Here is a 105,859-nt window from a genome sequence, read left to right on the forward strand (position 1 = left end):
CCCAGCATGTCTCTGAGGCCTGACCTGAGGGTTTGGGGCATGGGGTGAGAATCAGAGAAGACCCACTGGCCTCAGGACTGGCCTTAGCGCCTAAGCCCTGAGGTGAATCTTTGTGCTGGGAACCTCCCCCAACCTGCCTCTGTTTCTTCTTCCCCTGCACCACAGCCTGGTCATCAGCACTGGTTTCAGGCATGATCCTCACTGGGACCAGCCTCTGGCCCTAGCCTTGTCACAAGGCCCTGCTGCTTCCCTGCCCAGCCCAACCAACCCACCTGCCCTAATACATCTATGAGCCCCAGGCAGATGCCTGCTGTCTCCAGGCCTCAGTTTTGCCAACTGTGCAAGATACTGGCTGGACTCTGTTGTTTTCATTTGTCCAGTCTCCTGGAAACAGCCCTTGGGGCATGCTAGAGCAGAGCCCTGCTCCATCATCAGGCTTAGCACAAGGGCTACTTCACCCTCAGCTCCAGGGAAGCAACACCCAGGCCTGTAACCCTCATTCTTCAGGTCTTTGGAAATAGCCAGAACTGGCCTCCTCAGAGCCCGTGCGGCAGCTCTGGGCTCTCTTGGGAATATCAGGCACGTGTGCTCTTTCTGAGGGTGTCAACCCAGGGCTGCTAGGGGCCATTCTGCCATAGAAGCTCTGGGAGATGGGAGAGGTGGATTCCTATTCATAATGTTTAAGCGTCTGCATCTAACTATTCCTGAAAGCAGAATACCTGGACTTTTAATGCTTCATGAGCCAATAAATTATTTTTGCTAAAGCTAGTTGGGTTGGGTGACCTGCCACATCTCCTCAGGCAGGTCCTGACTAAAGCAGAAGACAGCTATCCTGACCTCTACACTGGGGCAAACCAGGACACATTTAATGTCCAGGTGGAGCCAGCTGAGAAAGGTCACTGGATCTTGTTCAGGCGCCCTCCTCCATTCTAAAAGTGAAATAGCACACCGGTTATCCTCTTAGTTATCCTCTTAGTAGCCCAGTGTCTTCACAGTGGTGACCCACCCTCCCAGTGGGCCAGTTCCCGGGACCACCTCCCCTACAGAAGCCGCTTGGGGGTTGATGAGCACTCTTCCCCACCCTTTGATGCCCACCCTGTGCCCACCAGACACAGGGGCACAGACAAACCACAGTTCAGTAGCCACCTCAGGAGCAGAGTCCAGAGGGGTGGCCAGAGCCTAGCCTTGAGGAAAAGAGATGAACCAGATTTTAGGGTGTCAGGGGTTTTCCAGGTGAGGGAGTCGGTGGAGGGGCAGTTCAGGTGCAGAGTCCAGCAGGAGCCATGCTGTGGCAGAGGGGGTTGGCATCTGATGCTTGTAGTGGGTCCCCCTCCACGGGGGTGGGAGGCGAGTCACAGCTGAGGGTTCTGAATGCAAGTCTGGACGTGTTGCCTTGACCCTGAGGCCTGCAGCAGAGGAGAGGCCTGGTGAGCAGGGACACCTCGGGTATGGGAGGCCTCAGGAGGGAATGGGAATGGGACCGCCCGGCAGGGGCTCCCGCAGCCCCTCCCCTCGCCCTGCCCGCCCTGCGCTTCCCCTTGCTGCCGCGAGGGGCCGCCGCGCCGCGCTGCTACAGGGCCGGCCGCCAGCGCAAGGCGGGCTGCGCCCAGGAGCCGCGCGGGCGGCAGGCAGCGGGCAGCGGCCCGGGTCCGCAGCGCCGCGGCTGCCAGCGGCCGCGGCGGGCGCTGCCCATGGGTCGGGCTCCGGGGTTGGGCGCACCGGGAGCCGGTGAGTTGGGGCACGGCCGGGCGGGACACGGGCGCTGCGGGCAGGGGCTCTGGGAGGGGCTGCGGCGGCGGCGGGGCGCGAGTGCCTGGTAGGTCGCGACGCGGAGGTGCGGGGCTGCGAGCCTGACGGGACGGCGGGTGTCCGGGCCGCTGCGCGGGGACGCGCAGGGTTGACCTGGGGCACAAGTGGACGCGCGGGTGACAGTGCGCGTGGCCGGCCGGCCGGCCGGCCGTGAAGCCACGGCGCGCGGGAGTGTGCAGCCCTCGCGGCAGTGGTGGTGGAAGATGGGAGGGGCTGCGAGGCGCGCGGGGAGTGTGCCCCGAGGGGCGCGGGTGCGTGGGCAGGGGTGGCGACCGGGAGGGGACCGGCGGAGGGCACACCCCCAGCCGCCGTGGCTAGAGACCCGGCTGTGCCGCGCGCGCCCCTCCACTTGACTCGTCGCGAGCAGCAAGCTTCCTCAGTTGTTCGGATGGCAGGAAAGAAAAGCCAGCCTGGACCCAAGGCCTCCCCAACACTAGACCTCAGTTTCCCGAGCTGCGAAATAGGAACAGTAAGGCTGACCTGCCGAGTGGTTGCGAAGAAGGGAAAGGGCCTTGTCTGTGGGAGAAGAGGGTGGTGTTGTCTCTGAAGCTGGGATCGGATTGAGGAAAGGATCAATGCTGCCGCCAGAGAGCCTGCAGGGACAGTGGGGTCAGCTCCGGGTTCTGGGTGTGTCCCTCACTCAGTGACGGCAGGCAGGGCCAGGGAACCCGTAGTCCACTCCTCTCTGTGTTCAGGTAGGGAAAGGGAGGCGGGGAGGGGAAGAGGCAAGGGGAGGCTCCCGACCCTGCCCCAGGCTCAGCGTGGGGAGAAATGTTGAAAAGACAGACAAGCCAGCTTGGGGTGGTGGAGAGGCTCACCCCTGCTCCCCCGCCCCTGCCTCCTGGGCCCCTGAGGCAGGTGTTCTGCTGAGCCTTAGGAGTCAGAGAAGTGTCCTGGGAAGATTTTCCTGCAGGGCAGGTGCTGTGTCCCCATCTTAGAGTTGAAGTAACCGAGGCTTAGAGAGGTGACAGGACTTATTCAAGGTCTCAGGACCATGAAGTGGCAAAGCTGGGGTTTCAACGGTGGTAGGACTGGTTCCAAAAGCCATACTCCAGCCACTGAGTCAGAGGAGTGGCTGGGGTTGTTGGCTCACTCGCCTAGAGCATCCGTGGAGCTCCTACTGTATGGTATCTGCTCCTGGCCCCAGTGAGTGCTTACAAGCAGGTGTGGGAGAAGGAAGCTGAACAAGTAATCAAGGGAAAAACCAAGGTCATGGCAGAAGGTAAGTGGTAGGAAGAAAATAAAACCGGGTAATTAGGGTAGGGACTGGGGGAGGGGGGTGGGGAGCCTTATCCTGGTCAGGGACTGTGTCTCTGAGCAGTGACCACTGGCTGTGATGTGAACTCCCACAAAAAGATCTGAGGGTGCAAGGCCCCTGAAGCAGGCACAGGTGGTGGGTGGGAGGAGCTGGAACAGAGCCAGTTTTGTGAGCTGTGGAGTTTGAATTTTCCTCTGGGTGCAGTGGGCAAACCCTGGAGGGTTTAGAGTTGTGAGTATTGAAAGGACTTCCCTGAGGTGGGTGGAGAGGACTGCAGGGGGCAGGAGAGGGAGCAGGGGTTTTCAAGGATGAGACAACTGGCTGCTGGATGTGGAGTCTGCCATCCTGGCAAGGCCAGGGGCATGAGAAGGGCAGGGTCTTCGGCAGGTGGTGGAGTTGTTAGCTGCGGTGGACAAGAGAGCCTGGTTTGGTCTCAAGCACTGCCCCACTTCCTGCATCCTTCTGGGCGCCAATCTCAGATCTCCCTGCACCCGGCAGGGGAAGGAGTACCTGCCTGCCCCGAATTTGTAGAGAAGAGATGCTGGCTGTTTGGGCTGGGTGTTCAGGTTGGTCTCTGCATCCTTTGACATGTTCCCATAAGTTTTTGAATATTATTCCAGCTCTCACTTGTACTTTGACTCAGACCTAGAGTCAGCCATTTCTCAAGAAGCCTTGGTGTCTTTCAGTGGGGCTTGGGAGTGGGGTTAGAAACCAGTATCTGGGCATTAGATGTGCTCATTGCTACCTTGGCGTCATTGGCTCTAGGCCTTCTCAGTGGACTGAGCCAAGAGCTCTTTTTTTAAAACTAAAAGTTAATGTTTCCATGTCCTTTCTCCCACAGTAAGAACCTGGTTCCCACAGAATATAAATATATGTAATAATTTGCTTAATCCTAGAATACACCCAGAATAGTTTCAGAATCACTACATCCAAACCACTACCAATCAAAATCTACCAGGTCAAGTTCAGGATTTCTTTGGCTGTTAAAGTCATCACTATGTGAGTATGTTCTCAATTTGATATACCATTAGTTTCATCTGTTTGTGTTTGCACACAGTTTGGTGGGTTTTTTTCCCTTTAGTCTTTATGATATACTTTTTTTTTGAATATGTAAAACATTTGTTTTACATGATCCAAAGGTCAAAACTAAAAAAAAGAAAAAGAAAAGAAGAAAAGCTGTACTTAGAAGTCTCAATCCCATCCCTGTTTCTTCCTTCTTGTTCCCATACCATGGGTAATCATTTGAAATCATTTCTGGTTTATTCTTGCTGGGTCTCTTTTGCAAAATAAGCCACTCATGCATTATTACAAAAGTTAGCATGTACATCTTTTTTGTGCCTTGGTTTTTTCAGTTAAAAATATCTTTTTACCAGTTCACAGAGACTTCCCTCATTCTTTTGTAGAGCCACATAGTACTCCATTCTGAGGCTGTTCCCTACTTATTCAACTGTCTTATGGATGGGCATTTGGTTTTTTTCAGGCCTTTGCTATTAAAAATAGTGGAGTAATGGATAACCTTGCCTATAGGTTGCTTGTGTTTGTGGAAGCATATTATTAATTCCAAGAAGGAAGAGTAAATAAATATTTATTTTGTTAACTATTCTCGATTCCCCTCTTCCCAAATTTTGCACTCCTACCAGCAAGGTATCACAGTGTCTATTTCTCCCACACCCTCGTGGATCTAAGAGCCAGTAAATAGTATTTCAGTGCATCTTAATTTACATTCCTATTATTATGAGTGAAATTAGACAGCTTTTCATTTGTTTACGAGTCATCTGAGTACCTTTTTCTGCGAATTGCCTGTCCATATATTTTGTCCATTTCCTTTTGCATTTGGGGAGATTCTTTAACTTGGATTTAAAAATTTGTTCAAAATACATATTAGAGATATTTATTTAGTGCTTTATCTTTGTTATATTGCAACTATTTCTCCCAGGTTTTTTTAACTTGTTTATGGTGGGTTTTGCCATTAAAAGCTTTCTATTTTTAGATAGTTGATTTAATCATCCTTCATTTATTGCATCTAGATTTTGAATCCTAGTTAGAAAGGCTTTTCTCACACTCAGTTGTAATGGAATTCACCTATGTTTTCCAATACTCGTTTGGTTTTGTACTTAGTTTACAGATCCAATGTAATCTTTTTCCAAATGTCTATCCCTCTATCCCAACACGATTTATTTAAAAGGCCATCTTTTCTCCAAGTGATCTGAAATACATCTGTATCATATACTAAACATCCAAATGCAGTTGGACCTATTTCTGGGCTTTCTAGTCTGTCTCACACCTCTGTCCCATCATATGCTGGTCTCACACGTAGGAATTACTGTGTGTGTGTGTGTGTGTGTGTGTGTGTGTGTGTGTGTGTGTATGAACAGCAAGGAAGACTATCTACAACTATTGCAACAGAGGAAAGAGATTGAACTCAATACCCATTATTGTGTTTTGATATCTGGTAGGGCTAATCCTCCTTCCACTGCTTTTAATTTCAGGGATTTCCTAGCTATTCCAACATGTTGCTGGTATCTCTTGTTAGGATCGTATTAAATTTATGTATAACTTCAGGATAATTGATGTTTTTATGAAGTTGAGTCATCTTATCCAAAAACAAGGAATGTCTTCCTTTGTGTTCAAGACTATTTAACCTTTTACTTGTTCAAGACCACTTTCAGGAGCATTTAGAAGTTTTCTTCACATTCTTTGTCAGGTTTATTCATGAGTATTTTACCTTGTTTGTTGCTATTATAAAAGGTTTTTTTCCATTATATCTTGTAACTTCTTATTGTCTACGTGTATATTATTTTATATCTATCTACCTCATTAAATTTATTTTGTTGTTAGACTCTGTTAGATAGTTCATATATTCTGTCATGTGAAAATTGAAATAGTTTTACTTCTTTACTGATTTTTATGCATCTAATTGCTTTCTCTTATCTAATTAAATTAGCTAAAAACCTCTAATTCAGTATTAAATATTGGATATAATAGGCACTCTTACCTTGCTCTTGACCTTAGTAAAAAGACCTCTAATACTTATTCCACTAAGAAGGATGCTGACTTTAGGGTACGAATATATATATATATACACACACACATATATATATATGGAGTATCCATTAATTTCTATTTTATTGGGTGGTTTCTTAAAGTAAGGAATGGGTATAGATTTTTGTTGAAGACATCTGTGGAGACAATTATGATATTTCTCCTTAGCATAATTAATAAGATGAATGATATTAATGGATTTCCTAATATCAGGTCTGGGATGAGAGTGAGGCAAACAATAAGACACAAAATTGATTAATATGAATATTAAGCCATCTTTGCATTCATGGAATAGAAACCACTAGGCATGATATATTTTGATATGGTTGGATTAGCTATCTATTGCTCTATGGCTGTGTAATGCATTACCATAAATGTAGTGGCTTAAAACAACACACATATATCATCTCATAGTTTCTGTAGATTTGAAGTCCAGGCGTGGCTTAGCTGGGTTCCTGCTGGTGTTAGCCAGGACTGGGTTTTCATCCAGAGGCTTAACTAGGAATGGATTAGCTTTTCCACTCATATGGTTGTTAGCCAACTTCAGTTCTTTGTGGTTGCAGGACTGACAGCTTAAGTGTTTGCTGGTGGTTGGAGTCTGCTCTCAGCTTCTGGAGGCCACCCACAGTTCCTGGGGACCACCTGTGGTTCTTGCCACATGGACTTCCCCAGCATGGCCTCTTTATCAGGCCAGCAAAGAGAGCCTCTAGAGTAAATTTGCTAGACAGAGTCCTGTGCAGGGGAATCAGGAGGTGATATCCCATCACTTTTTCTATATTCTGTTGGCTAGAGGAATGTCAAAGGTTCCATCCGCACCCAAGGCATGAATACCAGGAGATATAGGGATCATGGTCACCCTAGAGTCTGTCCACCACAATGGTGTTGGATTCTGTTTGCTAATATTTCTTTTTGCTAAAGTTTCCCCAGTCATCTCTTGGTTTGATAAAGCTTAGCTTCCAATGGGTTTTCCAGGAAGGGCTCATGAGTTCAATAGTCCCTGATTTCTTTCATGTTCAATATGTTTTCTGTAACCCTGATACTTGAAGGATAGCTTGGCTGGTTATAGGATCCTGACCTACACTTTCTTTCCTTGAGTTTGTTAAAATGCTGCTCTGGATGGTATTTCTTACATGTTGTTGACAAGAAGTCTGAAATAAACATGCCTTCCTTCCCTTTGTGAGTGACTTGATCATTTTTCTTAGAGCTCCAAAGGATTATTTTTTTCTTTACCTTTAACGTCTAATCATTTTACTAGGAAAAGTCTTGGAGTTGAGCATTTGAGATGTTTTCTCAAGTATAAGTGGGGGCTTTGACTATGCAGAGTCAAGTCTTCTTTCATTTCCAGAAAGTTTTCTTGGATAATAATTTTAAATGTTAAAATTTTTTTCTTCCAGTAATATGTCTGTATGCTAGATCTTTTTTTTTTTTTTTTGCCTGTCTTCTATATCTATCACTTTCTTTATGGTTCTCTTCACTGCTGTTTTGTGGTTGTTTTCATTCATTTCCTCAATGAGCATTTAAAAAATTTTCAGTCAAATCTATTCTCCCTAAGAGAGCTTCTAATTTAGTGTTCAGTTCTGAGTTGATTTTGTCTTTCATTTTCTTTCCTGAGTTTGGGAAACTCTAGTTTCACGTTTACCTATTTTTTGGTCCGTATCAAATTTATACTTCAGATGTTATTTTTCATATATGAATCTTTTCTTAAGGCAGTTCAAGTTGGGGCATTATTAAATTGTTCCCCTGTGAATTGATTTGTGGGGAGAATGATTGTCATTCTTAAATGGTTGTCAACCTTAAATTGGTTTGTATGGGTATTGTCTGTTACCTTCTGTTAACTTAGAAATGTCTTTAGGTTAGCTGGGACTGGTAATAATAAAATGAATGTAGGCAGGAGTTGGTCATATGGATAACATCAGGTTTCTTAGTTCAAGAATTCCCTCTTCTGTTGGTTTAGAGAAGCGCAGTATCCCTACTTGGTGTCTTTAAGGCTTTGGGATGGTTATGTGTCTTCTGTGTTTACTTTTGCTTCTGTAGGTCCTTGAATTTCCATGCTACTTCTTCCTATCTACTATCACCAAACCTCCAAGGGCCTCTACTTCAGAGCCACATCTCCTAGAAGCAGGAAAGTTCCAAGACAGCCGCCTCTGGTCCCACACACTTTGTCCCCTTTCAATTCCCTAGTATTCAGTGCCTTGATCCCCCCTGGTCTCAGACCTGCTCTCAGAATTTCCCCATGCAGGTGGGACTTTCTCCTTCTGGTGTTATTTTTTCTAAGGTCTTGGACCTAGCTCCCTGCTCCTCTTTCCCACGTGGTCTCTGCCTGACCCTCAATACCAGCGGGCTCTGGAGCAGGCTTTGCAAGTTGGGTCTCTTTCATCCAATTTCAGGTAGGCAGCAGCCTGCCTCCTGATCATGTTCCAGGCCTGGGTGTGGGTGCTTTTATTTGCTCTTTTGGTTCATCTTTATGGAGAGGTTTGGATTTAGCTGATTGCTGTTAACTATGGGGGCCCAGAGATGTCCCCAAACTTTTTACTTGGAAAGCTTCATAAAGAATGATGTACTCTTCACCTAAATACCTCACTTGTTAATATCTTGGAGCATGTGCTTTATCTCATTGCTCATTACTTTTGCTGAACCATTGAAGAGTTAGTTACTGGAATCATGCCCTTTGCCTAAAGACATCAGCATCCCCTTAGAACAAGGATGTTCTCCTACAAAACCTCTATTCAGGTATCACACTCAAGAAACTTAATATTAACACGTTTCTCATAAACAGTCCATAGTCAGCTTTCAACAGTTGCCCCAGTGATGTTTTATGGGTCTTATTTTTATATCCAAGATCCAATCAGTGATCAGGTATTGCCCTTGTTTGTCGTGTCTGTTAGAGTCTGTTTAATCCACAATGGTTTCTTCATATTTTTTGGTTGATATTTCCTGTGTTGTTTTGAAGGATCTACATGAATTTTCTCTGATAACCTGGGTTTATTGGACTCCTTTCTCAAAACTTGATTCAGGTTAACTGTTTTGGGTTGAAATTGCTTTAAAATTACCAACTGTGATGCATGTCACCTTCGGACTGTGTGTCCTGTGCCCTCCTGGAGGCCAGGGCATCTGCCAGGAGCATGAGGGGAGGGGTTTTGCGGGGAGAGGCTGAGGAACCTGGGGCTGAAGGCTTTCGTCAGGCATCCTCTGGAAATTTTAGGCTCTGGCCTCCATTTCCCTTCCCATCCTTCAGGCATCATTCCCAGTCTCCTTCCTGTTACTGTCAATACACCCTTGGCCTTTGGGCCTGGCCCTGTGGGCCTGGCTCTACCTCAGAGGGTTCTCTTTTTCTGCAAAGGTGCCCCACCATGCCCCTTTCATGCAGGGCCCCCAAAGATTCCCGAGGGAACCAGAGATAGCACAAGGCACCCAGGTCACAGAGACTGGGGTTTGAACCCACTGCTTCCTCACTGGGTGACTGCTCTTACACTCCGAGGATCACTTTGGATTTCAAACACCAAATGGGGCCCATAATGCCGGTGCCTGGTGCAAAAGAGGCATCCACTCTGTGCTTATTCCCTTCCGTTCCTGGTGACCCAGCATGCATCCCTCACTTTTGGTAATGATGACGAAAAGTGGCCTGACCCTCCTTTGCCCTGCAGAGCTCCCTGGGGCCGGGGCCTGTAGAAAGGAGCCCTCTCGTGTGTGTCATGTCATCTCCGTGATTTCCTTAGGGTCATACTACCCCAGGCACCACCAGGTATACCCCAGACTGCCAAACCACATAAACTTAGCCAGGAAGAGTCTTATGGACTAACCTGTGAAAGGTCCATGAACTTGGGGTGGGGGGTGTCACCTTCATTTTATTATTTTTGAGTAAAGCTAACACAGGCTCCAGTGTTGTCAGTTAAAGGCCTTTCAGTCCTGGCACCAGGGATCATCCTAATTGGTGAATTCCTGCCTTATAAACAAGGGATCTCGCCAAGGACTGGAAGGAATGCAGCCTCTTGGAATCAGCTAAATATTGCCCCTGCAGAGTCATTATGTACTTGGTTAATTTGGTCAGTAAATTGTTCATTTTTTGTTTTTAAATCCAGGCAACATTCAAAAGTACATGAGTCTGGCTAAAAAATAGTAATTAAATGGCCACTTCTGTCTTTGATGGTTGAAGCACCTGCACAGTGCCAGCAGCTGTGTACCTGTGGCCTCATAGCAACTTCCGTCTACTTTCCTTTCCTCTGAGGAAACAGAGGCTCAGGGATATAAGTGGACTTTGCAGGGTAATCTAGCCAGTGTGGGCCTTGGCACTTGGTCTATGCTGTTTATGGTCTGAGATGTTTACAGCCTGGGCTATTCTTAAGCAGTGTGGCCTGCCCTCTTTTCTGTCTTTATGAGGCCTCTACTCTCTGCTCAGCCACCTGTCTGTCCATTCATTTGACCACCCACATGCTAAGCAGCTGCCCAGTTTCATGGCTGAGCTGGGCTCAACCAGGAGTGCCTCTCTGAGTGCTTACTATCTATCAGGCAAGGTGTGTCAGGTTGTTTATAAACATTCTCATTAGAATGGAAATAAGTGAAATAGAAAACTAACAGTAGAGAAAAAAACCTTTTGAAAAGGTTAATAAAATTGATAAATTCTAAGACTAACTAGGCGAAAATACAATTTATCAATATTCTACAGACATTAAAAGGACAACAGGAGATTTTTATGAAGTACTTTATATCAATACAATTGATAAAAGGAACAAATGCCTTGAAAGACAAAACCAAAATTGACACAAGAAGAAGTAGAAAATCTGAACAATTCTATTTCTGTTAAAGAAATTGAATTTATAATTAAAAACTTTCCCAGAAAGAAAATGTCACGTGGCTTTCCCAGTGAATTCTATCAAATATTTAAGAAAGAAACACTATTGCACACTCATTCAATAAGCAAATTTAATATGTGGGGTAATAAATGCTGGAGACATTGTGGATCAGTAGAAACCCTTCTGATCTATGTGTGGGAGTGTAAATTGGTATGACCAGTTTGCAAAACAGCTGAGAATTATCCAGTGAGCTTGAATATATATACTTGTAGCATATCCTGCAAAGGAGCAGTTCCACTGCTGATGTGTCCCCAAGAGAATTGTGTGTGCATGTACTCCTAGACCCCTGCTCTAAGCAGCAATAACTGGAACCAACCTATGTTCCATTGGCAGGAAAATGGAAAAAGAAATTATGGAACACTCACATATGAACAGTCAGAGAGCAGACTCTTAGAAGCATTGTATGGATGTAATCTTCATCCATCATGGTAAGTGCAAAAAATCAAGTCACTAGTACTGTGTACAGAACGACGCCGTTTTTAAAAATTTTTTTTTATTTTTGTTGGCTGTGTTGGGTCTTCATTGCTGCCCACAGGCTTTCTCTAGTTGCAGCGAGCAGGGGCTACTGTTTGTTGCGGTGCACGGGCTTCTCAATGTGGTGGCTTCTCGTTGCGGAGCACGGGCTCTAGGCGCACGGGCTTCAGTAGTGGCCCGTGACTCAAGAGCACAGGCTCAGTAGTTGTGGCGCACAGGCTTAGTTGCTCTGTGGCATGTGGGATCTTCCCAGACCAGGGCTCGAACCCGTGTCCCCCTGCATTGGCAGGCGGATTCTTAACCACTGCGCCACCAGGGAAGTCCACACACCAGTTTTTTATAAAACTTAAAAGCAATTAAACCATACAGTATATTGTTTAGGGATATGTATTTCTGGGATAAATTTTTTTCTTGTAAGATATATACTCTTAGCAACTTGCAAATATACAATACAGTTTTGTTAACTATAGTCGGCATGCTGTACATTACATGCCCAGGACTTATTTATTTTATAACTGGAAGTTTGTCCCTTTGACCCCCTTCACCCATTTCACTCACCCCCACCCCCACCTTGACAACCACCAATCTGTTCTCTGTATCTATGAGCTCAACTTTTTTGTTCTGTTTTGTTTTAGATTCCACATATAAGTGAGATCATACAGTATTTGTCTTTCTCTGTCTGATTTATTTCACTTAACATAATGCCCTCAAGGTCCATCCATGTTGTCACAAATGGTAGGATTTTATTCTTTTTTTATGTCTGCATAATATTCCATTGTATATATATAAATATACCACATTTTCTTTATCCATTAACCCATTGATGGACACTTAGGTTGTTTCCATGTCTTGGCTATTGTGAATAATTCTGCAATGAACGGGAGGGGGCAGATATCTTTTTAAGTCAGTGTTTTTGTTTCCTTCGGGTGGAATTTCTGGATCATATGGTAGTTCTATTTTTAATTTTTTAGGAACGTCCATGCTGTTTTTTAAAGTGGCTGCACCAATTTAAATTCCCACCAATAGTGCACAAGGGTTCCCTTTTCTCCACCTCCTCACCAACACTTGTTATTTCTTGTCTTTTTTATAGTAGCCACCCTAACATTTGTGAGGTGATATCTCATTGTGAATTTGATTTGCATTTCCCTGATGATTAGCTATGTTGAACATCTTTTCATATAACTATTGACCATCTGTATGTCTTCTTTAGAAGAATATCTATTCAGATATTCTGCCCATTTTTAAATCAAATTGTTTAAAAAAAATTGTTTTTTGCTGTTAAGTTATATGAGTTGATAAAAAAAAAATTCCAGATAGTGGGAATGATGAAAGTAGGGTGGGTTGGGAGGATAGCACAGGAGGGGTTGACAACATTCCACCGCCTGATTGTGTGGAGGGCCTCCAGGCATCTAACTTTGTTATCATGCTTCATAACTTATATGTTACAGATAATCTTTTTATGTAACAAACATTTCATAACAAAATCACTTTAAGTGAATGCTAAAATGTTAAAAGGAGTTCTCACATTTTCTTCCCAAGTTCCTCATGTTGGTCTTTACTCTGGGGACACACTTCCTACTTTGGAGACCACTAAGTTAATCAAACCACCAGATCACCGGAGTACTGCTCTGTAGCAGGCCCTGGTGCAGGTGCAGGGCGGCAATGTCCCCTACCTCATGTGTGGGTGAGAGAGGGCCATAGTCAGGGTCAACTCAAGAGAGCCTTCCAGGAGGAGGCTATACCTCAGCTGCTATGGAAGCTCAAACAGCAGTTAGGCAAAATGTGGTGGTCAGGTAAGCAAGGAAGAAGGAGCAAGGGTCCAGGCCCCTGGCACGAGAGACCCTGGCAGCTCAGTGCCTGCTCTCTGCATCTTGGCTGTGAGCAGCTTGAGGACAGGCACTGGGCCACTCTGTCACTGCCATCCTGCACAAGGCTGGGAGCACAGCTCAGGAGGGCTCTCTGGGCCTTCTGAACCAGCCACTGCCCAGTTTCCCTGCCAATCTTCAGCAGAACAAAAACACTAGAGAGCAAGGCACAGGAGCCAAGAGGGAGGACCCCAGGCTCCGAGGGGCAGGGCAGGTCACCCTGCACACTCACACACCTAGACACCACCTGGGCAGGCGGATTTGGATATGTGCCTGGCTCTGATCCTCAGAGTTATCCATGATCTGGAGCCCTGATCGGGAGGTGCAATCCACTTGTGACATATTTCCATGAGGATGGTTGAACTCTCCGCTTCCTTCACGTTTAATGGCAGTATCCATCAGTCATGTGGGAAGGCTCCCCAGCTCAGGAGTTCTGACAACCGGCTGCTCTGACAAACCCCTTAAGAATAAAACATTGCACACTTGGTGGTTTGTGTGAACATGTGCAAGGGGGATTGTCGAAAGGGTTAAGGAGGCTGAGACGACAGTGTGTGTGACAGCTGCTCCCCTGATGTCAATTGCAGGCCCCCAGTGGCCTATGCTTTGAGAACAGATGTTTCTGCATAAATGCAGCTAAATTCTTTTAGCACTTTGGATGAAGAAAAGGACTTTAGGTGTCTGCATGTTGCAATTCTGAAATGTTTGCCAGGGAAAATGTACTTATATTTTGCAAATAGTGTGTAAGAGGAAGGAACAAGTTAGGTTATTGCACCATATATAACCAATTTCATGAGCAGAGTCATTAACAGCACATTGCATATAATAAATATGATCAGTGGCTACTCACCTTAATGAGGAATGCCCTCATTCCTTCCTGTGGCCATTTTCACCCCTGGCTCAGACAGGGAGGGCAGCCCAAGGTCACATGGCACCCAGACCCCCTGCGACTTTCAGGGAGAAAGTCACAGACTTTTTTTTTTTTTTTTAATTTTTATTGGAGTATAGTTGGTTTACAATGTTGTGTTACTTTCAGGTGTTCAGCAAAGTGAATCAGTTATACATATACATGTGTCCATTCTTTTCCCATGTAGGCCATTAGAGTATTGAGTAGAATTCCCTGTGCTATACAGTAGGTCAGTTATCTATTTTATACATAGTATTGAGTATATGTCAATTCCAGTCTCCCAACTTATCCCTCCCCCCCGCTTACCCTCTAGTAACCATAAGTCTGTTTTCTACATCTGTAACTCTATTTCTGTTTTGTAAATAAACTCATTTGTACCCTTTTTTTAGATTCCACATATAAGCGATATCATATGATATTTGTCTTTCTCTGTCTGACCTCCTTCAGTCAGTATGATAATCTCTAGGTCCATCCATGTTGCTACAAATGGCATTATTTCATTCTTTTTATGGCTGAGTAATATTCCATTGTATATATGTACCACATCTTCTTTATCCATTGCTCTGTCGATGGATATCTGGGTTGCTTCCATGTCCTGGCTATTGTATAGTGCTGCAATGAACATTGGGGTTCATGTATCTTTTCAAATTATGCTTTTCTCTGGATATTTGCCCAGGATTTGGATTGCTGGATCATATGGTAGCTCTATTTTTAGTTTTTTTTTTTTTTTTTTTTGCTGTACGCGGGCCTCTCACTGTTGTGGCCTCTCCCGTTGCGGAGCACAGGCTCCAGACGCGCAGGCTCAGCGGCCGTGTCTCACGGGCCCAGCCGCTCTGCGGCATGTGGGATCTTCCCGGACCGGGGCACGAACCCGTGTCCCCTGCATTGGCAGGCAGACTCTCAACCACTGCGCCACCAGGGAAGCCCTATTTTTAGTTTTTTAAGGAACCTCCATACTATTCTCCATAGTGGCTACACCAATTTAAATTTCCACCAACAGTGTAGGAGGGTTCCTTTTCTCCACACCCTCTCCAGCATTTGTTGTTTGCAGATTTTTATGGTGATGGTCATTCTGACAGGTGTGAGGTGACCTCACTGTAGTTTTGATTTGCATTTCTCTAATAATTAGTGATGTTGAGCATCTTTTCTTGTGCTTTCTTGGCTATCTGTATGTCTTCTTTGGAGAAATGTCTGTTTAGATCTTCTGCCCATTTTTTGATTGGGTTGTTTGTTTTTTTGACATAGAGCTGCATGAGCTGTTTGTATATTTTGGAGATTAATCCTTTGTCGGTTGCTTCATTTGAAAATATTTTATCCCATTCTGTGGGTTGTCTTTTCATTTTGTTTATGGTTTCCTTTGCTGTGCAAAAGCTTTTAAGTTTAACTAGGTCCTATTTATTTATTTTTGTTTTTATTTGCATTACTGTAGGAGGTGGCTCCAAAAAGATCTTGCTGCGATTTATGTCAAAGAGTGTTCTGCCTATGTTTTATTCTAAGAGTTTTATAGTATCCAGCCTTATATTTAGATGTTTAATCCATTTGGAGTTTATTATAGTGTATGGTGTTAGGGAGTGTTCTAATTTCATTCTTTTACATGTAGCTGTCTAGTGTTCCCAGCACCACTTATTGAAGAGACTGTCTTTTCTCCATTGTGTATTCTTGCTCCTTTGTCATAGATTAGGTGACCATAGGTGTGTGGGTTTATCTCTGGACTTTCTATTCTGTTCCACTGACCTATATTTCTGTTTTTGTGCCAGTACCATACTGTTTTGATTACTGTAGGTTTGTAGTAAAACTTTTTTTTTTATGGAAATTCTCAAAAACTTAAACATGTAAAGAATAGGATAAACATGAATCCCATGCATTCATCTCCCGGATCCCACACTGTTAGCTCACAGCCCATCTTCCTTTACTTGTACTCTGTCCTGTTAGGTGTTTAAAGCAAATCCAAGACACCCTATCATTTCCCCTGTCATAACTATGATATGCATCAAGGAACTGATAGGGATTTTATTTATTAGCATCATGCCATTGACACACCTAATGAAATTAATAATAATTTCTGATTATTATCTAATAGCCAGTCTATAATCAGATGCCCCAATTAATTCAGAAATATTTTTTATAGTTGGTTTGTTCAAATCAGGATCCTAGCAAGTTTCACACATTGCACTTGATTTTTATAACTCTTAAGTCTCTTTTATTCTATAAATAGTCCTCCCCCCCCCACCTTTTGGGTTTTTTTAGGGGTTTTTTGGTCTTCATTCCATTGATTTCTTAGAGAAAAGGGGACATTTGTCCTGTAGAGTGTCCCATGTTCTGAATTTGGTCTCCTTCTGATGTCAGTGAACTTGTTTGCTATCCCCCGTACTTCCCTAACCAAGCAGTTTGATCTAGAGCAGCACTGTCCAGTAGAAATATCATGGAGCCCTATGGGTAATTTGAAATTTTCTTGTAGCCACATTAAAAAAGGTGAAATTAAGATTAGTAACACAACTAACAACTATGTTTATTTAACCAAACATATCCAAAGTATTATCATTCCAACATGTAATCAATATAAAAGTTACCAATGATATATTTTACATTCCTTTTTCATATGGTCTTTAAAATCAGATATGCATTTGTGCTTACAGCACACCTCAGTTTGAATATTGTGTCATCATAAATAACTAATCTGTATTTCAATTTCATAAAAATTAGTTGAAAAGTTGAAAAACATACTAAATGTTTTCTAATAACTATTGAATATCACATTTTATAAACTTCTTTTTTAAACATGTGTATAACGGACGTACAGTAGACACTCATGACACATGTAAACATGTAAACACTCATGAATCCATCACCGCAATCAAAATATCCATCTAACTACTTTCACTCATCAAAATGATTTTAAAGTATATCTATGTTGTTGTGTGTATCAACAGTTTCTTCCCTTTCATTGCTGAGCAGGATTCCTGTTGGTTGGATGTGCCACAACTTGTTTATGTGGTAGACAGCATTCTAAGATGACCCCCAGGATTCCCACTCCTTGGGGTACATGTGCTGGATAATCCCCTCCCCTCGAGTGAGAGGGACTTGTGAATATGAGATTTTAGGCTATTAGGTTACATTATATGCCAGAAGGGATTTTGCAGATGTAATTAAGGTCACTGGCTAGTTGACTGTGAGTTAATGAAAAGGGAGATTATTCTGTGTGGACCTGACCTAATTGGGTTCTTCTGGAAGTCAGACAGGTTTAAAGCCTCTCCTTTTGGCCATGAAGGTGCAAACTGCCATGTTGTACAGAAGGTGGGTGGCCTCTTAGAGCTGAGGGCCTCAGTCCTGCAACTGCAAGGGATTGAATTCTGCCAGCCAGCAGTGAAGTAGGAAGAGGAACCTAAGGCCTAGATGAGATGGCAGCCCTGCTGGCACCCTGATTTCAACCTGGTGCGTCCTTGAGCGGAGTACCCAACCAAAATGTTCCAGGATCATGACCCAAAGAAACTGAGAGATAATTAATTTGTTTAAGTTTTCGGTAATTGTATTCTAAGTTTATGGTATTTGTTACAAAGTAATAAAAATCAAATACATGTATCCATTGCATCTGCTGATGGACATATGGGTTCTTTATGCTTTGGGACTATTATAAATAAAGCTGCTATGAACACTTACATGCAAATCTTTGTATGGATACCTGCTTTCATTTTTCTTAGATAAATACGTGGGAGTGGAATGGCTAGGTAATATGGCAAGTTCATGTTTAACTTTTAAAGAAACTGCCAAATTCTTTTCCAAAATGGTTGAACCCCATAGCAATGTATGGAAGTTCCACTTGCTTGACATCCTTGCTACACTTGGTATTGTCAGTCTTTTTCATTTTATCTGTTCTAATAGTTGTGGAGAGGGATCTCATTGTGGTTTCAATTTTCATTCCCCTAATGGCTAATTATTTGGACATCTTTTCTTATGTCTATTTGCCGTCTGTGTATCTTCTTTGATGAAATGTCTGTTCAGATATTTTGCATATTTAAAAATCAGGTTTGTTTCTTATTACTTTTTGAGAGTTCCTTACATATTCTGGATACAAGTTCTTTATAAATCTTATTATTTATTTTTATTTTTGGCTGTGTTGGGTCTTCATTGCTGCGTGCAGGCTTTCTCTAGTTGCAGCGAGTGAGGGATACTCTTCGTTGCAGAGCATGGGCTCTAGGCCCGCGGGCTTCAGTAGTTGTGGTGCGCGGGCTTAGTTGCTCTGTAGCATGTGAGATCTTCCTGGACCAGGGCTCGAACCCGTGTTCCTTGCATTGGTAGGAGGATTCTTAACCACTGCGCCACCAGGGAAGCCTTGGATACAAGTTCTTTATCAGTAAGTGATTTATAAATTTTCCCCTTATTATGTGACTGTCATTTATTCTTTTCACAGTGTCTTTTGAAGAACAGAGTGTTTAATTTTGATGAAGTCCACTTTATCAATTTTTTCTTTTCAATTATGTTTTGGTGCTTAAGGAATTTTTACCTAACCCAAGGTTACAAAGATTTTTCTCCCATATTTTCTTCTAGAAACTTTATAGGTCTTAATCTGTGATCCATTTTGAGTTAATTTTTGCTTACAATGGGAAGAAGGTATCAATATCAGTTTTTTTGCATCAGATAACCAATTGTTCAACACCATTTATTGAAATGACCATCTTTCTTAACTGAATTGCATTTACATTTTCTTAAAAAATCAATTGACCATAAACTTGTGGCTCTGTTTCTGGCCTCTCTATTGTATTCCAGTGATCGCTTGGTCTATCTTGATTTCAGCACCCCACTCTCTTGATTACTATAGCTTTAAAATAAGTCTTGAAGACAGGAAGTGTAAGTACTCCAACTTTGTTCTACTTTTCCAAAGTAGTTTTAGATGTTCTCATTCCCTTGCATTTTGAAATAAATTTGAGAATCAGCTTGCCAATTTCTACCATCTATAGATCAATTTGGGAGAATTGATAAGAATATTGAATTTTCTGATGTATTAACAGCCATTTATTTAGATCCTTAATTTCTCTCAGAAATGTTTTATACTTTTCCAGGTACTCTTGCACATCTTTTCTCAACTTTAGCCTTCAGTACTTTTTTATCTATTGTAAATCATATTTTTAAATTTCCATTTTCAATGTCTTGTTGCTGGTAAATAGAAATGCAGTTGATATTTGTATATCGATCTTGTACACAGCATCCTTGCCAAACTCATTTATTAGTTACAGTGCTTTTAAAGGAATTTCAACATAGATGATCACATCATTTACAAATAAAAATAGTTTTATTTCTTCCTTTTCAATCTGGGTGCCTTTTATTTCTTTTTCTTACCTCATTGCACTAGTGAAACCTCCAGTACAGTGTTGAATAGAAGTAATAAGAGTGGACATCCTTGCCTTTTCCTGATCTTAGGGGGAACACATTCAGTTTTTCACTATTTGGTATGATATGAGCTGTAGGTTTCTCACAGATGCACTTTATCAAGTTGGGAAACTTCCTTTCTATTCCTAGATGGCTGAGCGTTTTTAATCAGGAATGGATTTTGAACTTTGTCCAATACTTTTTGGCATCCTTGAGATGATCATATGGTTTTTCTTTTTTAGTCTGTTAATATGATAAATTACAAAGGTTGTGTAACCACAACCTCTATCTAGTTCCAAAACATTTTTATTACCACAAAATAAAACCCCATACCCCTTAAGCAGTTGCTCCCAACTCTGCCCTCCCCCAGCCCCTAGCAGCCACTAATCTGTTTCTAGCTCTACAGATGTACCTATCCTGGATATTTCATATAAATGGAATCATATAGTATGTGACCTTTTGTGTCTGGCTTCTTTCACTTAACGTTTTTGAGGTTCATCCATGTTGTAGCATATATCAGTACTTCATTGCTTTTTATGGGTGAATAATATTCCATTGTATGTATATACCACAATTATTTATCCATTCATCTGTTGATGGACTTTTAGGATGTTTCCACCTTTTGGCTATTGTGAATAGTTCTGCTGTGATCATTCATGTACAAGTATTTGTTTGAGTACCTGTTTTCACTTCTTTTAGGTATATAACTAGGAGTAGAACTGCTGGGTCTATGATTAACTTACTGAGGAAGCACCAAACTGTTTTCCATAGCAGCTGACCATTTTACATCCCCACTAGCAATGAACAAGGGTTCCAGTTTCTTCACATCCTCACCAACACTCATTACTTTCCGTTTGTTGATTATGGCCATCCTTGTGGATGTGAAGTGGTATCTCATTGTGGTTTTGATTTGTATTTCCCTAATGACTAATGATGTTAACCACCTTTTCATGTGCTTGTTGGCCATTTGCAGATCTTCCTTGGGGAAATGTCTGTTCAAGTAATTTGCCTGTTTAGTTTTTAAATTGGGTTGTTTGTCTTTTTGTTGTTGAATTGTAGGAGTTCTTTATATCTTCAGGATACTAGACCTATATCAGACACATGATTTGCAAATATTTTCTACCATTCTGTAATTTGTCTTTTTAGTATTCTTTATTTTATTATTATTATTTTTTTGGCTGCATTGGTTCTTTGTTGCTGTGTGCGGACTTTCTCTGGTTGCAGCAAGCAGGGGCTACTCTTCGTTGCAGTGTGTGGGCTTCTCATCACAGTGGCTTCTTTTGTTGTGGAGCACAGGCTCTAGGCACACAAGCTTCAGTAGTTGTGGCTCGTGGGCTCTAGAGCACAGGCTCAGTAGTTGTGGCACACAGGCTTAGTTGCTCCGCGGCATGTGGGATCTTCCCAGACCAGGCATCAAACCCGTGTCCCCTGCACTGGCAAGTGGATTCTTAACCACTGTACCACCAGGGAAGCCCTCATATTCTTTATAATGCCATTTGCTGCACACAAGTTTTTAATTTTGGTGAACTCCAGTTTTATCCATTTGTTCTTTTGTTGCTCACACTTTTGGTGTCATATTTACAAATCCACTGCCAAATCTAATGTCATGAAGCTTTCCCCTTATGTTTTCTCCTAAGAGTTTCTTACTTTTAGCTTTTATATACAGGTCTCTGATCCATTTTGAGTTAATTTTTGCATATGGTGCAAGGTAAGGGGTCCAACTTCTTTTGCATTTGGATATCCAGTTATTCCAGCACCATTTGCTGAAGAGACTGTTTTTGCCCATTGAATGATCTCAGCACCCTTTTCAAAAATCAACTGGCCATACATCTATGGGTTTATTTCTGGACCCTTGATTCTGTTTCATTGATCTGTATGTCTGTCCTTATGCCAATACTGCACTGTTTTGATTACTGTAGCTTATAGTAAGTTTTGAAATCAGGAAGTGTGAGTTCTCCAGCTTTGTTTTCACAATTCCATATGAATTTTAAGATGGGTTTTTGATATCTGCAAAAACGGCCATTGGAATTTTGGTTAGGATCGCATTAAATATATAGATCACTTTGAGTAGTATTGCCACTTTTATGATATTAAATCTTTTAATCTATGAACATAAAATATCATTCATTTTATTTAGGTTTTCTTTCATTTCTTTTCAACAATATTTTATAGTTTGCAGTGTACAAGTCTTTTACCTTCTTGGTTAAATTTATTCTCAGATATTTTCTTCTTTTGGAGGCTATTATAAATTGTATTCCCTTACCATCACATCAAAAAGAATAAAATACCTAGGAATAAACCTACCTAAGGAGACAAACACCAGTACTCTGAAAACTATAAGACGTTGATGAAAGAAATAGAAGACGACACAAACAAATGGAAAGATACACCATGTTCTTGGATTGGAAGAATCAATATGGTCAAAATGACTATAATACCCAAGGCAATCTACAGATTCAATGCAATCCCTATCAAATTACCAGTGACATTTTTCACAGAACTAGAACAAAAAGATTTTAAATCTATATGGAAACACAAAAGACCTCAAATAGCCAAAGCAATACTGAGAAAGAAAAACGGAGCTGGAGGAATCAGATTCCCTGATTTCAGACTATACTACAAAGCTACAGTAATCAAAGAGTATGGTACTGGCACAAAAACAGAAATATAGGTCAATGGAACAGAATAGAAAGTTCAGAGATAAACCCACGCACCTGTGGTCAATTAATCTACAACAAAGGCGGCAAGAATATACAATGGAGAAAAGACAGTCTCTTCAATAAGTGGTGCTGGGAACACTAGACAGCTACATGTAAAAGAATGAAATTAGAACATTCTCTAACACGATCCACAAAAATAAAATCAAAATGGAATAAAGACCTAAATATAAGACCTGATACTATAAAACTCTTAGAGGAAAACTTAGGCAAAACACTCTTTGACATAAATCACAGCAAGATCTTTTTGGAGCCACCTCCTAGAGTAATGAAAATAAAAACAAAAATAAATAAATGGGACCTAGTTAAACTTAAAAGCTTTTGCACAGCAAAGGAAACCATAAGTGAAATGAAAAGACAACCCACAGAATGGGATAAAATATTTTCAAATGAAGCAACCGACAAAGGATTAATCTCCAAAATATACAAACAGCTCATGCAGCTCTATGTCAAAAAAACAAACCACCCAATCAAAAAATGGGCAGAAGATCTAAACAGACATTTCTCCAAAGAAGACATACAGATGGCCAAAAAGCACATGGAAAGATGCTCAACATCACTAATTATTAGAGAAATGCAAATCAAAACTGCAATAAGGTATCACCACACACCAGTCAGAATGACCATCATCAAAAAAATCTGCAAACAATAAATGCTGCAGAGGGTGTGGAGAAAAGGGAACCCTCCTACACTGTCGGTGGGAACGTAAATTGGTACAACCACTATGAAGAACAGTATGGAGGTTCCTTAAAAAACTAAAAATAGAGCTACCATATGATCCAGCAATCCCACTCCTGGACCTATATCAGAGAAAACCATAATTCGAAAAGATACATGAACCCCAATGCTCATTGCAGCACTATACAATAGCCAGGACATGGAAGCAACCTCTGTCCATTGACAGGAATGGATAAAGAAGATGTGGTACATATATACAATGGAATATTACTCAGCCATAAAAAAGTATGAAATAATGCCATTTGTAGCAACATGGATGGACCTAGAGATTATCATACTGTGTAAAGTAAGTCAGACAAAGAAAGACAAATATCATAGGATACCACTCATATTTGGAATCTAATTTTTAAAAATGATACAAATGAGTTTATTTACAAAACAGAAATAGAGTTACAGATACTGAAAACAAACTTATGTATACTAAAGGGGAAACATGGTGGGGGGAGGGATAAATCAGGAGTTGGGGTGAACATACACACACTACTATATATAACATAGATAACCAACAAGGGCCTACTGTATAGCACAGGGAACTCTACTCAATATTCTGTGATAACCTATATGAGAAAAGAATCTAAAAAATATATGTACATGTATAACTGAATCACTTTGCTGTACACCTGAAACAAACACTATGTTGTAAATCTACTATACTCCAAGAAAATTTTTTTTAATTTAAAAAATAAATAGGGACGTCCCTGGTGGTCCAGTGGTAAAGAATCCACCTTCCAATGCAGGGGATGCAGGTTCGATCCCTGGTCGGGGAACTAGGTTCCCACATGCCGCAGGTCAGCTAAGCCTGCATACCACAACTGCTGAGCTCACATGCCTCAATGTGAGAGCCCACGTGCCGCAAACTACAGAGCCCATGCATTCTGGAACCCACGCACCACAACTACAGAGCCCACATGCCCTGGAGCCTGCACGCCACAACTAGAGAAGGGAAAACCCACACGCCACAGCTAGACAGAAGCCCACATACTGCAACGAAGAGCCCGCGCACTGCAACGAAAGATCCCACATACCTCAACGAAGATCCCGCATGCTGCAACTAAGACCTGATGCAGCCAAAATAAATAAATAAAAATAAAAGAATAAATGTCAAAAATAAATTGTATTTTCTTAATTTCTTTTTCAGAGTGTTAATTGCTAACATATAGAAAAACAACTGATTTTTGTGTCTTGAGCTTGTATTTTTGCACCTTTACTGAAAATTTGTTTAATAGCTCTAGTAGTTTATTTGTGGATTCTTTAGGATTTTGTATATAGGGGGTCATGTCATCTCTCAATAAAGATGGTTCTACTGTTTCCTTTTAATTTAATGCCTTTTATTTCTTTCCCTTGCCTCATTGCAGTGTCTGGCATTTCCAATACAATATTAAATAGCAATGGTGAAAGCAGACATCCTTCTCTTACTCCTGATGGGAAGGCTTTTAACAACAGTTTCAATTTCTTTGATAGATATTGGGCTATTCGGGTTATCTGTTTCTACTTTCATGAGATTTGGTAGTTTGTATATATTAAGAAAAATTTCCATGTTATCTATTGTCAATTGTCAATTGATTGGCATAAAGTTGTCCATGGTATTTCCTTATTATCCTTTTGATATCTTTAGAACTTGTATTAATGTCACCTCTCTCATATTTGATATTGGTAATTTGCATATTCTCTCTTTTTTCCTGATTAGTCTGTCTAGAAGTTTATTAAATTTTTTTATCTTCTCAGAGAACAAGATTTTTGGTTCATTGTTTTGCTGTATTGTTTTTCTGTTATATACCTCATTTATTTTCTGCTCTGAATAGTATCATTTCCTTTCTTCTGCTTACTTTGGGTTTCATTTGCTGTTCTTGTTTCTTAAGGTAGAAGCTGAGGTCATCAATGTGAGTATATGATTTGAGATCTACTTTTTTTCTAATATAGGCATTTACTGCTATAAAATTTCTTCTAAGTACCACTTTAGCTGCATCCCACATATTTTGATATGTTGTGTTTTCATTATGTTCAAATTAGAATATGTTTTAATTCCTTGATTATTTTTTCTTTCACCCATAAGTTATTTAGAAGTGTATTATTTAGCTTCCAAATAATTGGGGATTTTCCAGATACCTTTGTTAATTATATTTAATTCAATTCCTTTTTGGTCAAAGAATATACTTTCTGTGACTTGAGTCCTTTTAAATTTACTAAGACTTGTGTTATAGCCTAGAATATAGTCTATCTTGAATGTGCATTTGAAATGAATGTGTATTCTGCTGTTCTTGAGTGTGCATTTGAAATGAATGTGCATTCTGCTGTTCTTGTATGTTCTTCTGTAAACAGCAATCAGTTTAAGTTGCTTGGTAATGTTGTTCAAGTGTTCAATATTCTTCCTGATTTTCTGTCTACTTATTCTGTCTATTATTGAGTAGGGGGCATTAAAATCTCAGCACAGTTATCGATTTTCTTCTCACAGTTCTATCTGTTCTTTTTTTTTAAACATCTTTATTGGAGTATAATTGCTTTACAATGTTGTGTTAGTTTCTGCTGTATAACAAAGTGAATCAGCCATATGTATACATATATCCCCATATCCACTCCCTCTTGCGTCTCCCTCCACCCTCCCTGTCCCACCCCTCTAGGTTGTTACAAAGCACCAAGCTGATCTCCCTGTGCTATGTAGCTGCTTCCCACTAGCTATCTATTTTACATTTCACAGTGTATTTATGTCGCTGCTACTCTCTCTCTTTGTGCCAGCTTACCCTTCCCCTCCCCTCACCATATCATCAAATCCATTCTCTACATCTGCATCTTTATTCCTGTCCTGCCCCTAGGTTCATCAGGATCATTTTTTTTTAGATTCCATATATATGTGTTAGCATACGGTATTTGTTTCTCTCTTTCTGACTTACTTCACTCTGTATGACAGATTTTAGGTCCATCCACCTCACTACAAATAACTAAATTTCGTTTCTTTTTATGGCTGAGTAATATTCCATTGTATATATGTGCCACATCTTCTATAGCCATTCATCTGTCGATGGACACTTAGGTTGCTTCCATGTCCTGGCTATTGTAAATAGAGCTGCAATGAGCATTGTGGTACATGACTCTTTTTGAATTATGTTTTTCTCAGGGTATATGCCCAGTAGTGGGATTCCTGGGTCGTATGGTAGTTCTATTTTTAGTTTTTTCAGGAACCTCCATACTGTTCTCCATAGTGGCTGTATCAATTTACATTCCCACCAACAGTGCAAAAGGGTTCCCTTTTCTCCACACCCTCTCCAGCATTTATTGTTTCTAGATTTTTTGATGATGGCCATTCTGACCGGTGTGAGATGATATCTCATTGTAGTTTTGATTTGCATTTCTCTGATGATTAATGATGTTGAGCATTCTTTCATGTGTTTGTTGTCAATCTGTATATCTTCTTTAGAGAAATGTCTATTTAGGTTTTCTGCCCATTTTTGGATTGGGTTGTTTGTTTTTTTTATATTGAGCTGCATGAGCTGCTTGTAAATTTTGGAGATTAATCCTTTGTCAGTTGCTTCATTTGCAAATATTTTCTCCCATTCTGAGGGTTGTCTTTTGGTCTTGTTTATGGTTTCTTTTGCTGTGCAAAAGCTTTTAAGTTTCATTGGGTTCCATTTGTTTATTTTTGTTTTTATTTCCATTTCTCTAGGAGGTGGGTCAAAAAGGATCTTGCTGTGATTTATGTCATAGAGTATTCTGCCTATGTTTTCCTCTAAGAGTTTGATAGTGTCTGGCTGTACATTTAGGTCTTTAATCCATTTTGAGTTTACTTTTGTATATGGTGTTAGGGAGTGTTCTAATTTCATTCTTTTACATGTAGCTGTCCAGTTTTCCCAGCATCACTTATTGAAGAGGCTGTCTTTTCTCCACTGTATATTCCTGCCTCCTTTATCAAACATAAGGTGACCATATGTGCGTGGGTTTATCACTTGTCTTTCTGTCCTGTTCCATTGATCTATATTTCTGTTTTTGTGCCAGTACCATACTGTCTTGATTACTGTAGCTTTGTAGTATAGTCTGAAGTCAGGGAGCCTGATTCCTCCAGCTCCGTTTTTCTTTCTTAAGATTGCTTTGGCTATTTGGGGTCTTTTATGTTTCCACACAAATTGTGAATTTTTTTGTTCTAGTTCTGTGATAAATGCCAGTGGTATTTTGATAGGGATTGCATTGAATCTGTAGATTGCTTTGGGTAGTACAGTCATTTTCACAATGTTGATTCTTCCAATCCAAGAACATGGTATATCTCTCCATCTACTTGTATCATCTTTAATTTCTTTCATCAGTGTCTTATACTTTTCTGCATACAGGTCTTTTTTCTCCTTAGGTAGGTTTATTCCTAGGTATTTTATTCTTTTTGTTACAATGGTAAATGGGAGTGTTTTCTTAATTTCACTTTCAGATATTTCCTCATTAGTGTATAGGAATGCAAGAGATTTCTGTGCATTAATTTTGTATCCTGCTACTTTACCAAATTCATTGATTAGCTCTAGTAATTTTCTGGTAGCATCTTTAGGAGTTTCTATGTATAGTATCATTTCATCTGCAAACAGTGACAGCTTTACTTCTTGTTTTCCGATTTGGATTCTTATTTCTTTTTCTTCTCTGATTGCTGTGGCTAAAGCTTCCAAAACTTTGTTGAATAATAGTAGTGAGAGTGGGCAACCTTGTCTTGTTCCTGATCTTAGTGGAAATGGTTTCAGTTTTTCACCACTGAGGACGATGTTGGCTGTGGGTGTGTCATATATGGCGTTTATTATGTTGAGGAAAGTTCCCTCTATGCCTACTTTCTGGAGAGTTTTTAATCATAATTGGGTGTTGAATTTTGTTGAAAGCCTTTTCTGCATCTATTGAGGTGATCATATGGTTTTTCTCCTTCAATTTGTTAATATGGTCTATCACATTGATTGATTTGCATATATTGAAGAATCTTTGCATTCCTGGGCTAAACCCCACTTATCATGGTGTGTGATCCTTTTAATGTGTTGTTGGATTCTGTTTGCTAGTATTTTGTTGAGGATTTTTGCATCTATGTTCATCAGTGATACTGGTCTGTAGTTTTCTTTTTTGTGACATGTATGTCTGGTTTTGGTGTCAGGGTGATGGTGGCCTCATAGAATGAGTTTGGGAGTGTTCTTCCCTCTGCTATATTTTGAAAGAGTTTGAGAAGGATAGGTGGTAGCTCTTCTCTAAATGTTTGATAGAATTCGCCTGTGAAGCCATCTGGTCCTGGGCTTTTGTTTGTCGGAAGATTTTTAATCACAGTTTCAATTTCAGTGCTTGTGATTGGTCTGTTCATATTTTCTATTTCTTCCTGGTTCAGTCTCAGAAGGAAGGTTGTGCATTTCTAGGAATTTGTCCATTTCTTCCAGGTTGTCCATTTTATTGGCATATAGTTGCTTGTAGTAATCTCTCATGATCCTTTGTATTTCTGCAGTGTCAGTTGTTACTTATCCTTTTTTATTTCTAATTCTATTGATTTGAGTCTTTTTCCTTTTTTTCTTGATGAGTCTGTCTAATGGTTTATCAATTTTGTTTGTCTTCTCAAAGAACCAGCTTTTACTTTTATTGATGTTTGCTACTGTTTCCTTCATTTCTTTTTCATTTATTTCTGATCTGACCTTTATGATTTCTTTCCTTCTGCTAACCTTGGATGTTTTTTGTTCTTCTTTCTCTAATTGCTTTAGGTGTAAGGTTAGGTTGTTTATTTGAGATTTTTCTTGTTTCTTGAGGTAGGATTGCACTGCTATAAACTTCCCTCTTAGAACTGCTTTTGCTGCATCCCATAGGTTTTGGGTCATCGTGTTTTCATTGTCATTTGTTTCTAGGTATTTTTTGATTTCCTCTTTGATTTCTTCAGTGACCTCTTGGTTGTTAAGTAGTGTATTGTTTAGCCTCCATGTGTTTGTATTTTTTTACAGATCTTTTTTCCTGTAATTGATATCTAGTCTCATAGCGTTGTGGTCAGAAAAGATACTTGATACGATTTCAGTTTTCTTAAATTTACCAAGGGTTGATTTGTGACCCAAGATATGATCTATCCTGGAGAATGTTCCATGAGCACTTGAGAAGAAAGTGTATTCTGTTGTTTTGGGATGGAATGTCCTATAAATATCAATTAAGTCCATCTTGTTTAATGTATCATTTAAAGCTTGTGTTTCCTTATTTATTTTCATTTTGGATGATCTCTCCAATGGTGAAAGTGGGGTGTTAAATCCCCTACTATGATTGTGTTACTGTTGATTTCCCCTTTTATGGTGTTAATATTTGCCTTATGTATTGGGGTGCTCCTATATTGGGTGCATAGATATTTACAATTGTTATATCTTCTTCTTGGATTGACTTGATCATTATGTAGTGTCCTTCCTTGTCTCTTACAACATGCTTCATTTTAAAGTCTATTTTATCTGATATGAGTATTGCTACTCCAGCTTTCTTTTGAATTGCATTTTCATGGAATATCTTTTTCCATCCCCTCACTTTCAGTCTGTATGTGTCCCTAGGTCTGAAGTGGGTCTCTTGTAGACAGCGTATATACGGGTCTTGTTTTTGTATCCATTCAGCCAGTCTGTGTCTTTTGGTTGGAGCATTTAATCCATTTACATTTAAGGTAATTATCGATATGTATGTTCCTATTACCATTTTCTTAATTGTTTTGGGTTTGTTTTTGTAGGTCTTTTCCTTTTCTTGTGTTTCCTGCCTAGAGAAGTTCCTTTAGCATTTGTTGTAAAGCTGGTTTGGTGGTGCTGAATTCTCTTAGATTTTGCTTGTCTGTAAATGTTTTAATTTCTCTGTCATATCTGAATGAGATCCTTGCTGGGTAGAGTAATCTTGGTTGTAGGTTTTTCCCTTTCATCACTTTAAATATGTCCTGCCACTCCCTTTTGGCTTGCAGAGTTTCTGCTGAAAGATCAGCTGTTAACCTTATGGGGATTCCCTTGTATGTTATTTGTTGTTTTTTCCCTTGCTGCTTTTAACATTTTTTCTTTGTATTTAATTTTTGATAGTTTGATTAATATGTGTCTTGGTGTTTTTCTCCTTGGATTTATCCTGTATGGGACTCTCTGCACTTCCTGGACTTGATTGAATATTTCCTATGTTAGGGAAGTTCTCAACTGTAATCCTTCAAATATTTTCTCCACCCCTTTCTTTTTCTCTTCTTCTTCTGGGACCCCTATAATTCGAATGTTGGTGCATTTAGTGTTGTCCCAGAGATCTCTGAAACTGTCCTCAATTCTTTTCATTCTTTTTCTTTATTCTGCTCTGTGGTAGTTATTTCCACTATTTTATCTTCCAGGTCACTTATTCATTCTTCTGCCTCAGTCATTCTGCCATGTTCTATCTGTTCTTGCTTCATATATTTTGAAACTCTGTTATTAGGTGAGTACACATTTAGGATGTTTATGTCCTCTTAATAAATGGACCCCTTTGTCATTATGAAATGCCCCTCTTTATCTACTCTGAGAATAATGTAGACACACCATCTTTCTTTCCTTTTTTTCATCTTTTTACTTTGCCACTATTTGTGTCTTTATATTTAAATAGAGGGCTCTGTGTGGTTCTAGGTTTCTATCTAATCTGAAAATCTCTGCCTTTTCATTCGGTTGTTTAGACCATTTACACTTAATGTGATTATTGATATTTTTGGATTTATATCTACCACCTTGTTATTTACTTTTTATTTATTTCAGATGTTCTTTATCCTTTTATGTTCTTTTTCTGACTTATTTTGGATTAATTGGCTGTTTTTTAGTGATCCCGTTTTATCCCCTTTGTTGAGGTATTAGCTGTATTCCTGTTTTATGTTATTTTAGGGCTGGATTTAGGCGATTGGCTGTTTTTTAGTGATCCCATTTTATCCTCTTTGTTGATGTATTAGCTGTATTCCTGTTTTGTGTTATTTTAGGGCTGGATTTAGGTGTAATAATATACATTGTATTACTTTTTTGTTGTTACCTAAAGCATTAAAACAATCTTGGTAACATAAAACAACACACATTTATTATTTTAGAGTTTCCATGAGTCAGTTTCCAGGGACAGGTTAGCTGGGTCCTTTCCTCAGAGTCTCAGAAGCCTGGGGTTGGAATCTCATCTGAACCTTAGTATCCCCTTCCAAGCTCATGTAGATGGTGGCAGAATTCATTTCCTTGCAGCTGTTGAACTCATAATGGCTTAGTTTCTCAAGGACATCAGGAGAGCTTCTGATGCGAGTCTCCGACTTCTAGACTTTTTTTTTAAGAGCTCACCTGATTAGGTCAGGCTCACCCAGGAGCCTGACCTAATCTAGATTAGCTGTAAGCCAACTGATTAAGGTCCTTAATTAAATTTGTAAAATTCCCTTCACCTTTGCTGTGTAACATAACCTAATCATGGGAGTACCATCCATGACATTCATGGGTCTCACCCACACTCAAGGAGAAGGGATTACACAAGGCGTGTACACCAGGGGCTTGGGAATCTGAGGGGCCATCTTAGAATTCTTCCCACCACATCTTTAACTTAGCATAGTCTACCTTCAAGTGATACTATACTACTTCACATATGGTATGAGGACCTGATGCCAGTGTACTTCCATTCTCTCTCAGCCTTTGTGCTGGTATTTGTTTCTTAGAGTTGTGTAACAAAGTACTACAAACTGGGTTGGCTTAAAGCAACAGAAATTTATTCTCTCATAGGGTAGAAGTCCAAAATCAAGGCATCAACAGGGCCATGCTTTCTCTGAAACCAATAGGAAAATCCTTCCTTGCCTCTTCCTAGCTTCTGGTGGTTTGCCAGAAATCTTTGACATTACTTGGCTTGAAGCTCCAATCTCCACCTTCATTGTCACATGATTTCCTCTCAGTGTGCCTGTGTCTTCAAATGGCCATCTTCTTTTAAGGATACGAGTCAAATTAGGGGCCCATCTGACTCTAGAATGACCTCATCTTAACTAATTAAATCTATAGTGACCCTATTTCCAAATAATGTTACATTCGGAGATACTAGGGGTTAGAAATTCAACATATCTTTTTTTGGGGGAAACAGTGAAACTCATAACAGTGCTGTTGTCATACATTGTATTTCTACATATTTATAAACCCCACACTACGTTATTTTTGCTTTGAACGGTCAATTACATTTTAAAGATATTTAAAGGAAAAGAAAAAATGTCTTTATATCTACCCATATATTTCCCTTGTTTTTGCTTCTTTTATGTAGATCTGGGGTGGGACTGAGGCTGAGCAGGCTTGGTGTATCCCCAGGCAGCGGCCTCCTGACCACCAGTGACGAGAGGGGCAGAGTGGCCCCAAGCTGGGTGTGCAGCCCACCACGGCCACACATGCAGGGCACATGGGGCCCCTCCTCATCTCCTTTCTCTGCATTTAGGAATAGCCCTCTGGGTACTGCACGCCTCAGGCATTGTCTTAACAGTGATGGTTTCCTACATGGTGATCCCTCTTCATTTTTCTTTCCAGCTGAAATTAAGGGTTAATGAGAGGAAAGGGGCCCAGGCTGGACTTCAGGGAGCTGGAAATGTGCTGTTTCTCCACCTGGGTGCTGGTTGCACAGGTGTGTTCACTTTGGGAGAACTCACCTACCTGCACACTTCAAATGTGTGTACATTTCAGGATGTATACTATACTTCATTAAAAAGTTAAAACACAAACAAGTAACAATAACTAAGGCTGAAAAAGAAGCTAAGGGCCCCAGGGGCTCTGCTTGTGGGAGTAAACTTGGCAGTCCTTTGGGCAGGAGCTGGGTCCTGGGCTGCTTGCTAGTGGCCAGCCTGGGGCGGGGGCTTAGCTCCCTGAGTGTATATGCAGGGACCTAGGACTCAAAGGGAATGACATCTGTGAAAGGACTCTGCCAACTGTAAAGAGCTGTGCACATGCCAGTGTGAACCCCCAAATGGCAGTTTGTATTCTGAGTATTTGGATCTTGGAGCTCATCTCAAAGAGCAGTGGTGGCAGCACTGGTTTTAGAAAAGAGTCAGCCTTGCAGCTGTTTGGTGTCTGAAGGCAGCAGCCGGGCCATCCCATATGCTGGCTTCTGCTTTGAGAAATGACTTGGAGTCAATCATCCCTGCTTTTTGTTAAACTCAAATGTGCCCTGCATGCTTCTGTGTGTTATTACCTCCTCAGACTAACAAGTGGCTGGAGAGAGAGGAATTGGCTGCCTTCCCCAAAGCTGCAGGCCCCAGCAAGCTGCCTCCCCCTGGCGTCTGCTGGGGGACCTGGAGCCACACTCCTCCTCCATCACCTGTCTGCTCTTTCCTTGTATTTCCTTTCTTTTTTCCCCAAAATGAAAACTCTCTGATGCTGCTTTGTAAGAGTAATACAAGCCATTGAAGGGGAAAATGTCAGAAATGCAGAAGGTGGTAAAGGAGAAACCAAAACCACTCACTAGCCTATTAAGGACAAGATAATCCCTCTCATCATTGACTGTGCTGGACTTTTTCTCTGGGTGCATGGAGGTATATTTTTCTTTTGCAAAGCTTCGCTCATTCTAAACATAGCCTGAATTATAACTGGATTTTCTCACTCCTTAGCTGGCAGACATTCTCAGCATCTCTTGTGCTCCTCTGACTGCTGCATGGTATTCTGTTGAAGAAAGGGACCACCCTTCGCTTAACCAGTGCCTGTTGCCGGGTGCTGCACATTCTTAGCAGTGTGGTGAGCCTCCTTGCCCTTGGCAGGTGCTATTGATCGTTGCACTCTCCCTGGATAGGGTCTCAGAGTAATGGTTAAGGTCGAAGGTGAAGATCCATGCTAGCTTCTGCCTTCATACCACCCATCAGTTGCTCTGGAGCAGGTCCTCAAAACCTTGGGGCATCGCCTCATGCTGTCCTCTGCTCTCTGTATGGTTGGCCCACTGATCAGCCCTTCCTTCCTCCACTGTTCCACTCTGGGCTTCCCCCCACCCCTCCCACCTCTTCTTCCTACAGTCTCCCTCATCTCAGTCAAGTCACCCAGGTGGCCAGGTGCCAACCTGAGTAGCTGAGTGTCCTTTTCCATCAGCCACCCCCTTGCCATCCAAACATCTGCATGGCCTGTGGGTGTCAATTTCTTGATCTGTCCAGAATACAGCCACTTCTCTCCACCCCCTGATTCCAGCTCATCCCACAATCATGCCCATTCTTCACCCAGTAGAGACCCACCAGGGTCATCCCACAACACTTGACCAAACCTACCTCTTCCCCATCCCGTGCCCCATGGTGAGGATTCTCGTCACCCGCTCTAGCCACAGCAGCCTCGCTCTTCTTGGCTTGCTCCCTCCTCTGGGCCTTGGCACTTGCTGCCCCCTACACAGCCCTTCCCCAACTCCCAGGATGTCCTTCCCATATCTGGTCCTTCCTGCCATTGAGTTCCAGGCCAGATGTCACCTTGGCACATCAGCCTGTGAGCTGGGGTCATTAGATCCATTTTACAGAAGAGAATATGAGAGGGAAGGTGACCTCCCCAGGAACTCACAGCTAAGGACCAAACCCACATCTGCCCTGGTCAGCCTATGTGTAAAGCCAATGCACTTCCCACAGTCCACGGTGGTGGTGTACTCCAAAAACATGCCTGTCTTGAGCGCCTGGGTCATTAAGGTTCTTTCTATTGCATGTGCAGAAACTCAGCTCAAGCAGACATAAGCACAAAAAGAGAATGTATTTGCATCTGTAAATAAAAAGCCCAGGGGTAGACTTCAGGCATGCCTAGATCTAGGACATGGTCTCAGGCTCTCTGCCTGTTGGCTCTTCTTTCTCCACATGGGCTTCTTTTATAAGACGGGTCTCAGCAACCTTGCACTTACCTCCTGTCCTTTACTTTCCCTAAGCAGAAGACAGAGTCTCTGCTCCCAAGACATTTATCTGTCTGGTGGCCCACCCAAGTGACATGCCTACCCATGAATCTATCCCAAAGTCTGGAGGTAGAATGCACCGAGTGGCCGGGCCTGAATCGCATGCCCATCCCAAAGCACTGTAGGCCAAGCTAGTTCCTACCCCAAGTAGCCACTAGGGCCATGTGCCTTTAATACCACAGGCAAGAGAGAGAGGACAGAATGGGTTCTGTTGCCAGAAGGAGGAATAGATGCTGGGTAGGCAGAAGCCACAGTGGCCCGTGACCTTGGGCAGCTACAGCAGGGCCAAGTCTTGGTGTGGACCAGGAGGCAATCTGGGGTCTTTCTCTTGCTTACTGCGCCCTTGCCTCACTTGGTCCATGTACTGCTGCAGCCTGGCCAGAGGGATAGTGCAGACACTCATCTGAGGACCTTTGCTGGGGCTGCTGGAACTGAGAAGAGGTTAAAATGGAGCCAATTAACAGGCTGCTTCCTTAGGGAAACTGCTAGGTGAGCAGAGCATAAGCACTCAGTGAGTTCACCTTGAAATAAGTTACTAAGGCAGGCCAGCCCCTGCACCGAGTAGGAGGTGGGCCTGGAGAGGGAAGGGATCAGGGCTGCTGAGCCAGGGATATTATGTGCAGACAGCCCCAAAGACATCCTTTCCTAGGAGGGATATTTCTGGAAGTAACTCCAGTTGCTCTATGGCCCTTAGACTAGCATCACCCTCACTGCCCCTTACCTGGCCACTCCTTCTCTCACTGAGGGTCTCACCCCACACATCTCGGTCCCCCACATGCTGGCAAAGTCACCATCCCTGGAAGCCCCTCTTCTCTGTAGCCCCCTCCTCCAGGAGCAGATTGGGGCCAGGAGGATACTCATGTGGGACTGGCCTCTGCCAGGCCCTGACAGCTGCCATCACCAGAACAGTGATGTTTTCATAGTGTCTGTGTCTTTTTTTGAAGAAAAGTATTAGTCCCAGAAAGCCAGGGCCCCCTGTCCCCGGAGCAGCATGGCCCATCTGCACAAGCAGTGATTCCTCCCTGCCACATCCTGGCAAGTCCTGGAGGTATGATAGGTGGTGCCTGGGCTGGCCTGGCGGCCTGTACAGAACCTGGAAGTCATTGTCCTGATGACAGGATTGGCAGCCACTTAGGACAGGTCTTTGCAAGATTAAAGCAGCACTCAGCATGGCTGGACCATTCACTGCCCTCCCAGGCCCTCCATGGACTGGAGACCACAGTGAAAGTGTGCTGAGGGGAGGGTGTGGCCTGCGTGACCTCTGCCTCAAGGGCCACCTGCTGCTGGAGGGTGTAGCCAGCTGAGGCCCAAAGACATGGGTCCCTGTGGGTCTCAGGCATGTCAAGGAGGCAGCTTCGTTCACCTAAGAGACCCCAAGATTTTAGAGGTCCTAAAATCCACCTCACCCGACAGCCATTGTCCTCAGGGACCAGCAATGCTGCCTCTTCAGGCTGGGCTGAGGATTGACTACAGCACTTGTTCACTATTCAGTCACTGTTATGTGTTGACATGTTTATTTTAATGCATTTTAAAAAGCACACAGCCAGCACATTAGACCTGTGAGTTCATAGATATTATTGGTAAGAATGATGCTAATTTTAAAATGTGAATTGATATAAAGAACATGATTAAGTGAATAGCTGTGCAGAGAGTAGTCAGACCCGGAAATATCATGAAATCGATCCTGTCATTCAACGAACGCTGAAATGAGCGGTTTCATGTTCTGAAGGTCCTGAGCCCGAGCCAGGCTCTTGGAGGGACCCAGGGGGCTGCACAGGGCAGGTGTGCATAGGGGGGCCCCACCCTTATCACCCTGCTGGTACCTGGCATATCGGTGTCCCTAGCCCTGTGAAAACTTCTCTTCTGGTGGGTGTCCTCACTTCTCCAGCACTCCCTCTTGGGGATTCCATGCACTGACACATGTGGCCCAGGGCCCAGAATGGAGGAAGTGGGATGAGCTGTGTTCTTGGTCACATGCCGTGCCATGGCCTGGCTCCCCCAGCTCCCCACACTGCAGCGGCAAGTCACTCAACCAGGGTCACCTCATGTGAAACAGGGAGGATGAGAGCAACGGCGTGGTGGGGGACAGAGACGATGAGGAATCCACCCAGTGGCTGAGCAGTGAGTCTGGGCTCCTGCTGTCGCTGTGATCCCTCTTACTGCTTCCACCATCACTACTGCTACTAGTAGAAGGACTGGTGAATCTGTCGGAGGGAAAACTGGCTGTCCCCTTTCTGCCAGGGCATTGTTGGGCTTTCTTAATACTCATGTGTTTATTTTCAAGGATGTGTGTGTTAACCGTCTTTGGGCTGTGAGTTTGGCGCGTGGCGGCTGGTTCACACCTGTATCCTCCTGTCCACAAGTGAGGCGGTGCACTGTATCCACTTTATTAGGAAGCTCTTAGGGGGATGGGACTTGCCTGAGGGCTCCCAGATGGGTGGTGGTCTGTGGGTCCCCACATCTGGGACTCCTCTAGGTGAAGAATCTGGCTGGTTGAGCATTGGAACCACCCAGGATGTCCACAAGCTGGGGCGAGGCCCAGGCATCTGCATTTTCCAGGAGCAACTCCAGTGACTTCCAGCCTCCCCCAGATGCTGAGGGCAGGGACAGATGTCCAGTGCCCACATCTGACCAAGATGGCCCTACCCCCAGTGTGGGAGGTCTCAGCCTCAGAGGCAGAGGCTCACTGCCTTCTGCAAAGGTGGCCATGGACAAGTGGCCTCTTACACAGGACTCAAGTTCTAACACCATTACCTCCTTTACTGTCTTTTAGGACAGTGGCTGGGGAGGCACTGATCTGCCTGGGCCCCTGGGGTTGACCATGTGCACTGGGGCAGCCTCTAGTGCCTGTGATCCGAGTAGCCCACCATCCAGCCTGGGCCTTTCCCCACATGAGCTGCCTGGGGTCTCTGTGTGGAGACCCTCCCAAGTCAGAATCAGTCCCGGCTGTGGGCTACCCCAGACCCATTTCAGAAGTCAATAAAAGCCCAATATCAATTTGAATCCCTGGAAGGGGTGGGGGCCATCTTGGTCCCCCCCTCAATCCAGCTGGGTGACCTAGCACAGGTCAGGCCCTTTCTCTGAGCCTCAGTTTCCCCTTCTGTGACAACCACAGAACCCCTTCTGTGTCCCCTGCAGGTGACAGTCAAACTGCTTTTCAGCAAGCCTGGAGGGAACCAGATTCACAATTGTGTTTGTGCACATGCTGCATGCTGTTGGCCATGGACAAGGGCCCCAGTGGTCCAGAGGCTACAGCCCAGGATAGGGAGTGACTCAGAATGCCAAATGGAGCCACCAGCTACGGGGTTCAGACACACACATACATCCTCCCAGCCTCTCTGACAAGGGCCTTTTCTCTGTCTACTCGACATTCCTGAGAGAAGCCAGAGAAAAACAGTATGTTTCTTTGTTTTATTATAACACTGATGACTTCATCTTCCCTTGTCTTCCCAGAAAAGACAATGACGAATTTGTTAAAGTTCAGCTGTGAGAGCCTCTTCTTATAGCAAGAATGAGAAGTATTTAAAAGCAGCTTCTTGCTTCTCGGAGTTATTTTCAGATAAGTGGCCCTGCTGGGTGTCACTCAGGCCCTACTTCTCCAGTTCCTACCATCTGTGGGGGGAGGAGAAGAGGTGGGAAGTCCGCAGCGCCCTCCTAGTCATTCAGCTGCCCAACTCTCTGGGACCATCCCACAGGTTTTTTTTTTTTTTTTTTTTTTTTTTTTTTTGTGGTAAGCGGGCCTCTCACTGTTGTGGCCTCTCCCATTGTGGAGCACAGGCTCCGGACGCGCAGGCTTAGCGGCCATGGCTCACGGGCCCAGCCACTCCATGGCACGTGGGATCTTCCTGGACTGGAGCACAAACCCGTGTCCCCTGCATCGGCAGGCGGACTCTCAACCACTGCGCCACCAGGGAAGCCCCATCCCACAGGTTTTAACTCCTTCCTGAAGATTTCCAAATTCAGGGAGAAATGAAATGATTTCTCTGTTCATTAAGATTTTCCAGACCCTTAACAGACATCTCTAACTAGAGGGAAACAGCCCCAGGGAGTGATGTCCATGTGGCTTCCACAGGTAGAGTCAGTGTGAGGGTCTGGTCTCCAGTGTGCCCCAGGACAGCAGGACCCCTGCCCCAGGATCCCCTGAGGTGCCCAAATCCCAGGCGACCACAGAGGATTTAATCAGGCCAGGCAGAGCAGGGACAGGCAGCTGATGGGGACAGTGAGGTGGTGGCATCCCCGGGTAGAGGGACAGGTGCCAGGCGGGAACACAGGCCTGATGTGGCTGGCTCTTCTGAGCTCTTGAGCGAAGGCAGAAATGCTGATTCTTATGAAAGCCCTTGTGTAAATAAGGTCAGCAAATTCACCGTTTAAAAGGGCAGGACACCTGGGCCTCTGCTTGTCAACCTCAGGTGACTTACCTGGAGTGACCATTGAGCTTGCACTTGGCCGGTGCCCGCCAAGACCAGTACCGGGGACAGAGAGGTGAACTGCACCCTCCCTGGCCATGAACAAGTAGGTGAGAGAGCCAGACAGGGAACGCAAGCCCTGCCCAGGGACATATGTGCCCAGAGGACTGTGCGAAGGGCATGGGAGCCCAGAAAGGGAGCTCTGGCCACCAGCGGAGGGGATTGAGTCAGGCTCCCTGGAGGAAAGGACAGCGGGTTGAACTTCAGCCTCTGCCATCCAAGAAGAGGGTACAGCAAGTGCAAAGGCCTGGAGGCAGGAAGGGGCCAGAGAGGTGGGAATGGAATGTTGGTGGGCAGGTGGGAGGGCTATAGGGTGAGAGGGCACACTTGTGGGGAAGAGATCCAGGTGGGCTCCAGCTCCACGGTGGGGCCTAGCAGGGATTCTAGAGAAAGGAGGAGGTGGGCCCAGTTCTTTTCAGGCTGGGGCAGGAAGGCCCTGGCTGGGCTTGACGGGAGGGTCTGAGAGGAGCCATTGGGCAGCAGCATCTGGGAATTGTGCACACCCCAGACCGTCCTGACTGCTGGGGATCCCTGCACCTCCATGCCCCCACTTCCTTAGCCACCTCGTGTTTCCTGGGGCCTGACCAGGATGGCATAAGGTGCACTTGGCCAGATCCTGAGGTCTGAGAGAGGCCAGGATAACACAAGTGGCAGTGGAAGGCCGGGCAGCCTGGGCCAGGGGCAGTTCCCACCTGAAGGAGGCAGGGGAGCAGGCTGGGATGGCCTCCCGGCCATCTGAGAACGATAGGATCCTGAGTGCCCCTTGTCAGAGAGTGGGCAGGACCACACCGATAGAGCACTGACTCTGCTCCTGACCCCAGTAGACCCACCTCAGGGTGGCTATTATCAGCGCACTTTATAGATGTGGAAACTGAGGCTCATACAGGGGAAGGGACTGTCCCAGTGCCAGACGGTGAGGAAGACCCCCCACCACCAGCGCATAGCCCACAGGGCACGTCCCCAGGCCTCCCAGGCTTACCTCCCCAGACACTCTGAAACGAATCCCAGAAGCCACAGGGATAAAAAACAAAGGTTTTATTTTTGCCAACCATTTCCCATCCTTGAAAACACCTGAGAGGTGTTTGTCAGGAGGTGCGGGTGACTCATGCAGACACTTGGAGATGCAATTAGCTATTTTTGCCTCAAACTCCAAGGAGATATGGGCAGCGTCCCTGCAGGTGCGCAGGCAGCCGGGGCTGACCCACAGCGGGGAGTCAAGGCAGCGGGTGCCGAGCACAGTGGACTAGACATTCCAAATGTTTTCAGCGTTAACAAAGACAAATCCCTCAGCCCAGAATGCTGGCTCTGGGTTTGCTGGGGTGTTGTCATCTCCAGGGTTATGTTGGGTTCCAGGGCCATGCAGGGTGGGGACCGTGGTCCTTGTTGATGTCCCCTTTCTTCCAGTCTTCAGTGTCTGAACATGAGGCTCCCCCTGCCCTGCCACCTCCAGGTGAGCAGGCCCCAGGGCCCATGACCTCCTAGATGGCTCACACCTTCTATATTCACCTGAGGCCGCCTTCGGAGCTCAGCTGTGGAAGCTGAAAGTCCCAGGCTCTTGCAACTCAGAAGCCACAAAACCTGAGCTGAGAATGGTTTTCCTTCCCTGTAGCCCACTGGGTACTCCCTCCCCAAGGAGGTTAAAGAGGTGAGGATCCCACTCCTGGGCTGGAGGAGGGCCCCAGGATGCCTAGGATGGGGGCCATGGCCTGTGTCTCAAGGTGTGGCCCCTGCACCTGGAACCCGGACCATGGCCTTCTGACCCGGGCTGTCGCCAACTCTCTGGGACTCAAGGGCCCCAATTTGGAGCGGCTCTACAGTGCTTATGAGAGCCAGTGCTTATGTCCAGCCTCTCGCTGGACAGGGGCCACAGAGGGGTGATCCTGACCCCACCCACTGGAGGGAGACACACACATCATAGCCTGAGGTGAGGCAGGGAGCCAAGAGCAGGGGGCCCAGCCTCGGGGCAGCTCCCACAGCTACCACCATGTTCAGGACTCAGCTCTGATGATGCGGGGAGCAAGAGAGGGACATGACCTAGCTGCCGGTGCAGCCCCTTTGGCTGCAGCACAGAGGGGCTCAGCTGAGGGCTGGGGCCACAGGAGCCATCAGGAGGTTCGACAGGAGAGAAACCTGGGGACAGCTGACTCTGGTCAGTCACAGGAGGGTGGTGAGCCTGACTGGGGTGGTGGCCTCCAAGGGGACGAGGTGGCTGGGCCTGGGCAGGGCAGGCAGGGCTGTGCCTCTCCGCTGGTGGGTAGCAGTATCTAAAAGAATCTCAAATGAGGAACAGTTAGCGCTTTCATTCCTGGGTCCTTGATTCACACATCTCAGTGACAAATGTGTTTTTCACACAGTCTGATATTCATTGTCTGTGATAAATAAGACACTTGTTTTCCCCTCACAAAACAAGCCACACTCCTCCCTGGCAGCTGTCGCCTGGCTGGCCAGCCCCATGAAGCAGCATGGTCACCACTGTCAGCCTCAGCCCCTGGCCAGGCACCACTAAGCACTTTCTCTGCCCTCCTCTGTCTGGTGTTGCATCCAGTCACCGCCTAGTGACGGTTGTTCGTTTGTTCATTCATTCATTCATTCATTCAGCAAGTGCTGGCTGAGCCCTGGTCCAGATGTTGGGGGTGCAGCCATGAATAGGACTAACAAAGCTGTGCCCCCAAGGAGCTCACGGTCCCATGGGGAGAACAGGAGACAAATAAGACACACGATAGCTTCATGCCACAGGAATATGAAATGATGTCCAGGGTGGAGAATGACTGGGCAGTGAATGCCATGTGGACCTGCAGTCAGGGAAGGCTCTGATGGGGGATGAGAGGGAGGCATCCGGGAGGAAGGGTGTTCCCAGTGGGGAACAGCAAGCACAGAGCCCCGAGGCAAGAATGAGTGCAGTGTGTGCAAGGAGAGAATTTAGGACGAGGTTGGAGTGGTGGGCTTGGAGCCCAGTCGGGGGGACCTCATGGGCCATGAGAAGGACTTTAGAGGAGGGCCCAGCCATGTCATGGGATGTAGCCGGGGATGGTTCTGACCAAGTTCCAGTGCTGTCCTGGGCGCAGTTGCTCACAACCTTTCCATGCTTATGTGGGCTTACCATCCCCATTGTTCATGGGGGGAAACTCAGGCTCAGGGAGGAGTCCACACACACCCTTGCAGCTTATGCCCACCTGCCACCCGCTCCCCCTGTCACAGCCTACCAGCCCTTCCCAAGTCTGTCTCTATAACCCCAGCTGCTCAGAGGACCCTTTCTTTACTCTGTTCCTCTAGTGGCCGCCTCCAAATGCATTTGGCCCCAGCCCCCTATCTACTGCATTTTTTTTTTTTTTTTTTTTTGTGGTACGCAGGCCTCTCACTGTTGTGACCTCTCCTGTTGCGGAGCACAGGCTCCGGACACACAGGCTCAGCGGCCATGGCTCACGGGCCTAGCCGCTCCACGGCATGTGGGATCTTCCCGGACCGGGGCATGAACCCGTGTCTCCTGCATTGGCAGGCGGACTCTCAACCACTGCGCCACCAGGGAAGCCCTCTACTGCATTTTTGAAGGCTTCTTCCAGGAGGGAACACTGCAGCTGGACCTTCAAGAGGAACAGAAGACGGGTCCTCTAAAATGGAGGAAACAGTTGAAAACCTGACTCAGTGGTGGGAGTGTGGATGCATGTTTGGGGCACAGCAGGCAGGCAGATACTGGTGTAGTCTTGCTTACTATTTTTTATAAAATCAACTCATTTATTAAAATGAAAGTATTCTGTAGTGAAATTTTACATTCCTATCTAAATCACCAGTATCAATTGAAAGTGACCATAAAATTAATGTAATGAAAACAAACATTATTGATTTTTAAAAAGAATGAAACTACAAAATGTAATATAAGCACCAGCTTTCGGGTTCTAGGATAGTATAAGCATACTCCATCCTATCTCTCCCACTGCAGCTTAAAATCTAACAGTACACATGGAGCAGCTAGAGGACTTTGAAAACTGAATAATAGCAGGCAGATTGGGGAAGAAAATCAGAATTTGAAGTACCACCTAACTGGCAGTTAGTTTACCATTTTTCCTCCACTGGTGTTCGCTAGCCTGAACTCAGGGCAGCCTGAAACCTAAAAGGGACATCAACACTGGCACAGAGAGCTTCAGGAGACACCCACTGGTTCTGGCTCAAGGAGCAAGTGAGAGGCCTCTTATTTCTGAGAGAGCAGGAAAATCCATTTAAAAAATCTTTCCTGTGCTCTTTTATACTCTAGCTCACAAGCAATCCCACAAGACCATTTCTTGGATCCCGCAAGAACCTAAAACTCTGAGGAAGGGGAACCTTTCTCTCTGAGCAGAGGAGCTGTTGCCCCACTGAAGACAGGGTGAACTTGCCACTTTTCTATCTCTCTGTGTCCTCCTACCACTTAGCCATGGATGCAGGCATAGTCATAGGAAGTGCATAGCAGAACGGGGGTAAGTAAAGCCCTAGCTTTCTGCCTTGAAGACCAAAAAAAGGGAGCCCCGGGAGACTGGAAAATACCATAGATTGTAGAAAGGGAGGAGGTCAGAAAAGCAACCTCATAAAGTTGTTTATGAACTCCTGGGCTCATACCCAAGCCGCACATGTGGGAATCTGACCCTAAAGAGCACATCATAGGCTTTGATAACTAAAGTACAAAATAAGACTATTGCCCACATCTCAGATTAGCCACTGCATGACATACAGATTTGAACATCAACTCAATGGCTTTGAAAATAAAACTAACATTAAAATCACAACCCCATCAGAACAAGCCCAACTTTTGGAACAAGCCCAACTGGATCAATTGTCTGCTAAAACAGAAACATAAATATTCTCCATGGGATTTTTTAAAGAACAAAAATTTGTAAACATAGTATTCAAAATGTCTAGAACACCATCCAAAATTACTTGAGATGTGAAGAACTAGGAAAATCTCAACTCACATGGGAAAAGACAATGAATAGATGCCAATGCTAAGATGAATCTTAGCAAATTCAAATTATCTGACAAAGACTTTAAAGCAGCTATTATAAAAATGCTCCAACAAGTAAGGGCAAACACTCTTGAAACAAATGGAAAGATAGAAAATGTCAGCAAAGAAATAAGAGATGTAAAGAACCAAATGGAAATCTTAGAACTGAAAAATGCAATAACCCAAATCTAGAAACTCACTGGAAGGGCTCAGTAACAGAATGGAAATGAGAGAGAATGATCAGTGATACTGAAGGTAGTTCAATAGAAATTATCCAGTCTGAACAACAGAGAGAAATTGAAAGAAAAATTAACAGAGCTTCAGGCATCTATGGAATAATAGCAAAACGTCTAACAGTTATGTCACTGGAGTCCCAAAAGGGCGGGAGAAAAAGTGTAATGCAGAAAAAGTATTTGAAGAAATAATGGCTGAAAACGTCTCAATTTAATCAAAGATATAAATCCACATATTCAAGAAACCCAAAACAAGGTGAATCCCAAACAAAATAAAACACAAAGAAATTCATGCCCAGACACATCATAATCAAACCACTGAAAACTAAACACAAAGAAAAAAATCTTAAAAGCAGCCAAGAGAAATGATGCTTTACTTAGAAGGGAAGAGTGAGTCAAATGACTGTGGACTTCTCATTAGAAACCATAGAGGTCAAATAATTGGAACAACGTTTTTTAACGTGCTGAAAGAAAAGGACTGTCAACCCACAATTCTAGATCCATTGAAAAGATCCTTCAGGAATGAAGATGTTATAAGAAACACTCAGCTGAAAGGAAACTAAGAATTTATTGCCAACAGACCTGCTCTTTTGCATTGCTAAAGGAAGTTGCTCTGGTAGAAGGGAAATGATACCAGAAGGGCACTTATAACATCAGGAATGAAGGAATAGTAACAGAAATGATAAATACCTGTATAAATACAACAGACTATTCTCCCTTTGAATTTTTAAAATATGTTTGGTGGTTGAAAACAAAGATGATAACATTGTCAGATGTTGTTTTCAGTGTATGTAGATGTAACATATAAGATGCTTACAATATAGAGGAGAGAGGGTAAAGCACCCTAGTTGTGGCTAAGTTTTCTATATTTCACTTGAAGTGGTAAAAAATATTGATTCTAAATAGACTATGAAAAGTACCTACAAGCATACCTCATTTTATTGCACTTTGTAGTTACTGCATTTTTTATGAATTGAAGGCTTGTGGCAACTCTGTGTCAAGCAATTTTTCCAACAGCATTTGCTCACTTTGTGTCTCTGCAGTATATTTTGTTAATTCTCACAATATTCCAAACTATTTCATTATTACTATAATTGTTAGGGTGGTCTGTGATCAATGATCTTTGACGTTACTACCGTAATTGTTTTGAGGCACCACGAACAGCACCCATAAAGACAACAAATTTAATCAATACATGTGTGTTCCGACTGCTCCACCAACAGGCCATTCCCCTGTCTCTCTCCCTCTCCTCCAGCCTCCCTATTCCCTGAAACACAACAGTATTGAAATTAGGCCAATTACAACCTTACAAGGTCCTCTAAGTGTTCAATAAAAGGAAGAATCACATGCCTCTCACTTTAAATCAAAAGCTAGAAATGATTACGCTTAGTGAGAAAGGTATGTCAAAAGCCAAGATAGGCCGAAAGCTAGATCTCTTGTGCCAAACAGGCAAGTAGTGAATGCAAAGGGAAGGTTCCTGAAGGAAATGAAAAGTGCTACTCCAGTGAACACACGAATGATACAAAAGTGAAACAGCATTATTGCTAATATGGAGAAAGTTTTTGTGTTCTGGAGAGAAGATCAAACCAGCCACAACATTCCCTTAAGCCAAAGCCTAATCCAGAGAAAGGCCCTAACTCTCTTCAATTATGTGAAGGCTGAGAGAGGTGAGGAAGCTGCAGAAGAAAAGTTTGAAGCTAGCAGAGGTTGGTTTATGAGGTTTAAGGAAAGACACCATCTCCTTAACATAAAAGTGCAAGGTAAAGCAGCAAGTGCTGAAGAAGCAGCTCCAGCAAGCTATCCAGGAGATCTAGCTAAGATAATGAATAAAGGTGGCTACACTAAGCAACAGATTTTTAATATAGCTTTATATTGGAAGAAGGTGCCATCTAGGACTTTAATAGCTGGAGAGGACAAGTCAGTGCCTAGCTTCAAAGCTTCAAAGAGTAGGAGAAATCTCTCATTAGGGGCTAACGCTAACTTTACGATAAAGCCAGTGCTCATTTACCACCCCTCAAATCCTTGAGCCCTTAAGAATTATGCAAAATCTACTACAGAACTGCAGACGCAGAACTGCAGATACAGAGTGCTGACTGTAAAGTTAAATGTGGATTTTTGAGTGCATGGAGGGTCAGCACTGCTAACCCCTGCATTGTTCCAGGGTCAACTGTATAATGACATAGATAGGTTCAAAGAAAAAGAATGGGAAAGGATATACCATGAAAATACTAATCAAAAGAAACCTAGAGTAGCAATATTAATAACAGAATGAACTCCAGAAAATCACCAAAGAGGGATGTTACATGATGATGAGGGTCATTTGCAAAGTGTACATAACAGTCCTAAATGTGCATGCTTCTAAAAGCAGAGCATCAAAATACATGAAGCAAAACTGACAGAACTGAAAGGCAAAATAGACAAATCCACAAATATAGTTAGGGACTTCAACACTTCTCTCTCACTAATCATGAGAACTAGTAGACAGAAATCAGCAAGGATACAGAACCAAACAACGCCATCAACCAACTGGATCTAATTGACATTTATACAACACTTTACCCAACAGCAGAATACACATTTTTTTCAAATGCACATGGAGTATTCACCAAGATAGACTATGTCGGATTATAAAACACACCTTAACAAATATAAAAACATTGCATTAATACAAAATATGTCTTCTGACCATAAAGGAATTAGATTGGAAATCAAATATAGAAGAACAGAATAATCTCCAAACACTTAGAAATAAAACAACACATTTCTAAATAATTCGTAGGTAAGAGGGGCAGTCTCAAGGGAAATTAGAAAATATTTTTAACTGATTGAGAATGAAAATACAGCATATCAAAATTTGTGGGATATGCCTCAAACAGTACTGTAAAAAGAAATTGATAGCATTAAATTCTCACATTAGAAGGGAAGAAAAGTCTTAAATAATAATTAAAACTTTCACCTTAAGACACCAGAAAAAGAAGAGCAAGATAGACTCAAAGCAGACAGAAGGAAGGAAATAATAAAGATAAATGTAGAAATCAATGACATTAAAAACATACTGTGGGGCTTCCCTGGTGGTGCAGTGGTTGAGAGTCCGCCTGCCAATGCAGGGGACATGGGTTCGTGCCCCGGTCCGGGAAGATCCCACGTGCCGTGGAGCGGCTGGGCCCACGAGCCATGGCCGCTGAGCCTGCGTGTCCGGAGCCTGTGCTCTGCAACAGGAGAGGCCACAACAGTGAGAGGCCTGCGTACCACACACACACACAAAAAATACATACTGTGCTCATGGACTGGAACAATCAACATAGTAAAGTTACCAGTTCTCCCCAAATTAATCTACAGATTTGCTACAGTTCCAGTCAAAATCCCAGCAGGGGTTTTTGTAGATACAGACAAGGTCATTCTAAAATGTATATGGAAAGGCAAAGGAACCAGAATAGTTTAACACACCAAAATATTAGTAAAATCATAAATCTATTTATGACAATGCATGCCTGTAAAAAGTTCCTTAATGAGATAAGGGGAGCTGATCATCAAATGTCACTAATGAAATGCTGTTTGGCTTTGAGTTGCTCAGGGTGACATAGAGGAGATCTAAGTCCAGAGGACAGTTCTGTTTTTGGCTCTGAGAATTTGAGACACCCACCGGGGTCTGCTCTGCATGGTGGCATGTGGACTGGGAATCCTCCAGGCTGGCAGCCAGAGCTTTGACCTGTAGTGCGAGTGTCCCCTCTCCAGTCCTCAGTTTCTCCATCTCCTGGTCCAGCTGGATTCTTGCCCGGCACTTTGAGACTCAGGGATGAATTTCCAGCCTCTGTGTGGGACCTCTGTGGCCCTGAAAGATGGAGGGATCCGGTGTCTAGAGGCATGCAAAAATCATCCTGATTTTCAGAAAGAAGGCAGGACCTGTGAGCAGGAAGCTGTTGACTTTGGACAGTGCTCTTGCCCCTGTGCAGACCAGAGCTAGACAAGGTCAGGTACCTTCCCACTCCAGTCCCCTTAGTTCAGTGAGGAAATGAGGCCCAGAGAAGGGAAGCATTCTGTCTCAGGCTATACAACAGGTCAGTGGCCAGATAGGACCAGGCTCTAATAGCCATCTATCTGCTCACTCATTTCTTCGTTTAAATATGTTTTGGGGTAACTACCATGTGCCTAAGTACAGTCCAGGCACTGGGGATGCTTCAGTGGACGTGAGAGACCATGTTCCAGGGCTCCTGATCTTGTGGGGAAACAGAGGAGAAATAAGCAAACAAACAGACATGAGAATTTCAGTAGGTATCAAAGACTATGAGAAAATAGCCCTGGTGATGCAATGTCTAGGGGCCTCCAAAGGAGGTCTGCATTATGTGATCTGAGATCTGGTGTGTGTTTCTCCTTTACTCTCACACTCACGACACCCCCAGCACCAGCTGGGTGTCCTACAATTCAAATTTGTTTCCTAAACACTCTTCTCAAGAAGCTACTGGAGGATGAGCTCCATTGAAATGAAAGAATAAACCAGAAAAGAAGAAGACATGAGCTGCAGAAAGAAGGAGACCCCACACAATAGAAATGACAAGGGAATCATCCTTTGGAGGATGGTGAAAATGATTCCAGGATAGCAGCTCTGCACCACATGTGGAGGGCAACTGAGCCACACTGCATCAGGGCAACCCAAGAAACAAACTGTCATCATTAAGACCCCCCCTTCCATCAGGCCATCTTCTTAACCCAAGGACAGAACACCCAGGACAACTTGGGCCAGCTTCTCATCAGTACCTGGCTTGTCTTGACCATGTGCTAATGAGGGTCTCTCCCCTCAGGCTCTGCTGAAGACATGCATATCACTCACAGACGTTTCCAGCTTTCCCCTGAGAGTGGGAGGTAGACCACAGTGGGCTCAAATATAGAAAGGACAGAGCAGCCCACTTTCACTGACCGGACTTCTGCTGCATGTCCAGTGCCTGGTCTACACCCCAGTCTTGCCAGGTACCCAACTGTGGAGAGCCCAGTGTTTCCCAAGACTCACTCGTGACCTTGCTCATGAGTTCCCCAGAAAGGGCCTTGTCACCTCCCAGAGAAGCGGAAGTCAGACCAAGACTGCTCCACTCACCTCCTCCTGGAGCCTCTGCCCAGCAGGGACAGTGCTGCCTGCTCCTTGCATGGCTGGTGTGTGCTTGCCCTTCAATTTCAAGACTAAGAAGTATGTTTCTTGGGATAGATACACAGGTAGACCTATAAAGAAAAGCAAGGGAACAATTAGCACAAAAGTCAGAATGGTTATTGCCTAGAGGTTAGGGAGTAAGGAGTGGATTCATCAGGGAAAGTACGTAAGGGATTTTAAGGTACTGGTAATTCTCTTTTTCTTAGCCTGGGTAGCAGTTCACAGATGTTCATTCATATTGTTTTAATAATAATAAAAATAATTCTTATTTAAATTATAGGTGTGTTCATAGAATCTTTTGTGTTTAGGTTTTTTTTTAAGTGAAGAGAGGAAAAAGTATCAAGGGAACGTCTCTCTGTGGTGGTCGCCAAGCAAGGCCCCATATTTACTCTGATTGGATAACCTGGGTCCCTCACTCAGGGGTGAGAGGAGAGGATGCTTCATTTTCATTTGCCAGGACCCAGTTTACCACCCGCCCCAAGCCCACCTAAGCAGGATTCCAGCCAGTGGGCAGAAGTGGTTCCTGGAAGTAAGGAAGCATGGCAGTTGGAAGGGTAAAACAAAACCCCTTCACTGTGGTTTGGGGGAGCAACTGGGCAGTATAGTTTGATTCGCTTGTAAGGACTGGTGTCTTTCAGCCCAGTCTTGCTCCTTCTAGAAGTGTGTCCTCAGGAAACAATCAAGGATGTGGACCAAGAGTAAGGGACTGACTGGATGGATTATGGAGCGAGAGAGAGACCAATTTTCCCTCTTTGAAGAGCTCTGTATTACTTACTGACCTGTGGTGGGTCTTGGTGCTGTCAACCTGCACTCAACAGATTGCCTGCAAGCTGGGCCCTAGGATCTCAGAAACCCGAGCTTCCCAAGATATGGAAGCAGCAGGCTCTGTCAGCAGGAGCTGAGGGCCATATGGAGCACAAAAATAACCCATGCCAGTCCTCCCTTCACAGCCAAGTCTGTTGGATGGCCTCCCAAAGGCAAGGCCAGCCTGCGCATGTGCCACCTCTGTGCTCAGGTCTGAGGGAGACCCTAGCACCCCCACAGTATCCCTTCAGACAGTAGGAAACAAGGAGGAGCCCTTCATTGGACCCAAACTGTAATGAGATGAGTGTCTCAGCTCCAAGCTTTGTTAGGGAGGGAGGGGAGGAGGACCACAGAGGTTTTTGGGGCTCTGAACAAATGCTGCCACTGCTCAGAGCAGCCAAGCATGAGATGGCATGGTTCACGCCCCTACCCTTGGACCCTTTCCTCCTCTGAGGTTCCAGTGAGGGTGGGGGAAGGGCTTGGCCATGGGCTGAAACCTCTTCTTCAGCTGAGTCCATTAGGGGCTGCTCAGGGGGCTTCCTGCCTCCTGGAGGCTGGGCCATGTTGGGATTCCCAGTAATCAGGCTGCCCTCCTCAAGCTCTCAGCCCCTGAGCCCAGATATCCTGCTGAATCTCTGGGCCATATCTGTCTTCCATTCAGCATTTACCAGTTTCCTTCCCAGGGCCAAGGATAGGAGCTGGGTCTGGAGTCTGGGATCTGGGTAAAAGTCACCAGCTAGTAACCTTATCCACTCCACTTTACCATGTAGGACCCAGGTTTGCTCATCTATGAAGTGGGCAATCATTCCCATATGGTCGTTTTAAGGATTAAGTGACATGTGAGAACAAAAGACACATGAAACATGACACAGAATCTCTTTCTTCTTGAAATGAAACCCCTGGGGGTCAGAGCCTGTCTGGGTCAGATGGGGCAAGTACTTCATCCAGGACCCTTGGAAACAGCCCCAAGTTTAGCTCCTCTTCCCCTAAGGGCACAGAGACTGTCCCTATTCCTGCAGAAGCAGTCCCAACCAAAGATGCCCATTCAACTCTCTCAATCATGCCTCGGGCCAGCTGAGGCTCCAGATGCCCTACCTGGGGAGCAGGTCTTGCCTGGACCCTGTGAGAAAAGCTTGGAATTTAGGCCTCTTCTCAGAGCTTCTGGTGGCCCTGCACAGATAGAAGTAAAACTGAAACATGGTCTCTGAAGAGGCCATCTAGACAGGCAGCCCTGCACAGATAGACGTAAAACTGAAACATGGTCTCTGAAGAGGCCATCTAGACAGGGAGCTCTTTCTCATGGCAGGGGAAGGAGGATGCCTGGGGCTTCCAGGGCACACACAGATTCAGGAACTGTGTGTGGCCCCAAACCCTCCCAAAAAGCTGCAAGGGGACTAGGAGCATCATCATTGAAGGGCTCTCATCTCTGTCCCAGAGCATACCTGTCCCTGATCGAGAGATGGAACAATTTAAGATGTTTATTCCCACTAGTATTGTTTTTGCAGGAGTTTTGTCCAATACACTATGACAAGAAAAGGGAGTGAGGTTTAACCACAAGAAAGGAAAAAATGAAATTACTATTAATTGTAGACATGATTGGTCTCTGGAAAACCCAAGACTATTAGAACTAATGAGATAAAAAAATCCATATACAAAACCCCATAGCAGGGACTTACCTGGTGGCACAGTGGTTAAGTATCCACCTGCCAATGCAGGGCACACGAGTTTGAGCCCTGGCCCAGGAAGATTCCACATGTCACAGAGCAACTAAGCCCGTGCACCACAACTACTGAGCCTGTGCTCTAGAGCCTGCGAGCCACAAATACTGAGCCCGCATGCCACTACTACTGAAGCCCTCATGCCTAGAGCCCGTGCTCCACAACAAGAGAAGCCACCATAATGAGAAGAGTAGCACCACAACAAAGAGTATCCCCCACTCGCCACAACTAGAGAAAGCCTGTGTGCATCAACAAAGACCCAACACAGCCAAAAATAATAAATAAATAAATTTATAAAACAAGAAACTAAACAAACAAAAACCCAATAGCAATACCCAGTTAAAGATATAATGGGGGGACATCAGGGAAGATAGTGGCATAGGAAGTACCAGGATTCCATCTCCACCTAGATGACAGTTGAACTGGCAGAATCTGTCTAATGTAATTATTTCAGCACTCTAGAGTCTATTTAAAGGCCTGCAGCTCCCAGAGGAAGGCTTAAGCAGTAAATCTCAGTTAATTTTGGTCAGTTTCAGATCTGAGCATGGTAGCAGCATCCTCCACCCTTCAGCCTCAGGGCAGGCAGCCATGCACATATTCCTGGAGCAGCTTGCACACAGTTTATGGGAGCCAAGGTGGACAATAATGCCCTTGTTCTCTAAATATCAGGGATCTGGGTTCTTATACCTATTGCTTCTGATCATGGAGGCGCAGATACAGAAGCAGGCCACCATAGTTGCAATTCCTGCTGGCTGAATAGGCTTTAGGGGATTTAAAGGGCCAGAGCCTGGTTCCCCTTCCCTTCTTTTTTCTCTTTTTCCCCTCTTGAGAGCCAAACACTTAAGGGTTAGGACTTTCAAAAATAACCACATATAAGGAAGAATTTCTAAAGTTACTGAACATGCCTATGGAAAGGTGCAGGCTCGTAAAAGACCCCAAAAGATCTTAATTTTACATGTTAGGCTGATCCCAGCACAAAGGCACCCTGAAGAAATTTTTTTTTTTAATCCTGAGGAAATCTTATTTCCAGATTTTAGTTACTACTTTATAAGAGTCAAACGTCCAATGTTCAACAACAACAAAATATCATAAGGCATACAAAGAAACAGGAATGTATGGACCATTGAAAGGAGAAAAAAATCAGCATAAACCATCCCTGAGGAAGACCAGATGATGGACTTATTAGACAAAGACGAGGTGACCAGTTGAGAAAACTATGAACAAAATAGAAATATCAATAAAGAGATGGAAAACATAAAAAAACAAAAAAGGAATTTCGGAGCAGAAAAGTACAATACCTGAAATGAAAAATTCACTAGATATATTCCAAAGCAGATTTGAGCACACAGAAGAAAGAATCAGTGAACTTAATGCTAGGATGATTGAAGTTATTGAGTCTTAAGAACATAAAGAAAAAATGCTGAAGAAAAGTGAACAGAGCCTAAGGAGCCTGTGGGACACTAATAAGAAAACAAACATACATGTTGTGAGACTCCCAGAAGGAGAGGAGAGAGAGAAAGGAGCAGAGAGATTGTTTGAAGAAATGATGGTTGAAAACTTCCCAAATTTGATGAAAAACATGAATATAAACATTCAAGAATCTCAACAAACTCCACGTAAAATAAACTCAAAGAGAACCATGATGAAACACATTGTAATCAAATATCGAAAGAAAAAGACAAAAAGAATATGGAAAGCAGCAAGAGAGAAGCAAATTGTCACATACAAGAGAACCTCAATAAGATTATTGGCATTTTTCTCATCAGAAACCTTTGAGGCCAGAAAGCAATGGGTTGATATAGTCAAAGTTCTGACAGTAAAAACATTGCCAACCAAGAATTCAATATACAGCAAAACTATCCTTCAAAAATGAGGGAGAAATTAAGATATTCCAAGATAAACAAAAGCTGAATGGTTTCATTATACCAGAACAAGAAATACTCAATGGAGTCCTTCAAGTTGAAACAAAAAGACACTAATCAGTAACTCAAAGCCACATGAAGAAATAAAGATCTCTAGTAAAGATATATACATGGGCAAGTATAAAAGTTAGTATTATTATAACTTTGGTTTGTAACTCCACTTTTTGTTTTCTACATGATTTAAGAGACTAATGAATTTTTTTACAAAAATAATTATTAGCCTGTGACACTAACTGCATAAAGACGTGGTTTTGTGACCTCAGTAACTGAAACAGTGTAGGGACAGAATGGTATAGGGACAGAGTTTTTGTATGCTATTAAAGTTAAGCTAGCATAAATTCAAACTAGAGTGTTATAACGTTAGGATGATAAATGTAATCCCCATGGTAACCACAAAGAAAATAGCTATGGAATATACACAAAAGGAAATTGGAAAATAATTTAAATGTTTCACAATAAAAAATTAACTAAATACAAAAGAAGACAGTAATACAGGAAATGAGGGACAAAAAGCTATAAGGCATATAGAAAATATAGCAAAATGGCAGAAGTAAATTCCCCTTAACAGTTATTATTTTAAATCTAAATGGATTAAACTCTCCAGTCAAAAAGAGATTGGCAGAATGGATTTTAAAAAATGATCGAACTATGTGCTGTCTACAAGAGACTCATTTTAGATTCAAAGACATAATATGTTAAAAGTGAAAGGATGGGAAAAGATATTCCACTAACCAAAAGAGAGTGGGGTGGTTATGCTAATAGCAGAAAATAAACTTTAAATTTAAAAAGGTTACAAGAGATAAGGAAGGACATCATATATTAATAAAAGGTTCATTACAGCAAGATATAGCAATTATAAACATTTACATAACTTTAAAACAGACCATCAAAATATACGAAGAAAAAATTACAAGAATTAAAGAGACAGATAGTTCTACAATAACAGTTGGAGACTTTAATACCCCACTCTCAATAATGGATAAAACAATCAGACAAAAGATAAGTAAAAAAATATAGGATTTGAAAAACACAATGAGCCAACTAGATCTACGAGACGTATACAAAACACTCTATGCAACAACAATAGATTACACATTCTTCTCAAGTGCACAGGGGACATTTTCCAGGATAGACCATATAATGGGCCACAAATCAAGTCTCAATATATTAAAAAAAGATATCTATCACACAAAGTATCTTCTCCAACCACAACAAGGATGAGTTAGAGGTCAACAATAAAAAGAAAACTAGAAAATTCACAAATCTGTGGAAACTAAACAATGCACTCTTAACCAATGGTTCAAAGAAAAAAATCATAAAGGAAATTAGAAAATCCTTAGAGACAAATGAAAATGGAAACACAACATACTAAAACTTATGGGTTGCAGTGAAAACAATGTTAAGAGAGAAGTTTATAGCTATAAACACTTACATTAAAAAAGAAGAAAGAGGGCTTCCCTGGTGGTGCAGTGGTTGAGAGTCCGCCTGCCGATGCAGGGGACACGGGTTCGTGCCCCGGTCTGGGAGGATCCCACATGCCGCAGAGCGGCTGGGCCCGTGAGCCATGGCCGCTGAGCCTGCGTGTCTGGAGCCTGTGCTCTGCAACGGGAGAGGCCACAACAGTGAGAGGCCCGCGTACCACAAAAAAAAAAAAAAGAAGAAGAAGAAAGAGGGCTTCCCTGGTGGCACAGTGGTTAAGAATCTGCCTGCCAATGAAGGGGACATGGGTTCGAACCCTGGTCTGGGAAGATCCCACATGCCGCAGAGCAACTAAGCCCATGTGCCACAACTGCTGAGCCTGCGCTCTAGAGCCCACAAGCCACAACTACTGAGCCCATGTGCCACAACTACGGAAGCCCGCATGCCTGGATCCCATGCTCTGCAATAAGAGAAGCCACTGTAAGGAGAAGCCTGTGCACTGCAATGAAGAGTAGCCCCCCCGCCAGCCACAACTAGAGAAAGCCTGCACGCAGCAATGAAGACCCAACACAGGCAAAAATAAATAAATAAATAAATAATTTATTTAAAAAAACAAAAGAAGAAAGATCTCAAATCAACAAGGAACTAGAAAAAGAAGAGCAACCTAAACCCAAATCTAGCAGAATGGAGGAACTGATGAAGATTAGAGAAGAGGTAAATAAGATATAGAATAGAAAAAAATTACAGAAAATCAATGAAACCTAAAGTTAGTTCTTCAAAAAGATTAATAGAATCGACAAACTTTTAACTAGATTGACAATAAAAAAGAGAATTACTCAATTACTAAAGTTAGAAATGAAAGTGGGAACATTACTTCCAATTCTACAGAAGGATGATAAGAAAATACTATGAACAATTGTATGAGAACAAATTAGATAACCTCGATGAAATGTACAATTCCTAGAAACACAAAACCTACCAAGATTGAATCACAAAGAAATACTATAACTAGTAAGGAGATTGAATCAGTAATTAAAATCCTCCTGACAAAGAAAAGCCCTGGAGCTGATAGCTTCACTGGTGAATTTCTACCAAACATTTAAAGAAGAATTAACACCAATCCTTCTCAAACTTTTCTCAAAAAGTAAAGAGAGAACACTTCCTAACTCATTCTATGAGGCCAGTATTGCCCTGATATGAAAGCCAGACAAAGACACTGCAAGAAAAGAAAACTATAGACCAATACTGCTCATGAACATCGATGCAAAGTTCCTCTACAAAATACTAGAAAACTGAATTCAGCAGCATATTAGAAGGACCAAGTGGGATTTATTCTTAGAATTCAAAGATGACTCAACCTATGAAAATCAATTAATGTAACACATCACATTAAAAAAAGAAGGAAAAAATCGTCTGATCATTTCAATTGATGCAGAAAAAGAATTTGAAAAAATTCAGTACCCTTTAATGATAAAAACTCTCAACAAACTAGGACTAGAAGGAAACTACCTCAAGATAATAAAAGCTGTACATGAAAAACCCACAGCTAATATTGTACTCACTGGTGAAAGACTGAAAGCTTTCCCTCTAAAATCAGGGACAAGACAAGGATGCCTGTTTTTGCCACTTCTATTCAACATAGTGAAAAAAGCTCTAGCCAGAGCAAGAAAAAGAAATAAAATGCAACCAAATTAGAAAAGAAGTAAAATTAGCTGTTTGCAAACAAATGACCTAATATATAGAAAACCCTAAAGATTACATACAAAAAACAAAACAAAACAAAACTGTTAGTACTAATTAACAAATTCAGCAAAGTAGCAGGCTACAAAATCAACACCAAAATAATTAGTTGTGGGGCTTCCCTGGTGGCTCAGTGGTTGGGAGTCTGCCTGCCAATGCAGGGGACACGGGTTCATGCCCCAGTCCAGGAGGATCCCGCATGCCACAGAGCAGCTGGGCCCGTGAGCCATGGCCGCTGAGCCTGCACGTCTGGAGCTTGTGCTCCGCAGCAGGAGAGGCTGCAGTAGTAAGAGGCCCGCATACCGCCAAAAAAAAAAAAAAAAAAAAAATTAGTTGTGTATCTGTATACTAACAATGAACAATCCAAAATGGAAATTAAGAAAACAACTCCATTTATAATAGCATCAAAAGAATAAACTTAGAAACTTACACTTAGGAATCAATTTAACCCAGGAGGCAAAACACTTATACCCTGAAAACTACAAAACATTACTGAAAGAAATGAGAGAAGACACCAATAAGTGGAGACAACCTGTGTCATGGATTGGAAGACTTAATATTGTTAAGATGTTAACACTATCCAAAGCAATCTACAGATTTAATGCAATCTCTATCAAAATTACAGTTGGGTTTTTGGCCAAGGTAGAAAACTCCATCTAAACTTTATATGGAATCTCAAGGGACCCTGAATAGCCAAAACAATCTTGAAATGGAAAAACAAAGTTGTAGGATTTGCGTTGCACTTGCTGATTTCAAATTTAATACAGAGCTACAGTAATCAAAACAGTGTGGTATTGCCATAAAGACAAACATATAGACCAATGGAATAGACTAGAAAGCCCACAAATAAATGCCAGTGTATAGAATCAAATTATTTTTGACAAGCATGCCAAGACCATTCAGTGGGGAAAGAAAAATCCTTTCCCAAATGGTGCTGGGAAAACTGGATATCCACAGGTCAAATCATGAAGTTGGACCCTTTCCTAACACCATATACAAAAATTAATGCAAAATGGATCAAAGCCCTAAACATAAGGGCTGAAACTATAAAACTCTTAGAAGAAAACATTGGAAAAAAAGGTTATGACATTGCATTTGTCAATGATTTCTTACATATGACACCAAAGGCACAGGCAACAAAAGAAAAAAATAGACGAATTGGACTTTACCCAAATGAAAAACTTTGGTGCATCAAAAGACACTATCATCAGAGTAAAAAGGCAACCCATATAATAGAAGAAAATATTTACAAATCACAAAGCTAAGAGGGATTAATATCTGAAATACATAAAGAACTCCTAAAACTCAACAGCAAAAAAAACAGCTCAATACAAAAATGGGCCAAGGACTTGAGTAGACATTTCTCCAAAGAAGATGTATATGAATGGCCAATAAGCACATGAAAAGATGCTCAACATCACTGATCATTAGGGAAATACAAATCAAAACCACAATGAGATACCACTTCATACCCTAATGGTGGCTACCATCAAAAATAAAGAAAATCGGGGCTTCCCTGGTGGCACAATGGTTGGGAGTCTGCCTGCCGATGCAGGGGACACGGGTTCGTGCCCCAGTCCGAGAAGATCCCACATGCCGCGGAGCAGCTGGGCCCGTGAGCCATGGCCGCTGGGCCTGCGTGTCCAGAGCCTGTGCTCCACAACGGGAGAGGCCACAACAGTGAGAGGCCCGCGTACCGCAAAAAAAAAAGAAGAAAGGAAATTCTGACACATACTACAACAGGAATGAACCTTGAAGACTTTCTACTAAGTGAAATAAGCCAGTCCCAAAAGGACAAATACTGCTGTGCAGTGTTGGTGGTATAGTGGTGAACATAGCTGCCTTCCAAAAGGACAAATACTATATGATTCCACTTATACAGGTACCTAGAATTGTCAAATTCTTAAAGAAGAAAATAGAATGGTGATGACCAGGGGCTGAAGGGAGGGGAGAATGGGGAGTTATTGCTTACTGGGCATGGAGTTTTATTTGGAGAAGATGGAAAATTTCTGGAGATGGATAGTGGTGATGATTGAGCAACTAAATGGTTAATGCCACTGAAGTGTACACTTAAAATGGTTAATATGATAAATTTTGTGTTAAGCAGATATTACAACAATTTTTGAGAAAGATATAATGGGGGAGGGGGAAGAAATGATGGGATGCAAATATGTAAATGTGTAAATGTATGCTACATAGGGAGGCAAAGGCAGAAGTGGCTCTGATTTGAAGTTGTGGCCAACTACATCCTTCAAGAGTCAGTTGGGAGGGATAACCCCCAGGAGCTATTGATAGCTGGTTTCAGAAGCTCCAGCTACAAGCCTGGAGGAGCAGGGTAGAGGGCCATCAGGCCACAGCCAGCTTGGAAACCCTGGTGAAGCACAGGAGTGCTGTTCAGAATTTTGGCACAGAGCTCCATTAGCAGTTGGAATTGCTGCTCATGTTGTGCTCTAAGCCCTTGCAGGTGGTGAGCACCCGTGGGGAAGACTGGCCTTGGTGGTCCTTTCTTCTCCATGGCAGGTATTGTGCTGAGTGCTTTGTGCACTTAATCTTACTGGTTCCTCTTCATAAACTAAAGAGGAGGGATTCTTTTCCCTGTTCTCTGTGCACAAAGGCACTTTTCAGAGCCGTTTTCTAGGAGTGTCTTTCCCTCTGTCCCCTCGGTCAAGCCTGGCCCGGTGCCCACCCAGGAAAGAAGGCTGGAGAGAACATCTCCTCTCCAGTCCCCAAGACATGTTGCACTGACCAGCCACACACATTCCTTCCATAGGGTCTTTGGATTTCCATTTTTGGCAGCTTTTTTATGCCAATCACCAGCCCTGTGGGCTGGGCCAGCAGAATGAGGGTTGTAGACTGGCCACCCAGGAGCCAGAGATGTCGTTTCTAAATGTGCTTTCGTCATACATTTTGGTCCCCACTGTGGCTTTTTTTAAAAAACAAATTTAATTAAAATCAAAATACAAAATGTCAGGAATTCTGGGCTCTCTTAAACCTGGAAGGTCTGAGCACGTGGTCAGCCCTCAGGGAGCCCAGCGGAGCTGTGTTTTCTCGTGCCCACAGCTCTGGCCACTCTCTACCAGCCTCACCTGCAGGGTGGCTTGCTGGGGGTCCTCTCCCTGCATCTGCCAGTCTTCCTGAAGATCAGATCCATGCAATGCAGGCTCGCTGCCCACCCCTCATAACTGTCATGGGAGTCCCAGCACCTCCACATGCGGGGCTTGGAGACTTAAACACAGGGATCCATATATACGCCTGAGGGGCAGGGACTAAGCAGGGGAATAGGAAACATGGGCAGAGAAACTGAGGCAGGAGCACAAGCCTAGGTTGGGGGGAAACTGTGACTCAGAAGCCACCCCTGCCCCTCCCAGGCCTGGCCTGCAGCAGGTCAGGCCTGCTTAGGTCAGGTCCCCCCACACCAACCAAGTGCATTTTCCAGGGCAGTGCGTCTGATTGGCCCAGGCTGGGCTGGTTCCCGCCCCTTGGCCAAGTGAGGGTGGGCCTCCCTGGTAGTCCCACCAGGACTGTCAGTATTCATCAGAGGGTGTGGTTACTCCCCAAAGCAAAACTCCTGTGTTTGTAGCCAGAAGGAAAGGAGATGGAGGCCAAGAAAGCAGACCCAGCCAATGGAGGTGCCAAGAGGGGTGGATTTGGAGCTCAGGTCTGCGCTGGGAAGGAGATGTGGCACCTGGGAGAGGAGGTCCTCTGTGCACCTGGGCCCACAGGCCAAAGTTAATACCTGGAAGGGATGGCCTGTCCCCGTAGGGGCTACTGTGACCCCGGGCCAACCAGCATGGGCTTTTTCTCTCCTCGTGTTTTGGGCACTGCTGGTCACACCTCAAGTGTCTGACCGAGTCCCTCTGACACTGTGGCCTGGGGATACCAGCATCAGTGCCCAGGTGGGCTGATGGTCAGGAAGAGGGCCTGGAGTTCAGACTCACCGGTGCTCAAGTCCCAGCTCTTCCATGTACTCAGCATGAGAGCTGGGTACCTGCCTTTCCCACTCTGAGCCTCAGTTTCCTCATCGGTAAGATGGGAGGCCTAAGGGATGAGATGGGGCATCAGACAGGGAAGATTGGCCTTCCCAGGTCAGGACTGCAGGCTTCTCCCCAGCCTCCCTCCCATAGACTCCAATACTTGAATGCCTGGTGTGTTGGCCACACCTCATCATCCCTTTTTGCACTGTTCAATTTCAGGCTTCACTGCCTCTCACCTGCACCACTGAGTCACTTGAATGCCACATATCTTGACCGAGCACCCACTGTGCGTGTGTGTCAGGGAGCTGGGCCCTAGAGTGCAGCAGTGGGCGAGCCAGCCTCCTCCTGGAGAGAACACAATGCCAGGAGACCAAGGCCAGTGTGAAGTCTGGGGGATTGGGGAGGCCCAGGGGTCACAGGGGTCAGGAGGCATGCCAGCAAGCAGGTGCAGCATGTTCGAAGGTGTGGTGTGTGGTTAGTCCTGGGGTAAAGGGGCCCTCACCTGGACACATCAGAAAGTGGACTTTGCATTCAAACCATGGCTGGGCCACTGTTGGTTGCGTCCCCTCAGGGGGTCACGGGGTGAGCATGCCCGCGATCCCACCACCCGCCATAGCCCTGGGATGTGTTCAGGTGTTCTGGGGGCCTTTCGTCTTCTCAGCTATGTTTGATGACTGAGCTCGACCTTCATTCAGCTTGAATGGATAGCACCAAGACAATAGCATACATCGGGGCATGCACATCAATGAAGCATTTTTTCAGTGTCCCATTGTAATTTTATTCATTGGAATAATATTGCTTGTATCGTGTTATACGTGCAGTTTTCTCTCCTCCCATTTTCACTTCGTTACATCATAACCATTTCTATGTTATCACTGAGTCCTCATAACTGTCATTTCAACGGCAACAGAAACTCCACTAATGGGTATGTTCTCCTTCTGTTCATCATCTGTGGCGTTCTGCATTTTGTTCACTGCTTATAATTAACACCAAACCAAACTCCTTTCCAAAACTTTTCCTCTTTAGATTATTTTCTTGGGATAAATTTCCAAGGATTTGATTAAGGTGAAAGAACACTCTCAAACATAAGGCTCTTTGCACATCGAGTCAAATCTTGTCCAATTCAAAGGGGCTGTGACAGTGTATAGCCCTGCCCAGCAGTGTTTAAAGGGCTGTTCCAACATGCCAGACAGCACTGGTTGTTTTGTTGTCTTGTTCATTTAGTGGGTATAAAGCAGACACCTACTGGAGTCATACCATGCACTTGTCTATACAGACACACACACACACACACACACACACACACACACACACACACACACACACACACACACACACACACACACACACACACACACACACACACACACACACACACACACACACACACACACACACACACACACACACACACACACACACACACACACACACACGGAGTCCCAGGCCCCCAGGCAAAGCAAAGAGAGATAACTTGAAACAGCTCTTTAGATGGGGCACAGACGGAGTAGCCCGCCAGCCCGCTCGGGACCTCTGTGCCGGCCCTGTACTCCCAGCTGCTGCTCATGTACACCATGCAGGCTGTGTGCTTAGAAGCACACATTGGGGAACTACTGGTGATTCCAAGGATTCTCAAGGGAAATTGTGACAATAAACAATTTTCCCAGCATCACTGGCTTCTTTTAAAATTGTGGTAAAATACACATAACATGAAATTTACGATCTTAACCATTTTTAAGTGTGCAGTTCAATTGCATTAAATACATTCACATTGTTGTGCAACCACCACCAGCATCCATCTCCAGAATTCTTTTTATCTTGCAGCACTGAAGCTCTCTGTGAATAAAAGTAACTCCCCATGCACCTCCTGCCCTGGGAGCCACCTTCTACTGTCTGTCTCTATGAACTTGACTACTCCAGGAGCTGCATGTAAGAGGAATCATACAGATTGGTCCTTTTGTGTCTGGCTTATTTCACTCAGCATTAGAGTCCTCAAGTTTCACTCACATGGTAGCACATGTCAGAATGTCCTTCTTTTTTAAGGCTGAATAATAGCCCATTGTGTGTATCCATCACATTTTGTTATCCATTCATCTGTTGATGGACAGTTGAGTTGGCTTTTAAAAATTACCCCGATAGCTAGTGGGAAGCAGCCGCATAGCACAGGGAGATCAGCTCCGTGCTTTGTGACCACCTAGAGGGGTGGGATAGGGAGGGTGGGAGGGAGATGCAAGAGGAAGGAGATATGGGGATATATGTATATGTATAGCTGATTCCCTTTGTTATAAAGCAGAAACTAACACACCATTGTAAAGCAATTATACTCCAATAAAGATGTTAAAAAAAAATTACCATTGGACATCCAAACAATGGATTACTGTGGGACAGTTAAAAAATAAAAAGCATGAACGTGCTCTGTCCTGCCATGGGAAGATTTCCAAAATGTACTGTTAGTGAAAAGAGCACAGGAGAGTGTGTGCAATACACTACTTTTTGTGTAATAAAGAAAGGGGGGAATATATATATTTATATTTTCTTGTCCTTGTATACAGAAGGACAGAAAAATAGGTAAGAAATTAATAAAAGCAGTTACTATGGGAGAGGGTGAATGGGGGCCACTTCCTCAGCCCGTCTGTGTTCCCAGTAGGCTGGAGCCCCTGCTCAAGGGAGGAGGATGACGTCTGTGCCAGCGCACCTTCGGGGAGGGGTGGGAGGAATGTCAGGGCACTACTGTGGCTCTGACCGCACCCACCCTATCTCAAAGGAATACCCAGATGCAGGAAGTCACCATCCCCTCTCCCCTTGCCTGGGCACACCCTTCAGAGCCTCAGTGGTACAGTCTCTCTGCATGCCTTGGCTTGCTTATGTCTGCCTCCCCAACCCCTTGCCAGCTCTGAGAGGTCCTGTCCGTCTGCAGCCACTCCATGCATGCACGCATGAATGCACGCATGAATCAGCAACAGCAGGAGACACCAGAGACTGCAGCAGGGGGCCAAGCCCATCCATCCACTGATAATCGGGCCAGAGCCCAGCTGGCAACAGGATGGGTGCTTGGAGGTGGGAGGGCAACATCAGCCACCCATCTGCTCTCTGGGCATCCCTGTGAGTCATAATGGTTCTGGCCCCCAGCTCCACGCAACCCCTGACCTCCAGTGTAAACTTGCTGCTTCGGAACAGAGCTGGGTCCAAGCCCTCCCCCCTTCCTCGTGTGTCCGGCCCCCCACACCCGGCCCCCAGTACCAGGCCAGACCTGAGGTGCTCTGGATGCTTCCCAGCTCACCTCTTGAAGTTGTGGCATCCTGGCTTCCCCAGAAAGGCCCCTCTGCAGCCCCTCTCACATTGTCTGACGGACCACCCTGAGCTACAGAGAGGTTTCCAGAATCGCCTCCACCTCCACTACTGGCTCATCTTTGAGAAAACTGGGATCTGGGACAGGCTACGGGGAGGAGGTGCCAGGTGTCTGGCAGGAGAGAGCGGACCTTCCTGGCCTCAAGAGCTTTCTATCTAGTGGAACTGGGCTCTGGTTCTGGGCTCTGGGTGTGCAGCAGAGGCAGCGCTCACCCCAGAGTTAACCACCATTCTCTGCAGGGCAGCCTCCGTGTGCCCTCATGTGCAGCAGCTTTCCCACTGGGATGGACAGGAGACAATTTTGTGAAATTTTAGTTTCATCAACTGAAAATTGAACACTTACAACTTTGCTGGAAAGGTGAACTAAAGCTGTGGCTGTCCCTAGGGCTGGGACTGTCCAGGCCGCTGTTCAGACTGGTTCCCGCACCCTCCCTGCACCGCAACCCAGTCGCTGCACACCCTAGGGACGGCCCTCTGCAGGGCTGCTTCTGATCCCCAACATCAGCTTGGACTCTCCAAGTCCCTCTGTCTTTACTTTCAGGGCCAGGTCACCAGGGGGCAGGAGAAGTCAGAAACAGGCTGGGGCCAGGGTCTGCCATGGGGGCAGCAGGGGTGAGGTGAGAGGGGCAGTGGGGAGGCTGCTCCCTGTAAGGTCCCTGTGGTGAGCCTGCAGGACTCCACAGTTAAGGCTGCGGGGGCTACTTGAATGTATGGAGAGATGGTTACGTATGGGAGATGGTTAAACAGTCACAGGCTTGGCCAGGACTCGCTGCCACAAGTGCCCCAAAGGCTTCGTTCAGGAAGACTGGCCAACAGACATATGTGCAGAGCCCGAGGGAGGAAGCACTGTCCAGTGCACACTCGTGGACGGGTGCCTGCTGCAGGCCAGGACCTTGACTCAGTGCTGGGTCAGAAGATATGTGTGCTGTGGCCCCACCTGGAGGAGGTCTGGCTGGAGACCTTTCTCTATACCAGGCACCAGCAGCACCCCAAGCACTCCACAGTGCTGACAGGGAGAATCTGCTGATGCCCACTGGAAGTCAGGCCCAGCCTTGAGGGGTTGCTGCAGGGAAACAGGGAAGGTCCCACCTAGGGGGAGACACTTCAGCCACGTGCAGAGGGATGGAGGATTGAAGATGGTGGGAGAGCCTTCCTGCAAGGGGGGAATAGCTGGACAGGTCAGTGGGTCCTAATCACAAAGCGCCTGGACAGTCATTTGGCTGCACCTGAGAGAAACTCAAACAGACTCATGTGATGGAGCAGCCCACAGAGCAGCTTCAGGCACAGCAGGATCCAGGGCCTCACCCGCTGAACTCAGGAATGTGCTCGCTTTCCTGGCTCCTTGAGGGACAGGATGGTTCCAACCGTGCCATTCCACTGCTCAGGGACCCAGGGGAAAGAGCTTTCAAGTGCCACAGAAGTTCTAGGATTGCACCTGAGCCCTCTAGTTTGGATCAGGTCCACCCCCGACTCATTCTTGTGGCCAGCAGCAGGGCAAATACGTTGATTGTCTAAGCCTGGTCAGAAACAACCTTCACTGCGAGTAGGAGTGGATACTGGAAACAGTCAGTCCCTAAATGGCTAGGAATGATAATGGAAAAGAGATGATTCCTGGGGATGCAGTGGCTATGGGGTGGGGGGATCCCTCCCTGGCAGCCCTCCCAGGAGGTGATCACTGGGCTCAGGTGGGCACAGAAGAGCCTATGGGAGGCAGGGCCTGCCCAGCCAGGATCCCGGGGGACCAGCAGGTCCAAATGCCCCTTGCCATTGCAGGTAGGCATGCCCCGGACACTGAGCACCTCCGACATGGTCACTCCAGGCAGCCTCGGCCCACCCCACCCTGAGCCCACGGATGGTGAGCAGGCCGGGCAGCCCCTCCTGGATGGAGCTCCATCCTCAGCCTCCCTGGACACCCTGATCGAGCAGCTGGTGCCCAAAGCTGACTACTACCCTGAGGTGGGTGATCCACCCAGTGGGGAGGAGGGGTAGCAGACTGGGCTCTCTTCCACCAGGCATGGGGGAGACAGCAGAGCTGGGCCTGGCTGGACCTGGGCGTGGAGTAGGCTGGGAGGCACGTCCTTCCATGCCCTTGTGAGCACATGCTGCCTTTCTCCCGTATCCCCCCAGAAAGCCTACATCTTTACCTTCCTGCTGAGCTCCCGCCTCTTCATCGAGCCCCAGGAGCTCCTGGCCCGGGTCTGCCACTTGTGCATCGAGCAGCAGCAGCTGGACAAGCCAGTGCTGGACAAGGTGAGAGGCAGGGCAGGGCCGGGGGCCTCCGAGTGTACTGGGTCTCCCCTGACATGCACTTGTGAATCAACCTCTTGGAGAGGCAGCAATTGCTCCCATTCTCCTGACAAGGAGCCCACAGGGGTTTCTGACTTGTCTGAAGCCCAGAGCCAGAAGGGACAGAGTCAGAACCTTTAACCCCAGTGCTGTTTTCCAATGCCCTAGGGGAGCCTTGAGCTCACACAGCCCAAACCTGGGCCCCCAGAGCCCCATGAGTAGATCCCCATCTGTGGCCTGGGATGGCCCTGCCGTGCCTGCTGGTCTCCCTGCCCCCAGCACCCTCTGTTCCACCCTTTCTTCTTCCGCGGGTCCACTGTTGGCTCAGCCTTCCCTCGGTTCCCCATATCCTTTCCTCTGTCCCTCACCATATCCCATGGGCTATAACTGTCTATTTATACATGTGTCAGTAGGGTTCCGCTGTCCAGTGATAGAAACCCAGTTTCAACAGGCCTAAGGCAAAGGGACTTTACTGGCTCATATAACTGCAAAGTCTCAAGCTACCACTGGCTCCAGGGACTAAAACACCATTAAAACGTGGTCTTTCTCCCTAAGACCCCTTGCTTTGTTTACCTCTGGCCAGCCTCACTCTGGCTCAGGCAGGTTCTCTGTACGGTGACTGATGGCCTCCGCGGCTCCAGGGTCATGGTCTACCCTTCCCAATCCTGTGGAAAGAGGATCCTGATAAATAAAAGCCCCGATCTCATTGGCTTAGCTTAGGCCACATGCCCCTCTGTGAGCCAATCACAGTGCATGATGGGGGTGTGCCATGCCCTGATTGGCCAGCACTGATCTGGGCACACTCCTGGAGCCCTGGGTCAGGATCAGGTGGGAAGGATGGAGAGGGAGACCCCACAGGAAAACAGATGCTGTCACCACAGAAAGGGAGATGGGACGACTGGCAGTTACAAACAAGAGATGACCCCCATTCCAAATGTGTGTCTGTCCCCCTCTGCTTTGCTGTGCTCAGCCCCCATCCCCATGTCCCGTCTCTGTCTCCTGGCACAAAGTAGGCATGAGGCCCACCCCGCCTCGGCCATTGCTGCTGCCCCTCGGACAGCCCAGACGCGCAGTGAGTGGCTGAGACAGTGGCCGCTGTGACCCCCACCTCCCAAGCAACCCTCACCAAATGCAGACGACCCTCGGATTGCCTTGCAGGCCCAGGTCCGGAAGTTTGGCCCCAAACTGCTCCAGTTGTTGGCCGAGTGGACAGAGACGTTCCCTCGGGACTTCCAGGAGGAGTCGACCATCAGTCACCTGAAGGATGTGGTGGGCCGCATCGCCCCCTGTGACGAGGTGGGCGAGCCAAGCGGGATTCTCTTCACCTTGTCTACACCCTCACACCCCAGATCTGAGCCTGTTTCTGGGATGGCCTCAGGGTCCTCATCTCCCCACCAGCACACTGCAGCCCCTCTAAAATCAGCCCCTTTCTGCCCCATCAGAGAATCAGGCACTGCAGAGCTGGCAGGGAGAGCAGGCCTCTGGTTCCAGGCCTGGTCTCTTGACCTTTCTCCTGTCCTGCTCTCATCAGTGGCATCAGATGGCAAGTGAAGGGCTCTTGTGGCTGCGTGGTCGGGCCATAGGTAAATGACCCATTAGGCTGGCCTGGCAGAACCCTCTTCCCCAGTAGCTTGGGAGGCAGCCAGTGTATTGGGCATCTAGTGCCTCTGCGCCCCACACCCTGCCCTGCTCTCCCAGCTGCATTACTCTGGGGAAGGCACTTAAAGGTGAAAGAGGAACAAAACTCCCTACTCCCTACCTCCCAGGATTAGGGGGAGAACACTGAGGGGGAGTGCATGTTGCTTGCCTTGGGAGGAGACTGAATGCGGCAAGCTGACAGCTAGTGACATGCCCCACAGTGGGTCTGAACACAGAGCCAGCCAGAGCCAAAGGAGAACTGCCAAGGCAGGCTGGGCACCAGGAAGCTGTAAAGTCCAAGGCCTAACTGAGGCTCAGAAAGGGATGCCCTGCCCTGAGGTCATTTCACATAGCCAGCAAGTTAGTTGTTATGATAGCTCGGTGAGATGAGGGTCATCTCCTCCTCCTCCTTTGCATCCCCTGATCCATCTGGGGATTATAACACTTGGCTTAGGTTGCAGCAGAAAGGAGACTCAGGGGAGGCTCAATGACTGGATGGATCAGGAGGATGAAGCAGGAAGGGGAGATGCTGACTGACCGGCTTGGTACATAGTTGGCTACTTTGATGGATGAGTCGAGGGGGAAGGAAAGATGTTTGGGAAGTTGGGTAGGCAGGGAGATTTATGGGCTAAGTGGATGTGGAGAGATTGATGGAAAGAAGTGGAGGAGAAAGGTAGAAATGATAGCTAGATGAATGGGTAGATGGATGACTAGATGGATGGGAGGGTGAGTGAATGGGTAGGTGGATGGGTGTGTGTGGGTATGGGTGGGTGGGTGAGACCATGGATGGGAAGGTGGGTGGGTGGATGGATGGATGGATGGACGGATGGTGGATGGATGGATGGGTGGGTGAGCGGATGGACGGTGGATGTATGTATGAATGGATGGATGGTGGATTGATGGTGATGGATGGATGGATGAATGGTGGATGGATGTATGAATGGATGCATGAGGGCAAATGTTAGACTGGAGGGAGGAAGGATAGATAAGTGAATTGATGGATCTGTGGGTGGGTGAATGTATAAAAGGGGAGGTGGGCAGTAACAGATGGGTGGGAAATAGATGGTTGCAGGGACGGTAGATGAATGGATGCATGGATGGATGGATGGAGCAGAGGGTATGTAGTGAGATGAGAGCCCAGTCCTCTGCTTTATCTCTCTCCCCTGCCACAGGAGGCCTTCAAGCAGGTGAGGTCTAAGCCATTGACAAGATGGATTATCTGCCCTTATCAGGCCTGCCTCTGCCATTGGCGGAGCAATTTCAAAGGCAGACCCTGCCATTCTGGCCACGGTGGCATGGGATGGGTGTAAGTCCTGGGCTTGTTTCCTTGAGAAGCAGTGCCTCCTCACTGAACCCTCAAAAAATCTGTCAAGACTGTGCCGGGAAATCTTCTCTAACTACCCAGTAGATGAAAATAAGATACAGCCAAGACCTATGAATGGGCTATAGAAAGCAGTCATCCACCAGGTGTGGATTTTCAAAGCAGAAATAACTCATTCGGGGCATTTCTCATTCCTTCCCTTGGAATCCAATTAGGTGTGCTGAGTGGTGAGAACTGGACCTGGGATTCCCTAGTCTCCATGCCACCCACCCAGGCTCAGGCCAGGGGTGCCCCATATGTCTTTGTAATCCCCAAGTTGCCCTTCCCCAGAAAGCACCTGCTCCAAGGGGATATCCTGCTGGTTTCCCTCCCCTGGATGCTGCGGGTGGACTGCAGGCTGCTCCCCTCCCAGCACAGGCACAGTCTCAGCTGGGAAAGGAGCTGGTGAGCCCTGAACCAAACTGATGAGGCAGGGCCCACAGGACTCAGAACATGAGGTCAGGGTCAGACCTTCTGAGCTCAGATCCCAGCTCAGAAACCACAGCTATGTGACTTTGGGCAAGGTGCTTCCCCTCTCTGAACTTCCGTTTCTTCATCAGTCAAACAGAGTCGATAACTGCTCCCACCACACAGGTCTGCGGCAAAGGCCCTGAAGTCACGTGTGCTCGTATTTCAGCACTTGGTAAATGTGAGCTATGATGAGGAACAAATTCTTTCCAAAGTTCAGGCACATGGGGATTATTTTTAACTTTTTTGAAACTTTTGTTATGGAACATTTCAAACATATACAAACATAGATAATAGTAACCATGAACTCCTGTGTGCTCATAGCCTAGCTTCAACAATTATCAACATTTTGCCAAACTTGTCTCTTCTATCCCCTCACACACTTCCCCTCCCTCCAAATTATGTTTTTAAATCATAGGCATTATATCTTTTGCTCCAAAAACATTTCAGAATCATCTTGTAAAAGATTTCTTACACAGAGATAGGATCAAGATAGGATGATATAAAGTGTTGTGCATAATACAATGCGATGAACACAAGTGTTTTCAGAACTGCGTGTCTTTGGGCAAGTTACTTAACCTCTCTGGACCTTAAATTAATTTCTGTAAGAGGGAAGATGATAAGCCCTCCCTCAAAGGGCTGTGAGGAGAACAATGCTGCTCAGGAACGTGGAGGAGGTGGTACAGGGCCAGGAAGGAGTGGGGCTTCCCCATCAAAGTGGCTGTGAAAGGTGACACCTTTCTCTTTCTTCCTGCCCCCCTGCCATTTCCTGGAAGCCTCATGTCCTCACTGTGCTCCCCACCACCTCTCAGTAACCGGGAACAAGGGGCTGGAGCGGCTCTGGGAAGGCCATTCTCTATGACTGTGGGTTCTGTGCTGCTCCAGTCCACCCTCGGCTCCCATCCTGGTAGGTTGGGCTCAGCAGTTACAGCTCAGGAAGACCAATGCCGAGGCTGAGGGAGACTGGGGGATCACAGGAAGGCATAGAGGGTCACAGCCCTGGTGAGGGAGACAGGACAGGAGGACAGCAGTGCCTTGGCCACACCCACTGGGCTGGCCAGAGGAGACTGACTGTTCGGGCAGCCTTCCTCACTCTGGCCTTGCTCTCCCACTCACATGGCTGTCTACTACCTCCCGCCAAGGGCAAAGGTGGTGGACAGCTGACTCAGAGAACAAGCTGGCAGTGGGTGCAGAACTCCTGCCTGTGCAGGTGGGCTAAGCCCATTGGACATCAGCCGCGGGCTGGCTCAGGTGGGAGCTTTCAGGAACTTCAGAAAACAAGGGCCCGTACTTGTCTGGATGGAAATGGATCCTAATCACGAAACGCTCAGTCCAAGAGAACTTGGAGGCACCTGGAGAGCCATGGCCACCACCCAGGCCACGCTTAGATGGCGACCTCTACACTCACACTCGGCTCCGTGCATGCAGCAGGCAGCTCTGTGAGAATGACAGAGAAAACAGCCCAGTCCCCATCCTCCCAGCTCACGGGCGAGCCACTGGGGGAGAGCTGAGCCATGCTGGGTGCACCCTGGCGCTCGAATGTGGGCTTCTGACAGTGACAAGGAACACACTGGCGTTCTCAGCGGTAGGTCCCTGGGCCTGCCCGGATTCACTGAGATCTCCCAGATGGTGTCCACAAGGTGTAGAAATCAGTGAGAGAATGAGAGAAGGTCAAAGAGAAGGTCAAATACCTTCCCCACATTCAGAGGGGGAACAGAAGATTCAGGAAAAAATCAACACATAAGCTTGAGGTTAACACTAAAGGAAAATTTTTAAATGAATTAGCACGCAAGCAATGGCAATTGTTTGGAGTGAATATTGGTTCAATAGAAACAAGTCCTGCTAAATTGTCTGCATATTTTTAAAAATAGGGCCAGTGCCTGGTTCTGTCAAACTGTAGCCACAAATGCACTGCATCCTTGACTTCAGTAGAGCTCTGAAGTCTGCCTTGGAGAGGCTGACTGTCTAGAAGCAGGTGAAGGCCAGTTTTATCTAATCAGCAAATATGTGTGGGCCCCTCCTGTTCATGCTGGGGACCAGCAAAGAGTCATCCAGTGTTGCCTTCATGGAGCTGGTACTCCAGTGAGAGGCTTGGACAAGGGCTGTGAAGGAAGGGCATGGAGCTTGGAGGGAGAAGGCTGTACAGGTCCTGCCTGGGTCATGGGGCAGGAGGGACAAGGGATCAAAGGGATCGGGGAGTGGTCTGTGTCTGGAGCACAGAAAAGAGGAGCAAGGGCTACATGGAGGCCATTGAGCATGCCCAGAGCTGACCTCAGGGCCTCCAAGCCACGTCAGGCTTTTTGTCTTTGCAAAAGCAGGGAGGCAATTTAAGGAAGAAGCGTGCAGTGGTCAAATGTGCATTTTGAACAGAACACTCTTGCTACAGGGTGGAATGGAGAGAGGCTGGCGTGAATGCATGGGGACCACTGAGGAGGCCACTGCAGCCACCAGGGAAATGACTATGGCCTGGACCACATATACTGTGGTGGACGACAAGCATGGAAATGGAAGAAAGCAAAATCAAGAGGGTTGGTGATGGCCTGGAGGGCCTGAGGGAGAAGGTGGTTTGAGGATGGCTCCACGTCCAGGTGCCTGATGCCAGTGCTCCGTTCAGCGGACAGGGATGCAGGTGGAAGAGGCAGCCCTGGGGAGGAGAGCATGACTTCTTGCATGTACCAGGTCCAGGTGGCCCCTTGCCCACATGGCTCTGGAGATCAGAGGAGAAGGTTGTCTGCACACGAATACTAAACGACACTCTGCACATGAACCAGAAAACCCAGGAATGAAGTACAGAGGATGGTGAAGAGAGGAATAGACAGAGGCAGGAGGAACCCAGCATGCAATCACAGTGCAGACAGACAAGCCTACAAACAGCCCAAGGCAGGAGAAACTGGGGAGCTGAGGCAGATGCTGCCTGAGAAACAGCCCCTGGCTTTCATGACAGGAGGTCCTTGGTGCCAGTGAGAGTCTGGTGACAGGAGAGGATGCAGATGGGATGGTGGAGGGTTGAGTGGGAAATGCGGGATCTCAACAGCCAGTGTAGCCACCTCTGGGCTGGGTAGCAGAGAGAGGTGGTGGGCTGGTGGAGGTGTTGGGAATCACCAGTGACTGTGTCACCGGGGCTGGCTCTGACTGGACCTAACTCACCATCTTCCTGGCACTCAAATGAAGACCTGGGAGGCAGCATGTATGCTGACCACACTTTTGGATACAGCAAAGCTGAGACGGGTTGTTCCTTCCACTGGCGACAAAGGGAAGACTTGGACCTCAGTTTACCCACACACTGCCCAGCTAACCCATGGGTGCCTTCTGGGTCTGCCCCCCACGGCTCTGGGTGTTAGGGTTAGTGTTAGGGTTTGGGCTTGGGTTCGGGTTTCCTGTGTCCTGAGGGCTCTACCACAGCTGCCCTGGCCACTCCACAGAGAAGCACTTTCATAAGGGGCTGGGATGCCACCTCCATCACCAGAGCTCTGGGCACCAACAATGCTGGACCTCAGTGTTCCTTTGAGCCCCATCAGAGACTTGAGGAAACACTGAGGTCCCCCAGGCAAGCCCTACACCCTACGCCCCACCTGCAAAATGCCTCTGGGTTTGTGTGCATGAAGAATGTGCACTTTTTCTATCTGAAATTACCTGGCAGTACTGACTATCCACAACCGTCTTCTGAGGCCTCTGGGACCAGGCCCCGCTGGGAACTGTCTTCCTGACACCTTGTTGTTGGCAGGAGTCCAGGCCCCAGATGCCCACTGCCACTCCCAGGCCAGCTCCTGGCTCAAGGGGGTTGAATCCACCTCTGGGGGAGCCATTTTGCTGACCAGTCGGGGGCCTGTTCTGTGGGCTACTGACCAAACCATTGGGAATGTGTGGACCACTTGCTCAGTAAACCCAGCTAGTCTGATGCACCTTCCTTGGAAATAGGGGTCTCTGAGGGGCAATAATCAGTTTCCCCATGGGGTGGGAGGGTGGTCCCTGCACCAAGCCCAGCATCTGAGCTGCATGGTGAGGGGCTCTGTCGGTACAGTAAATGCTTATCAAGCGTCCACTGCATGCCCAGAGCTATGACACAGAGAGGTTAACGCAGACTTCCCTGCGCCTGCCGAGCTGTCATTCTGCAGGGGAGTAAACAACCCCAATCATCTCTTGCAGTGGTCCCATAAGGAAGTCACACAGGGTGAGCTGGAGACAGTGCCAGGGGCAGAGGATGAACAGCAAGGCTGGTCAGGGAAAGCCTCTCTAAGCTAGGCCTGGGAGACAGGAGGGGACCCCCACTGAAGCCAAGCAAAAGACTAGCACCCAGGGCAGGGCCCACTCCACATCTCCCTCCTCTATCCCTCCACCCCCTGGCAGTCCCCACCCCATGCTGCCCCTCTCCCCAGACAGCTGGGGGGCTTGCACCCAGCCACTCTCCCTAATGTGTGCTCTTCTTGGCTCCCACTGGTGATCCTGCAGCCTTCTCCCCAGCCAGCCTTGACTGTAGGCCCCAAATCCAGCCTGCCCTGGATTGGGTCCTATTTCAGGGTGGGGGAGGTGCAGGCACACCTAGGAGCAGCCCATCCCTGACAGCTGGGGAGCCTGCCTGCCTCAGCTATTAGATATGCGGAGACAGGTTTCCAGGCCTGAGCACCCTCTCTCTACCCTCCTCCAGGCATACCGAAAGAGGATGCATCAGCTCCTGCAGGCTCTGCACCAGAAGCTGGCGGCTCTGGGCCAGGGGCCGGAAAGCCTGCTGGGCACTGACAAGCCCATCTCCTACAGGAACAAGCCTCCAGCCTCTATCCACAGGGAGCTCCTCAGCATCTGCAGTGACCCCTACACACTGGCTCAGCAGCTGACCCACATAGAGCTGGTGAGCAGGCCCACACCGCCCTCCATTCAGACCCAGAGCCTGGAACACTGAAAATAGCCGGCCACCTCCCAACTCCCCGTCTTGTACCCCACCTGGTCTCAGCCTAACCCAGGGCCTGAGCCCATCACATCAGGGCCACCCAGGCATCTCCAGAGGACCCTGACTCTGGAGCAGTTTCTCACCACACCTGGGGCGAGGAACAGGAAGGCTGGAGGTACCAGCCCTGCCCAACTTTGACCTCTGGCCTGCCTGAGAGTCCAGGCCTGGGACAGAGGAACTAGGTTCAGATCCTGGCTCTGACACCACCTGATGTGTGATCCTCCCACATCCAAGGCCTTCCCCACCCGGGCCTCGGTTTTCCCCATCCAGCACTCACACAGTCACACTGTACCCACCCCAGCTTTCCAGAGAAGCGCAGACAGGCCTTCCTGTGTGTGAAAGGGATGCCCTGGCCTAACCTCCAGTATATTGGGCTCCTTGTAGATGCAGAGGCCAAAGGGGCCTGCCCCAGAGAGAAGGGAAGCTGGGGAGTAGGGTTCTTTTCTTTTAAACCTCCATGATTTATGGCACCCTTACTGGTTTCCAGGCATTATATTCAAGAGTGACGTGCACTATCTCATCTTCCCACCACCTTACCAGATAGGTGCTATTATTATTGTCTTTTCACAGTTGAGGAAGCTAAAGCCAGAGTGTTTAAGTGACTTGCCAGAAGTCACACAGCAGAAGGGACAGAGCCAGGATTCAATTCTGACCCAGACCCCATGCTCTTCGCCATCAGGCCTACCCTGGAGGGAGCAGGTCATTTCAATTACCCGATTCCGAGCCTGGTTTCCTAGGTATCACACACTACAAGCACTCCCTATGGAGACATTGACCCCTGCCCCCATGAAATACAGCAGCCCCTGAGCATGGGAAAGGAGGGGCTGCCCCCTTCAAGATGGTGCTAAGCTCTGTGACAACCCAGAACAGGGCTGTAGAGGCCCGGTGAGAAGGGCAGCTGGGCCCATGCCAGGCCCCCAGGGAGCATCCCTTCCCCATACATTTCCCATTTTCCCAACTCCTTTTCTGTCTCTGGTGCAGGAACGGCTACAACACATTGGACCTGAGGAATTTGTCCAGGCTTTTGTGAACAAGGACCCTCTGGCCAGCACAAAGGTAGAAGGCCCTTGGACGGACTGTCCCAGCAGTGACCCCTACTCACCGGTCCCTCTGGGGGATCCCCGGAGCATCAGCTGAGCCAGCTTCGGAGGGACCAAGGGCAGATGGGCTTGGAGGGGTCGTGCCCACTCCACCCATGCCCCTAGCCCAAGGCCATCACACCCCAGCAGCCCTGAGTCCTGGGGAAGCCTGGGAGGGCGGGATGAGCCTGGCCGGGTCACCCACCCAGCGAGGGCGGAGTGGCGGTCGAGGAGCAGGAGCTCTGGGTGGGTTAGAGGGTAGAGGTTCGCACGGGGCCCGCTCCAAGACGCCATGTGCCCTCCCGGTGCTTTGCGGTGGGCGCTGATGCCCTCTAGCGGCCACCCGGGGTAACGCGTGCTGGTGCCAGCTGCCCAGGGAAGTTAAGGGCATGCACTTCCCTCTGAAGGTGGAATTTCAGAGCCTGCCCCTCTCTCTCAGAGCCCAACCAGCAGTTAGCCTGGTGCTTATCAAGGAGTTAAATCCGAACCAGAACTGGAAATATCCTGTCTTCTTCCCTGGCACCTAATAAAAGAAGATAAAACTGAATATGCAATTGCATTTCACCTCTCGGATAAGCAAAGATTAAACATTATGGGTGTGTATGTGCAGGGAAAGGGACCGTCTCATACATGGCTGGTAAGGGGTAAAATTGGCACAGCCACTTTGGAGAGCAGCATGGCAATAGCATCAACACTTGAAATATACACTCTGGACCCCAACTTTCCACACCTAACAATTTACCCTGCAGATGTACACACACATGTACACAAAGATGTATGCACAAAGATATTTGGGATATCTTTCTGTGCTTTATGACCAAAGGCTGGAAGCAAACTACCTTACCATCCACAGGGACTTGATTAAACATTATAATACATCCATACATAGAATGCTATGCAACTGTTAGAATAAGAGTGACTGTAAGAATGGAATAATCACCAAAGGTCCATTGTTGAGAAAAGAAAGTAAAGTGAAGAGCAGTGGCAAAGAGTATGTGACCATCTGTGTAACAACAATAGATAGGAGGGTGCATGATACATATCCCCTTGCACATGCGTGTGGACAATCTCTAGGAATACTGGTTACTCTGGGGAGCCCAGCATGGAGCTGGGAGAAGAGTGGAAAGGAGACTTTGCTACTCTTATTGAGTTGTTTGTTGTTCTGTTTTGTTTTGTTTGGGGGTTTGGCCCTTTCCAAGTATTATTTTTTATTGTGAAATACATCAAGATTGCACATGACATTTCTTTACCCACTCTACTGTAGATGAACATTTTTGTGTTGTTTCCAGACTCTTGGCTATTGTGGATATTGCTTCTATGAACATTCTTACACATTTCTAATGTATGTGGGTACATTTTTTCTAGGGCACCAGTTCTCAAATGTTTTGGTCTCAAGATGCCTTTTTCACTCTTAAAAATTATGGAGGACCCCAAAGAACTTTTGATTATGTACTAATAATATCTACCGGTATTTATTCTATTAGCCATTAAAGCCAATAACTTTTTAAAATATTTATTTATTCAAAAATCATAACTCATTATATGTTAATGTAAGTTTTATGAACAATAACTCTATTTTCCAAAATAAAAAAAAATTAATGAGAAGAGTGATATTGTTTTACAGTATTTTTACAAATCTCTTTAATGACTGACAATAGAAGGCAGTTGAATTCTCTTAATCTACTTCTGCATTCAATCTCTTGACCTAACATTATTTGAGTTGAAAATCCATCCTCACACAAATATGTAGTTGGAAAAGAGAGGCATATATTACAGCCTTTTCAAATAATTGTGAATATTCTTCTTTGATAGTACACTAAAACTCAACAAGGGGTAATTTTTTAAGATCAGCTGCAATTTGGAATCTGAAAATAAACTCTATCACTTTAAAATTCATTGGTCCATCTTGCATCTTGAATGGATCTTTTTGCCCATGCAGGATTTTGTGACATATATTGTCCATTTGGAAAATATGGGTTCACTGAATCAAGCAGACCTTCTGAATGTTGGCATGTTTCATTATATGATATCTTAAAATGATATTCATTATATATATTCACTACTGATATCACCCAAAAAGTTAAGTATTGGGAAGCTGTCACGCTCCACAGGCAGATACATGTTTTATAAGTTCCCAATTTTCTCTTGAAAACTTGAATTTTATCCTTGGCAACGAATACTATCAGTTGTTTTCCTTGAAGTTACAGGCTCATTTTGTTGATTTTCAAGGAAATATCAACCAAATACTGAAGTCTGAGTAACCATAATGGGTCAGTCCTTCTTTCAGGTAAAAATAGTGCTCCATGAGTAAAGTTCAGCTCACAAGTCAGTCACACCAGTGCTTTTCCGCAAGACCACCATCAAAACTCTGTGTGCAGCAGAAGTGCCTATGTCTACAGTCCTCCCTTCGTATCTGTAGGTTCTGCAACTGCAGATTCCACCAGCCTCAGATCAAAAATATTAGAAAAAATTAAAACTCCAGAAAGTTCTAAATAGCAATACTTGAATTTACTGCTCACCCAAGCAACTATTTACATAGTATTTACATTGTATTAGGTATTATAAGTAATCTAGAGATGATTTGAAGTACGCGGGAGGATGTGCATAGGTTTATGCAAATACTACGCCATTTTACATATGGAACTTGAGCATCCTCTGATTTTGGTATCTGAGGGGGGAGGTGGAACCATTCCCACCCCAAAGATACCGAGGGACAACTGCACTCCCATTTTGTCACATAGAACATGAAAAAGACATGTACTCAAGGGTTGAGATTTAATAAAACTGAAAAGTTTTTTGTCCTCAAGGACACTCTTAGTCACACTCACTTTTTTTCTTTTACTGTGAGTGTGTGGTAGTGAAGAACACGATGGCCACTGGTGTCATTTGGTGACTCTGTCTCGATTCAGGCTAAGGTGGCAGCAATTTTACCCATCATTCTACTATGCATTGGTACAAATGTCAACATGGTGAAAGGCAATAATCTATGAATATGAAATTAGGTTTGCCCTTGTGGACCCCCTGAAACGGTCTCAGTGACCCCCAGGAGTCCATGGACAACACTTTGAGATGTTGCTCTAATATATACCTACGAAAGGAATCACTGTGTCCGTCACAGGGTGGGCATATGATTAACCTTACCAGGTGATGCCAGGTGAGGCTGTATCCATTTACACTGCCAGCAGGGAGTTATTCTTGCTCCACAGCCTCACTGACGCTTGAAATTGTCAGGCTTTTTAATTTTTGTCAAACTGTTAAATGGAGCATCTTTTCATGTGTTTTGGACATTCTTGTTTTCTCGTCTATGAAATGCCTGTCCCTGATTTTTGTTCTGTTTTCTATTGGTGATTTGTCTTTTTCTTAAGGATTTTTAAGAGTTTTGTGTGAGTTTTAAAAATGTGTACTAGTTAATTATCCCTTGTCAGTTAGATGTACTGCAAATTTTCTTCTCCTAGTTGGTTGCTTTGCTTTTCGTTCTCATTATTGTGTCTTTTAACGAACAAGTATTCTTAATTTCCTCCTTATAAGGAATTTACCTTTCTGGATTATTTTTGCCTCCATATTTTGAAGCTATGCTATTAGGTGCAGACAAATTTAGACTCATGACGTATTCTCAATAAATCAAAACTTTTATCTTTATGCAGTTACCCTTTAAACTCTCTTAATGCTTCTTGCCTTGGAGTCCTTTTTTGCCTTAAAGTCTATTTTGTCTAATACTAATATAGCTATGTGATGATAAATATCACATAAATATTTATCACGTGTATTTTTCAATTTTTTTACTTATATCCTTGGGTTTGGGGTGTACCTCTTGAAAATAGCAGAAGGCTGGATTTTTAAAATTACAGTGACTGGTCTATATCAGGGTAATTACTGCTCTAGATGGATTTGTTTTTACTGTCTTCTGTTGTACCTTGTCTTCTTTACCTCTTGTGCTTCTTTTTTCCTTCTTTCTTTACTTCCTTTGGATTCTCTGGAATTGTAGTACATTTATACAGTGGAATAGTCTACATCAATTTTTAAAATTATGTTTCCAAAGAATATTTTATAGCACATGAAAGGGTTCATGTAGAAAAATGTGGGAATATATATAGAATATAGTGATAGAGATAGAAACATACATACACACATACATACATAAATACATATGGTTGGTCCTCATTATTCACCATCTTTATATCCTATAGTCGTTGTGAACACTGAATTAGCAAATACTGAGCCATTACTCCTGGGGAAAACATAGGGTTAGGTTCCTTGCAAGCCTTTCATCACAACATTTTCATCAACCAGTCAATATATAACCTTGATTTATGTGTGTTTCTGTTTAATGAGACCTTATTTAATATATGTTGTTGATTCAATAACATTGAACTCATGGCCAACAGCACTGTGACTCACGTCTGAATGAAGCTTATCTAACACATATTTTTTTCCTTAGGGCATGTCACAACCTTCATGTGCTTAGGAACACAAGACAGCATGGCAGCGCCGTGCTTGGGACCACTTTAAACAGTGAAATCACCAAGAAAAAGCACAAAAGTGCCAAAAAAAAAAAGACACTAAATAGACTACAAAAAGGACACTTGTTTACAGTATGGGAGCTGAAACCAGAAGTCAGGGCATTAGCTCAACCTCAGCTGGGAACACACAGGTGCATTGGGTGACTCAAATGTTTTGCCACTCTGCACATGTCCACAAATGACCAAGAAGTGACATGAGTGTTATTTGGGGGGGTTACAAATGAAATTTTAGGAAGTAGACAGATTCGCAAACACAAAATCTGTGAATAATGAGGATTAATTATGTGTGTGGGTATATGATATATATATATCGTATTAAGTTACGTCTTTAAGTGTATAGAAAAAAAGACTAGAAGGATACATGTCAAATCATCTATTTTTGGATGGTTTTGAGATATTTGTGGATGGTTTTGAGGTTGCGACATTTCCCAGATTGTCTATAATGATCATGGCTGACTTCAAAAAGTTATTCGTGTTCAAAAAGTTATTGACAAAAAGGCTGAGCATGGTCCTTGTGTCTTTCCTAGCCTTGTTTCAGTGACAAGACTAACAACCTGGAAGCTTACGTGAAATGGTTCAACAGATTGTGCTACCTTGTGGCTACTGAGATCTGCATGGTGCGTAGGAAGCCAGGGCCTGACCTGGCATGGCCAAAGGTGGCCAGGGCTTGAGAGGAGCCTTCTTGGGAGGGAACCAGAAGAGCATCATAAGCCTGTCTCCAAGCCCAGGGCCAGGCTGGGCACGCTCTGGGACACCGGGTGTCACCCAGCTTGCCTGTAGTGATATCTCCTCTCTGGGTAGAGCCTGGCAAACCCCCGTCTTAGCTGTCAGGTCAGTGATGCGGTGGATCCTGGCGTGCCGGTGGATCCTGCCTGGCGTGGATCCACCTGCCAGTCACAGAGGGTGTCAGAGAGATGCTTGCTGAGGGAGAGGGGGGCGGGCTCTGCTTCTTCCACCTGTTCCTGGGGCGGACTGGTCTGGCCTGCAGACAAATTCCATTTGGCTCACTCAGGACTTAGAGGTAGAAATAATCTAACCTTTAAGAAGTGGGAGATTGCACTTTAAAGTCCAGGTGTCTGGCTTCTCCTGGAAAGCAGGAAGACCAGGAAACACTGAGCTGGACATGCTCACCACCGGGTCTCAGCCCCGCCAAGCCAGACCCTGCCCGCCCTCTTCCCTTCCTTATGGCAGTGGAACCCTCTCCCAAGCCCATTCTCCCACTGTCAGGTGAAGCCCAAGGTCCCCCGTCTCAGGGGAAGATTGGAGGCAGCATATGTGCCAGGGTGGGCTCTCTGGAAGCAGACACTGAGACAGAGCTTGGGGCATAAGGTGTTCATGAGGGGTCTGCGACCGAGAAAGGAGAAGCTCATCTGTGATACCTCAGCCTGAGACAGTGCTTCCTGTCAGAGTGCCCACATCCACCCTAGTAGTTGGCCCTGATCCCCCACTTTGCTCGGTCACCATCACCATCCCCGTGTGGGCTGTCCCATGAAAGGGCAGGACCTCAGGCGGGCAGCTCTCCGAAGGGGTTTTGGATGCACAGCTCCTCAGACACCACAGCATTAAGGACCACTTCTGCAATTATGGGAGGAGGGCAATCTACATGGAAAGAACACTGTAGGGTTCCTTGGGCCTTGCCTGCTTCTGACACCGCATCACTGGCCTGGCAGCTAAGACGGGGGTTTGCCTGAGTGAAGCCTGGACAGAGCCCACCCCAGAGTCAGGCAGCGCTTCAGCCTGGGAGAGGACACAGTTTGGTTCTGACCCATCAGAGAGATCAAAGTCTCACACACTCGACTCGAGCTGGGGTTGAAATCACAGTCAGTCGACAGAAAGCATTGGTGGGGCTGCTAGGGGACAGAGCCTCGGGGTCACCGTGGGGCCCCCGCACCCCGTGTGAAGTGGAGAAGTTTGGTGCTGGGAAGAGAGGTGAGGGAGTCATGTTTTCTGCTTCTAGGTGTAGGGGTGCTGGAGCTAGGCCTGAGAGGGCAGGAGGACATGTGGGGGCCCCCAGCACCTCCCATGCTGCAGGTGGCTCCTGTGTGGCAACAGGAGTCCCGCCAGCCCCCATCCGGCCCTCCATGGCAATGAGCTCTGTGCTAGCTCCACCCAGGGTGCACTGAGAGCCTCAGTCCCTGGGCTACAAATTGCTTTGGCATCAAGCATCTCAGCTGTGAAATGGGCTTAAAGAAGATTAATGAGGGATAGGACAGGTAAGCAGGGTATGTGGTCAGGGCAGGGTGGGGACACCTCATCACTGAGGCTCATATGCCCTGTCCCCAGCCGTCCAAGAAGAAACAGAGGGCCCAGGTGATTGAGTTCTTCATCGACGTAGCCCGTGAGTGCTTCAACATCGGCAACTTCAACTCCCTAATGGCCATCATCTGTGAGTGGGCCGGCCAGGCCTGGAGCCCCCAGTGCAAGTGCTCCCAGAGAGGGTGGAGTGGGCACACCCAGGCAGGTGGGGTGCAAGCCACCTGAGCAGGGGGTGGGTGCAGGCTGGGCCCATGTTCCCCCCACCCCACCCCAAAGGTCCTGGGGAGGTGCCCCTTTTGAGGCAAGCCCAGGGCTTTCAGGGTGCTTGATGAGAGCTTGGCAGTGTGTCCCCAGAACCAGGGAAAGCAGGGGCCCAAAGCAGGCCCCTGGTCACAGTATAGGGCCAGTGTGGGACAGGGACTGGGACAGGGGCCCTGCACATACAGAAGCCAGGCCTACCTGTACACAGTGTCCATTAGCACTCACCCACCCTCCATCTGGCAGGCTGAGGCTCCACAAACATCAGCCCTGGTCAGGGTGCAGCCTGAGGGGCTAGGCCAGCTGGGGGCCTCACAGAGGGACTGTGCAGCTCAGAACAGTCCTCCCAGCCTGGCCCTGCCCCCAGCTCAGCCTTCCCTCTTTCAGCTGGCATGAACATGAGCCCTGTCTCAAGACTGAAGAAGACCTGGGCCAAAGTGAAGACTGCCAAGTTTTTCATCCTCGAGGTAAGCAAGGCTGCTGGGCTGCTGGGTGCCACCAGCCATCCCCAGGACACAGTTGCCCAAATGCCTCCCTATCTCCTTCCAGCACCAGATGGACCCAACAGGGAATTTCTGCAACTATAGAACAGCCCTGCGCGGGGCAGCCCACCGCTCCCTGACCGCCCACAGCAGCCGAGAGAAGGTAGGTCAGAGGCTTGCCCAACCCTCAGAACCCCTCCCTGCTCCAGACCATCTAGGCCCAGGTGGGGTGGTGACTTGAAGGTCATCTGGTCCAATCCCCTGCCCTTCTGCAGCATCTATAATAAGAGAGTCGTGTCACCTTGCTCGCATGCCTCCAGTATAGGGAACTCGCCACCTCCCCAAACAGATCAACCCACCCCCCAGCAGCTCTAACTGGTAGCAAGTGCTGCCTTGTGGGGTGGTGTCAGCCACCTGGGGCTGTCCTCTCCAGAGGGCCACACAGAGTAAGGCCAGTCCCTCTTCCAGCCACCAGTCCTTCTGAGCCCCAGGCCCCACCTCCCTCTCTCCTCCTGAGTCAGCAGCCCCAGGCCTGCCCTGCCATGCTGTGGTCTCCAGTTCCCTCCCCTCTTGGGTCCCTTTGTTCTCTGAACAGCTCCATTTGTCAGGGTCCCTCTGTTTCAGATCAAATTGTGGTTCCAAGTACATAGGGTCTTACACCTCCTTATCCTAAAGGCAATACCTTCATTGATGTGGCCTCAGATCACATTTATGTTTTTGGAAATGACTAAACAAAAATTCTGTGGCTTCTTGCCACAGAATTGCATTTTCACAGATCTTGTTCTTATACATTTGCATTTGGAGGACATTTGGTCATCCTGAACAATTTTGTTTCTCCTCCAAATTCTCCTAGTGGCCTCTGATACAAGAAACCATCCCAGGCCCTGGGATTGCCATGATCCGCCAGCTTAAAACCTGTCACCAGCTTGATGATTAGAGTCGTTCATCTCCATGGGGAGAAAACAGCAAGACTTGCTGTGCCTTTTCAGTCTGGTCTCTTGCAGGAACATTGGTGGAATCAGGGCCCCACCATAGTTTGTGGAAGTTGCTTCCAGCTTACGGGATAATAGAACCAGTTGCTGTTCTTGAAATTCGAAGTGACTCTGTGATTGTATTGGATGCATATGTGGTCGGGTTTGGGGAGCAGGCTGAGATATGCATGCTTGTGCAACCCACCAGGCCTTCCCAGCCTCCTCCCCGCAGAGCACAGATTATGCGCAGACCCAGGCCACACTGTTGGCCATGTCCTGTCCAGCTGACCCTTCCTGTTCAGGCTGTCAGCACTTCAGCAATGCTGGGTCCCGGGGAGCCTGGTGCAGGGGTGCAGAACTCAGCAAGGCATGTCCTCAAGTCCCAGGGCAGGTGAGCCTGTCCCCCGGGAGCCAGGAAGCTGGAAAACCAGGGCAGCAGGGGTACTCTCGCTTCACTGAGCACCCACCGCATGAGGGCCACTTGACCACCATCTCCCAATTTAATTCTGACAACTATTCCATGGGGTAGACTTCAGCATTGCCACTTTCTGCATTAGAAGACTGATTCTCAAAGAGGAGCCCTCACTAGCCAAGTCACTCAGCAAGTAGGCGGCAGAGCCAGGAATCAGACTCTAAGTCTCCCAGTCTTTTCTACCTTCCGTCCTCGGGGCACAGGTACCATGTGGCAGTCACAGGGGTACTGGTTTCTGGCCCAGGAGTTGGACTGTGGGTGGGGGTGCCTAGAGGAGGCTGCAGCCTTTGGACTGAGGTGTCAGTCACAGCACTGGTGCTCTACACTCTTTTCCTTCTACCCTGAGAGCAGAGTGAACAGACTGGGACTTTGTGCTCCTGCTCTCTGCACCCCTTCTAGCTCTGGGGTGCTGGGACGCTGTGTATTTAGGTCTGGGGCTATAGGTGGGAGACTGACAGAGCTGTGCACTTAGTTTCACTGCATTCTCCTCTAACTTCCAGGGAGTTATGGACCATGGGCTAGACCCACAGAAGCTCCTTCATGAATGGATGGAAGGTTGGAGGACGGATGGACGGATGGATGGATGGATGGAAGAATGGATGGAAGGAAGGATAGATAGATGGATGGAAGTGTGCAAGGAAGGGAGGAAGGAAAGATAGAAGAATGGAAGGCTGGAGGTTGGAAGGAAGAAAAAAGGGAGGGAGCGTGAGAGGGAAGGAAAGAGGGAGGAAATGAAGTAGGGAAGGAGGGAAAGAAGCTTGCAGATGCTCTCGCAGTCTCCCAGTGCCCCCAGCTGAATCTTTGAGGCCAGGAGGTCACTTTGTGTTTTCTTCCTGCCTATGGCTGGCTCCTGTCTGCCCCTCACTCTCCCCTAGTCTCTGTGACAAAGCACCCTCCACACAGGCTTCTCTGGGCGCCCTCCAGGTTGAGCTGGGTTCTGATGGAAATGCTCAGGTCCAGAAAACAATGGCCCAGGTTTACAGTCATGTGGACAGACAGAAGTGGTGAAAAATTCTCACACATGGGAAATGCTGCCACCCGGAGGACTACTTCAATGGCCCTGCCACCAGGAAACCTGCACCAGGCCCATGAGGAGCCGTCTCTGTCCCCAGAGTCCCACAGCCCTTAATCCCCACCCCTGCCCGTCTCAGTGGGTCTCCCCATTCCAACTCAATTCAGCCATCATGCACAAGAACTGGACCAGGGACTCAGCACCAGTGTGGATGGTGGGAGATGGATAGAGACCACCCTCCCTCTTGGCACAGTGAGGAAGAAGACAGGACAGGGGCTCTGGAGCAGAGTCCTAGTCCTGCATCCACTACTTACTGTTGTGTGAGCTTCTATGAGTTACTTAACCTGTCTGAGTCTCAGCTTCCTCATCTGTGAGGTGGGGTCATAAAAGCCCTATTTCACAGGACAGTGATGAGGATGAAACATGATCTCATGTGTATATACCTCAGCACAGTGAAGCACTCAGGCCCACCACCGATGCCCCAGTGACAAGGGCGTAAGTGGAGACACTCTTTGAGAGCACAGCAAGGAACTAAAGCCAGCGTGGGGGAAGCCAAGATGAGGCTTCCTTGTTTTGTAGGTTGTTCCCTTGACTGTCTCCCACTATACTGGGATCAGGAATGAATGTGTGTGACACACTCTCACTGTCCCCCAAGCCCCGGCACCTAGCATAGAGAAGACATGAGCAAATGTTTGTGGAAGTGACATAAATCTAGGGTGACCAGTTCATCCCAGTTTGCCTAGGACTGCCCCAGGTTTAGCATCACAAGTCCTGCATCCCAGGAAACCCCTCAGTTGTGGACAAACCCTGCTAAACCTGGCTCTGGTCCTGGCCCTGGTGATCACTAGCTGGATGACCTTGTGCCAGGCCCTGCCACACTATGGACCTTGGTTTCCCCATCTGCCCTGCCCAGCTGAGCCATCCATGCTTCTATGCTGTGCCAAGTGGTCAGTGCCCAGGTCCTCACATCAAAGCCCTTGTCAGTTTGGTTGGGGAATGACCTAGGCAGTCCCTGAGCCAGAAGTGTCAGGGCCTGTTGCCCGGGCCTAAGGGTGATGGGCTGGAAGCCAGCACTAGCTGGCCTGGCCACATGTGCCCAGCTCTGGAGCCTAAGGGCAGAGCAGATGTGTTAGTTTCCTGGGCTGACATAACAAAGCACATAAACTAGGTAGCTTAGAACAGCAGAAATGTATTCTCTTACAGTTCTGGAGGCCAGAGGCCAAAATCAAGGTTGGAAGGGCCATGCTCCCTCCAAAGGCTCTAGGGGAGGATTCTTCTTTGCCTCTTTCAGTTTCTGAGGGCCATAGGCACTCCTTGGCTAGTGGCCGCATCATTCCCATCGCTGTCTCTGTTGCCACATGACTACCTTCCCAGTGTGTGTCCAAATTTCCCTCTTTTTATAAAAATACCAGCCCACCTAATCCATGTGACCTCATCTCCATTTGATTCCATCCATAGCAAAGACTCTATCTCCAAATAAGTTCCCATTCATAGGCACTGGGGGGTTTAGGACATGAACATAACTTTTTTTTCTTTCTATTTTTGGCTGCATTGAGTCTTCGTTGCTGCGCACGGGCTTCCTCTAGTTGTAGCAAGTGGGGGCTACTCTTCGTTGTGGTGCGCAGGCTTCTCTTGTGGTGGAGCATGGGCTCTAGGCCCGTGGGCTTCAGTAGTTGTAGCAGTTGGCTTCAGTAGGCTTCAGCAGACTCTAGAGCATAGGCTCAGTAGTTTTGGCACAAGGGCTTAGTTGCTCCGTGTCATGTGGGATCTTCCCGGACCAGGGATCGAACCTGTGTCCCCTGCATTGGCAGGCAGATTCTTAACCACTGCACCACCAGGGAAATCCTTGAACATAACTTTTTGAGGGACACAGTTCAACCCACAACACAAGGTAGACCCAGCTGGTTCCCCAAGAGTAGTCTGAGCTGTCACCAGTTGGACTCCTTTCTCTAGGGGTTAGCAGGGGTTAGCAGGTATGGAACAAGGAGGGAGAAACAAGACATCTGACAGTGAAACACAGAGACCCCATCCTTCTCAGGCTGAGCACATAAGCCTGTCCCTTCAGGAACCAGAGTAGGGATGCTTTCAGCCTTACCATAGTGCAGCAGCATCAGATCTTTAGCATCAAGAAAGACATAGAATGGCAAATTGTTAAATGTATATTTTTAAAAGAGGCCACAGAATTTCACAGCAGATAATTCACATTCCATTAGCATATTTTTTGATTCATAAAACCAAAACTTTAAAAAAATATTTTTCTATTTCAGTATATTTATTCTTTTCTAAAATTTTTATTTTATATTTAAGTGTGCTCGGCACATTCCATTCCTCCTGGGGCACATGAGTCAGGAGACCTAAGTCTGCCTGGACTGTGGGGAGAAGCTCCCACTGGCCTTTCCCAACAGATGATGGGAGAAATGTTCAAAGGCCACTGAAACTATGCATCTTTCACCCAGCCCCAACAGGAAGGGGAATGGCATTGTATACAGTAGGAGCTCAATCAGCACTGCACTGGGGTCTGGTGGGACTTGGAAAGAAATGGTCTGGCCCTAGTTTGTGCCTCCTTTCTTTGTGGTTTCCACATTGCTCCCCATGGTACGTACTACGTAGCCTATGGCCCATGAAGCCCTGAGGCTGGCCAGCCTTGCCCAGGTGGGAAGTCTCTCCCACCTTCTGCATCCTGGTGTTGTATCTGAGGTCCCTGGGGCAGGTGGCTGCTGGCAAGGCTGCCTCTCTCCTATGCAGCCACTGTGGGGAGGCCAACTGAGGGCTGATCTGCACCCTCTCCCTTCCAGATCGTCATCCCCTTCTTCAGCCTGCTCATCAAAGACATCTACTTCCTAAACGAAGGCTGTGCCAACCGCCTCCCCAATGGACACATCAACTTTGAGGTAGGGTCCAGGGGCCTTGGAGGGCCTGCCACCTAGTTAAGCAGGCTGATAAAAGCTCCCAGAGCAGGAGTTCTGGCCCTGAATGGTTGGATTAAAGGAGGACTCCGAGGCAGAGTGCAGCAGTTTGCAGCCAACATCAGAGTGGGATTATTGGGGTCTCCCCACATCTTCCATAGGAAGAGACTGAGGCTCATGAAGGCATTGACCCCCACTCTGTGCAGGCCTCATGTCTAGCACAGGTGAAGTAGCATCATTTTCAGTCCTTAAGGAGCCCCAGGCTGGCAAGAAAGACAGCCCTGCAGACCCACAGTGACAATTGACATGGTGCTGTGACAGGAGCTGCACAGAGGCACAGTTCACGGTCAGGAGAGGCCTTCCAAAGGAGCCCTTAGCAACAGGAGGAAGTGTCAGGCAGAGTGGGAAGGAGAGAAAGACTTCCTCTCCCTCTGCAGACACTCATCACTGTCAGCTCAAATGTTCCCTCTTCCAGGAAGTTCCCCTTGACCTCACAGGAGGAGAGAGGCCCCTTCTATAGCGGGCTATTATCCCTCAGTCACAGCACCCAAGTCCCCAAGCTCTTTAGAAGCAAGGCCAGGCTGATCCACTCCATGTCTCGACCCCACATACAAGCTTACCCAGCATGTACGTCTCGAAGTGGCTGGTGGGCTAGGCATGGGGAGGGGGAGGAATGGGACCCAGGAGCCCCAAGGGCACAGGATGGTGACAGCAGATGGTCACTGAGTCAGACAGAGCATGCCATGAGCAGTGGTACCCCCCAATCCACAGGAAAGAAGGGGCTTTTCTCCTGTGAGAGGGCCAGCCCTACCCTACTGCTTGCCCCACTCAGCCTCCAACTCCAAGGGGCACCAGTCCTGGGCCAGCCCCTCACTCTGTTCAAGTCTCAGTCTCTCCTTCTGTGAAACAGGGCTGCCACCATGACCACACAGAGTGGCTAGGAGGAGTGGACATGCCACATGGCCCGCCAAAGGCTCTGCACGTGTCTCCTGCTGACAGGGCCCACAATGAATCCCTGGGCCCTTTGGCCTGGAGCTGCCTCTGCTGTGGGGCTTCACATGGACACCCCAGCAGACCTTCACATGCTGCCCACAGGTCTGGTTACCCGTAGGGTCCGGCATAGCTGGAGGAAGCCCAGTCCAGCAGGATGCCTGGGCTCTGCATCCCAGGGGGCAGTCCAGGCTGGAGGCGACATGGAAGAGGCTGGGCTTGGGAGAGACTGCAGGGGCCAAGGGGGCCTGGGAGCTCACTCTCCAGTTGGTCCCAACGTACACTCTGTCTCTTGCCTTTCTTGAATTGGTCCTCAGAATCAAGGCCTGGGCGGAAGGATGGGTGGGGGAGCAGTGAGGGGCAAGAAGACAGGTACTCATATGGCCCCAGATCCTGGGGCATGGGCAGTGGGGACTGGGGGCAGACACCAAGGCTGATCAAAGAATGCCACAGAGTGGGGTTCTCACCCAGTCACAGCTTTGTATTTAAAATCCTGCTTTAAGTTAGCAGTTTTTAAAATCTTAAATAAGTGTACTTAAATTTTACTCAATTAAAATTCTACTTAAATGAATTAAATTTTACTTAAATACATTTATTTAAATGTATTTGCCTCATTCTCTATGTAAACAAAGTTGCTGTAAGTAGGGATATATCTCTTGCCATTAGTTGAGATAACCACAAAAATAAACAGAATGAAACTAAAGTAATAGTCACCTCTAGCTAAATGTACTGCCTGCTGATGGCATAGCCCAAGGCTGCTCTCTCGCCATGACAAGGGGGACAGGTGAACCCTAGGTGCTAGGCATAGCAAATTCTTCAGAGAGAATGAAGAAATGTGACAAACGTCCAGATTTCCTGATGGGTGATTCCATCATTTTTCTGCCCCGTGTCCCACCTTGCCCACCCTAGAGGCAGGCCTCACTGGGGATGATGAGAGACACTGGGCCAGGGCCGGCCCCACTGTCACAGGTGACCTCCAGGCACTCAGGGTGCATCGTTTTGTGTCTCTGTGTCCCTGGCAGAAATTTCTGGAGCTGGCCAAGCAAGTAGGAGAGTTCATCACATGGAAACAAGTGGAGTGTCCCTTCGAGCAAGACCCCAGCATCACCCACTACCTGCACACTGCTCCCATCTTCAGCGAGGATGGTAAGGTGGCCCCATGGCCTCCCTGACCCCCAGCCACAGAACTCGTGGGTGGTGTCTTGGTCACATCACTATTCAGGGCCCCTGCTCTGAGCAGGGATGCACCACGCCCATGTGTGCTAGGTCTGCAACGAAGCAGGGAAGTCTGCATCCCCCAACTGAATAGTTGCTATCCCCAGAGCACAGGACAGGGCCCGAGGAGCTGCAGGTTGGGCCCCCAAGGCCAGGCTTCCCCCAGGCACAGTTTGGATGCCATTGGACATCGTAAATCTGAACGATGTCTGACCCTAATTTCCTCATCAGGAAAGTGGGCATGATGATAAAAACAGCCCTTCCAGGGCTCATGTGGGGGTGGCAAAGTACTAGGCTGACCATGGGTCTTTCCACAACTGGTGTGTGCATGCGCATGTTTGCGTGTGTGAGTGTGTACCTGTGTATGTGTGTGAGTGTGTAATACACACCAGCATGAAACGAGGCATCCTTTCTCCAGAGCACTGTTGATGTCTGTCCCCTTAAATAGTCAGTATTTCCATCCGATCATTTGTCAGACACAACAGATTTGCTTATGAATTTGCTAAATGAGCATACACCTGGAGCTCCCTCCTCCAGAAGAGAAAGTGCTGGAGAAGCAAACAGTCATCTGGCTGAGTTGATGGGTCCTGTGGGGAGCAGAGTGGCCCCATGGTTAGCTGCTCTCTGGATGCAGGATGCCCTGGTACCACCCTGGGAGAACCCTGCTCAGCACACAGGAGGCCTAGCTCCTTGTCATGGCAGGCATTTTACACAGGGACCCACACCCATGCCCAGGAAAACATTTTCTGCCAAAAATAAAAAATTAGGAGGAAGGACTTTTTAATGACTTGCTTCTGAATCGTTAATACTTTCAATTTTGCCATTTTATTTTTTATATTTTGGAGCCAGTAATTTTGGGGGGTCTCATCCATATCTGGAGTCTCCCCTACTCCACATACATGAGAAGCTCAGCAGTCTGATGGATAAACCAGCCTGGCTGCTCCCACCCCAGAAGCTGTGTTACCCTGGGCAGCTTTCTCACCCTCTCTAAGCCTCACCTACTGCATCTCTAAAGGGTAGGTAATGAGGTAATGAGAGAAACTACTTCCCAGGGCCATGGTGAGAATTAATTGACGTGACACAAGCAAAGCCCACAGGACTGCACTCAATCAATACTAGTTGTATTAGTTTCTACTGGTGCTGAGGCAAATCACCACAAATTTAGTGCCTCAGAACAACATAAATTTAGCCTCTTATGATTACAGAAGTTAGCAAGTCTGAAATCAGTTACACTGGGCTAAAATAGAGGTGTTGGCAGAGCTGGTTATTTCTGGAGGCTCTGGTGGGAGAATCCATTTCTTGGCCTTTTATGACTTCTAATGGCTGCCTGAATTCCTTGGCTTGTAGCCCCTTCTTCCATCTTCAAAGTACATTACTCCAGCCTCTGCTTCCATCATCATATTGCCTTCTGTAGTCATCTCCCCCTTTCTCTCTTATAAGGACACCTGTGATTGCATTTAGGGCCCACCCAGATAATCTCCTCATCTCCAGATCCTTAATTAAATCACATCTGCGAAGTCCCAAAAGGGCATATTCAGGGGATTAGGACCTAAATATCTCTGGGACCCAGTATTCAACCTACTACACTAGTTATTATGATGACTGTTGTCATTACCCAGTGGAACTTGGGCAATAAAATGTGTCAAAGGCACATTAGGAGAGAGGTCGGGAGAGTCTAGAGGCAGGAAGGGCAGAGGTGGTGTGGGGGCATTTCATTCACTCCTTCAGTCAACAATACTTCTAGAGAGTCTGCTGTGTGCCAGTCAGACAGACAGCTATGAACTTGCAAATAAAATCCCGGCCCTTCTGGAATACCCTTAGAGAGAAGCACCTTCCCTTTTGATCTTCTCTTCTTCCTATCCTTCCCTCTACCTCCCCAAAAGAGCTGAGAAATTCAAGAGAAGGGTCTTAAGATGTATTGGGCCCCAACTGGGATGGTAAAAGCCTCTGACAAAAGCCTGGCCCTGCCCTCAGCTCCATCAGACCTCCCCTGACAGGGCATGCTGGCAATCCAGTCAGTCTCAGGCTCCCTGAAACAAGTGAAAATATAGAAAATCTCAGCAGAGAAACAGGAGATATAAGGAAGAACCAAATGGAAATTTTAGAACTGAAAAGTGCTATAACTAAAATAAAAAACTGAACGGATGGGTTCAACAGCATAATGGAGAGGACAGAGGAAAGAATCAGTGAGCTGGAAGATAAAACAATAGAAATTTTACAATCTGAACAACAGAGAAAAATATAGACTGTACCAGAGCCCCAGGGACCAGTGGGACTATAACAAAAGATCTAACACTCATGTCATCAGAGTCTGGGAAGGAGAGGACAAATTGGGTATGGTTGAAGAGTACTTGAAGAAGTAATGCCTGGAAATTTCCCAAATGTGGAAAAGACATAAACCTACAGATTCAAGGAACTGAGTGAATCCCAAACAGGATAAACCCAAAGAAACCCATACCAAGACTCATCATAGTCAAACTTCTGGCAACTAAAGAAAAAGAAACAAATCTTGAAAGCACTGAGAGAGAAATGATACTTTACCTATAGGAGAAAAACAATTCAAATGACATCAGGTTCCCCATCAGAAACCATAGCCAGAGGCAGTGGCACATTTTTCAAGTGCTGAAAGAAAACAACTGCCAACCCATAATTCTATATCCAGTGAAAATATCCTTTAGGAATTTACTGTAGATAAGTCAAAATGGAATTCTAAAAACTGTTCAGGTAACCCACAGAAAGAGAAGAAAAACAAAACACAGAACAAATAGAAAATAATAAATAAATAGGCAGACTTAAGCTCTAACATATCAATACTTATATTGAATGTAAGTGGTCCAAATACAACAAGTAAAAGACAGAGGCTGGCAGAATAAATTAAAAATATGACCCAACTATATGCTGCCTACATGAAACTCATTTCAAATATAATGATGTAGACAGGTTAAAAAGTAAAAGGATGGGGACACATTAATCAAAAGAAAGCAGAAATGGCAATAATAATATCAGATAAAGTATACTTCAGAGGAAAGAAAATTTCCAGAGGCAGAGAGGGACATTATGTAATGACAAAATTGTCAGTCTCCCAAGAAGATATAGCAATCCTAAATGTGTATCTACCAAACAACAGAGTTGCAATATTTATGAAGCAAAACCCAATAGAACTGAAAGAAGAAATAAATAGATCCACAATTATAGTTTGGAGATTTCAACACCCTCTCTTAACAATTAATATAACAACTAGACAGAAAATCAGCAAAGACATAGCAGAACTCACCAATACCATCAAACAATAGGATCTAATAGACATTTATAGAACATTCCATACAACTACAACAGAATACACATTTTTTTCATTTGCCCATGAACATATACCAAGATAGACCATATCCTAAGTGCAACAAAATTAAAGTAATTGAAATCATACAGCATGTGTTCACAGCATGTGATCACAGTGGAATCAAGCTAGAAATCAATAACATAAGATAACTGGAAAATGTCCAAACACTTATAATCTAAACAAAAATAATCCATGAGTTAAGAAGTCTCAAGGAAATTTTTTTTAAAATTGAACTAAATGAAAATGCTATCAAAATTTGCAGGGTGCAGCTAAAGCAGGGATGAGATGGAATTTTACAGCATATAACGCATACATTAGAAAAAAAAGGAAACACCTCAAATCAATCATCTAAGTTCCCACCCCCAGAACCTAGAAAAAGAGGAGCAAAATAAACCAAAAGTCAGCAGAAGGAAGGAAATAAGAGCACAAGAGAACAGAAATCAATGAAACAGAAAACAGAACAATTTTTAAAAGTTAATTGAAGAGCTGGTTCTTTGAAAAGCACAATAAAATTTCCATCCTCTAGCAAAGAACTTCTTGACAAAGAAAAAGAGAGAGAAGACAGAAACTACTAGTATCGGGAATGAAATAGGGTATCACTACAGACTCTGCCAACATCAAAAGACTTGTAAGAAAATACTATGAACAACTCTATGCATGTAAATTTAACAATTTAGATGAAATGGACCAATTCTTCAAAAAACACAAACTGCCACAACTCAACATAAAATAGATAATTTGAATAACCCTATAGCTAATAGGGAAATTGAAATTTTCATTTAAAAACATGCCAAAATGAAATGTCTGAGCCCAGATAGTTACACTAGAGAATTCTACCAAATATTTAATGAAGTAACACCAACTCTGCACAATCTCCTTCAGAAAAAAGAAGAGGAGGGAACGTCCCAGTTTATTTTATGAAGCTAGTATTATCATGATATGAAAACTGGACAAAGACAGTACAGATAATACACTCTACCCAGATTAATCCCTCATGAATATAGATGCAAAAAATCCCTAAGAAAATATTAGCAAGTATAATTCAGCAAAATATAAAGATAATCATATATCATGACCGAGTGGCCTTATTCCAGAAATGCAAGGCTATTCAATATTTGAAAATCAGCCAATATAATCCACCATATTAACAGGCCAAAGAACAAAAAAAAACTAGATTGTGTCAATCAGTGGAGAAAAAGCATTTGACAAATTTCAACACCCGTGCATGGTAAAAACTCTCAGAAAAATAAGAATAGAAGGGAATTTACCAACTTGATAAATTGCATCTACAAAAACCCTTCAGCTAACATCATATTTAATGGTGAAAGATGGAATGCTTTCCCACTAAGATTGGTAACAACTCAAGGATGTCTACTCTCACAACTCCTATTCAACATTGGTGGAAGACCTAGTCAGTGCAATAAGGCAAGAAAAGGAATAAAAGACATACATATCAGAAAGGAATTAACACTGCCCCTATTTGCAGAAGATGTAAAAAATCCCAAGGGATCCATAAAAACTCCTAGAACAAAATGAGTTCAGCAGGCATCACAGAATACAAAATAAACAAGCAAAAATCATTTTATTTCCATGTACTCACAATTAATATGAGTTCACTGAAATTAAATATACAATACCATTTACAATCAATCAAAAAAGAAATGCTTAGGTATAAATCTAACACAACATGTATAGAATTTGTATGCTTAAAAACTACACAATGCTGATGAAAGAAATCAAAGAAGATCTAAATAAATGGAGAGACACGAATTCATAAATTGGAAGACTCCAACATAGCAAAGATATCAGTTCTCCTTTCCAAATTTCAGGACAGATTTAATGCAATTCTTATCAAAATTCCAGGAAGATTTTTTATAGATACAGACAAGATTATTCTAAAGTTTATATGAAAATGCAAAGGGACAAAAATAGCTGAAACAATTTTGAAAAAGAAGAATGAAACAGGAGGAATCACTCTACCCAATATTAAGGCCAATATAGCTTGAATAGCTACAGTATTCAAGACAGTGTGGTGTTTGCAGGACAGACACATAGATCAATGTAACAGAATAGAGGACCCATAAAAAGACCCACAGTGATTCTTGACAAAGGTGCAAAAGCAATTCAGTGGAGGAAAGATAGTCTTTGCAACAAATGGTGCAGGTGCATTTGGACATCCATAGGGCAAAAAATGAACTTCAACCTAAGTCTTACACTTTATGCAAAAATTAAATCAAAATGGATCACAGGCTTGAATGTAAAATGTAAAACTATAAAACTTTTAGAAAAAAAAAGCAAGAGAAAATCTTCAGGATGTAGAACCTGACAAAGAGTTTCTTATAAAACTAAATGTGCAACTACTATGTGACTCAGCAATTACACTCTTGGGCATATATTTATTCCAGAGAAATGAATTTACAAGTTTGCACAAAAACTCATACACCAATGTTTACAGAAGCTTAATTTGTCACAGCCAAACACTGGAAACCATACAGATGTCCTTCAGTGGGTGAATGGTTAAACAAAGTATGGTATGGAATACTATTCAGCAACAAAATGGAATGAACCACACTGATACACACTACAGCATGGATGAATTTCTAGAGAATTACAGTGTGAAAAGAGTCAATCCCAAAAGGTTACATACTGTGTGATTCCATTTATATCACATTCTTGAAATGACAAAATATAGATTAGTAGTGGCCAGGGGTTAAGAGAGGTGTGGGGATGGGAGGGAAGTGTGTGTGGCTATAAAAGGGTAGCATGAGGGATCCTTGTGGTGATGGAATGTTCTATATCTTGACTGTGTCGGCGCCAAAATCCTGGTGATGATCCTGTCCTATAGTCTAGCAAGTGGTTACCATTGGGGGAAACTGGGTAAAAGATACACGGATCTCCCTGTATTATTTCTTACAATTGCTTGTGAATCTACAGTTACCTCCCAACAACAATTTAATTTAAAAACAAAAAGCAGGTGAGACTCTGGGTGTAGAAGAGGTTATTGTCATGGCTCATAAATGCATAATATCACTTCATTTTCTGACTAGGTCTTTATTTGGCTTCTTATGAAAGCGAGAGTCCAGAGAACCAAACAGAAAAAGAGAGGTGGAAATCTCTAAGGTGAGTCTCTGTGCCAAGACAAGTGTGGGAGGCAGGTGGAGGGAGCAGGTGGGGCGCTTGGGGCCAAGACAGAGTGGAGGGACTTCATCTACACTCGGTTGTCAGCCTCCTGGGAGCCCCTCCGTGGGGAGGGGGCAGGTCAGACCAGGGTCTTAGAGGTGGAGGAGGAACTTAAGCGCTGGGGTAGGGAGAAGAGGCTGGAACCACGATCCCCCACGACTGGAGGCTGCCCCGTGGGCAGTTGAGATGTGTGCCCCAGGGCCTGGAACCCCAGTCCATACTCTTATGCCAGAGAGACACACACCACCTCCTGCTTGTTCGGCCTGTTAACACAGCTGAGCGGAGGTTGGAAATGATGCGCAGTGGCGGGCTCCAAGGACTGAGCCAAGAGGATTGCACGTGCCCCTGTGGGGTGGGGGGCTGGACGGGAGTATAACCACGGGCCGGGCCAGCAGGCTCTCACCACCCTCGCTCGGCATGTTTAAATCTGCAGGTCTTCTATTCTGGGGAAGACGTGAAAAGCACTGAGCTGGAGGAGGAGGAGAGGGGGGAGGAGGAGAGGAAGCCAGCAGAAGCCTTCTGCCGCCCTGCCCCAGCCAGCCCAGTGGGAGGAGGAGGCATTGGTGCCTCGCTGCTTTGCAAACCGTGACCCTGTGGCCTGGTGCCCATCACAGTGACCACACAGCACAGGAGACCTTTCTCCACCTTTTGTGGAGCCTCAGCCCTGGAAGGGCCCAGAGCCTCCAAACACAGGGGTGGCACGTGCCTCAGGGGCCCTACCTTCAGGACAGTGATGCTCACATTGTTGGTCAGTCTGTCTGTCCTCGGCGATGACCCAAGGTGTTGGGTGACTGCAGTGTTGCTCTCAGTGGGTGACTCGTGCCATGGAGACAGACACCCGGTCCATCTCCAGATGGCCTGGGAGCCTCTGTATCTCCAGCAAACATCACCATGACGTGAGAAGGGCCAGAGCCCACCAGTGGCCTCTGCCATTCTACTGATGGACCTGACCCTGCCCCTTGAGATGGGCTGGTTTCTGCAGCCCTGTGCACCCCCTTTCTGCATCCTGCTGGTATCGGGATAGCTTTCTGGTGACCACTATAATGCTGGTCAGCAGGACAAATTTGAGTCACAGACTTGACAGTGTGTACAGTACATTGTAAATTTTAGAGTTGGTATAAACACATTGGTATACCCTGCGTATCCACATCCACTTCATGTCTCTCACCTGTGGGCTTCTGCCAGGATGCAGGGCAGTTTCCCAGCTCAGGCCCAGGAATGCTGTGACCACAGCTCAGGAGGGGGACTTGGTGGCTATTTCTACTCCATAAACCCCATGTCCTGCTCAAATGAGCTGGTGTGCAGTAGATGCTAGGTAAGGTCCGGTGAATGGATACTGACAGCCTTGTGTGAGGCCAGACACCTCTCTTGTTTGGGCAAGGAGTGATGAATCCAGGGAGGACCCTCAGCCCACCATGAAGCTCCTCCCCTGGGGCTCTCACCCAGCCCTTCACACACTGAGCCAAGTTTCTGGACCAGGAAGTGGAGGGGCTGTGGAGCTGCTGAGTCCCCACCTGGCAAGTGACCACGTCACCCAGCCAAGAAGTCAGGGAGCGTGATGTACACCCCCATTCCTGGTCAGGGCCCGAGGGCAGAGTGATGTGTTGAAGGTGCACTGATGCATCCTGGCCAGCTCCTGACCATGTCAGGACTCTCAGAGTCTAGGCCCCCTTCAGCTAGGACCTGACACCTCTGTCCTGGCAGTGTGGCCTTGGGTCCCACCTGAGGGACAGGCAGAGCCAGAGCAACCAGCACCCCAGGTGCCTCCCCCAACTCGAGGAATTCTGCCTGATGAACCCAGGACCTCAGCAAGGCCCCAGAAGGGCCCTGCAGCCTGACAGAGGCATGGGAATGCTGCACGTTAGGGTTGAATGGGATCTGCTCTGCACCAGACCAGCCCACCCCTTTCCATCTGAGACCCTAGAGAGGGTGAGTAGTGGAGTGGGTAGCAGAGCAGGAACTGGGCTTCAGCCAAACCCAGGCTCCCACCCTGCCTCACACCACATCTAGCTCCCACAGGGGTGTGGGTGGGGCCCTGGTGCCAAACCCAAGGAGTCCTGGGGGGTTCCAGGAGCTGACTAGAAGCACCTCCTGATCCCCTCGTCCCTACCCAACACACTCCCTTGGTGTCTGGGGCAACATTAGACAAAACCCCTACAAACATCAGCAGGGACTGTCCCTGCATCCTGGTCACACTGAGCGCTGCCTGTCAGGAGCAGGGGCAAGTGGCACAGAAGGGGTTAGTGGCCTTGGAGACATGTGATGGCTGGTCCAGGGCTGATGCCCATGGAGCTCTGGGAGGCCTGCCCGGGAAGGAGGAGGTTATATCCTTCCCCAGCCACAGGGAGACAGGACACTCTGGAGGGGGCTCCCAGTCTACCCATGGGCCCCGACCTTGCCGGTCACCTGGCTCCAGCTCCCTGCTCCTGAGCAACTCAGTTCAGGGACCTATGAGGAAACCCCAGAACGCTGAGCTTCAGGAAGCAGCAGGTGAGGTCAAGGGGCTGGGGGCAGCTGGCCACTGTCCCCCCTGCCTCATGCAATCCCTCACCCAGGCCCAGGATCCCAGCTCTCTCTCCAAGGCCAGATTCCAAATTCCTCAGCTCAGCCATACCCCTCGCAGTCCTCTCCATCTCATACTGGGAGATTGCGGCAGCCTCCTCCAGGCTGTGGGGAGCATGAAGAAAGGATGTTGGAGAAGCAGTACAGGGCCCGCAGCTGAAACTCTGGAGGTTAGGTGGGAGGCAAGTCAAGTATGTCACTGCTGATAGCGGCCCACCCCCAGGCTTGAGGCTATTTCCTATTTCCTAGTTCTGTGGCCTTGCAATTGCTCTTCCCGCTGCCTGGCATGCTGTTCCTGAGCATGTTGATCTAGTCGGAGCTGCAACCTCAGCTGTAAGTCCCCCATTCTGGGCAGAGGTTCCTGACATGCAGCCCCCTCACCCACATCTGCTCCCTCTAGTCTGCAAGCCCCTCAGAGACCCAGTGCAGAATAGGTGTCAGGTGAGGATGGTGGTGTGAGGCCTGGGCTCATCCCCAGCTGGGAGAGGGTCCAGGGAAGGAGGGAAGGAGGCAGCCCATGGCCAGCCCCACAGAGATCACAGGGCCAAGGGGACTCAAGCTGAGTGTGTCTGTGTCTTAGGTTCATCCCAGGGGCCCTGCTCCCCACCTCGCTGAGCACCCACTTGGTACCAAGCCCCAGGTGCCCAGGCCAGGAGGAGGGTCTTCTCTCAGTAACTCCGCAGGTGGGGATCTTGGTGCCCTTTCTCCAGGTGCAGCCTCGGAGCCCAGAGAGGGATGGTGCCCTGCTCACAGCCATTTGGATGGTTCCTTAGTCATATCCAGGACTCCAGGCCCTTCCCTGTAGAGGCCCTTTTGTCCTCCTGCCGTCCTGGCCTCAGTCCCTATGGCCAGGTCAGATGGCCCACAGGGGATGCAGCAGTTGGAGCCTATTCCTGGGGGGCAGGTGTCAGCCCCACAGGTGCCCAAGAGTGAGGCCTGTGAGGCCCAGTTTGGTGCCAGGTGACACAGATCCCTGCCACACAGCAGGTTTGAGGCCGCCCAGCTGAGCCGCACAGCAGGCACTTGGGCCTCAGGGCTCCGGGACGACCACCAGCCCCACTGTGCACAGGAGGCCAGGGAAGGGCCATGGCTATGGTCTCTCTTTTTTTGTCTAGCACTTTTTCTTTGAGCCCTCCAGGGAAGGAACAGGGGGGTTAGGACAGGAAGATGTCCCTGTCTGGGGTTTGCCTCAGAGACCCCTGGGGCTGGCTGGGGTTCAGAATCAATTCATCTCATATGCGCAATCTGTGGGTCCTCTGAAGCCCCTGCCCCCTACATTGCTTCCCTACCCACCCTAGTTTCTTGGGGCGGGTGTCTCCATTGTGGCCAGTGACCAGTGACTTATCCCGGGAACTCAGCCAGGCTTCTGTGGAGGCCTGTCTATCCACCTGACAGCCCTCCAGGGCAGGACCCCAGACAACCCCAGGATGATTCTCAAACGTGTATCCAAAGTTGTCCCAGAACACCACAGACCCTAACAACTCAGAGACAGACAGCCACCAGTGTGGCCCCTCATCCTTCAGATACCGCAGGCAGGTATTAGACCTCAGGGCACTTCATCCCCCACGCTGCAGGGCTCATATGAGGTTCCCAAGGAAGGGGCACCCCACCCACAGCACGCCCAAGCAGTGCCCTCCACAGTCTCTAACTCTTGACCACCCCATCCATGAGTCAAGGGAGCTGGGAGCCAGATAACTCAGTCAGGAGCCACAGTCAGGGTGTGCCTCAGCTGGAAGCTCCATTTCACCCCAAAACTGAAATGCTTCCATCATGGGTGCTAAGCCCCAGATCTGGCACTTTATATACAGCCTGACACATCCCACGAGATAGGTGCTATCACCATCCCCCTTGCCAAGTGACAAAACGGAGGCTCAGACAGGCAAAGCCATTGCCCAAGGACACCCAGCTTGCAGGGACAGAGCCTGGGCCTACCAGGGTCCATTGTCCAGCAAGGCTCTGCTGCTCAGGGTGCTGAGGAGCCAAGGGGAGCTCCAAATGGCCTCTGGGTCTTCCTACCAGCACAGACACAATGACACACATCTTTCCTCCACTCTTGCCCCTTCCTCTTTGGAGGGTTGCTGAGCCCCTTGTGCCCCCTGGTGCATCTACTGTCTCATTTATGCTCAAGACAACCTCCCCACTCCCCTATTGCACACACCCCTCTGTGGGCTCTGCTGGGCACAGCTGTGCCTCTTCCCCAGCAGCAGAAGACAGCAGGCCTTACCCCACGCTCCCCATCATGCTACCCTTTGCCACCGGCATCCACGCTGTAAGGTTCACATCCCAGTACACAGCATCTTCAGTGAAAATGGCTCCATTTTTCACTCTCAGGACTCAGATGGGAGCCCTAGATCCCTGGGGCAGGAAACAGATCCAGAGAGATCTTAAAATACACACACAAGATGCTTCTCAGCACAACCAGGCCCTTGCCCTCAGGCTGAGCAGAGAGCCTGACACTGCCTTAGATATCCAATGCTGGGCCTCCAGGCAAGACCAGAAGAGTAGGAAAATTAACTGGGAATGAACAAACCTGAGGCATAAGCTAGAACCCCCACCAATAGACCTCCACCAAGTGGGCAAGCTGGGGAAAAGATCAGCAGAGAGACGGCGGAGACAGGAATCCAGTGTGTCGGGGGCAGAGAGCAATGGCAGGAAAGACTTGCAGAGGCCATATGGTGAAATACAACCCCCTCACCTGGGGAAGACCAAGGAGCTTGGAGTTTACCCTGGAGCTCTGGGTTGGGGCAGGAGGGACACTAAAGTGTTTTAAGAGGTGATGTAATTGTTAATTTTATGTGTCAACCTGACTGGGCCACAGGGTACCCAGATATTTTGTCAAACATTATTCTGGTGTGTCTGTGAGGGTGTTTCTGGATGAAATTAACATTTGAATCAGTGGACTCAGTAAATCAGATTGTCCTCCCCAATGTGAGGGGGCCTCACCCAAATTAGTTGGAGGCCTGAAAAGAACAAAAGGTGAAGTAACGGAGAATTCACTCGCTCTCTGCCTATTTTTGACCTGGGACACGGTTCTTCTGCATTTGGACTGGAATTTACACCATTGGCTGTCCTGACTCTCCAGATTGCACATGGCAGATCTTGGGACTCTCAGCCTCCATAATTACATGAGCCAATTCCTTATCATCTATCTATCATCTACCCATCATCTATATCTATCTATCTATCTATCTATCTATCTATCTACCTACCATCTATCTATCTCTCCTATTGGTTTCTCTGGAGAACCCAGACTAATATAAGAGTTTTAGAAAACATGGTCCGTTTTAGAAAGATTTCTTTGATACCTTTTAACCCAATAATTCTACTTTTGTAATTTATCCTAAGGAAAAAAATTTGATTAGCACAGTATTTGCATAATAAGGAAGTAACTAATGGTTACATTATTCCTGTTCCTGTGACAGCAGGTGGATTTTGCTCCCCAGCCCAGCCCAGAACCTAGAGAGCCCCCACCTGCTGAAGAGGCATGCCTAAACTCCTTCTTGGAGCCCAAGTGGGAGACTGGTGCATTCTCCTGGCCTCTGCATGCACACTGGATGGGCTGACAGTGAGGAGCTAAGTCAGCAATAATATTAGTGCAGCATAGCAATGCAGAAATCTCTTCAGCCAATTTACTTACTCTTACTGCTTTTGTGGACAGTTACATCTCATTTACTTCAATAATTATTTGCCTTTTTGCATTAAAACATAAATAAAATACATCAGGGTAGAGCACAGTTTGGTTTAAATTAAGATCTCTTAACACTAATATATACAACCTCTCTGTCTAGGTCTGTCTTTATAGTTAATCACTGGATCTCACACACGCAGGCACTTAGCAAGGAGACCTGCTAGGAGGCGCTAACAGGACGCAGGCGAGAGAAGAAGGTAACCTGGGCCAGAGTGTAACAGTGGAGGTAGCAAAACGTGACCCGGTTTGGGATATATTTTGAAGGTAAAACCTTCAGAGTATTTGCTGATGGAGTCGAATGTGAGAGAAAGGGAAAGGTCAAGACTGACTCCAAGGTTTGGGGGCCTTAGCAAATAAAGGAATGGCACTGCCATTTACTGAGCTGTGGGAAACCGGGAGAGGAGTAGGATGAAAGGGGAAAATCAGGAATTTGATTTGGAGCATGCTCAGTTTGAGATGTTCATTAGGCAACCCAGTGAAGGTGTCGGTTACGAATTGGAATGACACGACTCGGGTTCTGAGGGCAGATCTGGCCTGGGTATATAAATCTGGGGGGCTTCCCTGTGCAGGCTGCTTTACAGCCAGGGGCACAGATAAAACACCTAGAGAGCAGGGCACAGAGAGAAGATAACTGAGCCCTGGGGCATTCGAATGTTTAGAGGTTGGGGAAATAAAGCAGATCCACCAAAGGACATTGAGAAGGGGTTTCTAGAAGTTAAGAGGAAAACCAAAGAAGAGACAAAAGCTGATAAAGAGAGATTCAAGAAGGAAGGGATGGTCAGCTGTGTCCCGTGCTACTGAAAATTCAAATAAGACAAGAACCAAGAGCTGACCTTCACACTGGGCAGCAGAGAGGTAAACAGCAACCTCAAAGGGAGGAGTTCCGGGGAAATTTGGGGTGGGGGAAACGTATGACCGAAGACAATTCAAAAGAAAATGGAAAGATTGACTATCCAATAGAAAAATGGGCAGGAGATAAAAAACAGTTTCATAGAAGAAGAAATGCAAATGACTCAAATGTATGAAGAGATGCTCAGGGATGGCAGAAATGTTCAACCTCACTCAAAAGAGGACCACATTGGTATGCTGTTTTCACCTCTTAGATTGACAGACTAATAATTGCAAAATTGTGTGGGCAAAGATGGGGAAACAGACACCCCCACATTGCTCTTTGGAGTGTAATTGATACAGTCCTATGGAAGTGAATTTGGCAGTTTTCACCAGAATTGCAAATATGTGTATGCTGTGACATAGTTATTCCATCTCTTGCAATTTATCTTACCATCATGCTTGTACACCTCCAAATGAATAAGCCTGAAGACAGCTATTCATCACAGCACTGTTTGACAGAAAAAGATTGGAAACAGCCCAAGTGTCAATAAATAGGAAACTTGTTAAATCAATCACTGCACAGCCCTACCACAGAATACTGTGCAGCTGTAATGAGGATGCTCTTTACCTACTGATATAAAAAGGTACCCACTGTATGATACAGGTATAAAAAAGCGTGTATAGTATGTTAGCATTTGTGTAAAAATGGATGGGAAGAAATATATATTTATATTTGCTTATATTACATTCAAAGTCTCTAAAATTTTTTAAACGTTTTAAAATACACAAAAATCTAATAATAGTTAACTTTGGG

General features: G+C 46.2%; 1 protein-coding gene across 1 annotated transcript; it reads left to right on the forward strand.

The window, feature by feature from the left end:
- Window positions 1–1,644: 1,644 nt before the first annotated feature.
- On the forward strand, window positions 1,645–99,098 carry RASGEF1C (RasGEF domain family member 1C). The gene is made up of 14 exons (XM_060146588.1): window positions 1,645–1,728; window positions 66,363–66,545; window positions 66,717–66,839; window positions 68,034–68,171; window positions 74,987–75,187; window positions 76,268–76,342; window positions 81,413–81,502; window positions 83,169–83,271; window positions 83,787–83,866; window positions 83,949–84,044; window positions 89,132–89,227; window positions 91,255–91,378; window positions 97,832–97,904; window positions 98,398–99,098. Exons 2-14 carry the CDS (start codon window positions 66,369–66,371, stop codon window positions 98,420–98,422), a joined length of 1,401 nt encoding a protein of 466 aa, XP_060002571.1. The 5' UTR covers window positions 1,645–1,728; window positions 66,363–66,368; the 3' UTR covers window positions 98,423–99,098.
- Window positions 99,099–105,859: the final 6,761 nt, after the last annotated feature.

Source organism: Lagenorhynchus albirostris, chromosome 3, assembly GCF_949774975.1.
Source record: "Lagenorhynchus albirostris chromosome 3, mLagAlb1.1, whole genome shotgun sequence".
NCBI lineage: Eukaryota > Metazoa > Chordata > Mammalia > Artiodactyla > Delphinidae > Lagenorhynchus > Lagenorhynchus albirostris.

Excerpts from the sequence above, each read along its gene's own strand:
- RASGEF1C (XM_060146588.1), top strand. The coding sequence starts at position 66,369 with ATGCCCCGGACACTGAGCACCTCCGACATGGTCACTCCAGGCAGCCTC. Across the intron at positions 81,503-83,168 it reads TGGCTACTGAGATCTGCATG|CCGTCCAAGAAGAAACAGAG; the intron begins GTGCGTAGGAAG and ends CCCTGTCCCCAG. Across the intron at positions 91,379-97,831 it reads TCCCATCTTCAGCGAGGATG|GTCTTTATTTGGCTTCTTAT; the intron begins GTAAGGTGGCCC and ends TTTTCTGACTAG.